General features: G+C 38.3%; 4 protein-coding genes across 4 annotated transcripts; 3 read left to right on the top strand and 1 right to left on the bottom strand.

Moving 5' to 3' along the window:
• The first annotated feature begins 24,787 nt into the window (after window positions 1–24,787).
• On the top strand, window positions 24,788–40,998 carry LOC149842020 (putative sucrose-phosphate synthase 1). The gene is made up of 14 exons (XM_089998840.1): window positions 24,788–25,082; window positions 25,915–26,004; window positions 26,789–27,030; window positions 35,817–35,880; window positions 35,989–36,687; window positions 36,854–36,967; window positions 37,293–37,424; window positions 37,590–37,766; window positions 37,916–37,969; window positions 38,063–38,125; window positions 38,226–39,176; window positions 39,408–39,535; window positions 39,705–40,016; window positions 40,509–40,998. The coding sequence occupies exons 1-13, from the start codon at window positions 24,900–24,902 to the stop codon at window positions 39,982–39,984; spliced, it is 3,177 nt and encodes a 1,058-aa protein (XP_089854966.1). The 5' UTR covers window positions 24,788–24,899; the 3' UTR covers window positions 39,985–40,016; window positions 40,509–40,998.
• Window positions 40,999–61,432: 20,434 nt separating this feature from the next.
• Window positions 61,433–65,542, top strand: LOC149842019 (heptahelical transmembrane protein 1-like). Its single transcript, XM_090001249.1, has 4 exons — window positions 61,433–61,796; window positions 62,100–62,192; window positions 63,788–63,845; window positions 64,636–65,542. Exons 1-4 carry the CDS (start codon window positions 61,552–61,554, stop codon window positions 65,302–65,304), a joined length of 1,065 nt encoding a protein of 354 aa, XP_089857375.1. The 5' UTR covers window positions 61,433–61,551; the 3' UTR covers window positions 65,305–65,542.
• A 9,908-nt stretch (window positions 65,543–75,450) lies between these two features.
• LOC149842018 (nonsense-mediated mRNA decay factor SMG7-like) lies at window positions 75,451–85,142 on the top strand. The gene is made up of 8 exons (XM_089998838.1): window positions 75,451–75,552; window positions 78,280–78,411; window positions 79,327–79,935; window positions 80,035–80,157; window positions 81,800–82,032; window positions 82,126–84,118; window positions 84,266–84,407; window positions 84,547–85,142. The coding sequence occupies exons 2-6, from the start codon at window positions 78,340–78,342 to the stop codon at window positions 84,083–84,085; spliced, it is 2,997 nt and encodes a 998-aa protein (XP_089854964.1). The 5' UTR covers window positions 75,451–75,552; window positions 78,280–78,339; the 3' UTR covers window positions 84,086–84,118; window positions 84,266–84,407; window positions 84,547–85,142.
• Window positions 85,143–117,142: 32,000 nt separating this feature from the next.
• Window positions 117,143–118,057, bottom strand: LOC149842017 (uncharacterized). The gene has a single exon (XM_090000573.1). The coding sequence runs from the start codon at window positions 118,055–118,057 to the stop codon at window positions 117,143–117,145; it is 915 nt and encodes a 304-aa protein (XP_089856699.1).
• Between the last annotated feature and the right edge of the window lie 3,722 nt (window positions 118,058–121,779).

The raw sequence follows: 121,779 nt of genomic DNA, 5'->3' as shown, positions 1-121,779 counted from the left end.
TCTTTTGCTTTTATTTGTTTCAACAAAAGATATGTCCGATAGTCGTTGACCACTATTCGTTGAACCAGCACGGAAGGAGTAGCGGTACTGTAGCGGTGAGCAACTACAGCATCACTTCAAAGTGCTGATTCCAGCACGTTATCCAGGTGTTCGACGTGTCAAGTGAGGGTCTAGTTTTCCAATCAGCGGCACGAGTTTAGGTACCGTTTGCTCCACGGACACGTGGGAAATATTTTCGTATGAAAGGCAAAGCCTGCATGGGCCCTGCGTTTTCCTGGAAATTGAGGCTTACCATTGGAGCTCATGTGGAGCCCGCATTTTCCGGACCCACATCTGAGGCGTTTCAGTTTCAGTTTCCTCTGGCAAGCTCTTCCAGGGGCTGAAGGGGTGGCAAGCAGGGTTGTCAACGGGTCGGGTTTGGTTCGGATTTAAGTGGAAACAGACTTGGACCCAGTTTTGGGGTATGATATTGGGTCCAGACCTGGGTCTATTCGGGTCCACTATAAGAAAATCATACTTAGACCCGATAAGAAATACATGAACCAGACCTGGACCATATCCAGTAAAACCATATTTTTTATCATTTTTACATTGAAAATTTGTGGGTCTTAATCGGAACTCTGGTAGGGTCCAAGTCTGGTGTGCTTTCACAAACTATACTTGGGTCCATGTATTAATCGGACCTTCAGGTCTGAATCCGGGTCTTATTATTTATCACCGTACCTGGACCTATAGGGTTTGACTTATCACCATATATACTGAACACAAGAAAGATAATAACAGTGAAGAAAACACTGTAACACACAAACTAGTACTAGCAGAAATGTAGGAAAAAGTCCATACACATTCATACACTGAAATTGAAATCCAAAAGTACAACACATAAAAGAGTCATATTAAGGGACATGATCATGCTCAAGTTGTGCTGCTCAACAATTCAACACCATTGAAGCACAAATCCATAATCTAAGAATAGAAGATCATTGCTTAAATTACCATAATTCAACACCAATGAAGCACCTGATTGTATATGTTCGTTGGCAACCACCTGTATATGCACAAAGAAAAATGCATAAAATCTAAATATAAGAAATAAACTCAAGATTTGGCCAAAAAATCCTTCCATACTTTGGATCCATTACAAGCTCTAGAACACAAATGCAACATTGCAGCAAAGCAATTAGTTCTCAAGCTTGAATGCAGTACAAGGGCAGACAAATGAAACGCTGGTCGCATGAAAGGAAAACTGAATCCTATATAGTAATAGACGGCTCATAATATTATCAAAGAAAAAATAAACATTAGTTATTGGAGCACTTCATTTGGTTCTAGTGTTTATCACAGAAATCTAGTGGTTACAAGAGATTCCTGAAACAACGTATACTAAGTGTGAAAAGAAACCTAAATTTTATAGGGAAAAAAAAAACTCTAAACTAGATTACCAATAAAGTGAGAAAAAAAAAATATTGCCAAAAAAAATTAAAAAAAAGACAAAAAGAGAGAATGTGCATAATAATTCCTCAAAATAATGGTAAATATGACAATAACTTGGTATACACATTAATTCCCGAGAAGCCATCTGCATACTCACCTCAAAATTTTCAGAAGCCCAATTCACATAAACCGTGAAAATGAATAATATGCGAGAAATTTTAGGAAAGTAAACAGAAACAAAAGGCAAAAAGGAAAAACTAAGAACCCAAGTTCTATAATTATGGTTCGTAGAGATACCTCATAAAAACAAGAAAAAAAAAGTATGATTGGGTACACAAGAGATCAAATAGAAACGAAAGAAAAACATTGTCCCTTCAAGAGAAATTTCTACAGAACATGGGAACCTCAATAGAGGGAACAAAGTTGACCTTTTTGTAAAATAGGAAAAAAAATTTGATTCCCACTTTAGGGTTTTCGATTCTTTGCTCAGAATCTCCCTCTATGAGAAAATGTTATTTTTATCGTCTCTAAAAAAAAGAACAATGATTTTTTTTCCGTTTTTTTACAAAAAATATTTTAAAAAATAAATTAAATAATAAAAGAGGTAATAAAAAATTAAGAGCCAGAAAGCCATAAAGAAAACAGCCCATTCCAGAAAGGAAGAGACACCCTACGTACCCTCTACAACCCCAAAATGGCATCGCAGAGAAAGAGGTTTTCGGCGTTAATGGCGAGAGATATACTTGAATATATATATATATATATATAGAGAGAGAGAGAGAGAACATTCACCATTCAACATTACCAAAATTCATCCAACAGAATATTGGATGGGAGAGACAAAAGAGAAACATAAGAGCAACACAACCATAATCTAGATGGTGATTGTGCATAGTTCAGAGTACAAGCCGATCAGCCCCTCCCCCCTACTATGTAATTTAAGAGCCAGATACACATCAGACATGACCCGTTGACGAAGCCTTCCGAAATCGAATTTGATGCCCCTGAAGAAGATGTCGTTTCTTTCAGACCATATGACCCACCATGCTGAAAGCAACCAAACCCGCCACAATAATCTACATTTTTTTTGTGTCGTACAATCCTGGGACCAAGCAAGAGGTCCCGAATAACAGAGCACGGACGAGTTTAAACAGGTGGCGCACCCCAAGTTTGAAAAAATAAATCTAGAACGACCGGGCAGAGCCAAAATAGGTGAGTCGTGTCCTCTACAGCCTTCTCGCAAAGAACGCACATGCTTGGAAATTGAATCCCCCATTTTCTGACATTAATTTGGGTTTGAACACGATCCAGAGCCACAAGCCACGCCAAAGCTTTTGCCCTTGGAGCTGGCCCCTTACCCTACATACAATCACTGGGAAACCAATCCATCCCGGATGGCAACAAGGAATGATAAACTTGCTTAATGGAGAACCTATCTCCGCTCACCATGGCCCAGTGAAGCCACGGCAGGCCATGGACAGGCCTAAGATCTCTGCCACTGAAGGATCGAAGTGTCTTCCGCCACTCCAGCCAGAGGGACGAATGACACACTGAACTAGGCGTGGAAAGAAGGGATTCATGTAGACTACCATATTTTTGCCTAACAAATGTAGCCCAAGAAGATTGAGATGTGGAAGCTTCCCAAGCCCACTTCAAGACTAAAACGATGCTCCTCTTTCTCAGAGCTGGAATCTCCAAGCCGCCTCGCTGCCTCGGAAGCACGATCTGGTGCCAAGAAACAAGCGGGTACTTTTTGTGCAACACATTACCAGACCAAAGGAATTGTGAAAGCAAACGGTTAATCGTCTGCTCTACTGTCGTCGGTATAATAGACATGCTTATTCGAAACTCTGGTAATCGGGCTAAAACATGGCGAATGAGCGTCACTCGTCCCGCAAAAGATAAATATCGAGCCTTCCAAGCCTGCAATCTTCCTTGCACCCGCTCTATGGTAGACATCCAAGTACAAGTTCCCGCGGACTGTCGAGAGTGCAACGATAGACCCAAGAAATTGACAGAAAGGTCGGATATTGGGAAGTTGAAGATCCTTGCAGCAGCCGATTGGAGAAGAGGGTCAGCATTGAGTAAGACCAGAGCGCACTTACTCTCGTTCAGGCGAAGGCCTGAAATTGCAGCGAAGACTTTAATAATGAAGCACAACCTGGACATTTGATAAACATTCGCATGTCCAAATATTAAAGTATCGTCTGCATATTGAATTGTGTGACCAACAAAACCAGAAATGCCCAAGGATTCCAAGAAGCCTGTTTCTTCTGCCCTTTTCATGAGAATAGGTAAACCATCTACCGCGATATTAAAAAGGATAGGTGCTAGAGGACAACCCTGTCGTACACCTCTAGCCAACTTGAATTCTTCCCCTCTCATTCCATTGATGCAAACTGATGATACGAATTTTGTGACCAACTCAACCCATGCTATAAACCGGCTGCCAAACCCCATATTTGTCAGAAAATCCTATGCCAGACTGTCATAAGCCTTGTGAAAATCCAATTTTAGCATGAAGTGCGGTGATCCAGTCGACTGTAAAGAGTGAAGAAGCTCAGTTGCACAAATAAAAGATCCTTGCAAACTTCGACCTGGAATAAAAGCACCCTGGTTCAGAAAAACAAGTTGATCAGTGATAGCGCGTAACCGATTAGCCAACACCTTAGATATAATGCAATACAGAGCACCCATCACCGAAATCGGCCTGAAGTTGGATATGTCTGATGCCCCTTGCCTCTTAGGAATCAAAGAGATGACTGCCACATGATATGGTTTAGGCAGCCTCGCATTACGATAGAATTCATCAAACAAGTAGAGCAGGTCAATTTTTACAGTTGACCAAAATGCTTTAAAGAAGTCGATGTGAAAACCATCAAGGCCTGGTGCCTTTCATCCCGATAGTTCGCTAATAGCATTCGAAATCTCCACTTCAGTGAATCTAACCTGCAAAGAAACAGATTAGTTTGCCGCCAACCGCTTATAGCCCATATCGCTGATGACCCCCCCGACGCCTAAGTCGGCCGAATACAACCTGGAGAAATAAGAAGTAATAGCTGGTAGGCAATTGTGCGGACCAAACTGGCATCCATCGATCTCGGTCGAGAGTATACGGTTCTTACTGTATTTATTTGATGCCTTCATATGAAAAAATCGTGTATTATCATCGCCATTAGCCAACCATGCAACTCTAGCCCTCAACTTCCATCTAAGCTCATCTCGTGCTCTCCATTCTGCAACGAGAGCAGAGAGTACAACGATACGCTCCTGCAACTGAAGTACCTGACCCTCCGGTACACCAACAAGATCGACCTGACGTTGGGCCAAATCGGAGAGCTCGGCTTCCCACTGGCCGATGAAACTAAACTTGTTCAGGTTATTAAAACTTAGCCATTCCTTAATACGTTTCCGAAGACGAAGAAGCTTAGCATGGATGTGGATGGCCACCCAAGATCCCGTAGGAGGTTGAGCCCACGATTGACTTACCAACTGCTGAAATTCTGGCACCCGAAGCCACCATTCCTCAAAGAAGAGCCTACGACACGCCTTGAAGCATGCGCCCCACGAAACAATCATTTGTCCATAATCGAACATGGTCTGTGGCAGCAGATAAGCAGTGACATCAAGAACTGCGTGAAATAGTTTTGGGGAGAGAAAAACGCGATCAAGTATCCGCAAGCAAGGGCGAGACCTCATATTTGACCACGAGAATTGCTCCCCCACGAGGTAGGCACCTTTTTGGGGGTCCGTACGCATAATATTTTATTATTTTTATGTTTTCATTGATGAAAGGTGTTTTTACCTATGCAATGACTTAAGCATTGTGTTTCTTCGATGGCATTAGATTTAGTCGAAGGTGCTAATTTTTTTGTGTGTGTTTTTATGGCATGCATACTCTCAATCGGACTCGAAAGATATGCAGTATGGTAGGAAAAAAGAGAATAAAAGGAGCTGCGAATTGATGATATGAGATGTTCTATATAATGATAAGAAATAAGTATTACATTGATGGACCAACGTGGGACAAAAAAAAGTATTATATTGGATTGATTCTTACTTTGGCTACTCAATCCTCGTGCTTTCTCTAAGTGAAATGTTGGTTTGTCACAAAATATCCTTTGATTCTCAATGGTTTGTCTACTTGATTAATCAAATACTTTTTATTTTTTGAAAGGCAAGCTGGGGTTGGGCAGGCCCCACCAGTTATTATACACTGAGTTGTGCTAAACTGGCAGTAGGCAAGAAAAGTGGTAGACAGCTACCATATGTCTCTGGTATGGTGCGTATAGCGTTAATGAGACAAATCTCAAAAATGTGCTATCTGTTTTCATTCAAGCTGACATTGTTGGTGTATTCAACATGATCAAATTGTTAAAGATCCGTCTTTGGGTTTATGTTTTTTCAACAAAAAATATAGTTTTTGGAACTGACAATTTACAATCACTGGTTTTTTTTGTCACAAAAAACCTGTTTACACCTTGGAATATCGAAGCAGGTTATATGTCCCCCCTCCCCTGAAGACTCATGTGTTCGGGAGTTCGAATGAGCACCACATATATAAGCACGTGGGTCTCATATCCCTGTGTGTGTCAGCATCACTTAGCATCAGAGTCCGGTGTGGTTGCAAAGACTTAAGTACCCTTTTCCGCCATTCTCGCCATGAAACGATGGTTCGAGAAAAAAACAAAAATGTCCTTCATCCAAAAAAGAGAAACAATGGTTCGAGAAAAAGACAAAAATATCCTCCATCCAAAAAGTCGAGGATGATGTTTACTCTTCAAAGTCCAAATGTTTTGTTTGCACCATTCATTGCCTGTGTAAATACTCTAAACAACCACTCAAAACTTTCCTTAGTCTGGTCATACAAAAAAGTGTCGCCTAATATACAACTCTGTGAGTGATGATTCACTTCGACAAACTGCGCAAATGGCCACTGTTAAGTATTAATCTTCACTGTCGTATAAAAAACAAGCACATTAGTGAATCATTCATAATCTACTCTTGACTTTGAATATGCCCAAAACATATTCAAAGCATATCCATCTTTATTCAGTTGTATTGCACTAAAGAAACCAGGGTCAATGTTTGATTTCTTATGTAAGTAATCAACCAAAGAACATATTTCTCCATTCTTCATGTTATCTGTCATCTTCCTTCTTAAGTGGTTTCTTAGATCCATAGGTGTGAATGACACATTCTCGCGACCATCATCTATGTGCGCGCACAAATTGTATATCTTTCTTGGTGCAATGTCGGCGCTATCAGCTATTTCAGTAATTGCAGCATGCGCTTCAGTTACTTTACGATGTGACCTTAACATATGAGTCATAAATGAAGCTGATAATTCATGCTTATAATCACTGATTAAAGTATGAACTACATATTTTCCATTCAAAAGTCTTCTTAACACCATTCTCGTTGGACATCTTGAATCTGGCTTGTTTCTTGTTGGATTTTTACTTGACTTCTTTCAACCTTCCTTAAAACAAACATATGTCTTTCTCACCACGATACCCTATGCATTTTTTGACCAAGAATACCTTTGAACACTGAAGCCAAGTTTTAAAGCATAATCATTATAAAATTTATATGCAGCTTCCTTATTATTAAACTGCATTCCTTATACGGGAACAAAGTCAAGTGTACTATCATGTACATTCTCAGTGCATGCACCTTTATCAAGTGTATTGTTATGATCGTCTACCTCATTATCGAATTGCATTTCTTCTGCTGAAATATTCAAGTCAAGAGTGAATTCAATGTATGTACCCTTCTTATCATGTGCATCATTAGTGCACATGTTCGCTTCTTTAGGTGTGTCATTAGTACAGATGTTCACTTCTCCATAACTTTACAATGATTGAGATAAATCATCTTCACTGCAACTAGATGATAAGCTCACCATTGTCATAAGAAAGATATCAATTTGCGTTAGCCAGCGCATACTTTTACTACGATTTATTCAAGATGCATATAACAATAGATACCGATAAGGTTAAGTAAGTCAAAGAAACGATTGAATGTATCACAGTATAAAAGCAAGAGCGATTTGTTATTTGCTTATACTATGCATTGAGTTGTTATTTATCATGCCAATAAAAGAAACGATTTGTCGTATATGTGTGTTGATGATAGTGATTCACGTGACAACGATTTAATTATATCTACGACACTGTGGAGCGATTTCAATAGAAATCGCTAAATGAGCAGTGATTTGAATACGAAAATCACCATCGCAAGTGCGCAATAATGTATTTTTGCATGCACACGTTTTAAAATTCTTTCTATAAATATCTTACAAATCGATACTAGAAAACACATAATATCTTACAAATTGATATACATATCGCATAATATATTACAAATTGATACGACAATTCAGCATAATAGCTTACAAATCGATACTACAAAACACATAATAACTTACAAATCGATATACATATCGCATAATATATTACAAATCGATACATAAATTCAACATAATAGCTTACAAATCGATATTAACAAACAAAACAATATCTCACAAATCGATAGTATGTTACTACAACCGCAATTTGCATTACATTGCATATACTGAGTGAATGGACAATACCTGATGAGGTAGAGGCCCTTTCTCGCATCTGTAAACAAGCATTCTTTTCAACAAGTCCCAGTGTCTTATAAATATCTTTAATTTTCCAACCGTTGAAAATACAACATCCACCTACAATAACAAAACAATGCCTTAATGTCACTCACAATGACATACGTTCTTCAACAATAGCATGATGACATGGAAAGGTACTCACAACACCTTAATGCCATTTATTGGAATGTTTGTGTGTCATTGTTTTTTTCCATACTGCCTAATGAAAACGAAGAAGAAAAAATTGTAAAAAAAGATGGTCGACAAATGCCCCTATGACACCCACCAATGATCGAACCAGTCGATTGATTTATAGTTATCTCCGTGAGATAGGAATGATCCCGAGAATGTTTTGTAACACAAGGCATGAATGAGAAGGCGGCAATGTGTTGTAACACTAGCTAAAAACTAAGGCGGGAACCTGGACTCGAGACAACGACAAAGGGTACTCCGACCGTAGCAGACGACGGTAAAGGGTGCATCGTCAAAGGGAGCTCCTATTACAACAGATGGTGCAAACAGAATATTTGAACTTTAAAGAGTTAACATCATCCTCGACTTTCAGGATGGAGGACATTTTTGTTATTTTCTCAAACTGTCATTTCGCTTTTTTGGATGGAGGATATTTTTATCCTTTTCTTGAACCATCGTTTCATGGCGGAAAAGGGTAGTTAAATCTTTGCAACTACATCGGGCTCTGATGCTAAGTGATGCTGACACACATGGGGATACGAGCCCCACGTGCTTATATATGTGGCATTCATTCAAACCCTCGAACACGCATTGTAGCAAACCCTGCGTCTTCGGGGGAGAACACGCAACACCCTCCCTTGGAATATGGTGATCCAAGGACCCATCATCATTAAACAAATATGTAGATCACATCTACAGTGACAGATTAAATCAAAACAACTTGTAGCTATAAATTTTGTTTCATCAACACCAATATGCACATGTATACCAAAACTTATTTTGCAAAAAAAAAAATGCATGAGGTTTGCGAAATTGAAAGCAAAAGCGCACACTTTTTATGCAGCGATCCCTTGATTTCAGATATGAGGAATTCAGAGTTTTCTATATGGATTGAGGTTTTTCCTTCTGAGAACAGTTAAAGACTATGAGACAAGAGTTTTGATCCTTCACATTATCATTTTACAATCATCTTCTCTTGTTACAAATGTTGCACATGCCAACCTCTCATTTATTTTCAAAAATCAATTTCTTAGTATCATTCGTGGTCATGAAAGAGTGCACAAGAGCTAACTTACTTCTGTTGAGGAAATCATCCTGAGTCAGATGCACAAGAGGATGATCATTTTGTTTCAGTTGAGGAAAATCGTTCCCACCAACATATAAATCGGTGCAAGAATTCATTTTCCCCTCAATATATTTTTCATGTTCATGTTTTTGTGTTGCATCAGCAAAATACATGAAAGTGAAAGATGTTCATGTTCTTATGTTGCATAAGCACCAAAGAAAAGTATCAACGGAACATTTTCTTATCAATGCACCTTGTGCATAACTCTTGTATTTTGATTTTCTTTTGGGGTCAACCTCACCAGATATTGTTGGATTTTAAATCCACAGAAAAAACTTTATTTAATCATTAAACTTATTCGTGCTAAATCATTAAAAGAACATAAATGAAACATATACAATTTTTAAGGATCATAATCTAATTATAACCACCTTAGAGTTTATTTCCAATTTATCCCATCATAAAATTAAAAAATTAACAAATGAAAGCAGATAAAGTCTCTACCATATGTGATCACTTTATATGATTCTTAACCTTAAACAACATATAATGTGTGACCCACACTATTTACCTAACAAATATCTCTTAATACACATAGAAAATATACTAAGAATCAATACCAATTAGGTTTCAATATAATAGCCCTGGTGGTGTAAACAACAACACCATGGAGGATCTACACAACAATCTGCAAAGATGCCCACACACACACACACACACACACACACACACACACACAGAGAGAGAGAGAGAGAGAGAGACTACTACCCATCTCTAAGACTAGCAAGATGGGCGGTGGCGAGAAGCAGGCTAGCCATGACTGCATAAAAAGATTTTGCTTTAAAAATGCAATTGCAATGGTTTACATGAGTTGCAACTCCTTGAGGGAAAGGGGTGCACATGGAGTTTTAAGTTGCCAGGACAACCACTATAAGTACGGCAGACAAAGCCAGTGTGGTTAAGTCTTTGAGCCTGGGATGGTTTATCTGTGTAAATTAAAAAAAAATGGTTCACCTCAAACACATCACCTACTTATTGATTGCTTGCTTAGTATCCTTATTACGAGGGCAGGTTATATGTCCCCCCCTCCCACCCGAACATGTGACCTGCGTGTTTCAGGTCTGAATGAGCACCATGTTCGCGCTCATTCAACTTTCGTGTACAGAGGAATATCTTAGGACCTGCGATATTCCTTTGTACACACCCGAACAACTGAATGAGCACCAATGTGGCATTCATTTGGACCCCGAACATGCGGCCCTGTGTTCCGGGGGAAACATACAACCTGCTCTCCCTTATTACTCAAGCAATTTGATTAAGTTCTTGAAGGCCCTCTTTTCGTGGTACAACTAGTTAGCTCCAGCCTTTATAACTTCACAAGAGCAAACAAGAGATACATAACTCATTCTACATCACCCAAAGAAGTATAGGAATCACAAAGTTGACTCAAATGGAACACCAGATGCATAAAAAAAAGAGAAGAGGATCAGGTTTACGATTGTTTGTCGCTCTTTAGATGTTTTTCATCTTAGAATTGGATGGCACCCAAAATCTACCTAAATGGATAATGGTCCTTACCTAGGTGTGTCAAAAGATTTTTTTTATGTGTGATGCAAAAATGGATGATTGGAAATTGTAACACCCCGATCTGGGACCTCGGGAGTCCGAATTCGGTTCGTATTGCTTCCCAAAGGAAAAAGTTCAAAGTTCACACAAAGAAACATGGCTATTTGTTTTTATTCTTATTCCAATAGCTCACTTTCTTCCACAATGTTCATCATTCATAACAAAAGAAAATGATAATTACATGATTGTTCAATGACATGAAAGATAAATATTATCAATACTTTGTCGAAGAAGTCGATCAAGTAATGCTTGTGCTAGTGTGCCTGAAACCTACAGTTATAATTAAACATTGGGGGTGACTCTACAACCCAATAAGAAATAATTATAAGCAAATGAACACTTAAACTTACAACTGTAGTGGGCTCTAAGCCCCTAGTCTTAGTTTAGTTTTCGACACACCACATAAGTTTATATATTTTAATTACTTCTATTAACTTTCTCAAACACTCTCTCACAACAACTATCACTAAGTCGGCTATACTTGTCATAGTTGTCTATAAGCGTAGCAACCTGGTAGAACACCCAATTCTACAATGTTGGTCAGACAATGAACTATACACTCTCAATGGTCCATGGACCACCAGACACTGCAGTGAACCACCATGGAGACCCCACCGATAGCTAGCCTGGAGGTCAAGCTCTTAATCTCGGTATTGTTCATGCTACATCCTAACCATGATGGTTATCAACCATCCATGGTCCTCCAGAGTCTCAAACCCGGTGTGAGTGTAACCCTAAGTCATGACTAAATTTTACACATTAAACCACATTCTTAAACTCGTAATTCACTCATTCTCGCACGAGTGATATCGTGAACTGATCACAACGAATCTCATTCTTAAATCTCATGATGACCTTAGGATTCACACACATCGATCACTAAGCACACAATGATGTAGTGTCTCTATAGCATTAAACCACCGGTGGCCTACTCTCCATGGTGGTTGCACTCTGGCTGCAAACCAGGCAGCCCTTATCATAGGTCGCCACTTTCAGGATTTAAGGTGTCCTACATGCTGGTCTCAAAATATCCATTCATACAACATGAATAGAATAAATGAGACTCCAATCTAAACATAATCTCATCACAATGCATAATATTAATAACCACATAGACATGTGTTCACAAATCTAATCTCTTTCTAACATGCATGACAAACCATAACTAACATGCATATCACAACGACATATATATGAATTTAACTCAGAATGTCAAGCATGAAAAATTTTATGTATGTCATGATCTCACTCGAAGGCTATCATGCTACACATATTTATTCACAATATTACAATAACATGCAATGCAAAAATATTTATTCATATCTAAAATTACTTATAATATCCCTTACCTCAAATGTAAATATTGTCCTCTAGTTGAAATTGAGTCTCAATGTGCTCTGATAGAAGAATTTGATCATTATATAAGCATACTCGCATTAATGCACAAAACCTCTTATAGAATTACCAAAATACTCCTCCCAAATTGACTCATGAAACATCGATTTTTGTATCACTAATTTTACTAAAACCAATGGACCACTGGATTCCCTTCTAAGATACGTGTCCAACGCACCAAACTTCACTCAATTCTGAGTTTGGAGTGCAAAGTTATGTCTATTTTATCAAAATGGATATCGGGTACCCAAAATAGTATTTTGGTCATTTCAGATTTTGGTATAATTCTAAAATTATCCAATCCAAACCCAATACAGTTCAACTAGATCCAGATTCATTACTCATCTGGATCCAGAACTGTCTGACTGAATCCAGACAATCTAACTGGATCTGGACCCAATTCTGATATGGAACAAGGTCTGGTCCAATTAGATCCAGGACAGTCAGTCTGGATCCAGAATAAGTTCAGATCAAACTGGATCCGAACTAAGAACCCAGATCCAGTCAGATCGAACCAGTTTGGTCTGACTCGGGTTGATCCAAATCGGTTCGGCTCATACCTGATTCGATCTGAACTGACTCGTATAAACCGGTTCGGCTAGACTCTGTTTGGTATGAACAAGTTTGACCTGAACCAGTTCAACCAACATTTTTTTTCTTCATACTGACCCAACCTCAGGTTCGGTCTAGGCGCGACCTAGACCGACCCTCGGTTTCACTGTTTTTTTTAATGCAGACTCGATCTGGGTCGCACCCAGTCTGACCCTCGGTTTGCCTTATAAAGCCAAAATGGGCAAAGCCCCTTTCATTTACAGAGAGGGGGCAACCACCGACCAACCTTCTCCTTTATACCCAACAGGGTACGAGTCGACAGCCAGCGCCGGTCGACCCTCCTTGTGACAGAGGGATCAGCCAGCCGACCCTCTCTCTCACTCGCATCTTTTCTGATGATTTTTTTTTTTTCGTTTCACAGGAACTCGCCGACAGCCATGGTTGTCAGTCTTCTTTGCCCAAAAAAAGGAAGGAGAAACGAAGAAGAAGGAGAGGGTAAAAGCCCTTACCTCGCCATCGGTCGAAAAAATCGACAAGCTCCATTTTTTTTTCTTCTGTCGTTCCCTCTCTTCCTCCGTTGCTCGTTTGATGCGAGAAGGAGGCCTGCATGAGGGCTTTTATAGCCCTCACACAGGGTGAGGATAACCCTCACCCTCCCGCGGATTATGGGGGGGGGGGTGAGGTTTATCCTCACCTCCTTTCCTAAATGTGGTTTCTCCAAAAGGGAAACTGTTGTCTTTTTTTCACTGTTTATCCCCCCCCCCCCTGTCGAAGGGGGTTTACAAAAATAGTCTAGAGTATGATGCATTAGGTAGGTTATAGGTATAGTTCTTTTCGTGAAGAATGACATTTAGGTGCTTGGGACGGTTTTCCTGTCCAAGGCTTACTGGACCTGATGCTCTATCATCAAAAAGTAATTGATTTCCCCAATCGCTTAGGAAGGATAATTCAACTTTACATCATCCTCAATTCAGCATCGTGTCAAAATCATTTGGCATGTGGATGAACAATGGTTGAACTTTTGCAATGCTATTTTTAAAAGATATTTTTTTCAATAAACATTTGGAAAATCGTCAACCAAAAATAATAAAAACTGACTTTTCACTTTCGTGGCGAGTACGGGTCGAATCCTTAGGGAACGAGAAATATTCACAATTATCTCTAAAAATTACAATTTATTAATATCAGAATTGCGTACAACTAAGTCAAATGCTAGAAATCTAATTAAGTTATAAATTTAAAACAAAAATTAACTAAAAACAGGTTGCTAAGTCTTCTCCAGATCGCCAGGGGTATTTTTGTCTTTTCACCACAGTTGCATTTGTGCTCTCATTCTGAATACACCTTTTGACCTATTGTAAACTTATCAACCTAAAACAAAATAAAATACAAAATTAGTAAGCAATTATGACAATTGAATCTAACAATTACACAAAAACTAATTTTAAAATTAATTACTAAAACTAAATTACAATTAAAATCAAAATTAATTAAAATGCGATTTTGAATTAAACTAACTAATTAAATGAAATTTAACTAAGCTAACTACTGAAACTATATTGACTAAAATGCATAAAAACAAGAAAAACCACCAAAAATCAACTAACTAATAAAATGACTATTTTGCCCTCAATGTAGTGCAAACTTGAAATCTGACAGGTTTTTTAAAACAGAATGGTTGGAGGGGAAAACAAAGTCCGAATTTGCTGATTTTTCTTTTGTTTTGTTCCTGGCAGATTCAAAAATTTGTAAGATTTTACAGATTTGAAAAAATCATCCAGAATCTCTGGATATATGCGTTTCAAATCTGGTAAAATTCTGGAAATCATTTGTCCTGAAATTCTAAAACCCGAAAAACCTGTTTTTGGAAAACGCTTAAAACTCAAACCAAATCAACTCAAAATGAGATGATTTTTTGTTTGCAATTAGTTAACACCTAGAGGAATAGAATAGAATAATTTTTTTGGAAAAACTCTAAAAAATTGCACATAAAATAATGAGTGCAAGTTTGTGAAAAATTTGGTTTTTACTTTAGTGCACTATTCCTATTTATTAATTCAATGCATGCACTATTGAATTTAAAGCACATGTAATAACAATCATTATCAGTATTAAGACTAATTACATAACAGTAAATAAAATTAATTACGCTAAGAAAATGAAATCTAAAGTTACTACTTACGTTATTTGCAAGAAATATAAATTACTTCTAGAATAAAATTCTAAAAGACATGCAAATGCTAAACTAAATTAAGCTAACATACAACTAATAGTTAAAATGTCTACACTAATGAAAGTAACTCACCTAATTCAACTAACTTAATGTAAACTAATTAATTAACTTGAAAAAGAAAATTGAATTTAAAACTAACTTTAAATTAAAGTTAAAGGCTAACCTAAACCTATCTAGGGTTAATAATCTAATTAGGGTTAGTAATCTAATTAGAGCACTAAGGGGACGGTTAGGGTTTGACATAGGCATTCACGCCTCCCTAGGTGGACCCCACTAGGGGTAATTACTAATTAACAAAACAAAATCGAAGGGGCATCTAAGTGCAACAAGAGAAGACAATTAAATAATTACCTAAATAAGCACACACATGATTTCTAATAACCTCTATTTACTAGAGTATCAAAGAAACTATATCCCAATCCAGTTTTGTTAACCGAGCATTTTTGACAACCAAGAAGTTTTTCTAGATTTTCTTGACCATTAGTGAACTTAGTCACTATAGATAGAAGATCATTTTATTTTTCTTTTAAACTAGATATCTCTTCTTGTAAAGCATTGGTTCTAATGCCAATTTCTTTTATCTTAGATGCTTGAGAAAATTTTTTCTTCTTGAGATCTTCCATCTCTTAAAGTAACACTTTGTACTTAGAGTCGAGTCAAATCTTCTGTTTTCAACTCTTTGTTTTTAGAACTTAGACTCTTAAAGTTAGCATATAATTCATTAAAAGCTTCTAATAACTCATTATAATCAAAGATAGATTTTTTCGGACTACTTTCAGGCTGAATCAGTTAAAATAGAAAACATGAGAATTATAGATCTTTGTCTTAGCTTTCTACATAATCAAATGGATTAGATTTTTTTTTTTTTTGGGGGGGGGGGATCATGAGAAATTGCCAAAATACGGAACAATATTCATAGTGTTCTGGATGGGACAGGAGTTGATAGACTATATCCGACCGATGGCTTGATAGGGAGTTTCTGGGACCCTACTGGACAAATCAGACCACGGCCTCAATAGTAAAGTTGAAGCTTTGTGTCTTGGCTTTCCAGGGAGCCCAAGAACACTGGAATCAGACCTTTATCTTAGCAGATACAATTGATTCTTTAGAGTTGACTCAGACAACTCCAGAACCGAGATATTGATGTTTTAGACAGAAATCGAAATGGACAAAACCCAATGCTCAGAATCACAAGAGGATTGGAAATCACTTTCAGAAAATAAAAATGCTTCTAATAATCATGCAATCACTCAGGAACAAGTTGTAGCTTTGATAAATATCAGAAATACTAAGATCTAGCATGTTACGCTAAGGAAACACCAAATAAGACTTGTCATCTTTGCGTAGGTCACATTGGGATGTTGTGGTCTAGTAGCAAACTCCAGCTGAATCACTTGAGTAGCAGGATGTTGCAGGCCCTCCCAGACTCTAGTATCCTCGAACTAATGCCTCCACAGCCAGCCCCTATCAAGACACTTAATGACCAGTGGATACTTACCAAAAACAAAAATGAAAGAATCAAAAGGTAATTAATCTACCTAAGGTTAAATGCAAAAACTAATAGACTTTCATAAGGTATACTACACGGCTAATAGGACCTAACCCTGATTAAAAGTCAAAACTTACTTAAACAAATGACATACAAAACTTGCCTATGTTAGCCTACCAAAAATTGTTATTTACCAAATTAACACCAAGACTTAACTCTATTAATTAACCTAAACATTCAAAATAAGGAAATTACCTAGAGCTTTACAACACAACTAATTGACTTACCTAAAATATACTACACGATTTTGACAATCCAATTCAAGAGTCCATCTTTTCCTAAAATAATTAATGAAAAATGAAAACACTATGCTAAACTATGCAATTACTTGAAAGAAGGCAAAGATGCAAATTGACGAATTTGGAATCTAATGAGTGAGCTCCATTCAACTCTTGCCTTAAGTAAAATTCTTCTCATTGAAAGTCAAAATCGTCCACCTAGAGGGAGGTCCATACGATTTTATTGACTTGCTTAAAAAATTTGATCTTTCTCAATTCGTTTAAGAAGATTTTAAGCAAGCATTTTAAAATTGAGTCTTGTTGCCCAAATTGAAAAATGAAAAGATGCTCTTGGCTAGAAATTCGAATGAAACTCAAACTTTCCCCAATTGAAACTCGTGAATTTGGAACACCACTCACTTACCCAAAATCGCCTATCATATGACATCCCCAAATTGCCCTTACTAAAAACTTGAAAATTTTAATTTAACACTAACTAATTTAATTTAATTAGATGCTGACTTACCTAATATCTAATTTAGATGCAGGGGTAAGATTGGACTCAAAGAAAATTCGTGAAGAGCTAAACTTACTAAAATCGCATATGCTAATTAAATTAATTATTGACTAAATTTAATTTCTAACCTAAATGCAATGAAACAGATTTTAGCAACAATTGAACAGACCTATGACTTACTAAACTAGACCTTGTTGGATCTCTAATGGTTGTTGTCCTCTTGGAGAAGACACCAACCTTTAAAACACCAAAATTCACAACGTTACAAATACTTCATAAACAACGATTTTGACTAGACAAAATTTCAGCAAATAAAACTAATTTTTATTCTTACTCATCTACTGACTAGACTCGTCCTTAGGATTGACATAACATGAACTTACTCTACTGAAATCAAAAGAAACTATTCATAACTTAGAACTTGAAAAATGCCAAGGCACACAATCGGCTAGATTGAATCTAGCCGATTTTCTTTTGTTTACAACTAACAAAATTAATGAAAAGACAACACAACTCAATCTAAACTAATTCTAGACTCAATCTTAACCTAAAAACATAGAATTTAGACACTGCCACTGCTAAGAAAATTCAAACTCTCAACAAAGAAAATTGGCAAGACCGGTTAGATTAGGTCTAGTAGGTTTTGCACTTTTGACATAAAAACACAAAATACAATAAAAGAACATCTAAACTAAGACTCAGACTCGATCTATGCTACAACAATATGAATTGCAGACAGTGGTTTGCTATAAAAAAAAACTGAAATACAAAGTAAAAACCAGGTATGGACAGATGGTGGACTCGATCTACACTAAAAGAAAGGAGGAAGATAAGACCTACCTCAAGTGTGATCTGATGAGGGAGGGGGTGAGATAGAGCAGTCAGTTGGAGAAGGTCTACACTCCCAACACGTCTTTCAGTATGTTGCACTTCTCCCTTGCAAGGCTGCACTCACGTTGAAGTCGAGTTGAAGAGGGTTCGAAGAAGAAGATGAAACCGCATGGGGGACGAGACGGCCAACCAAGTTGATGTAGATGGCACACCACAAGGCGAAGCTCCCCGTGATCTGCAACCCTACAAAAAGAAAAGAAAACAGCATACCAAAGAATAACACAAACAATGAAGAAAATGAAGAGAAGACCCACGCTCGTAGAGAGGGGCGTGTAGTAGAGGGAGAGAGAAAAGAAAGAGAGGAGAGAGAGGGATGGGCGGTTTTCCAAGTCAAAAAAATGGTTCATCCTGTTTTTTTAAACTATTTATATGTCCTAAAGTCAACCCTAATTCCAAAAGCCACCTACATAAGAAATTAGTTTTAGTTAAATGCCTAAACTCTATGTTATTTGCATCTAACTACCAAAACGAGTTAGAAAGAGGGGTTTTTTGGAAAACATTTATGAAAAACACTTTGGGTCATGTGGGTTTATGGATATTTAGGATTTGAGTTCAGTCCAAGATCCAAATTGAAGCTCTTGGGCCGGAACTAGATACAGTGTACCTCGAAATCTGATCCAAAATCTTTAAAATGTAATATTTTTCTTATTTTAATTCTGATTCGAGTGAAATTCGAACCGTGATCTCTTTTAACTTAAATACATCAATACATGAGTTCTAAACCATTAAAAATATGTGAAAATGCATGAATATCCTATAAAAATTATATACATTTCATGCATCATCAAATAACCTTCAATTATATATATATATATATTAGAACATGAGAACTGAAAATATGTTAATTAATGTGTGAGCTGTTTTTATAAGGTTAAAAAAATCAACATTGCAAAATCTTTGTAAATTTTTTAGGTTCCAGATATTATTTTTTTCATCAAAAACACATGAACTAGGTGTGGATTCTTCGTAAATCAATCATGCCCAACACATTTATAGAATCAAAACTACAAAGAAAATACCATAAAGACCCAAAAACCTATTTAACATGTATCATTTAGCACCTAACTTGTGAGCAGCTATCAATTTCTCTCTCTTTATATATAGGGTAACTAAAATTTATTAACCAACAAAATATGTTTCTTGGTATAAATCAAGATTTCTATAGTTTTTTTTTTTTAATATTTCACAATAAGGATGTAGTCTGGAGACTTGGTTTTATAAAAACATACTCTTAGATCGTTCATTTAATATGTATAAGAAGATCTTTTAAAGATGTTTTTCAAGAGATGGGTGATGGTGAGTGGTAGCGGTGGTGAGATGGTTGGTGAAAAATCATCGTGGGGAGGATGATTTTTTGAAAGGTGGGTGATGGTACGGTGAGATGAGTGGTGAAGATTGTAAATCACTATTTTTTTTTGCTACTAAACATTCTTTCACCTTTTTTATGGATGAATGTTTTGTATAAAAAAAACTATAATTAAAAAAAACTCTTTTAAAAAAACATTCTCTCGTTTAAAAAGGTTAAAAACAATAACAGAAAATTTTCATTTTGTATCACTTTTCCTGCATCTTTTTCACGTTCACACGTGCCCTGAAAAATAGGATTTACACGTAGGATTTGGCAGTTCTCCCTCCCACAAATAACACTTCCTATCCCAACTACTAGTTTTTCAAAAGGGGCCTTAGTGCCCATTAGAGGATGGGCCTTTAGGCATAAACTTTTTTTGGTTGAGAGCAACAAGTGCCAACTTTAGCAGCTTTACTCATAAATATTCTCTTCTAATAGTGGAGAATCAAATGCAGCAGATTTTGCCATCGAATGATGATAGCATGTTCTCAGGTCTCACTTCAATACATTATTATTTATTGGCCCCAGTACATGTAATTGAGTGTTAGGCAATCCTTTAAGCTCGCCAAAGGACACCAAGGAATGGTTCGATTATTTGGTTATCTTATTTTTTACTCGAAATGACAAAATAAGCCTTATTACACAAGCATGTACAAACAATGGGAGTGCTACACATATGCCCTCCGGAGATGTGAGTTCCTACTTCATCCTTCTCTAAGTCAAAATATATATACATTATTAGTAGAGGTGTAACTGTGTCGGGTATACTCGACCCGATGTTCCGACCCAAACGGATATTAGTGGACCCATGATTTATCACTGACTTGTTAAAAAAAGAAAGAAGTGTATTGATGCATTTTACAATCCGTTTGGATTCCAAATGCATTTTTTGGATCTTATTTTGTAATTTAGTTAAGTATTGGACTCATCTTGATTCTACATTAAATTAAGATTTTTTAATAAATAATGATGGTAGAGACTTTTAGAGAGATTGGATCGAATAATTGCAATTTTTTTTAAATTTTCTGCAAATTTCTTTGTATTTCTAGTAGTTCTTGGTCCATAATTTAGCTACAAAAGTTTGTACAATGTACATTAGTTTTTAGCGGTTGTTTGGTCGCTGCATCATGTTTTTGTTAGGTGGCCTATTGGCCTTTCGTCCACAACTTTTTGAACTGTTTTTTTTTTTTTTCAAACTATAATAGGCGTTTGTTTGGCAAGAAAGAGAGTGCCACAACACATTCTTCAGTAGAAAAGGAATCGCCCACCCCACAAACACACACACACAGGGGAATTGAATTCATGAAAAGAAGGATTAAGTGTGTAAAATGAGAGTTGCTTTCTGCTAGGAAAGCAGCTTCTACATTTGTGTTGCATTGTTGGTCCCATAATAATGGCACTGGTGCCCATGCATTTTTGCAGAAAATTCTCCTTTTCTGTGACATGCAAACGCGCCCTAAATAGGAAAAGTTAAAACCAAGGAAACAGTGTTGGGGTTTCTGAACTTTGGCCGTGTTTGACATGCATGACCTTCCAAACTCAATCTTACCTATTTCTCAGAATTCCTTTATTCTTTTGTAGCCTTTTGCCCTTAATTTCAAATACGAGCCAAACTTTTTGTTAAAACAATCAAATAGACCTGCTTCAACGGCTATCATCTTGAAAAACGCTCTTCTTTTTTTGTATCCCGTAATGCCCCCTAAAATTTGGAAAATACTTATTTATTTTCGTAGAAAAGAAAAAGCAAAAAAAAAAAAAAATTACTCAAAAAAACCACCCCAAGCTAAGAGACCTAGCCGCGCTGGCTCAGCCTGTAGTACTACAGTCTTTGTCCATGTCAGCATAAAACTCATATGGCTTACCCTTTCATCACAGGGAGTCACCAAGCTTAGGCTTATGCAGGTGGGTGACACCCATGGGATTTGAACCTAGACTGTCAGTCTAACAGTCTAGGCCACAGACCCCATCCCACTACCGCAAAACCCTTGGGTATAAAAGTAAACAATTTTAACTCTTCTTGTTGGACAGTTTCCAGAAAAATAGAGGGTTATATTTAGAATTTTAAAAGTATGAAGCTCATATTTGAAATTAGGGGATATTAGGTTGGCCCTCAAATGATTTTTTTTTCAAAATAATATTTCCTTCCATGTCTTTCGGTACTCATTAAATTGCAAAATGCCGACATAGTCCGTTACGGCTCAACGTTCCTTTTGGCATTGTTGAAAATGGAACGGGGATGTGAAATCCCATTTATGCCATTCCCTAACTTTTAGCAATCTTCATTGGTGTTAAGCTGATCAAACTTTGGATTTTTTCTTCCCCCAAACGCCCCCTTCCCTGGGGAAAATGGAGAGAAGCCGCCTTAGGTGGTGTTTGGATATACCCATTTATCCAGATAAACAAGATAATATGAGAAATTGCATATGAAGCAAGATGCAATTTTCCTAGCATATTTTGTTTATCCAAACGCCCTGTTATTGTTTCAAACATCCCATTATGGGCTGATAGGTGCCACGTTAACCATGGTGTTGTTTCAGTGTCTGCGGTGTAAAACTCTACAAATACTTATGAACCCGCTTAAGCTGTATTGGGTCCAAAGAGCTTCATTAAAAAGAAAAATACGCTTTACCCATGAATTGGCTGTTTTTTAATAAATATAAAAAAATAATACTATTTTTTAATATTATTTTAATAGCTTTAACATGTCTCACATTCTGATTGACACATAATATTTTTTAATTATTTTTTGGCCGATTCAGAATGATTTACTTGGATCATTGGCCAAACTATACAGGGCTCGATACCGGCAACATTGTTTAAGACTTCACAGTATAAGGAGGGTTGCTTGATGGTGGGCATGAGCGGCCTACATGACAGCCACCCATCTCAAGAAATGTTAAGATGGATGGTTATCAGCAGCAGCGAGCTGCATAAAAAAATGATCTCTTATTTTAATGAGAGCTTACCAAGCATGCCCCAAATCTCTAATTAACTACATGCTAGATTATGGGCACGTTTGGGAGAGAGAGACCCTCGTAGGAAAATTTTTTTTTTGCCTGTGAGAGTTTTTGATATGAGAAGTTTTACAAAAACAAAACAAAAACAATTTTTGGCTTGTTTGTGTATCATGAGAAAAATCAAGTGAGAAAATGCGAAAAAGAAAATGAGAGGGGAGGAGGGTGGTGATTGTGAAATGTGCTGTGGAGAGTGTACCCCCTACCCCTCATATGGGGGATTATTTTTTATCCAAAAATGTACTTTTTAGAAAAACTTTCTCAACCAAAAAATCTCTCTCATTTGAGAAGGTCATAAAATCAGTAAGGATTTTTCACTTTGCATCAATTTTCTTACATACTTCTTGCTTCCAAACGTGCCCTATGAGTTGCCCATTGCGTCTCTCCAAAGTTAAATGTAGAGCCTTGTTATGGATTTGATTGAAGGCATGTATGGATGCAATGACTTGAACTAGGGGTGGCAATCGGTTTGGTGGGTCGGGTCGGCGGGTTAGCATACCTCAACACGAACCCAACCCATTTATTAAATGGGTCGGCTGTGGCAAACACGAACCCAACCCATTTATTAAACGGGTAACCCGACACGACATGATTAACCAGTTTAATAAACAGGTTGGGTAAACAGGTTAGCGGGCGAGTCAGGTTCGGGTAAACGGGCGGGTTTGGGTAAACGTGTAAACGGGTTGGCAGTCGGGTCGGTTCGGGTAAAAGGGTTGGTGGGCGAGTAAACGTCTAAACGGGTTGGCAAGCGGGTCGGGGTCAGGTAAATGGGTTGGCGGGTGAGTTGGCAGGTCAAGTTTGGGTAAACGGGTTGACTCGCCCACTTAACCCATTTATTAAACGGGTCAGCTGAGTTGGCGGGTTGGCATACACCTAACACGAACCCGACCCGTTTAATAAATGAGTTAGGCGGGTCAACCCATTTATGACACGAACTCATTTAAGCCAAACCCAAACCCAAACCCAAACCCAAACCCGGCTAAGAAGCGGGTTGGCGGACAAATTTGTTGGTGTTACTTTTAAGATGTCACAGATTTTGATAATATGGGCATTTATGAGATTCATTAAAAGAAAACTTTCATGCATTATATCAATCAAAGCCATGTCCAGAAAAAACCACTTAATGTTTTTTTCATGCATTACTTTTTTTATATTTATGAGCAACCCCATGGTATGATTGTATAATTGGTAGGGGTCTGACTAACCCCAGCTTTGTCTGTCAGAAAGAAATGCAATTCATCAAAAATTAAATTGATTTTAATTTAGAAAATGATAAACAAAAAAAAAAGACCGACATATGAGATGTTTCCTTGAAAATAGTCAGTGTATAACAATTATAAGTTTGGGTTAGGCTAACTATGAGTTTCTGACCCATACAACTACAATCATGATCCGGGTCTAAATTCTCACACCAGGATCCAAACTCCACCTAGGGAGACACTGCCAAGTAGGGGTGTCAATGGGTTAGGTTTGACCCGGAGCCTACTGGTACCAAACCCTCTAAGGTCAGGGTTTGTTGATAGATAAAAAGGGCTGATTAGAATTAGGGTCAGACACAAAGGGGCTGATTAATATAGTTTATAAAATTTCATAGCAGACCTAGGCCCGATCGAGCGATTAAGATCCTCAAATTTTCAATGTGAAAATGATAAAAAAATATTATTTTACAGGGTATGATCTGGGTCTGGTTAATGTAATTCTTATAAGATCCAGGTATGGTTTTTCTTATAATGGGCCCAATTAAACTCGGATCCAAACCCGATATCATAATCTCAAAAAAGGTTTGGGTCTGGTTTGACCTGATTCCCAACCAAACTCAACCCGTTGACACCCTACTGCCAATTGCCAACAGTCAAATCAAAAGGCAGTAAGTCATTCAATGAGCAAAAAGGTACAGAATTATACAAGAGCAAAACGGCACCACGCAGGTAATACTTGAAAAAGAATCAGGGCTTTTACGGAATAAGAAAAGTAATGGCAGTCTTATAAATAACGATCGCGAGGATATCACAGCAGAGCGGGTGGGTCCGCATTTCTAGAAATCTCGGTCGCGTCCCTATCACCCTCTCCCTTTAAAACGCTTCCCTCCCTCCGAAGAAGAGGACGAAACTCTGCAACTCTCTCTCTCTCTCTCATCGCTAGAAACTAGAAACCCTAATCGCGAGAAACGCTATCCTGTTGGTTGTGGGTTGGAAGAAAACCCTCTGTTTTTGAGGGAATTTTGGGGGGTTCCAGAATGGCGGGAAACGACTGGGTTAACAGCTACCTGGAGGCCATACTCGACGTCGACCCGGGGCTCGGCGGGGCGAAGACTTCGCTGCTTCTCAGGGAGAGGGGAAGGTTCAGCCCCACGAGGTACTTCGTCGAGGAGGTGATCACCGGGTTCGACGAGACCGATCTCTATCGATCATGGGTTCGGGTGAGCTTCGATCCTGAGTTTCGCTTGGAATTGTGGTGCGTAGGGACCATCTGGTGTTGTGCGTGCTTCTTTTGGACGAATTTGGTAGAGTTTCGATGAGTTTTGGTCGTGTTGGCGTTTTGATCGTTAATTTTTTTCGGTTATTGATTAGGTGATTTTCACTGAATTGTTGTGGTTTTTTGGTATTGCTGAGTTGGATTTTACGGTCGGATTGCGTTTCTTTAGAGATCGGATACTGTACTTCTGGAGCTTTTTAAGGGAAGGCTTAGTTTTTTATCTGGCTTGGAAGAATTGGGTTTGGTTTTTTGTTATGTTGTGCTGCATCCGTGACACTTGAAGTTTGAAAGTGTGTTTACGTTACTTCTCGTTCTTTTTCCTCCGTGCGTGTCTTTTGGCGTGCATGGTTGATACATCGTTTACCCTTTTATTATTGGCTTTCTAGTTTGAACTGTTTCTTCTGTAGAAGTATGGCTTTGTTATTGAGCTGTTTTCTTAGTCTATTGATCGCTTCTGGTTTCCTGGTAGCTGGTGGTGCTTTCGCAGGATTTAGATTTTGCAAAATTGGAAACGAATATTGCTTTTTTTCTAGTATTTTGATGGATTTTTAGATATATTGGTGGATCGTTTATCCTCTTTTTTTTTCTTAATGATTTTCCGCTGCTGTTATTTTTTCGGTGCCCTTTTGCATTCTGATATCAGTATCTGGTTGATCCAACTTGGTGGTTTTGCTTAATCAGTGAAGATTTTGGGCGCCTTCAAGATGGCTTTTGTCATTGGGATACTCTAGTATTTTTGTTTTCTTTGGATAAGTTTTGTCTGTTGGTTTTTGCAGGCGGCTGCAACAAGGGGTCCTCAAGAAAGGAACACAAGGCTGGAGAATATGTGTTGGAGAATATGGAATCTGGCGAGGAAGAAGAAGCAGGTTATGTCGCTTAGCTCTTGTCTCTTTTTCTTATTTAATTATATATATTAGTCTTTTGCATGAGTTATGACATCTACAATCTGCTGTTTTGTCGCTATAATCATTATCAGCCTATTCCTAATTTTCTCTTCTATATGTTTTAATTTTGGGAAGGTGCTGCTGGAAATTGTTTGGGTGTGCCCTGACAATATACTTAATGCCAATGCGCATACAGGATGTCATCTTGGCTATTGGCGTCAGTTCTACTGTCCATGTGTCATGTAGAGGGTTTCCTGAGATTTTGATGACGAGTCAGATTTGTTTGGGTCAAAGCTGTTTCTTAAATAAACTAAGTGGCTATTTCTTGATGTGCTAAGTTTTTTTGCTTATTTTCGTCGCATCTTACTGAGCCTCTGGAAGATTGCACAATCCCTAGGATGATTATGTCACACTTATGGGTTCAAGAACATTCATTTTTTCTTATTTGCAAATGTGCTTTATTGAGAGGCTGATAGATGTTACAAAAGTTGGAGGTGTATGGGATCTTTTTTGCCAGTCTGCCAGAGGCATTGTGTGTCTTTACTTGCGGTATCCATTCTTCTAAGTGTGGCTGCAATCTGCTTTTGGTTGCATTTACCTAAAGTTTTTCAAGCCTATAGTCGTTTGATCATCTAAGTTAAAGAAAATCCTTCTTCAATGGGATATTTAATTGCTATATTGTGTAATTGGTCATTGCGGAATGAAAAGAATGGAGCTAGAAAATCTAACAAGGAATGGTCCTTTTATCTCTTTTTGAATAAGTCAGGTTGAGGGTGAGGAAGCTCAGCGTGCAGCTAGACGCCGTCTTGAACGTGAAAGAGGCCGTCGAGATGCAACTGCTGATATGTCAGAAGACCTATCAGAGGGTGAGAAGGGTGATGCGATAAGTGATATTTCAAGTCATGGTGATGGAAAGAAAAGAAGAATGCCTCGAATCAGTTCTGTGGATGCGTTTGAAACTTTGGCCAGTCAGCACAGAGATAAAAAGCTTTACATTGTTCTAATAAGGCATGCACTTCAAATTGCATGTTTTATCCATCATATATTAGATGTTTGTTTTCATGCAGTGAATACTTTTTTACAAATCATGCTCAAACATGTTCATTCATTTCTAGAAATAATGTTTATCGTTGATTTTCAAAGTTGTGAAAGAATATGCACATTATGAGGTTTTTATTCAAACATCAGTTTTCTGTGTTTTTTCGGTCGGGTACTTCAATGGTTTTAAAATGTCAATATTTGACTGTAACTGCCACTATTTTATAGTAATGAAAACGTTGGAAACTGTTTGATATGCCAAAGTTTGTGCTCCAATTTAATTTGCTCACTTGGGCATCCAAATAGGCACAGTTGATCAATTAAGAATTTAGGAGTAGGATATCCTGGTACTTTGGAGTATGGAATACACAATGTATGTGTTTTCTAACCAAATATCCTTTAACTTTACAATAACTCTGTTGTTCAGGGACATCTATAATATGTAATTTAATTTCTTTATCCTATACCAATGTTAACAATATGCTTGTCTGCCATCTATAGCGAGCTCCTATGTGACTTGTTTGTTCGTTTCCAATTTCTATATGCAAGTTGAAATAAAGATTTTATATCTTGTATAGATGTAAATTTTGTTGACATAATTTTGTATATTATGTTGCTATGTTTTGCACTACCTTAACTACACCTTTTGTATACAGACATACAAAATGAGGGCCTCTAAGGGCTTACAAGATCATAAACACAAAGTGCACATGCGTACACATAAGTCTTACTAAGGGACAATACAAGAACACAAAAGCACAACACAAGTACTAAGTGCATTCAAGACATCAAATAACTAAAGAGAAGAACACAAAATATAAAAACTGTTCATCTTATTGAGCATGAATGTTTATGAGAAGCATTAAATACAAGAGAAAAAATTAACCCCTTTATTGAGCATGAATGCTTAAGAGAAGCCTAGGCACATCTTTTGACAACTAAGAACACAAGTTAAGTAAAATTTTTATAAATCATACTTGTGAAAGACTGAATATATGGAATGTCGGTTTAGTAAGCAACGAAGTAGTGATGGGAGTGTAGTGAAGCTTGGTGAGCAAGATATACCGGTGAATGATTATTTCAAATATTTGGGATCCATCATTCAAAAGTATGGAGAAATTGATGGAGATGTAAATCATAGGATAAAGGTTGGGTGGATGAAATGGAAAAGTGCTACTGAAGTGCTGTGCGATCGTAGAATGCCATTGCGGTTGAAGGGAAAGTTTTATAGGACGACTATTAGACCCGCTTTACTATATGGTACGGAATGTTGGGCTGCCAAGAGACATCATATTCAAAAAATGAGTGTAGCTGAGATGCGGATGCTTAGATGGATGTGTGGAAATACAATAAAAGATAAGATTCGGAACGAAGAGATACGTAAGAAGGTAGGTGTTGCACCCATTGAAAATAAGATGCGAGAGAATCGTTTACGGTGGTTTGGACATATTCGGCGAAGGCCTAATGATGCTCCAGTTAGAAGGTTGGAGAAATGGGAAAATATATTAGTTAAAAGAGGTCGGGGTAGGCCTAGGAAGACTTGGATGGAGATGATAGGAAAGGATATGAATGCTTTGAACCTCACCGAGGACATGGCGTTGGATAGAAATGATTGGAGGAAAAGGATTCATGTGGAAGACCCAAAATGAATTTCTTTTTTGGTTCATATCGCTGACCCCAATTGTTTTGGGATGAAGGCGTAGTTGTTGTTGTTGTATACTTGTGAAAGACACAACACCATTTCAAATTATTTTAAAAGATATGACAATTTTGTAAGGAAACGACTTTGAATATATTAGGTTCAATAATAAACCAATACACATGCACATGAAGTGCGAATATACCCACTAAAGGGAAAAACACAAGCACATAATGTGCTAACACATAAACCCACAAAGGGGCAAAAATGCCTATAAGGCATAAGTTGATATTATTGAAAAGAGGAAGGGTGTAACACCCATTACATGGAGCAAAGGCTCCTCCAAAGGAGTAAATAAATTACAAGGGGGAGACCCCTATTTATAACAAGAGAGGAGCCACATAGGGGGCTCCCAAAGGAGTCGTTGGGAGCCCCCAACGGTCACATTTGTGACTGTTGGGGGCTCCCCAATGACTCCTTTGGGAGCCCCCTATGTGGCGCAAACCACAAGAATGAATAAAATAAAAAAGAAAAATAAAAATAAAATTACAAACATATTCCAAATGGAATATGCGTAAAAAGGGAAAATGACTAAACTACCCTTATGCCTAATAATAGAGAATTATATATTTTATATATATAATTAAGAAGATACATATGCATATATACCATATATGTATATGTATCATCCTTTATATATATAAAATATATATAAGATTACAAAGATTGAATGATACATTTTAACACCCCCCCCCTCAAACTTTGCGTGGAGGAACGAAAAAATTGAAGAATGCAAGAGGAAGAATCTCAAGGCTTCAAGAGCCATCAGTCCGAATGCCATTGAAATTTGCAAATGTCTTCCTCCAAAGTCTTTAACGATGAGCACCTTTCATGATCTATCCAAGGTACTTCTTTTCCTCTCATCTTCAAGATCCTGTGGAACAAATCAAGAAGAGGTCCAAGTAAAAGATATCTTTGTACTTTAATCAAGTGAAATATTCCAAATAAGATGAATTAACCAAAAAAATCATATCATATAATTCATCCAAAAGTAATGGTGCAAAAAGATATTCTATGTATAATTCATCACAGGATTTGATGGAACAAGATAATTACTCATGTATGCAAAATGATTTTAGAAAACCAATTTTTCATAATCATATACCATGTTGAAGAGGGAGCGGAAATAAATTACAAGAATGCATAATGCATTCATAAAGTCCAACATTGGACAAACCCAACCTCATAACGAGGAAAAACATAATGGTCCACAAGGGACACCACAAGAAGCCTACGAAGAGGCATAAGTTGCACATAATTTATTGAATGAGGGCCAAAAGGCCATAATGAGCATATGCATAAAATATCATGAAATGAATCAACCCCTAAAAGAGTCATTAATGATCATGCTTCAATCATACTTTAGTCAAGTAATATGAACCGATAAGATAGAAAGACAAGTGTTTTTTTTTAGCAAGTCCTTTGAAAGCGATTTCAAGAGGGAAATGCTCAAAAGAGTGTATAAAACACAAGAGTTCAAAAAGGTTTTTAAGTCCACTTAAGAGGCAAAATAATGAGAGTTATTTGAGTAGAGAACCTTACACATTTAGGAACATCTCACTCAAATGATTGCAATTACAAAAACTCATTTTGCATATCAAATATAAAAGGTCACCAAAAAATCAATTTGATTTTAAAATATGCATATTAATGATATGATTCGCTTGTATCTTTAAAAGACAAAATATGAATGAAATTTCACAAATTTCAAAAATAAGTCATCAATTACAAGCAACTACCTCATTAGTCCTCCAAAACCCACAAATCAAGTGTGTAAGCTACTAGATAAAGAACATAAATATAATGCCATTAAAGGCCAAGGACACACACAACGGTGTGTAAAAGAACCTCTTGTCTACATGTAATAATACTTGAAATGAGTGCATCAACGAAAAGAACAAGAGAATGCACATCAACATAGATCAAAAGCATCTCTTGTCTACGTAAAAATACACTCAAGACCAAGTATGTTCAGCTACTAGAACAAGAGTATCAAGCCAACCATGGGCTAAAACACAATATATCTCTTGTCTACATAAAATGACACTTGAAATGAGTGAAAGAAGCCAACCATGGGCATACATCTCAGCGACTAGAACAAGGACACAAATGCCAACATGGACTAAAATCACACACCATGGTGTGAATCAACGTGCCTTGTCTACATATAATAACACTCAAGACAAGTGTGTTTAGCTACTAGACCAAGAGAGCAAAGCCAACAAAGGGCTACCAACACACAATGGTGTAATAATATGTCTTGTCTACATATGATGACACTTAGATAAGAGGTATAAGAGGAGAAGACCTTTGAGACAATAAAACTTTGTAATGACAAACATATAAATAAAACCATAGACAATATTTTGAAAATAAATATGTGCACATACTCACAACAAGAACATTTAGAACACTTGTGCACAAAAGCATGTAAAAGTATCTTTAACAAGATACTATAATCGATGGAACAATATAAATGTAGGAACATACACATACCAAGAGCACTTGGAACACTTGTGCACAAAAGCACAAAACACGAAATCACAAATGTGCAAATGCACTCATAAGATTCATAAGCAATAAAAGGTTGGGCAATAATCCCTAACACCCTTGAATTAAATATACCTTAAAACATTTAAGGTTCCAAGACACCATATATCCATCACATTTATATATAAATAAGAGCATTCATAAGATCAATGGCCAAAAGAAAACGAGTGACACACTCATAATTAGAGATCATATAACAAATCATTCTAGAGTTTCAAGGTGCCCATAACTCACCTCAACAACCATCTTTAATATGGTAATTGGACAATCTAAAATGACATAACACAAGGTGCCCTTAACTCACCTCAACAATTATCTTTAATAAACAATAAGGCCATACAAAAAGGATTGATGCATCATATAACTTGTGATGGATAAAAATAAATGTCATAAAAAGGCAATGAATACTTAGGGAAATCATTTTCCAAATATGTGATTTTACAAAGAGGGCCGATTCAAAGGTCCAACATAATTAATCACAACAATATGCCTTATAATAATTTTGCATAAATACGAAATTATGTTCAATCATGATCATTATAAAAAAGACTCAATAAACACAACATGAAATATTTAAGCAATGTCATGTTGTGAGGACGGATTTGGAACCCTAAGGAAGGCAATATATATCATCTCTTTATTGAAAAGAGAGTACCATGTGAAAATGTCTATGAATAGACAATACGCATACAAGCATGAATACTTTATAAAAGAAGTGTACGAAGACACTCTCACAACACTTGAACAAAATACGCAAAAAGCATAATATTAGCAAACATGCAATAATGCATGTATAAAAAGGAGCAAATGCTTGAGACTCTCAAGCTTTCACAAAGATGGTAATATTAAAAAAATCTCATAAAAAACCAATATTATTAAAAAGAAGCTTATAACAATCATGAAATCTTCTCAAAGAGTATATACTCATAAGAAGATTCACAAGGATAAAAAGGCCTCTCAAAGAGAGATCCAACAAACAAAAATCTCAAATGAGGATACATACGAAAGGAAGAGGGAAAACTTTATTAAAGTGGAGAAAATCCCCAAAGAGAATACTAGGATTGCGTTATGGCATAAATCTATAAACAAAAATTCATAATATTATATGACTTAATAGATTATAACCAATGACATGAATATGTTTTAAATAAACACAACATGAAATATTTAAAACATATGTAATAAGTATGCAACATTAATGAAGGCCATAAATCTTATAATAAAACATATTCTTGAAATTGATTTGAAGAATGAAAAGAGGATAACCATATTTTATGAGATCATTTTTAAAACTTAATTCAACCGATATTATAAAAATGCCTTCTTAATTAAACATTGCTCGTATGAAAAAGAACTCATTAGGTAGGAAAATAAAACATCATTTTTCAAAGACATGTTATTATGGAAAAAACTCATATAGGGCATTTTAGAAGGTAAACACATACCTTTAATATGAAATAATTATGATGAGAGTATGTGAGCAATGCTACATCTCTCACAAACATTTTACTTCTAACATAACTTTCTTTAAAAAACTTATTTTCCAAGAAAAGACATATGAAAGAGAATAATATAAAAAGTTCAATGGAATTGTTAAGAATCCAAACTCATAATGACACGGAGAACACAAATGCAAAAGCATATCTAATTCTTTATAATGCTCAATACTTAAAGAAATATAATTGCATACCAAACATTTTTAAGAAGCAAAAGAGAGAAACACATATGAAAAAACATATAATTCTTCATAATGCATAATACTTAAAGAAATATAATGTATATCAAATAATTTTAAGAAGCAAAAGAGAGAAATGAGAACTTCACCATTCTTCTTTAAAATTTCTTGAATAGCACGCTTTCCAATGCAACAAAGAGCAACTCGATCCCAACCTGGCTCTGATACCATGTAAGGAAACGACTTTGAATATATTAGGTTCAATAATGAACCAATACACATGCACATGAAGTGCGAATATACCCACTAAAGGGGAAAACACAAGCACATAATGTGCTAACACATAAACCCACAAAGGGGCAAAAATGCCTATAAGGCATAAGTTGATATTATTGAAAAGAGGAAGGGTGTAACACCCATTACATGGAGCAAAGGCTCCTCCAAAGGAGTAAATAAATTACAAGGGGGAGACCCCTATTTATAACAAGAGAGGAGCCACATAGGAGGCTCCCAAAGGAGTCGTTGGGAGCCCCCTACGGTCACATTTGTGACTGTTGGGGGCTCCCCAATGACTCTTTGGGGAGCCTCCCTAGGTGGCGCAAACCACAAGAATGAATAAAATAAAAAATAAAAATAAAAATAAAATTACAAACATATTCCAAATGGAATATGCGTAAAAAGGGGAAATGACTAAACTACCCTTATGCCTAATAATAGAGAAATATATATTTTATATATATAATTAAGAAGATACATATGCATATATACCATATATGTATATGTATCATCCTTTATATATATAAGATTACAAAGATTGAATGATACATTTTAACAAATTTTTCAAAAAGAAACAAAACAAAGTTCAATAATAAGTACAGATATGATTTGACATTTATAACCATGAATTGTTCAAATAAAACATCTAAATGTCAACAATACATGCTCAAGAAATACTAGATCATATACATACATATCAAATAACGCAAGTTTTGAAAACTTAGATTCAAACTAGATCTCATAAAAGCATACACATATATAATTTCACAAGATCAAACAAATATTATAAACCTTATAAAATAAACAAATCCAACGATAATCTTTTGAAAAAACATTTAAAGATTTTAGTTTTTAATAAAAATAACAAATAATTTTTTCAAGATAAGGAAAAAGAGTGTTTTTTCACAAGTAATACTTAAAGATATAAGATACATATCGGGTAAAGATTTTCCTTGAATCCAAGCAACACAACGATCATGAAGCACGAACCCGAACCAAAGAATCCAAAAACCCAAAAGAGGCAAAATACCAAGAAGGATTTCTTGATTCTGATACCATGTAATGAAATATGCGAAAATATAAAATGAGAGCTTCTAAGGGCTTACAAGATCATAAACACAAAATGAACATGCACATACATAACTCCAACTAAGGGACAATACAAGAACACAAAGGCACAAAACACGCACTAAGTGCATTCAAGACATCAAATAACTAAAGAGAAGAACACAAAACATAAAAAATATTCATCTTATTGAGCACGAATGCTTAAGAGAAGCATTAAATACTAGAGGGAGAATTAACCCCTTTATATAGACAAAAACGAGATCACTAGAGCCCTTGGGACCACCCCCAACGGCTCTAAGGCTAAGGACAATAATGCCCTTAGCTCAAAACCCAAAAAATAAAAATAAAAAATAAAAGAAAGAAAAACTAAAGTGACCCTTAATGGGCACAACCTATTACAATGCTGTGAAATGATGAAAAATACCCCTAGAGGGTTTTACCTATTACATCATTATAAATAAAATATCTATACATATATAGATATATACATGTACAACTTAACACTCTCCTCATCTTTTCATCTTTTTTGACGTGTTACATAGGTAATATAGTGAGGGACATTCTGCTTTACTACTATCAATCAACTCTTAAGCTGCTCTCTTAAATAAATTACTGAGGCAAAGCACTATTATATCGTTGTTTCGCAGAGAAGGAATGTTCTAGAAAAAATCCCCTTATCAATTATATAATGGGTGGATTTTTGAAAAAAAATGAGGGAAACAATGGAGTTAGCTTTGGTCCTTGTACTCAGCCGACACTCCTAGTATCTATGAGAAACAACAATGAAGACACTGAAGCACTCCTACAAAGTTGGCTAATAGTACAATGCTTTTTATGCAATCAGGTGAAATGATAACATGTGGTTTTGTACGTGTTAAGTGTTTAGACTGATTGTCTGTTCTAGGTTCATCACTAGACAATTTAATGTGATTGGAGCATAGAGGTCCACTGTGGACTATGTAACAAAAATTATAAATGGGAAACATTAGTGATTTTTTTTTTTTGCAATAAGATCTATAAATATTTTAAAATGCTGACTTTTTCAAAATAGTACAAGATTACCTTCAGTATCAGTTTATGAAAATTTCACGCTACCATCTTTTGGTGCTTTCCAGATATTAGAGATGTTTTTTATCATGAATATGAATTTCCTATACTATCACATGAACTAGAAATTTCAGCAATGTTTGTGGCACCGGTTATATTCTAGTTATGCACATGATTGGTAAGTTTCTCATATACATTCATGATGGGCCACCCTTTTGTGAAGAATTTTTTTTCTGAAACATAATTTAAAATATGACATTACATATAATTGATGAACAGACTAATGTATGCAAATATCAAATGCATGCATCTATGACTTGTAAATTATACTTCGGAAATTCTGAACCATGTGCTGTTGACTTGTACCATGCCCCTTCCTAACAATTTCATTCTTTCAACATCTGATCGGCAAATTTTTAAGCCACTTTTTCTGTTTTGCAGCATCCATGGTCTTATACGTGGTGAAAATATGGAGCTTGGTCGTGACTCTGATACAGGTGGACAGGTGACTTCTTAGTTATGAAGTTAATTGTATTGAAGATCCTCTTGATTGATTGCTCTCTGTTTGCTGTGTTATTTTTACTGAAGTATTATTTTACACTATTATTCTTAGGTCAAATATGTGGTGGAACTGGCAAGGGCTTTGGGCATGATGCCAGGGGTCTATCGTGTGGATCTGCTGACTAGGCAAATATTAGCATCTGATGTGGACTGGAGCTATGGGGAGCCAATTGAAATGCTGACCCCTGGAAGAACCGACAGTTTGATGCATGAGGATGGGGAGAGCAGTGGTGCTTATATTGTTCGAATACCTTTTGGTCCTAAAGATAAATACGTACCCAAGGAGTTACTTTGGCCTCACGTTCAAGAATTTGTTGATGGTGCTCTCAGCCACATAACACATATGTCTAAAGTTCTTGGGGAGCAGATTGGTGGTGGCCAACCAGTTTGGCCTGTGGCTATTCATGGACACTATGCTGATGCAGGGAATTCTGCTGCCCTTTTGTCCGGGGCACTGAATGTACCAATGCTTTTCACTGGCCATTCTCTTGGTAGAGATAAGTTAGAACAACTTTTAAAACAAGGACGACAGTCTAGGGAAGAAATATATGCAACCTACAAAATAATGCGTAGAATAGAGGCTGAAGAGCTTTCTCTTGATTCCTCTGAAATAGTCATCACAAGCACTCTACAGGAAATAGAGGAGCAGTGGCGTCTATATGATGGATTTGATCTGATACTTGAACGTAAACTAAGAGCTAGAATTAAGCGTGGCAAGAGTTGCCATGGTCGCTTCATGCCCCGTATGGTGGTAAGCCATGAAAACTCTTGAATGCTTTAATTTCATCCAACTTGATTACTTAATGTTCTATTTTGTTTGGTAATCAAGGCTGTTAACCTACTCATGTTTATGTTGGATGGCTGTAAATCCATATATCTGGTTTGTCAGGCTGTGTTTTGCTGCTTGTACTTCGCAGATAATTCCTCCAGGAATGGAGTTTGGACACATTGCTGCTCATGATTTTGATGCTGATAGCGAAACAGAAGGAAATGGGGATAGTTCTTCTCCAGACCCACCTATTTGGTCTGAGGTCTTGAAACTTTATCTTTTGTTCCTGAGGCCTTTTAGTAAATTTGCATTGTACTTTGGGATTACTCAGATATGACTGAAAGATTAAAAAGCTAAGTCACATGGATGTGACTGCGGATACGGGGATACAGCCATTTTTATGAAGTTTTTAATATGATTAATATGTAAGGGGGACATGATAGGGGGCCAAAATGGAGTATCTGTGTGACATATTTGAAAAGATATTTGTCTAAAATATGTCCTTTTTGTTTTTTGTTCAATTCTTTTTGGTTGTCATATATTGCAGTATCTTTTGTTTTTTCATTTTCTTTTTTATTGTAAAGCAGATAATGCATTTCTTTTCAAATCCTCGAAAGCCAATGATTCTTGCACTTGCTCGTCCAGACCCAAAGAAGAACATTACAACTTTAGTCAAAGCATTTGGAGAATGCCGGCCTCTGAGAGAGCTTGCAAATCTTGTATGATCACATTCCTTTTATCTGCATGATTTATCTTGTTGACTGACAACTTTAAATCCTTTCACATTCCCACGCCCTGGGCTATGGTGATATTTGTCACATAAGATTTTGCAGAGTCAATCGAACATCATGAAGTTGTTTATCATATTTTGTGTATGGATGCAGACCTTGATAATGGGAAATCGTGAAGGCATTGATGAGATGCCAACCACAAATGCATCTGTGCTTATCTCAATACTTAAATTAGTAGACAAGTATGACCTTTATGGTCAAGTGGCTTATCCTAAGCACCATAAACAATCTGAAGTTCCTGACATATATCGTCTGGCAGCGAAGACCAAGGTACTTATGCTTGGATTTCAAGATCCAATTTGATTTATAGTTCATTGCAATAAAATTCTTCAGAGTTTCCCTCTGTAATTTCTGTATGTTAAGACTTGAATGCTCCATCTGTAGGTGCAATATTTCATTTCTTTACCTGTTTCTTCCAGGGTGTCTTTATCAATCCGGCCTTCATTGAACCGTTTGGTCTCACTCTGATAGAGGTAATTTGTGTCTGGTGACATGTTTATGCTATAAGCATCGTCCTGTTGGCAAATATATGAGGTATAATGTGCATTATACTCTATTCAAACCAGGCTTCAGCTCATGGGCTGCCAATTGTTGCTACAAAAAATGGAGGTCCAGTTGATATACAACGGGTTTGTTAAAACTCAAAACAAATCTCCCTACCATTCCCCTCTCAAATGGTTAGTTATTATATACCTTATTGGTTTAAAACCAATATTACTGTCATTGCAGGCTTTAGACAATGGCCTACTTGTTGATCCTCATGATCAGCAGGCTATTGCTGCTGCTCTACTGAAACTTGTTGCTGATAAACAGCTCTGGGCCAGATGTAGGCAAAATGGACTGAAGAATATTCACCTTTTCTCATGGCCAGAGCATTGCAAAACTTATTTATCTCGTATTGCAAGTTGCAGACCAAGGCATCCTCATTGGCAATTTCAAGAGGATAACAGTGAAAATGCAGAGCCAGATTCACCGGGTGATTCATTGAGGGACATCCAAGATCTATCTTTAAACTTGAAGCTGTCATTGGATGGCGAAAAGAGTGAAGTAAGTGGCAGCATCTTGGAGTCTGAAGACAGTGTTGCTGGGAATGGGAATAAGATGGCAAACACTGTTTTGGCAGTATCAAAAGGAGTCATAAGTCCCAGCCAGAAAACTGGGTTGAATGAGAAGGCTGACCCAAACAGCAACAAGTTTCCTGCTTTGAGGAGGAGAAATCACATATTTGTCATTTCTGTGGATTGTGATGTCATTCAAGACCTTTCAGAGAATATCCAGAATATTTTGAAGGTCACACAAAAGGAGGGTTTATCAGGTTCTATTGGGTTTATACTGTCAACGGCTCTCACAATATCTGAGGTTCACTCACTTCTGGTTTCAGGAGGCATGAGTTCTACCGAATTTGATGCTTTTATCTGCTGCAGTGGCAGTGAGATCTACTATCAATCTTCAAACATGGATGATGGACTCATCTCTTCAGAACTTCCTTACATGGTTGACTTAGATTATGGTTCCCATATCGAGTATCGCTGGGGCGGGGAGGGCTTGAGGAAGACTTTGGTTAGTTGGGCTGCTTCTATTATCAGCAAGAAAGGAGAAACTGAAGAGCAAATTGTTACTGAAAATGAAGAACGCTCTACCAGCCATTGTTTTGCATTTGAAGTGAAAGATCCAACATTGGTATCCTTGCTGATTTTTTTGCTTCTCTTTTTTCAAGTTTTGAAAACATAGTTAGCTAATGCTTTGACAATCCAAACCAAATTTTGCAGTTATGTTCTCTCATTTGGGGCCCTTAGTTATCTACTATCCTAGGAACCAACCACTCTTGATTTTTCATAGTTATTTACATGAATCTTTTAGTATTAACACATCTCATGCAAATAGATGATTCGCCCTTGTTCTAATTGTTAGGTACCTTCAATCAAAGAGTTACGGAAGTTGATGAGAATACAGGGTCTCCGCTGTCATGTTATATATAGCCAAAAGTGTTCCAAGCTGCATGTTATCCCTGTACTAGCTTCTCGGTCCCAAGCTCTCAGGCACTGAAACTTCATCATTTTTCTCTTTCTTTTTTTCTTTAGTTGGTTATTTGAAGATTTTTATCACTCTATTGCCAGCTAAGTTTGCAATGTATTGTTTGTTTAAGCTTTTCTTCAACTACTTGACTTTGTGTCCTGAAAATAACTGTGGTATGTATCAACCGTTCAGGTACTTGCATATCCGATGGGGTGTAGAATTGTCGAACATGGTAGTCGTTGTGGGTGAAAGTGGTGACACAGATTATGACGGATTGCTTGGAGGGATGAACAAAACAGTAATTTTGACTGGGGTTGGAGACAGCAAGCATCGGCAGTCCTATGCCAACAAGGGTTATGCAGTAGAGGATGTGGTGGCATTTGACAGTCCTAATATTGTCCGTACTTCTGGTGGTTCCAGGACCGATGACATATTGTTAGCTTTGGAGCAGCTTGGTATCTACAAGCGCTGAGGGTGGCTTCCATAGACTTCGTGAATAAGCAGGTTTCTCTTCCCTCCATACTCAAGAACTATGCATTTCTTAATTACTTCTCGTATGAGATAGGTTACTAACTCTTAGATCCTAATTCTGTGGTGTCATCTTCAAGGTGCTAAGTTTGATCCGTGTCCTGTTTGGTGATGACTTCCATGTTTTTGCTCTCTTAATCCCTACTCAGGCCTATCCATGTTGGGAAGCTGCCTTCACTTAACGGACTAAGCTTGACTTGATACAAGTGGGGACTTGCATAGCTATGGTCTATGGACTCTTGACTCAGCTGGGCTTGGCCCATGCTGAGTCTACACCTTACACATCCATGATTCAACCCAAGTCCTTCCTTGGCCTGAGTCTAACTTTGAGTAGCAAGCTAAAAGTTCCCCTGCAAACTTGCCCTTGCTCCAATTATAGCACTGGTCTCTAGTCATGGATGAGCAATGAAGCTTGATGGTTTTCAGATTTTAATCCATGAGTTCTTGTCATGCATAATCTATACGCAGGTGTTTGGAGAATCTTGCTTTCAGTTGCCGAGGCCCTTTGGTTCCAAGATGGGAAGCTTGGTTCAGCCAATGATAAATGCAGTAATGATCATGATATAGGTGGGAAGAGGGTTGAAGATGACAACCCCATGGAACCAGATCAGTAATTATGCATTTGGAATTGATAATAAAATGGAAAACGAGTTTTGTTGTAGCTAATGAGTGTGGTACAACAGGCTTTGGTAGATCAGATGGAGGTCAATTTTCATACATACATATCACTTGGCGCTCTGTCATGATCAGAACATTGGTCCATGTATGAGGACTGGCTATTTACTGGATCATCAGTTGTTTATTTAATTCCGATAAAATTATCTATCAGTTGATTCTATATTTGGTTAAATATTTTGTTGTACCAAAATATCAAAAGAATTCAGAAGTATGTATTGCACAGAGATATAGGATGTTACCTTTTTTTTCTTGCTTGTATAGCATAAATTTTTTTCATCAGGATCATTAGTTATTGAGTCGTGCAATGTCACTGTTGGGCTTTTCTCATGATGACCGGGATTATTTGGTGAAAAAATTGAAACAAGAGAAGTTAACTCTTTCCTGGAATAGATTTGAGCTTTAACTCTGTCACGTTCCAATGGTTTTTATCCCTCTATCTGGAATCTGTGGCTGACTATGTTTTGAAATTGTTACTAGGTTAGCAAGGGTTTGAACATTGGAACTTTCCCTCAGTATACCTGATTAAGTGGCAACATCTTGCAGCTCTTTTGTTCTTGTGGAATGCCAAATTGATCATTCAGTTTTGAATTCATTTTGATTATTGTGTGAAATAATGGTCTTTGGATAAATTTTCATTTTTCTTACTTTCTATTCTTGAATTTGTATTATTTTAAGTATTTTGATCTGGAAGGCACTAGGCCGAGCCTAGGCAGTGAGCCCCTCAAAAGGCCTAGGCGGTATCCAAAATAAAAAAACAAAACAAAACATAAAAAACATAATAAGATACATGTATATTGTCTTCTCTTTCTTCTCCTCCTTGAAGAAGAAAACAAATGATTTCTTAAAAAAAAAAAAAAAGCTTATGTGGCGCCTAGGCGGCAATATAGGGCCCCACCACCCAGACCTGGTCACCCAGGCGGTGGAGCTGCGCCTAGGCCACCTAGGTGCCGCCTTTGACAACTAATGGAGTATATAATTACACCAGTCTCTATCTTTGATGATACATGAATTTTCCTTCTTTTTTTTTTGTTTTGTTCTCTGTTTCAAGTCACATATAGTAGTTAGATACATGAATTTGTTCTTTTTTTGTTTTGTTATAAGATTGGACTCAGCTTGTTCGGGAATTCATCAGTTGAAATTCATTGATTTATTGCACGGTCGAGCTCAAGTGTCAGGCATTCTGGAAGCTCTTTAAACTCATTTTGTTGACCTTAAATTTACTTATTTGTATGTTATAATATTTGTTCGTGTGTATATTTGAATCCTACTTATGTTTACGTGGGCGTGTACTAATATTTATAAATTTTGGCTCACCTAAAAGTTAAATAACATGTCTAGAGTTTGCATTTTAAGTGGTGTTATTATACTGGTGTTCATCTTGAGAGGTGCCTTGGATGCCGTTCATCTTGAGATGAATCTGTTTCTTTAAAAAATGGAAAAATTGAAACGAATCGAGCTGAATCAATCGACTTTTTACCATCAGAAGACACGTGTCATTAAACAATAAAAATATTGAAAATTTTGTTTAATCCCCGTAAAAAGTATTTTAAAAAATGAATTTAATGACCCCTTTTTAATTGTCCTTGGGCCGATTCGGATTGATTTTAACAACATTGCTTTCGAGTTATTAACTTACTAAGGTCTTAATGAGCCTAGGTTCAGGCTTGAGTTTCACTAATTCAACTCAACATGCTTGAAGGCAAAATTTCTAAGAATTATCGGTTCTAATCTTTGACTTGCAGCCTGGAGAGTTAGATTTGGGTAGGAGCCAGTAGGTTTGATCAATGTTGTCAATATGGCCCGGAATCGTTTGGCCAATACGGATACTCAAGTGATTTCTTCTGTATCGGTCAAAAAATAATAATAAAATATTACATGTCAATCATAACGTGACACGTGTTAAAACAATTAAAATAATATTAAGAATTATTTTTTAGTATTTTTTACATTTATTAAAAATAGACGAGTTAAGTGTATCGGTTTTCTGATACATCAGCAGATACTGACAATGTTGGGTTTGACCCAAATGCAAAAATTCTGATACAAGAATTGCATGTTTTTTTGTTGTTAGTAGGTTTGTTGAATGGGCCATGCCTCTTGCAAGTTGGTTTGGGAATGGTTTGTGATGTAAATGGTTCAGGTTTGGGTTGGATATCTGACTGAATCCAAGTTGTATTTGGTCTTATTCATTTAGCAAAACCGTATCTGAATGATTGACTTTGATCCAGTTTTTGCATTTTATACATCCAAGTCCAAATCTAAATTCAAGTCCGACTCAAAGTCTGACATGATTATATGTAAATGTGCATCCAATTAGGGTAATATACCCTAATGGGATCTGGAATCCATAGAGGCCCCACTCATCAAAATCCAACCCGTTTATATCCTAGGCATGAGCTCGTTGTAAAAAAAAAAAAAACTTTATATTTCGCTCGACGTAATCTTTTTATCTCAAGTTTGCTGAACTTGAGCAAAATCCTTCTTTTAGCTTTATTCATGCATGCTCATAAAAGTAAAATATATAGTTTTCAATATATTAATAATCTAATAGTATATAATATGTAAAAGTTGCTGTTGAGCACGACTTGGATACAAAAGGTTGGAAGTTCATTTCTTCACTTCATCAGTCTTTCCAAAACAGAAAATAAAAACAAGTTTTAAAAAAAAATGGTAGGGACGACTAGTGAATGTCACCAAGTGGACGGAAAGTCACGAGTTCGAACACACAAACTAACATGGTAAATGCGCATTCAAATGAATTCCATTCCGGCTTGGTTTAGTGCTCTTAATGAGTATGATCAGGCTCGGTTTGAGCTCATGAAGGGGTCGTGTTTACGTCGCAAGGGAATGGACCCACTAAGTGACCTGGTTCTTGGTGTGCGTTCCTCGTCATTAAAAAAAATGCATAGGGTGAATGTAAATTAGTGAAATTTTAGCTTAATAGGTGTAAATTAGTTAAAATTTAGCTTCATTGGTTACAGAGGAGCATAAGGCCCGAACTAGTGGAAAGTGCAAGATACGGTTAGTGGAGCTCCAAAGTAGTGACTATGAAGTAAGAAGCGACCATAGATTTTGGATAGTATTTTTGTGACAGTTTTGCAAGTTAGTTTATCATAATTAAAACTTTTGGAATTCACCTTGATATACAGAAGATTGAGATGGTGTTTATAGCAAAATTTCATAAATGTGACCAACCAACTTTCCTTTAGCATATTGGTGGTAGCTATATATATATATATATATATATATATATATATATATATATATATATATATATATATATATATATATATATATATATATATATATAGAGAGAGAGAGAGAGAGAGAGAGAGAGGTCCATATTGGTTTGAGAGCATATGACTTGGATATTCTTGGCCACCACCTTTTGCGACGTGTCTTTCAGAAGTAACATTACGGCAGTCAATCGTTATCTCCTTGTGTAAATTTCTAATGTTTGATAATAGAGGTCATCTTATGTGAAAGCCTTTTTGATGTGGACTCAGTACGCACCGATCTACGATCCAAACGGATTTCAATACGCGCAGAAGCTTTTTCACTAAGATGAGTTCGAATAGGACTCTGAGAAATAGGGTTTTCGAGACCCGTGCACTCTATTTCGACAAAGGCGGTCCAAAGTAAAGTTATGTGTGACTCACATACATTTTCAACGAATCCAAAATCACTGGATTCGGATCAGGAATGTCCTCTCCCCGGACTCGAAACCGGGACTGATAGTCAAATCTGGGACATGCTCTCTGGGTTCGGTGGACAACCTGTTTGAAGATGGTTTTGATACCTCAAATGATAGAGTTTATGAAAACTCTCAACAGATGAACTTAAGGTCTGATTTAGACCTTTCCACAAAGTTATGGCTCGTAATTTTTTAGCAATTACACGCACCTCTATTGAATTTTAAAATCCCTAATGAACTAATTGCTAACTAGCCTAACCTGCTAATTGGGTTCTGATTGGCTGCGTGAAACACCCCAGACTAAGGCATGCAGATGCGAGTTTTAGAAGAAACTACAAACATCACTATTGTGTGGATGGATGTTAGCTAACCAGACTAATTTTCAGATTTAAAAATCTCACAGTAAACCTCCAGATATTCGAAAATTATGAAACTATATGCAGGATTCTATAACAGGAAATCTCATGCTCAGCTCTACGGTAGATGCAAAAAGATTAAATCTTTTGAGTTACTTACAGTATGAATCAACATAAATGATAAACATGAAAGTTACATACCATTGTCTTAGCTTTCCACAGAATCAAAGAAATCAAAGTTTCATGGAGGAAATTGTGAGAAATCTTCAAAATATGAAACATTGTTCACAGTGTTCTGGATGAGACACGGTTTCACAAATTATGTCTGATCGACTGCTTGATAGGGATTTTTTGGGACTCTTCCGGCTGAATCAAGCTTTGACTTCAATACCAATGTTTTAGGTCTATGTCTTAGCTTTTTAGAAAGCCCAAGAACACCAGAATCAGACCATTATCTTCGTAGATACAATTGATTCTTTAGAGTTGTCTCTGATAACTCCAGAATCAGGAATTCAATTTTTTGACAGAAAATGAAGCGGATAAAACCCTATGCTCAGAATCAAAACATGGCTAAAAAATCACCTTAAATATCATAAAAAATTGGTAAACACTCAGTACATGAACAACAATCAATTATTTTTGCAGTTTGCAATCGCTGAACAAAAATCTTAGCAATTAACAACAAAAATGAGTAGAAAGGAACAAAACCAAGCACAATAGTTGGATGGACCAAGAGGGAGTATTGCTGGACAACAACCACCATCTCATTCCCTTGCATAACAGCCTGTTGCGACCTTCCAACCTCCAGCACCCTCAAGTTAGTGATGCCACAATCAGCCACTAGCCGAACCACACACTAACAATGTCACTCCTCCAAACTTGAGTTTTTCTTCCACCTTCTTCCTTGATGCCGTCAGCAGAAAACTTGTCTGAAACTTTAACGGCTTAACCCAGCCAAATCAATCCAAATGGTAAACAAAAAACTTGTAAAACACGATCCTAGCTTTTCAGAAAGCTAAAGATCATACAATTTGGATAAGTATCTAGGGAGATACGGCCAAAATACCAGGACTATATTCACCCTTCAAATAACATCTTCCCCTCCCTCATCACCATTTCCAATTTCTTTCTAAAAAACAAGAAGACCTCCTCCATGGTCGACCTCCATGGGCTCTTAAGCTCTGCTGGAGGGTAAAATGATGATGCCACTGCTCAGCTCTAATCACACCAAAAGGGGGGTGGGCTTCTCCAAGGTGCTGCCCACTTGACCAATGCATGGGCTTCTTTTAAAAATGGGCTTCATTGCCTCTCTAACCGCCCTTTTTGACATTCTATGGTCAAACTGATTTCAAATGAGGGTTATAGAGGTCCAATCAAGGTGGCTCTATCTATGGTTTGGGCAGAATTGAATCTTAGATAAGATCCTAGATCCAAATGATGCTTTTGCTCCAAAAACCCTTCACGATATTGGGTTTCTAAATCAGAAAAAAAAAAACTATCCTAAGTACCTCATACACCCTCTAGTGCCACAAAACAATTTTACAGGGCACTAGAACTATCCGGATTCGTAGAATTCGGCACCTAAAAATAAAAATTACATAAAATAAAATACATAAAAAACATAAATGATTCCAGACATACAAAATAGAATCAAACATAGAAATATAATTTTGGAGAAAACAAAATATTCTAGAAATTGGAACATGATATTCAAAATGGATCTGAATACATGGAGATCTAATTGGACCCAAATGGTCCTGCATGATTGGATCTGTCACAGATCGCATCCCGGATCGGATCTGATTGGTTAGATATGGATCCAACTTTGCCTTCAATGCACGAATCTTCAGGGTGCGCTGCATCATTCCCTCCTGGGTCGAAAGGCTTCATTCTCGGAGCCTTGTTCTTCTCGAGCGCTATGTCATAATCCCTACACAAGTTCAAAATATAATCAGTGTAGTCACTGTCCAAAGTAATAATAACTAAATTATGCAAGAAAGGCAATTTCATATATGAATGTGAATAATAATTTAGGCAATGTAATTCAACATACTTAGCATAATGAAATTCAGAAAAATGCGTTGGAAGCACAAAAACATCTAAGACATTATATTTAACAACCTTTCCATGCATTAAAGCTCGACATATAATAACAAAATACGGATGAGCCGCAAATATCAATTGAGTATATATCATGTGATTCAAGATTTCAAAATTGACATAAAAAATATGGGTGCTTACATGATAATTCACAAGCAACACACTGAAGCAGAAATTCAAACTTATTATTGTAATTGACCAATGCGGCATAATCACAATTATCCACTAATTCCAGATGGGCACAAACAAGATTTGAGACTTTCAAGCATTCCCGTCCTAATGTGTCAAGACTAACATGTGACTCTAAATGCTCGAACAACCCCACAGGAGGAGTGTCAACATCTAAGTGCTCATTGACACATATGACTTGTCGATCTTCATCAATAGAATCCACCTGTTTACTTTTGACAATTGATTCGATAATGGATATACTAATGAGACTTGTCAGAACAATGTCGACAATCATGTCAAATGCAACTCGAGGCACAACTGTAACATCCATGGGTTCATAAAATTTCTTAAAGATCGAATCGTCAAGATTGACATAGAACGGGTCTTCTAGAGGTGATATTTTCTAAAACGATAATATGTGGGGCATCTCTTCATACATGTTTTCATAGATTGGATTAGTAATGAACGCATTCATAGGAATAGCCTTAAATTCAAGTGAGGGTTCCTTCTCCATTTCCTCATTGACCTCGTCGAATATTGGATCTCCAAAAACTTCATAAAAAGGCTCTTCAGGAGGATCCTCTGTGAAATAGACTTGAGTGTGATTGATTTCTTTGCACTTGGACTCTCTTTCGATATTCGAATTAATTTTGAAATCGCTACTCTCGCCTATGCCATCCTCAATATGTTGAGGCTCTAAGTCATACAAAATGAGATTTTTTTCGTCCTCGCAACTCACGTGCAGAGTGTTCTCGAACCTAACCCTAGCATTAACATATTCAAATGAGGTGGGGTCGGGTCGAGGACTAAAGGCTGAGACAGGCTTATGAGGGCCACACCTCTATTCTCTATGCGAAGAGTTCACATAGTTGGACTTTAGATTTGGAGTTCTAGGCTCCCGACTGGATACCCTGAGAAGATCCAACTGACAACACGAGTATGAATATCGATGTAGGTCAGGCCCACAAATGGAATCAGACCTCAAAGATTGGAGCAGATCAGGTCTGAGACGATGATCTTCCTTTAACTCTAGTTCACAAAGTCTAGATTTTATCCTTGCTATCCGAGTTTGTTCAGTGAGCAATTGACTTTGTAAAAACCTCATTTTCTTATCCCGTTCTGACTCAAATTCATCATCAGAGTTATAAGAAAGTGTCCTATGCATTCCTTGAGAACCGTGTTAACTTCGCTTCAATGGCTTCTTCCGCTCCTTGGTAAAATCTTTTATTTTACGACGAAGATCATCGATTTGACGTTGTAGAGTTTGAGTCCCATACCTAAGGTTGCAGATTTCATTTTCAAGGTTATACACATTTTGACCCCTACTTCTTGTTTGCCCAAACATGGTGCATGGATCCTAAAAAAAAAAATTAACCCCCACAACACTGGGAATCATGTCGAATAAATAAATTTGGCAAAATTACCCTGAATTTTAGACCCATAATCGTGTCAGATTAAGAAACCCGACAACCCTCGCTCTGATACCAAAATGATATAGACTCGATATGCACTGATCCATGATCCAAGATTCAAACGGATTTTAATACACGCAAAAGCTTTTTCACTAAGATGAGTCTGAATAGGACTCTGAGAAATAGGGTTTTCAGGACCTGTGCACTTTGTTTTGATAGAGGCGGTCCAAAGGAAATTTTTGCGTGACTCACATATCTTTCCAACAAATCCAAAATCACTAGATTCGGATTAGGAATGTCCTCTCCACGAACTCGAAACCGGGATTGATAGTCAAATGTGGGATAGGCTCTCTGGGTTTGGTGGACAGCCTGTTTAAAGAAGGTTTTGATGCCTCAGACGATAAATTTTGTGAAAACTTCCAACATATGAACTGAAGGTCTGATTTAGACCTTTCCAAAAAGTTATGGCTCGTAATTTTTGAGCAATCACACGCGCCTCTATTGAATTTTAAAATTCCTAATGAACTAATTGCTAACTAGCCTAACCTACTAATTGGGTTCTGATTGGCCACATGAAACACCCCAGATTAGGGCATACAGATGAGAGTTTCAGAAGAAACTCCAAACATCACTATTGTGTGGATAGATGTTAGCTAACCAGACTAACTTTTAGATTAAAAAATCTCACAGTAAAACTCCAGATATTCAAAAATTATGAAACCATATGCAAGATTCTATAACAGGAAATGTCATGCTCAGTTCTACAGTAGATGCAGAAAGATCAAATCTTTTGAATTACTTACAGTATGAATCAACAAAAATGATAAACATGAAAGTTATATACCATTCTCTTAGCTTTCCACAGAATCAAAGAAGTCAAAGTTTCATGAAGGGAATTATGAGAAATCTTCAAAAAACAAAACATTGTTCATAGTGTTCTGGACAAGACACAGTCACACAGATTCTGTCTGACCAACTGCTTGATAGGAATTTTTTCGGACCCTGCAGGCTGAATCAAGCCTTGACCTCAACAACAATATTGTAGGTCCGTGTCTTAGCTTTCTAGGAAGCCCAAGAACACCAAAATTGGACCAGTATCTTAGCATATATAGTCGATTATTTGGAGTTGTCTCTGACAACTCCAGAATCGGGAATCCAATTTTTTGACAGAAAACGAAATGGATAAAACCCTATGCTCATAATCAAAACATGGCTAAAAAATTACCTTAAATATCATAAAAAATGGTAAACACTCAGTACATGGACAACAATCAATTAGTTTTAATGTTTGCAATCGATGAACAAAGATCTTAGCAATTAACAACAAAAACGAGTAGAAAGGAACAAAACCAAGCACAATAGTCGAATGGACCAAGAGAGAGTATTGCTGGACAACTGCCACCATCTCATGCCCTTGCACAGCAACCCATTGCGACCTTCTAACCTCCAATACCCTCAAGTTAGTGCTGCCACAATCAGCCACTAGCCAAACCACACACTAACAATGTCACTCCTCCAAACTCGAGTTTTCCTTTCACCTTCTTTCTTGATGTCGTCAGCAAAAAACTTGTCTGGAACTTTAACAGCTTAACCGAGTTGAATCAAGCCAAATGGTAAACAAAAAAACTTGTAGAGCACAATTTTAGCTTTCCAGAAAGTTAAAGATCATACAATTCAGACCAATATCTAGGGAGATATGGCCAAAATACCAGGACTGTATTCACCCTTCAAATAGCATCTTCCCCTCTCTCATCACCATTTCGAATTTCTTTCTAAAAAACAAGAAGACCTCCTCCATGGTCGACCCCCATGGGCTCTTAAGCTCTGCTGGAGGGTAGAATGATGATGCCACTCCCCAGCTCCAATCACACCAAAAGGGGGGTGAGCTTCTCCAAGGTGTCGCCCACTTGCCCAATGGATGGGCTTCTTTTGAAAATGGGTAGCATTGCCTCTCCAACAACCCTTTTTGATCTTCTATGGTCAAATTGATTTCAAATGAGGGTTATAGAGGTCCAATCAAGGTGACTCCATCTATGGTTTGGGCCAAATTGGATCTTGGATAAGATTCAAGATCCAAATAATGCTTTTGCTCCAAAAACCCTTCATGGTATTGGGTTTCTAAATTAGAAAAAAAAAAGAAAACTACTCTGAGTACCCATACACCCTCTAGTGCCGCAAAACAATCCTACAGAACTCTAGAACTATCTAGATCTGTAGAATCTGACACCTAAAAATAAAAATTACATAAAATGAAATACATAAAAAAAAAGCATAAATGATTCGAGACATACAAAATGGAATCAAACATAGTAATATAATTTTTGAGAAAACAAAATATCCTAGAAATTGGAACACGATATTCAAAATGGTCTAGATACGTGGTGATCTAATTGGACCCAGATGGTCCTGCATGATTGGATCTGCCACAGATCGCATCCCGAATCGGATCTGATTGGTTAGATATGGATCTAACTTTGCCTTCAATGCATGGATCTTTAGGATGTTTTGCATCACTTTTGGGTCACAACAATATACAAACACACCTGAAATTTGTGAGAACATTATAATTATAACAAATCAATGTGAATGTTTCAAACTGAGCCTTTATAATTGGGCATGTGCAGCGCGGAGCTCTACTGAATAAAAAATACATCGAGTGTAGGAACGTGCGGTAAACATTAGCTTGATCGGTGACGTGTAGTTATAGTATGACATGCGACATGCAACAATATCATTGTTGGTGTAACGGTATGTGACAACACAAACATGGAGTGTTGTTTGGTTAAGTAGTATCAGCAGATCAGAAGATGTTGTCTTTGAAAATTTGGTTAAGGACCTCTCAACTTAGATGAGTTTTTCACGAGTAGCTTTTTGATGCATGAGATGCATGTGGATTATGACTAATTATCTTAGAAATAACCTTATGTGGTTTCAACCGAGTATGGTAACTCGGGGCTAGGTGAGTGAATGCCTAGGCGTCAGTGAGCAATCTAGGTAGTGTTGCTTGCTATGACGTAACAACTATCAATTGGTTGAAAGGTTGCGCGGTCTTGGGATTAATCTTCCTCCATTCATTACAGACATGCAAGGCCTTCTCGAGTGCCGTTATCAAGAGGTGTGGCGTTACCATTTAGATTGGTTGGTTGTTCGGTTGGGTGTGACCGTCACTCCTTCCTTGAAACTTAAATGACAATCCCTTTGGTTATTTATCAATCACGATGGCAATACACTAATAAATAATACACAGAGCCAGTGGCATTGACCAGATAAATATGCATGAGGAGATGCACTTGATTAGCTTCTGCTTAGGCAGTTGTATATGAGGTGGTGCACAGGGCCCATGAAACGATTCAACAAAGGAAAAAGTGTTGGTAAGTAGTCTTTGGTCATTAGGCTCATCAGACTGGGCAGTTTGGTGTGTTGCGGGTTTGTAAAAAAATCTATGCTCGTAGCAAATTGACATCAAAGCAGAAAGATTCACAAAGGCCTTGTTATTCGGTGAGTACGACACTAAAGAGGGCAATGCTCTTTTGTTCAAGTAGGAAACCAACAAGAGATGGTTTGTCTCATTTACGTGAATTTGTGTAGCTGAAGTATGGTTGACCAAGCATAAAAGCAAGTTATTGGCAAAGTAGTATGGGTCATCTTGTTGATTATAAGTAGAAGTGTATGATTGTTGTTTTTTTGGCTAAGAGAATATAGATAAGCCAAAGATTCCTACCAGTTATGTGTCAGGCTCGCAGGTGGTGCGTGGTGTTTGCCTTATGCGTATAGATAATGCATGTTGAATTCAGCTGGATGAATTTGCACCTTTAAGTATAAGATACTCAATTGAACTTTTATGTTCTCTCAAGAGATTGTAGGTTAGCGGAGTGTTCATTTTGAGTAGAATGCCCATTGTTTTGGTCCTTTGAGTTTGACAATTCTTCTGTGGATTGTGTGTAAAAAAAAAGTCATTCTTTGTGGCTCATCGATTTGGTTCCTGCAGGAACGTGTTTGCTGGCTCCGGATGAGAGTTGTTATGTGCTGGCTCTCGATGTGAGTTGCAATGTTGGGTCGTGAGTTACTCCTTGTGTGGACAAGTGACTAGGAAGACGCTTTAAAAGACCGATTTAGGGTGATATGTAAGTAGGTGTCCCATACTTGAGGACTAATTTGGACTATTGAAAAACTGCAAGTTGGTACTTTATGGGAGTTGATATCCCTATAGCATGCGTTGGTGGTCGCTCTTTTCTGTGAGGACCACGAATGACTTGAAATTGCCCTTGCTGGGGTCAAAAGGTACCCCAACCATGAGCGTAAATATAATAAATTTATCGTGTGGGTAAGGATGACCCGCTTGTGTATGAGACTACACTGAGGTTTCACGAACGATTAATGCTTGATGTTGATGTAGCGGAAGATTATTGTCTAAGTGATTTGAGTCGCATTGAGGAATGAAACTTGACGTGCTAAAGGTTGCGGTGATGGCAGATGAAAACCAAAATAAGTAAAGTGAAGAAAAGAAAATCAAAGAAAAGTGCAAAGCAATACTCACAAATTAGTAAAGATTGTATTCTAAACTGGTTCAGTTATGAAGAAAAGAGGGCAAGACCCCTCTCCCCCCCCCCCCATTAAATATGTAATAGGAGAGAGGAAGGAGCCCTGCCTCAGTAAAAATGGTAGGGAGTTAACCCCCTCTCTCCCACGTATGAGTAGTGGGAAGAGAGAGGGTGAAACATCTCTTAAAGAGGAAAGAGAAGGGGGGAGGGGTAACGCCCCTCACCCATGGCTATAAAAGCCATGAGTCCCCTCTCTTCCTCTGTCAATTTTGGCAAAGAGAGACTAAGAGAGAGGGGACATGGAGAGAAAAAAGAAGAGACTGAGAGAAGGAGGGAAGAAGAAGAGGGTGCGAGGAGCGTCGTTGTCGGCGGACCCGGTAAGTCGACCTTCCCATATTCTCTTAAAAAGAAAAAAATTGACAATTGTGTGGTTGATGACAACTGCAGAGGGGCAGAGATAGGGAGGCGATCCCGTCCTTGCCACTCAAAATGGCAAGGCACGGAGGGGGGTTCCCTCTGTTCTTACACTCGGCAACCCGCAAGTTGCCAACACAATTTAGCAAAAAGAAAATAATAGGAAACAAATCAGCAACCGTGAGGGTTGTTGGCACGGTTTAGAAAAAAGAAAAGAATAAAATGGCAGGGACAGGGATCAAACTCTGTCGCCTACCGCTTTTCATGGGAGAGACGTAGAGGGGATCATCCCCTCTACCCTTGGCGGCCTGTTATTATAGAAAAAAGGGGAACATTCGGGCAGACAACCGCCGACAATCATCGATTGCTGGCAGTGCCACCGCGTTCATAGTAAAAGGCAAGGGGCGGTGGGGGGATGTGCTCTGCATCAGTCGCCGGCAACCGTGAGGTTGTCGGAGGCAATCTTAGCAGAGAAGCGAGGGAGACAAAGAGTTCTAACTCTCTGTCTCGACCTCGAGTAACCGGAGAAGAGTCAGTATGCATAAAATGGCAGACTGGGTCGGCCAGACCACTCGGTTTGGGTATGACCCAGACCGAGCCAGGTCTGCATCAAATCAGACTGACCGAGTCAGAATAGATAGACCAATCAACTCGGTCTAGCAATGGTCCAAACCGAGTCAGGCAAGAAAAAAACAAAACACATAAAACTAACTCGGTTACACACTGAGCTAGGTCCATTTTTTTGGCAGACTGACTCGGTCTGGACAAATTGAGTCAGGTTTTTTTTTCGGTAGATCGACTCGGTTCAGATTGAGTCAGGTTTGCTGGTAACAGACTGAGTTAGGTCTATTTTGGTAGACTGACTCAGTCTAGACCGGATCGGCCATGTTTTAGAAAAATAATAAAAAAAATATATAAAAAAATAATAATAATAAAGCATTTGTTTATACATATATACACATATGCGTAAGCGGATATCGAGATGGTGAAGACCTCAGTTTTTCTAATACGAGTCAGATCTGGGTTTGGATCTGAATTAGATCCAAACTCATATCAGATTTCGTATACGTACAATGGATCCAAAACAAATTGGATCCAGTTGGGTTTAGTTCAAACCCAAGTCCTTTTCATCATTGATGTCACACTTGTTTCAAACCTATTATGAACAAGGTTTGGATCCATTATACCGGATCGAGGATCCAAACTGGTTTATGTTTGAAAAACTTGAATGATCCATATTAGAATAAGATTGGATCAAGAACTCAATCAACAAATTCAGTTAAACTAAATCTAAATTATATTGAATGTGAATTAAATGTGGTGTAAAGACAAAATAAATCTGGAAAAAATTATATGAACCCAGGGATGGTCAAAAAGTAAAAAGACCATTTTGCTCTTAATATGCCCTATTAGTAGATGATGCATAACTTTTCACCCCGATATCAGATTCAAGTAATTTTTGAATCCTTGAATTCTTTTTTTTTGAATAGAATCCATTACCAAGGGGATATGATGACAAACTTTGAGAAAATAAAGTCAGATTTTGGCATAAAAGCCTAAGGGTACTTTCATAAATTTTTACAAAGAAGACTCTAAAATGATGATACGGGATTTTTGTCTATTTAAGATCAAAATTTACGAGAAGAATAAAATTATTCCTTAGAATTAGAATCTAAGCATTCTATGTAAGTGAACATTTGCAAATTCCTCCTTAGTTAATAAAATACATGTTGGTTAGTTTAGACATCTTGTCATTTCATGTGTTATAAGTATGCTAGTGTTATCTTATTTTGAATAAATCAGTTGTTTAATATGCTTAGGGATCCATAAATTTAATGTTCAATATAATGCATGAATATGTTGATACATGTTACATGTTGATTGATAGCATGATTTAGATTATGAATATATCATGTGTGAAGATAATCATGACATTGATGCTTGTAATATGTTATTAAATATTGATATATGACTTTGAGAAATGAGTGTAGAGTTTTAGGATTGAACTTGTCTTGAGAATGTCATGCCTATGCCTTGGGAGGGGCATTATAAGTGTTATGATGTAATTAGTTGACTCTGTGGTGGGTTGTTATCCTTAGATATATGACATGTGTCTACATGTTAAAAGTAGTTAGTGAACATACATTGATTTTAATGCACTAATGTCAAGAATTGAAAGTTGAAAGAATAATGTGTATAAGATAACAATACAAAGCATGATAAGAAACTTTGCTAAGTGAGATATGGTCTAGGGCATTGTTTAGAGTGTGTACCTCATCTGTACCTCAGGATTTGCTTAGAATTTTTAGGTAACCCTTAGGAGTTAAAAACAGTGTCCACTAAACACATGTAGGATGTAGCATGAACCACAAACCTTGAGGGCATGTATAATTCGTAGACACTTTGGGGGCATGTATAGTTCATTGAGTACCTTGGGGGTAGGTATAGTCTCTTGAGCTTTTCGGCTAACTATCGATAGACATTTTGCGGCTCCTGACTTACAACCGGTGAGCAATTGTAGCGATTGTGAGTCCATAGTCTGGGTCAGTTTGGACTATATGATTGTGAGTGATTCATATATCTGGCCAACATCGTAAACTCTGAGTTGTCTACATGGGTTGCTATGCCCAAAGAGGTTATTTTTGGAATAACTGATTAGAGTAGAATGCGAATATCTACTTTGAGAATGATGATAGAGAAACATTAAATAGAGTAAAATTCATAAATAATACATGTGCTTAGTTAACAAACTAAACTAAGATTAGGAGCTTAGAGCTCACTACAGTTATAACGGTCTTGTTTAATTTGTAAATGAGAATTTACTGAGTTGTACACTCACCCTCTCTCTTGGTTGCAATTGTAGGTTCAGGAACTGCTGCCAATCGAAGAAATTGATTGTGAACTTAGACTTGGCTACTACCAGACTGCTCAACACTAGAAGTATTATTCATCTTACATTTTTCTTTTATTTTGCAAGTGTAATTTGGATACTTTTATTAGGGATGGTAATAGTTGTTATTGATGGATGTATAAACCTTTAATCAGTTTAAAAAAAAAATTGGCATGATTTTGAGGTTATTTCAGTAATTTTTCTCTAGAAACTAACATACACAATCCTGGGCTTGAGAGGCCTCAGTTTGGGTCGTTACATCTGCATCGACATTATTCAGGCCAACAATAGTTTGGGTGAGGTAGAATGTCTAGGATCGAGCCTTCAGAATGGGACATGTGCAATGCAGAGCATTACTGAGTGAAAATGCATTGAGTGTAGGAACATGCGGTATGCATTGACTTGATCAGTGAAGTGCGATGGTAGTATGACATGCAATAGAAAATGATATTATCGGTGGTGCGACGGTATATGGCAGCACATACATGGAGCATTGTTTGGTTAAGAGTGTCAAAGAATCAGAGGATGCTGTCTTTAGGGATTTGGTTAAAGATCCTCTTGACTTGTATGAGTTTTTGGTTATGGTTAATTTTCTCAGAGATCACCTTCAGAGATCACCTTAGGTGGTTTCAACCGAGTATAACCCCATTGGTTATTCATCGAGCACAATAGTAATGCGCTAAGGAATGATGCACAGAGCCCGTGGCATGGACCAAGTAGATATACATGAGAAGATGCAGTTGATCAGCTTTCGCTTAGGCAACAACGTACAAAGTGCACCAATGAAACGATTCAGTATAGGGAAAAATATTGGTGTATAATCTTTGGTCGTTAGGCTGGCCAAACTGAGCTGTCTGCCGCATTGCAGGTTTGCAAAAAAAATCTATATACCATTAGTTTAAGCAATCGTGAATGTATATGCCATTATTTTAAGTAATCCGTCATCCATATAGGATGAACGGTTCATTTTTTTTTTTATGATAAAGATCTGACCATCTAGAGCATAGTGATCGTGAAAAAACTAATGGGACCCATCTAACACCAAAAGAATATATCCATGTTGTTTTGGAGACTGTTCATCCTATGGATGAACGGTGACCGTGGACTCTGCCTGATAATTAAAAAAGAGAGGCAACTGCCCCTCACCCACCTATAACTCCCCATCATCATTATCAAGTCTTATCCCAACAGCTTTGAGTATTGTTTCTTCATTCTTGTCTATCTAAAACTTCAACTTCCCTTACTTTATGATTCTTTAAGTCCTATCAACTGTTGGTGTCAAATGTAATGTTTTGGCACCTAATTTCCATCACTTGTAAGCTTCTTTAATTTCTCAATTACTCGTTAAATTTGTACAACTAGCAGCACAGTGCCTTGGGTTATATACTGAAGAGAGCTCATGTCGCCTGTTTTCCATTATGGCACGTGGGGCCCATGAAAAGCATGTTTGAAGAAAGTGGAGCCCCACGGTAAGCTGTCTGTAGGAAAGTGCTTTCCCATTGGAGAAAAGGGTTGCGTATGTAGGAGGACCCCATTTTCATACAAAACCGTTTGTTTCATATAAAAAAAAATGCGATTTCGTGAGGGGATGTTCATTTCAACCTCCATGAAAAAAAGGCTCATTTTCATACAAAATCTATATTGTGGGCTGAAACAAATGCCCGCTTACTTGTTGAATTGGGCAGAAAGGTGATGCTCATGAGAATCGAACCTTGACTGCCTGTCTAGCAGTCAAGGCCCCACCCCACTATGACAACCCCCATTGAGGCCCTAAGTTGAATTCGAAGTTACAAACAGGTGGAGGCGACTTTGGACTCACTTGTATTCAAGCCATAAGGCCAACACCTCGAGCCCAAGATTGAGCCACATTGGGCCTAGAGCCAAACTATTAGCATCCTCAGCCCTAGGCAATGCCAGACAGGTGTACCCCCAGTGATCAGGTGCAATGTGATTTCATGCTTACTGCGTGCTGCTCCACACGATCACCCACCATCTGTTGTGGGCCAAAATGCAGATGGTAGGTGATCAGGTGCAGCAGCACGCAGAAAGTGTGCGATCACGTTGCACCTGATCTGCCCTCATGCTATTTAGGCCCAAGGACCAGGCCTGATGTGACCTACATTTGTCAGGCATTTATACTTTGGTCAATGTGTTAGAGAGAGTTACAGCAGTGACGAGGGCTCTCATGATGTCAAGATGGTATACGCAATTATGAGTGGTTAGGCTTTAAATTTGTATTTGAAATCTAAGGATTAGAAATACACCTATATTTCACTTCTTAAGATACAGTACGACCACACATTAAGAAGCAGAAAGATTCAGTTCTTGAGGTGAGTCCTACTCCATATTCAACACATGGATCTCAGATCCAAACCAATCAAGTGCAACTTAAGGGGGGCATTTGCATGTCACAGAATGGGGTGCCGCCGTGGATTCCACTGCCGCGTAAGTCAAATTGGATCCTCCCACAGGAATTGTTTTCCTAGAAAACCCACCTTGAGTTTGTAAAACGGCACGCCTGTAGAGGGTTTTTCCACGGAAATGCACATTTTCAGTGTTTGTGTTGTTACCATGGGCCCTGCAGAAACGCTGCACCTGTTTGCGTTTCTGCGGAAAACAACCCACTTTCCGTGACACACAAATGTGTCCTAACTCCTAAATAAGGTTTATCGTAAACCCTCTGATTTGAGACTGGAAGACATTTTTTCAGAGTCAGGTCAGAGGCAACTCTCACCGGTGCATACCAATGTTGTCAGTATCGGTGCGAATTTATAGGCAGAAAATCGATATGATACTAACCTGAATATGCTACTTTTTAATAAATATAAAAATACTTAAAATTAAATTTTAATGGTTTTAACATGTGTTACGTTCTCATTGACACAGAATATTTTTAAAATTATTTTTTTAACCGATTCAGAACGATTCACTTGAGAATCGGTATCAGCCAATTCGCTTGAATTGTTGGCCAAATTCGATAGCCGATTTTTGACAACATTGGCGCATACCATCAGAGCTGCCTTGAATGTCGTTCATCCATTTGATGAAGGGCAGTCTGCACACCATGAACAAATAGGCTGGTTCTTAGATGGGTACTACAAACTTTTTTGCGTCATTCAAGTTACAGCACAAAAAAATGAATGGGGTAATCTGGCAGCTGTTCATCTAAATAAATGAACGGCATCCAAGGCAGCACTAATGATATACCGTCCGGCTGCCTCTGAACTCATGCGCTCTACATTTTCTTTCCATCCTAGTTTGCTAAATTTATGAACTGGTACCACCTGGACAGGTGCCCGATGCAGGATCAGTGGGACTTGATTATTATGTCAGTTTTGCCAGATCCAGTTCTCAGCAGGATTTAATTCTGCCTGATCCAAACATGGTCCAAGGAGCACCTACCAGTAGACTTCCACTCTACTCCACATAGCCCCAAGTCTCGAACCACTATTTGGATCCTGACCCAGGTTTTGGAGGGTTAGCTGTTGGACTAGCATGGCATTGGTCTCATTCTCACTATATCCAAAACACAGCCCTAAGCCTGATGACTCCGTTGAGAATTAGGGTTACACGGGTCTTGGTTGTGTACTGCAGTTGGATCCGAGCCCAAGAATCCGAGAAAAGTGTCATCCGTTGGACCTTTTCCAGAACTGGGTCCAAATTTGAGGCACCGGTGCTTGGTCCACATAAGAGATCTACTGGACCTAGTATAGATGGAATCAAATCCAGATATCATATACCATAGCCCGTAAAATATTAAACCTTGATTATTTTATATTAAAAATAGCGGACTTTAGTCTATGCTCTGGTTGGGCTTGGGCACGGTTTGAAATGTAAAAACCAAACCAAGAGTCCGTATTATACTCAAACCAAGCAAGTCCAACCCAAAAAACTAACCCGGCCTGTTTGACTTTTTTCGAACCCGGATCGGATTAGTGTCAAACCCGACCCGTTTGACAGGCATACACCGTACTGCCATATTCTATGGTGTTGACCTTGGCTTCGTTGGAGTCATAATTGTGTCCTCACAGGGCTATTTCAGTAATTAAGTAGCAATCAAACATTTAATAGGGTTGGAAGTTGGCCAACTGTCAACCCCATTTTGGGACCCGCACCACATCACGACCTTTTCCTTTCTCCACTCCCACAGTCCACACAATTAAGTGAGGTAGTTGGGCGTCGCCAACAACCTATTTTTGGGAATTGGACTGAAAAAAAAGAAGATGACCTTTAGTTTTACATAATTACTCCCAATATTTAAAGAAATGACCAGTTTACTTTTTCTAAATACCCTTAATTAGTTTAATGAGGAACAACTACCACCAAGATCACAACCAAAATCACCCCTTTTGCTATGGGAAATATAGCATAATTTTGGGTATTTAGGGATGGCAAACCAGGCTCTGCCCGCCTTGGATCCTACGTGTCCCCACACCTTTGCCACAAGGACACGGGATACGGTGTTTCTTTGTATTTTGTCAATCAAGAGCACTATGTAGTTGGAGTAAAATCATCTTCACACCATCCCTCTGGGTCTCTGACCAGCCAGGATCAGGTGCCATCACATAGCACACTTTCACCTGGTTGCGCTCTGGGCTCCACAACTGACAGGCTGTTGGTCAAAGATTGGGGGCATCAGGTGCAGCGACACACTTCAAAGTGGGACATGTGACGGCTCGCTGGTCTATGACCACTCCCTACTATTTAAAAAAAAAAAAACTTTTATTTTAGAGAATCAGGTTAGGGTTTGCTCTCAAAATGAACGGCATCCAAAAACCTGTACGAATGAGATGACTATCAATTGGATGAGCCCAGCTTTTTTTTTCGATAGTGATGGTTTAAGATGAACGACTCACAATGAGCTGTACACTGTTTTGATGGGTGTCCATTTTGTTTTAGGATGAACCACATCCAAGGCAGCTCTCACTGCTTACGTAATCCTTTCTTTTATCTTTGGTAGGATATTATAATTTTTTATTTCTAAATTTGCCATCCCTAGGTAATAAAAAAACACCCTTAAAACTTTACTGTCCTTTCCTGCAAAATTTGAGGGTATAATAGTCATTTGACACAAAGACAAGCAATAAAAGCGGGAGCAGTGGGAGCTCGGGGATTCCAACCCCTGAACAAAGAAGCTGCACCACACAAAATCTCCGGCAAACCACCGGAATCTTAGCTCCGGATGCTGGAATCTACCGGCGCTAAATTCCGGCGTCAACCAATCCGCGTATAGAGTGGTTTATGGACGTTGGTCGATGAACGGTGAGAGTTTGTCGAGGAGAAGGAGAGCGAAGATGGTGAACGAGTTCATCATCACAGAGGGACTCAAAGAGAAGAAGAATTGGAAGAGTAAAGGACTCCGTCTACTATGTTACGATGCTCTGCCCGAGTATCTCAAGGACAACGAGTTCATTCTCAACTACTACAGAGCCGATTACACTCTGAAGCAGGCCCTCACAAGCTTCTTCTTCTGGCACAACGAGACGCTAAACGTGTGGACGTGAGGTTTTTCTTCCTATTGAGCAGATCCAGTGATCGGAGCCGAGTACTTTACAAAGTAATAGAGTCGCGAAACATAGAAGATCGCTGCACCACATGTGACGCACTCGTTACACTTGTAGTGCAGCGATTTTTCGCTGTTTCAGGCGGCCTTTTTTCCCGTTTAGTGCTTTGTTAAGTACTCGGCCCCTATCATTGAGACGCACTCTTTTACTTTTGGTTTTCTTTTTCTTTTTCCTTTTTGGTGTTTATGGTTGGGTTTGCCATGATGGCGTGATATGTGTGGTATGCTGGTCTTCTACAGGCATTTCTTGGGGTTCTTGCTGTTTCTTTTGATAACGATCGTGAACTCCGGCCAAATACCGGAGATGGAGGACATTCTTTTGAATTTTTCCAGGTGGGTTTAATCTTCTCTCTTGTGTCATATTTGATGAAATTGAGATCAGATGTTAATTGAAGTAATAGAAATTATAAGAAAGACAATCATGCATAGAAGAGTCTAGAGATGAAATGACAATTCTAGAAAAGACCGTGTTTTTTTAATTTTTACTGAGAGAAACTTCCCGAGGTGCGGAGAACTAGCCGCGCTGGCTCAGCCTGCCGTAATAATGGTCTCTTTCCATGTCTGCGTAAACTCCAGGGGCTTACCCCTCGAAAAGATGGTGCTTGTTAACTAATTACTAATATATAATTAAAGGTAGCCTTCTACTTTTTTTGTAAGTAAGTCTTTTTACGAAGGTATTTCCTCGCATTTCACGTGAATAGCAAACACTGTAACCAAACTTTTAGATAGCAAAACTCACAAGCCAAAAAGTGATTTAATTGAAAATCTTTTCTTTTGTCTAGCTCATTTTTTCTCTCTTTCATTATGCTGATGTGCGTGGTAGCTGCTTAAAGAAATGCACTAGCGCCTAGAATCCATCGCTTAAAAAAAAAACCTTTTAGCAGCACTCAAAGCACCACTAAAACACATTTCTTTAATATCGGGTGCATCCTCCGCAGGGGCTTTTAGCGGCGTTTCATAGCACCGTTAAAGGGTATTTTTTGTGTTTTTAAGCATTGACGACTGTGGATTAAACTGCTCTCTCTCTCTCTCTCTCTCTCTCTATATATATATATATATATATATATATATATATAACATGAAATTACTAAACTGCCACTAAGTCCATTATTTTTAAGACAAAAAAGATCAGTCCTTTTTTTAACTAAATCTACTAATATTTAATGAATGAGTTTAGTTTTACTTTACGAGAGTCAAGCTGGAGAAGAGCCCCTGATGGGTTTCAAAACATGGACCCGTCGGTTAGGATTATACAACTCTAAACCTGTCCAGCTATCTACACAATCAGTGAAGATATATAATGATGGTTCAAAATTTATCTAAAGCATCATGCTGACATCAACTTTAATAATTGAAAATAGTAAATCTAGGGATAGGGATGTTAGTCCAGCCATGTTGACTCGTCTCAATTCAAGGCTCTATATCTACCAATGTTGTAAAATCAGTTTCTAAGTGGAATCAATTCTCAAAAAAAAAAGAAAAAAAAAGAAACTGAATCAATTCTAATCGAATCCAATTGTTTTGAGTCGGATTATATATATATATATACATATATACACACACGAAAAACCCGTATCATCAAACGGGTTTTCATCAAACTCGGGTTGGACGTGCGGTCGGAAAAAATTTGGTCCAAGACGGCCGCTAAATGTGCCAAAAGCGCACAGTTCGGTCTCTATATATATAGAGAGAAAGAAAGAAAAGGGCGCAGCTGCCTACATCCCTGTGGGGCGGAACTGAATCGGCCCCCAAGGCACATTCAATTCGAACCAGCCGATTCTGTCCCATCCAATTCGATGTCCAAAAGAAAAACATTTGTTGTATCCTAGCTCATCTTCTTAGTATAAGTAGACTAATAGAAGGGCCCTTATATGTATATATATGATGCACTTATCTGATTAGATCTGAGTCTTGTTTATGGGTTTCAGGTCATTTTCGACGGTGAATGTTACAAACATTTCTTACTCCCTAAACAACACACTGCAGGTATGTTTGCTCATATTTTACAAATTTAAATATGCGGGGACTTTTAAAAATCCTTCTGAAAATCTAGAAATTCTCGGATCGATATTTGAATACCCAATTAAGGGGATTGGATGTTGGGTGCACCAAATTATCTAGGGATACAAGTATGGGTCGGATCCAGGATGGTGGTTTTGCAATTTTTGGCTGTTATGGATCCGATTCCAATCTGAAGTCACATGTATTTAGATGCATCCCTATTATGCACCAGGAAAAAGGAAAATATAGGATGCTGTCACATGAGTACGACTGTGGACACGGGGACACAGACATTCTGATGAAGTTTGTAATATGACTATTATATAAGAGGACACGCTAGCCAGGATACTTTTGGGTGCACCCACTTATCTAGATAAATTGGATAAGCTGGGAAATCTCATTAGCATATTGTACAGTAGAAGATCCCACTTTCTCAATAAACGGGATAAACTGGGAAATCTCATTATCATGTTGTACAATAGAAGATCCCACCTTCTCAATAAAAGGGATAAGCTGCGCATTATCATATATTCTAAAATAGAAGATCCACCTTCTCCTGTTCATCTGGATAAGTGGTTGCATCCAAACACCATCTAATAGAGTATCCGTCTAACATAGATTTCTATCCATAGCAAGTCGACCCAGTTTTCTGGTCAACCCAAGTGTGCATTTGGATGTATCAACTTATCAAAAAACTAATAAAGTGGTGTATGCACTCTGCAACGTAGTTTCCCGTTGGATGTTATTCAAAATCTGAACAAGTTCATGATCACAGAGCACAATCCGATTGGACTTGGTGAAGGCCACCACCACCTCACATGTTGATTCTCAAGCTATAACAGTGACAAGATGGCCACTCTTCGTATTCCTTGGTGGTTCCATGTTCTGCCTCCTCTCCAGCAGCCTCTGCCACCTCTTCGGGTGCCACTCCCACCGGCTGAGCCTCTTTCTATGGCGCTTTGACTATGCCGGCATCGCCGTCATGATCGTTTCCTCTTTCTTCCCACCAATCTACTACATCTTTCAATGTGACCCACAATGGCAGTTCATCTATCTTGCTGGTATCACAATCTTTGGTGTGTTCACTGTTCTCACCCTCCTGACTCCGGTGTTCTCGGGATCCGAGTTCCGGTCTTTTCGGGCGATGTTGTTCACAACGATGGGCTTCTCTGGCTTGATCCCCGCGGTCCATGCATTGGTTGTGAATTGGTCGGAGCCAAGGTGCCTAAGTGTGCTAGCATATGAGTTGGCTATGGCAGCTTTCTACTCATCCGGGACCTTCTTCTATGTCAGCCGGATTCCAGAGAGGTGGATGCCCGGAAAATTTGACCTTGCCGGACACAGCCATCAGATATTTCATGTGTTGGTGGTGGGGGGTGCCCTGGCTCACTATGGTGCAACTCTTATTTTCTTAGACTGGCGTAGTAAGGTGGAGTGCCAATAACAATCTCATCATAAGAATATATATGACAGAATCATGCTATTCAAGTTCAATTGTTGTATACATTTTATTCATATTGCACATATATGCAAGAATATATATGTGGGCATCATTTATTCATATATTATATGCATTACAAGAATGAATAACATTGGTTTCCAGTTGGGTGTAACACCAATGATATTCTTTCCTCCTGTTTATCTTATAAGGAAAAATGTGAAGATGATTTTGCTCCCAAACACTTGCAAGTGTATGCCCAGTGAGTGCTGGTAGGAATATAGCTACTGAATTGAGTTTGGCATCTCCATTAGCCGAAAAAGTAAAGGTTAAAGCAGATGCTGCTTGCTGATGATGAGGTGACTTTTCTTTTTTCATATGACTAGGGAAAATTCATTTCGCTCACCACTTTCATTAGTGTAAAACCCCATACCCCCTTGCCAAGGAGGGTGCCCACCCAGTTCCGTCTCAAGGCAAAGGACATGCATCCATGCACTTTGAACTGCCCCAAGGGGGCTTGGCATAGTGGGGTGGAGCCTTGGCTGCTAGACAGGCAGTCAAGGTTCGATTCCCATGAGCGTCACCCCTTTGCACAAGCCAACGTATCCTAGCCTTGGAGTTTTATGTTGTTGGTAGGCGACCATAGGTATGGCTGGCTGAGCCAGCACGACCGGGTCTTCGGTGCGGTTTCTTTGAATTATAAATAATAAAAAAAAGTGGTTTGAAATGGTGATATCCCATCAACTTTATGATACTCACAAGTCACCCTTACCAAATAAGGGGAGCACTCATAGGTGAGGTCCAACCTTGAATAGGTCTAAAGATGCAGAAAAAATCTTGATTGAAGGATTGAGGAATTTCTGAACTTTTCCTAAAGAACATTGAAACAGCCGTGACAGAAAACAAGAGCAGCACTCGCACATGTGAATGCGCGCACACACTTACACACACAAGAGTATTGAGCCTATCAATCATCAATTGTTGAAAGTTTTGGCATCATAGTGAAAATACTTGGGTACCAACTTGCAAGTTATGGATCAAATCTTGTTGCGTCCAACAACCTACCCTAATATCCAACGGTTCAACTACCAATTGGATACTAAAAAAAACAATTTTTACTAGATTCTATTATTAATCTGAAATTTCAACTGGCTTATATGGTAATGAGACACAATAGCTTGATAACTGTTGGATGATTATCTGGCCTGATCACAACCACACAGGAGGGAGGATCAGGTGCAATCACATTGCACAAAAATGTGATGCTCCACCTGGCCATGTGACACCTGTCTAACTCAGTTTGTGGGCCCACAGGCAGCGCTTGGCACGTGTTCTAGTGCCTAGAGACATGTGTCAAGCAGTGAGATGTGCTGTTTTTTTTTTCTTACAATATGATTGCACCTGATCCAGGTTAATTATGCAGTAGTTTCGTGAACATAATTATTTGCCATAGTTTTTCCCTCATTGAAGCTCCCTTAACTGAGTGTAGGTTAGTGCTCACATGAGTTTTGACAACCTAAAGAGGTGGTAGCTTGATTGTCTCAAGTTGAAAGGGCATCCTGTGTTCCAAACCGAGGGGTGCATGCAGAGTTCAGTTCCACTCATCCCCTAAATCATCCCCCATTTTCATGCCCCTTATATCTTATGATGCAAGTTGTTTAGATTACATGTGCCTATAGATTCAATTTAATAAGAATCGACCTTTGGATCATTTTTTTTTCATAAAAAGAATATAAGTTTTTAAAACACAGAATTTTGTGTTTTTTTGTCAACCATTGATATTTTATTCACTAAAAAATCCTGCACGCAAGTCGGATTTCGGCGATTTAAATGGTGATCTTCACTAAATAAATGACATAGATCACATATGTAGAGTCCTCTTTGATCAAAACAACTTGCATAAATGAAATCTCATTGAGGTGTATAAAGATAGGGATGACATAGGGGATGAGTGAACCGATTTGGGTGCATGCCATGCGCAAGCAGAAGCTAAAGGAAAATATTTTCAATGAGCAAGGAAGAGTACTCGCAGTTTTACACCAAGGACACTAAAACGGGGATAAGGTTGACATGGCACCTCTTGACTTTAGACAAGATGCCCAAAAAAATGGCGTTTAATTTCTCTCCATAATTAAAATAAGAAAAATAAAATATTTAAGGTTAGTGATAATGCTAAATCCTAAGGAACATCTTTCTATTGATAATCAAATAAAGGTTACATCATTACTAGCAGCTTGTTATCATCAGTATCTTCATCTTCATTACATTGATCATCATCATCAACGCCTTTTTCATCATATTTTTTTGTTTATTTTCACTTGCAAGCACCAAATACTGCGCTGGAAAAGATCATGATCTCTTCAAGAATTCTATTACAAGGTGGTTGAATTGCAGACGCGCATGGACAGGAAGTGCCGGAACGTCCACACAAGTCCGCAAACATGACAGAACACACCGTCCAGCCCTGTCCACGCACCAAAAAAAAAAACAAATTTTTTGTCTGAGAGTGTCTGTTCACCACTGTTCTATGGGGGTGCATGGAGCAGTGGCAGACGCCAAATAAGCGTTCGCAGAATGCACCAATATTGTGTCTGTATGTCCCGCATTTGCGTGAGCATCCCGCGCTTGTTGCATCTCATGGACAGCGATTCAGACGCACCCTTAGGACATGTTTGATCCTCTATCCCCGCCGGAGTTCAGACTGAAATCTCGTTGGGAACAGAGGATTGATCAACCAATGGACACGGCAAACGCAGCCCACTGTTATGTTTAAAACGTAGACGTGGGGAACGTGGTATTTGAAAAAAAAAGTCAGAGGGAGGGTCCCCCGACTCTCTCTCTCCTCTACGACGAGGGTGTGAGGTTGGCGACGAAGGATGATATCGATGGAGGTGAGGCAGCTCTGGGGGTCACCGGAACCGATGGTGATGCTAATGGCGAGGTGCGGTGAGGTCCCGCTCTTGCCCCTCCTTCTTCGTTCTTTCCCCATTTCTTCGCCCTTTCTTCCTTGTTCTTCTCTGTTTTACTTCATCCTTCTCCCTTCTTCTTCTTTTTTTTCTTCATTCTTTTTTTTCTTCTTCCCCCTTCTGCGAGGCAAACCATTGCTAATGAGATTTAACAGAGGCAAAACAGCTCTCAACAAGATAGTAGAAGTTTGAGAGACATCTTTTTTTCTCTCTTTTTTTTCCATCTTTTTGTTTTTTTCTTTTTTTAGCTTGCAATGTGTACAAGTGGGGTCTTACTGTCCTGTTTGCCTAACTTTGAATCATGAATTTTACTTAAAATGTGGGTGCATGATATTGGACCTACTCATCTTCTCAGTTTGTTTGCAGTTTGTAATCTGCACAACAAGACAAAAAGGGAAATCCTAATTTGGCTCTATCTTGCTTCTGAAATTGTTTCTGACATGAAGATGAGCATATCCCTTGCAAGCGAAATGTTATTTGTTCAATGAGCATATCCCCTAAATGTTTTCTTGTAGGATTTCTGTTTAGAAAATGGAATGCTCCAAAAATAATTTTGGATTTTTGGGGTAATTTGAGAGTTTTTGCAGGAAAAATATTAAATGAGAAGCAATTTGGTTGAGGTCTATGCTGAGCAAGATAATCCTGATTTGAAGTCTTGATAAACGAATTCTAGTCCTAGGCCATAACACCTATTTATCCCAAATTTGTCCACTCACAAACTCTTAGATGAAGAAAAAGACAAAACTCTTTAACAATAATTGTTTTAAATATGTTTTTTTTTATGTTTTGGTATTTGAATCCAATTCAAGATCCTAGATCTATAGTTGAGCCAAAAATTCATAAAAACTTGTTAAAACATGTAAAATGGTAGGCAGATTGGGTTATACGATCCAAAACAAAGTAATCCATATGTAAACAAGTTATCCACATATCATCATCAAACAATGGACATTTGGAACACAACATCCTGAGTATGGTTTAAACAAATGTTGGACTTGGTACAGTTGCTACATAACCAATAAAACCAGTGTTCTGTCTCATTTTTTTGTTTATTTCGTCCAATCATAGACAAACCATCAAACAAGCCCTTAGGATCACTTTGTTTTATATAATTTTTACACTAAATTGCTGAGCTGACATCACTTTCTCTTTCTTTCCTACCATCGCAGGAAAGTGCAATGCTTGCACAAGTGGGCTCCCTCAGCCTCTCTTTTAAAGTGTAAATCCCTTCATACTTTCCATTGTATGAAAAAACTTTCTACATAAAGTAGAAAGATTTTCCAAAAATGTGTGCCTTTTTTCTAATCAAAGACTCTTCCTTTCCTTGAGAATGACCCAAACAACCCTTTAGATTGCATTTATTCACTAAAAAGATGAGAATATTACCAAATTTCTGACAAAAATAAGGATTTTCTCTCCAATAGAACAAACCGTCATGAGGTGCCCACCGAAGAAGCCACCTAGTTTTCTACCCGTTTGTTTCATGGAATAACATTTTATAATGATGAAAACACTTTCCTCTCCAACTCTGTCGAGTGTCCGTAGAATGGTTGTAATGGGAATCCCAGAAACTCGAATGGCCGAACGCCTATTCTGCTTGATGGCTTGTGCTCTCTTGTTAGTCCCTTGAGAGATCCTCGCACGATCCGAAATAACAATGGAAAAGAAACTTCTCTTGTTCTCAGGATTAGGGCATCAAAAGGCCCACCTTTCCCAGGCTCATAGCAGTTGTATAAGCTCCTGCTAGGCTGTCATTCCCATAAAATACCTTGTCCATGGGGTTCCCTGCATCTAGTGGGACAGATTTTAGGTGTTCCACCCCCTCCCCTTGAAGACACCTGACACAAAGGAATGTAACACCTAGGACAAAAACTCAACTTGTCCAAGACATTCCGCGTCTGGCCAGCAGTGTCCAGATAGGCTTGTTCTACATAATTATATTCGTGCAATCAAACGCCCTGCTAAAATATAAATAAGCATCTAACATGCTAAGCGACTAGAACTTTTCAACTGGAAACAAACTTAGCAGACAACTATGCATTCTAAACATAAATAATCACCAGTACAATGGTTCAATACAAAATGTAGTTTGAAGTATTTATTTTATTTTATTTTTGAAAGACAAGCTGGGGTTAGGCAGACCCCACCAGTTATACAACGATACCATTGGGATTTGAACTTGCAGCGACCCAATACAAGGTGACGTGCACTAGCTACTCCTACCGAACTACTAGCAAAAAGGATATAAAGATTTTAGGTTTTTTCATAGTAGCCAAGTGTTTGCTTTGATGCTATCAAACTTTAAAATGTTTGAGGTGTGGTGCTACTGCTAAGTAGTGGGCAAGTACATGGTAGGAGCAGTTAGTGCAAGTCACCTTGTGTTGGGACGTTGCAGGTTCAAAACCCAATGGTATAGTTGTATAACTGGTAGGGGTCTGTATAACCCAGTTTGCCTTTTAAAAAAAGTACATATTTGACAAAACTAAAAACTTATTGAATTTTGATGACATCCATATTTCTCAGTATTACTTCAATTATATTGTATTTTTTAATATAAAGATATCAAACATTTGTTGATTAAAAATTTTACATTTTGTGCCCCTATATCTTATTTTTTTAAATAATTTAAACTTGCAAGTTGAACCTGCGAGAGTCCTGTGTCAAGTTGAAGGCCGAGGATATCCCTCTGGCACATGGGGCGGCTGTTGTTCTGGTAGGGGTCCGCCTAACCCCAGCTTGCCTTTGAAAAAAAAAAAAAAGTAATATGACATCCCAGATGCAGTCCCTTTTTCATAACCCGTAGGCATGAGGTGACCAAAGTTTAATTAAGACTCCCTTACCTTATATGATATAATATGGGAGAACTCCAAAGAATACACAAAAAATCCATAGGTTGGTTTAACTGAACCGACCATCCAAATCTGGATGTGGACCATGTTCAACAGATCCAGTTGCAAACTTGATGTAGCCCAAGAACAAGCCCAGTAACATCAACCCTCCATCACATTTCTGTTTATATTTACCTTTAAGACACGTTTGGAAGAAAGAAAAACTCTCAGAGGAAAAGAAAGTTTTGCCTATGAGAGTTTTTGATATGAGAAGTTTTCTAAAAGAAAGTTTTTGCCTTGTTTGTATAGCATGAGAAAAATAGAGTGAAAAAATGTGAGAGAGGAGGAGGAGGGTGGTGGTGGTGAGATGGATGGTGGTAGTGATAATGAGATGGTGGGTGGTGGTAGTGGTGCTGAGATGGGTGGTGGAGAGTGTAAAAATAAATTTTCTCTTGGTAGAAAACATTTCTCTACCCTCTGGAGGAATGTTTCCTATCAAAAAGTATATTTTTTTAAAAAAAAACTCTCAGCAAAAAAGTCTTTCGTGTTTGGAAGGGTTCAAAATTTGTATGCATTTTTCATTTTGCATCACTTTTTCTACATCTTTCTCGTTTTCAAACATGCCTTTATTGTGGGCCTTCTTACATGTCAAGAAGGGAGATCCATTTTCTAGCTATGGACCCTGACAATGTTGGACAATTCGGATCTTTAGCATGACACACCGGGTCCAACATGGATTTGATCATATTAACTACTTTTAGTAAACTCTTCGGGACATCTCAACCATTTAAGCAATAAAGTAAGGTCATAAAATTCATATCCTCGTAGACAAACCACGTCATGTGCACCCCTAGTCAGATCCATCTGCACTTGGTGTAGCCACGCTCGGGTCAGCTCGTTACAGCTGAGCTCGAGTCAGTTCATGATAGCCGAGCTTAGGTCAGCTTGTGATAGCCAAGCTTGAGCCAAAATCTAGTAACTCGACTCGTTATGGCTCGATTGGAGTCTCAAGTGCATGAAATTCAAGAAATGAGCAGAGATCGAGTAACTCGGCTCATTATGGCTCGACTTTGTAAAGTATGAAACAAAAGTTCATGTAGTAAATACAAAAGTTCTATTGTATTCTACTCATAAATTGAAGTAATTTGACTATGGGACCCTACTGCAAACATCATGTTATAAAGACTAAAAAAAATGCAAGATACCATACATTCTTAAATTAGAAAATAATCGCATTTTATGATAAATATGATGTGTTCCCCAAAATTTTTGTTATTCTTCTCATATCCAAAATCGCAACTGCCCAACTTTGTTAAGACCTTTTGAACATTTGCATGTGTGAAACTGATGAAGTTCATGCGATATATCACTCCACTTCTCAGGTAACACAAACTCTCACTTAAAAGGAGTTCAACAAGTTTTTTCTTGCGGACATCACAAAGATCACATAAAATTATATGTGAACTTCATGTTAATCTCAAACTTCGGAACATCGCACATATGTTATGAAGTTCACACATAATTTTATGTGAACCTCATGTTACTCTCAAACTTTTGAACATCACAGATACCTGATGAAGTTCACATGTCATGAAGTTTACATAAAATTATGTGTGAACTTCTTGAGTATAAAAACCATAACATCGCACCCCAGGGCTCTTTTCACATAAATTTTTAGGGTTCTTTATGGTCTCCAACTTGCTTCCCTACGACAACTATTTAGGTGGGATTTCATCCTCGAGTATTTCAAAATCATCGACGATGATTTTTTTGGTAAACACATATTTAACGGTTGAATCAATTATGTTTTAGAAACATAATATTTTCATTTGTTTCGATGATTTATATGCTTCTTCTATTCCATCATCCAATTTTGTTGTTTATATGTTGTTGATCTTGTATAATAAACATAGTATGTTGGCACAATATTTGAATTTTTTTTATTTTCTTAACGATTTGGGTTTTTATCTTGTGTTTATGTTGCCTTTCTGTATACCTATATTTTTTGTCTTTGTATGGTAGGAAATTCTTAATTTGTTTAATATAATATACAAACTAAAAAGATTATATTAGAGGGGTTCACACCCGAATAATCTTCTACTGTTAGTGTACAACAAAAAAAGCTAAAAAAATTATGAATTGGGTCATCCTTTGTACTATGAAACAAGGAGCTTGCTTGACATGTGGATAGAGAGAGAGAGTCACTTCCAAGGCCTTTGTCTTGGTGACCGACATTTTTTTATAGAAAAGTCACCATTCATAAACTCAAAAAACAATGCTCAAACACTCAACAGAAAATGCAAAAAAAAGTTGGCCAAATAACAGTTGATGGTCAATATCTAAGAAAGAATGTGTACAAAAAGTTGAGGGCTTGTGGCCGCAATCTTGTCCCTCATCCCGCAAGCATCTAAAGAGGAGAATGTTGACTTAGTGGTAAAGAATAGTGACCCATTGACTCACTCTATTGTTGTTGCAGACGTAAATGTCAGAATAGACAAGGCTGGAGATGCGATCAGCTACAGTGACAATGGCAAGATGAGGATAAAGATATCTCACCAAGGGGAGGATGAGAAACCTAAGGTTGAGGTTAATGTGTACCATCCTCAAGAAGTGGATGTATCCCAGGGTCATGTGGCTAGATTGAATGTTGAGAGTGGTTTTTATTTTGAGTTGGAGAGTGCAGTGAACAATCGTAAGGGGATCATCTTAACGAGTCCGAGCATCTGATCCTGGAGGACAAAGTGCAAACCCCAAAGAAGATGTCGCAGCAGAAAATAAGATCTGGTGCTCATAGACGATAATCGATTATATATTATCTTTTAGGCAATCATTAATAGTTATAAAATGCTATATATGTGTGTGATGCATGAGCTCTTATTTTCTCGTTGATTTATGTATTTGTGAAACATGTCAGGACAAGTAGTTTGATTCTTACAGTTCAATGTGTAAAATGTTATATACATGTGTGTGTGTGAAGCATGAACTATTATTTTCTCGTTGATTCATGTGTGTGTGAAACATGTTATGATATCACATACACACTACTTATATATATATATATATATATATATATATATATATATATATATATATATATATATATATATATATATATATATATATATATATATATATATACACACACATGTGTGTGTGCGTGTGTGTGTGAGAGAGAGAGTGAGTGAGTGCAAAACATGAACTATTATTTTCTCGTTTATTCATGTATGTGTAAAACATGTTAGGACAACTAGTTTGATTCTTGTAGTTTGATGTATAAAATGCTATGTGTGTAAGACATGAACTATTAAAACGATTCATTTTACTGATTCTAACAAAATTAATTATGATTGCAGGATTCATAGTCAAAAGATTCAACATCTCATACTTACCAGTTCTACTGGTTCTATGCACACTAGTGGTTCGTAAGACTAATAGATGAAGCGAAGGGGTTATTGCATGTGATGCATCTTCGATAATTTTTTGAGATCACATTATGAAACATCGGTCACCCCACTTAGAGGTCATTGTGTAGTTCTGAAATCTAGCAACCAAGACATTCCATTTCGAATATTTTGATATGACTATCACATTGGAGTACGTGGCATGAATCATTAGATTAAAATGCTATGGGGAGTCAATGAGTGGACACCGATGGAGAAATTTCAAGCAGTTGTGTGATATTCATTTCAGAATGAAGTTGGATGCATGCGATAGAGAAATGATTAAGCTATCAAAGCTGATGAACCTTTTTTACCTTAGAATGGAGGGCAAGAAAGAGAAGCTACTGTGTTTGGGAGGAAAAGCCAGTAATAGGGGTAGAAAAAGAAGTGAGAGCATTATTGCTCTACTTTTTTGGAACATGCTTATTTATCGATATTGATAGAAAGTCAATCCATGCATCATACATTCATTTTTTGCAAGATCTGGATCGCATAAATCAATGTGCATGGAGAGACGCCTCACCTAAACCGATAGACAAAAAAAATTCTTAAAATGATTAAGGTGAATAAATTTAACTTATTAAACACCGTCTCATAGGCATAAAAACCAAAGCCAGGACCCTTGCCTACAAGGCCTATGCTGAACAAAAAAAATGAGAGCTAGATTAGAACCTTTATCGCCATCAGACAGCCTATGCCCAACTCTTATTGGGTCTGACCAAGCCTATTTTTAAACATAAATTCTAAAAGACTTAAGATGTATCGCTAAAAATTTGAACCACGTTTTTATAAATAAGTTTTACACAAATAGCAGTGCATACGTAATAACGTAAACTTTTTACAGCCTCTGTGAATAAAGGATAAATTCGGCGGCCATTCAAGGAGAAGTATAAAAGTGTGGGAAGCTATTACCATCTCCTTTTTCTCTTTGACGTGAAGCAAGCGAAGAGGGGAATCCTCTCACGCGGTCTCCGCTCGGGCTCTCTCTCTCTCTCTCCCTCTTTCTACCCGTTTTCTCAGGTATCGAACCCTAACCTTAACCCTAAATTAGCGTTTCTTATCTCAGTTTCTCTCAATCGGTGTTCGATTTAATGGTATGTTCCTTTTGTGCTTTTTTTGGGGATTGATCCGTTCGCTTGATCTCGAGAAGCGTTCCGATCTCTCCTCTCTTTGTTTCTATTGACACGGATACGGATCGTTTCTGGGGTATTGGTTTTCTCTCAATTGTTCATTCACGTTCGTGAACTCCTTTCGCTTTCCCGTTGTTTCGAATCCGTTTTCCCGAAGGAGAGGCTTTAGTTTTGGTCGCTAGGGTTTGGTCGTGCGTTGGGGATCTCTCGATTGGGGTCTGGGGTTGATGCCGTTCGGCGGTCAGGCTCTCTGTATCTGGTTGCTGACGGTTGTTTTGATTGGTGATTTTCGCAGATCGGGTTGGTTAGGTTATGGGGTTGGTAAATTGGATTGGTGTGGTTAATTTGGGAAGTTCGTGAAAAGTATGATGATTGTGGTTTTCCGTTTTCTTCTTCGTTTTGTTTTTTGATGAGCAGGGGTGGGGATTTCGTTTAATCTGGGCAAATTGCTGTCTTTTTGATGAATTTTGTTCTCGTATAACGTGGTTGTACGCGATGAACTTTGGCCGTTACCAAATTCACGCCCTCTTAGTGCTAAATGTAAAAAATCGTTTTTCCTTTTTTTGGTAGCTGACTTTGGTTTTATTGTATTATTTGAATTCATTTAGATTCTCAAAAATGTTGCCTGTTGTCGTTTTTTTTTCTTCCCCTGTATTGGTTTCTTGACATGCATTTGCATCTTTGTTTTATCCGTTCCCCAACAATGTTCTCCTTTTCCCGTGTGTCTCTCTTGTTTTCTTTTTCCTTTTAATTGCTTTTATTTTTCCTTTCATGGGAAGTTGTGGATGTGGTTTCAGTGGTCTGCCGGTAGTTTCGTTGCATGATCTTGCCTCTTTCAAGCTTGAGTGTTATTTATCTATCACATAATTTATCTTCAATATTTGCTAGTTGTTGTTTGAAAGTTGGTGGTCCATTAAGCTTAGATTATCTTTCGGTGTTTTCTTAGCGAGTCTATTTTATAGTGAGAAAGAAGTACAGCTCTGCTAAGCTGTTGTGCATTTGACCTTTTGATATTTGGTTAGTGTGTTAGTTTCTGTGAAGCAACTTGTGACCATACAGTTTTTTATAGGTATAGCTCAAACATATTTTCCTCGACCTATATGAGATGTGGTTTATTTATTTTAGTGTTTCAGAAGGTATTTCTGTTATTGTTCTATTCTATGTTAATGGTTCTGTCTTTGCATGTTATGGTGCAGATAGACATATTGTTTCCTCTTGCTGCTTTTATTTCCTGGATGCAATAATCTTGTCTTCGATTTGGGTTATGATTTTGCTGGAGTATCTTTCATTGTATTCTAGCACAAATATTGTATTCATGGATGGAAATTTTTTACATTCAATTATTCTAAATGTTCTTTTGTATATTCATAAATTAAAACTAACGGGGACTGCTTAACTAATGCACTTCTGTAAGCATGAATCAGATGGCTGTGGGATCAGTTTCCATTTTTAATACATATTACAAATTGATTGCAAGATATGGACATCTATATACTTGAACTTATATATTATACATTTCCTACTGTTGCTGATTGAAAGATTCAGCTGATTGCCATTCCATGGCAGCTACTCAATTATGACATCATTGCAGTCAAACAGTTTGTTGTTAGGCACTGCAATTTATGAGTCCGTTTGTTTCTCAGCTTCAATTTTTATTCTGCAGACTACAGGCTATATTTATGTCTACTGCATTTGTCAACTGTAACAAATTGCAATTTGCTAGATGGTCCAAGAAATTCTGATAGTTCCGACATATTTTTGTTATGCTGATACCTTGTGCTTAAGTAAGCATCAATTTAGATAAGATTTTACTTAGCAACATTGCCATCATTTTGTTGTAAATTTCTACCACTAACACATGAATGGTTTATAAGGTGGTTATTCGATATATTTAGTTTGTTACTATACTCACTGTTTCCAGTTCTCACTTACATGTGCATGCTTGTGAGGGCAACATGATGCATGGGGTATTACTCTGCCATTATAGTATCATGGTGTAAGTTTCATGAAATCAATGCTCCTACTTTAGTCTAGCAAATGTAGGGTCTATAACATGAATTGTACACAGATGAAACAGCTGAAGCTGCCATGACTAAATATGTTGAACATGTAGCATATCCAACAAGCTTAATCCCTGGCTTCCCCTTCAGTGGCTACCATATCAATTGAAGTATTTCAAAATCTTCTATGCTATAATTATTGCATCTGTTGTGGAGGCCTCTTGAGAGTGAGATTGGTTGTCAAAGTAGGAAGACTCCTATTCAGATTACTCAGTTGGGATCCTAAGTTGTCGCTTTCAAGAAAAGTTTGAAAACGCGTAAGAGCATGATGAAAATTTGTGATTTAGGATATCAAGCATAGCCTTTGGATGATCTTGTTACGGCTTATTCAAGTAGTGGTTTCAGTCATTGAACAGTTGCGCTACACTTGCCAATGTTTTTTGTTGGGTTATTTTGGTCTTTTTGCAAGAAATGGATGTTTCTGCCCAACCTTCACTTATAAAGATGCTTAGCATTGATGGAATTGTTATTCAATATTCTGTTCTCTTTTACAAAAGTAGGGCCATTCTATTTCTTGTCTTTAATTATCCATGTCTCTGCATTTGTTTTTTCCCCAGATATATGCTGCAAATATAAATGAACCATATCAAATTTGAATTGGTCAATGCATTTGGTGGATGATGACTATCCAAATGGAAAGTGCTTCTGCAGCTACACCACGAGAGCTTGCTCAGCGTCTGTATAACAAGGTTTGTTTCATTTCATTTTTCTTAAAGAAGTGATGAATGACCATTCTTTTATTAGTACTTTTCTGTTTAAATCAGCTTATGACATTTTTTGCATTGTGGTTGCTTTTGCTCAAAGATCTTTTGAAATATGGTGACTGTGTATTTTTCTCCTGTTATTTTCTCCCAGTTCATTTAGACTTCATGTTGTTTTTTCCCTCTTTAACATTAATGATTCTTGTGCAGAGAGCTTTTGTTCCATGTGATATTTTTATTCTATTTTTTTATTTGCATATTTTAATCATTTTCATCTACCAAAATGTGTGTTGGTATCCTTCCAATGTTAATAAGTTACCTTTTTGCAGCAATTGGTATTAGAAGGTTGTCATTCTTGTTGTCAGAATATAGAGATTAAAATTACGATGGTGATTATGATTTATGAATTTTATCCCAAGTTATGCGATGAGCTAAATTATTATCCACATTTGTAAGCTTAGTCTGTTTTTCTGAGATGTATCATATCTTAAAAGTATGGAAGGCTTTGTTTCTAAAAGGTATCAGTTTACAGATGGACTTGCATTCTTCATCGAAGAATTGGGTTTTGCTGATCCTTTATAGAAGAATTGTCCAGCATATAGAGTTAGTTTGGTATTTAACATGGAAGGACAAATGCAAGAATTTTTTTGGGGTTTTTTGGTTGTATAGTCAATAATGTGTTATTGTTAACTAATAAAAGACCATCTTGGCTAATTGTAACCCAAGTTAGTTTGACTAAAATGTGTTTTTAATTAACAGAGCACAAAATCAGGTGTTTCTAAAACAGCATCAAAAGCTTAGATGTGGTTTTATTATTTGTCAAAACTGTCGGCCTTTTTTTTTTTAAATTTCCCTTTTATTGGTTATGGACGACTTAGGCCCTTTCTTTTGTCTTTTCTACAGAATATTGAGTTGGAAAAGAAACTAAGGAAATCCGTCCATTCAAAGGTCCCTGCTGATCCTATTAAATGGAGACAGATACGCCAGAACTATGAAGCAATACTCCTTGCAGATGGTGACTTTTCTGAATCTCATGATGTGGAACACGCATTGTGGCAGTTGCATTATAGGTGCATTGAGGAATTTCGTGCTCGTCTGCGTAATGCTTCTTCAGCAACTTCTGGAACTATTCAGGCACATGGTGGTGAAGACTATGGTCGACATGAGTCAAGAAGTGAAATCCATTCCTTTTTCAAAAGCTTTCTTACAGAGGCCACCGGGTTTTACCATGATCTGATTCTTAAGATTAAGCCAAAATATGGTCTGCCATTGGACCATTTATCTGATGGTGTAGAGGACCAGATGGCTTTAATGAAGGATGAGAAGAGATCTATTGACAAGAAGAAAGGTCTCATGTCTTGTCACCGTTGTCTTATATACTTGGGTGATCTTGCTCGTTATACAGAACTTTATCGAGAAGGAGATTTAGGTAACCGAGATTATGTTGCTGCATCTAGTTACTATATGCAGGCAGCATCCCTGTGTCCTAGGAGTGGCAACCCTCATCATCAGGTCTTTTCTCTTGATTCCTTTGATTGTTCACATTCATGCATGCTTTGAGTACTCAATAATGTTTTCAGTTTTAATGTGTATATGTGATGTTTTCTTCAGCTTGCTATATTGGCTTCGTATTTGGGAGAGGATTTGATGATAGTCTACAGATACTTCCGAAGTCTTGCCGTCGATAGTCCCTGCTCAACAGCAAGGGACAACCTCATTATTTTGTTTGAAAAGGTATTATTCTTCATATCTTTTGCTGGTTGGTATATTATGTTTTAATGCATGTTAAATACATCTAATAGTAATTGATTCCATCTAGGTAGTCATGTTATGCTTCACTGAATCAAATACTGTAGATTTTTTGTACTTGTATTCAGTTGTATTATTTTCATTTCATCAAGCTATTGCAGCAGTAGTGGCTGTATAGGTGATTTTCCATTTGTCAAATTGTTTTCTAGCATGTCTTGCAGGTTAAGAAGAAAGAAAACCTTTAGCAATTTCTGCTTCTGCAATTCATGTATAGTCCATTTAATTTCAAAAAAACCTTAAATTTGGGTGTTAGTAGGTGCTATCTCTGTCCCTTTGTTCTTTTCCTTTTGAAAACGTGAAAAATACAAAACATGTTGCTTAACTCACCGATGTTCTGTGGTTAGCTTGACCTGATACGGAAGAGGTAGTTCTATTTGCTTTGCTAAATAAGTCTATGTTTAACTTTTCAGTAGTCACGAATATCCCTGATAAAAGGATGTAGTATTATTGCATGATTTTCATTGTTACCAATGAGATTTATTGCAATACTTTGAATACATCAGCATCTTCTTATTTGGCTGATTATTTTGGAAAATTTCCCAATTGAACAAAATCAGATTTGAATTTTATTTATCTAATTTATTAAAATTCCAACATTTTTCTTGGATTACAAGGCCATCAAGTATTTTGCTTATTAATTTTCCCAAATATTCAATTCTTCTGCACTTTGGGAAAAGCTGAAGTGGAGGGAGTGGAAACACAGCAGGAAATGGTTTACTTGTTTGCCTGAGGATTTTCTTGGTTGGAGAGGAATATGAACTTTTGGAGGAATGTCATGCTATCTTGTCCAATTAGATTTTAGAATTCAGCAAAGCTTCTGTGTTTGATTGGTAGATGACACATCTTATTTGGAATGGATAGGGCTTTGTGGGAATAGGTCGTATGGAGGATGGAATATATATTATTGTTTGCACCTTGTCAAGTGAACTCTTGGCAATAATTTCCATTTTCAGCATTTATGGTTCTTCACATGAAAAATATTTGTTGAATTTTTTGAAAAGCATTATGTTTAGCTGGCATTTAGGTGCTTTTGAGGAACTTTGGGTCCATTTGGTTGCCTCAGATCTGAGATCAGAGGTGATTTGTGGGCAAGGATCTGTAATCATAGGATTACACTCCAAACCCCGCAAATGGGTTGAGTTATACTCGTTTGATCTTTGAATTTGATAAAATATGATCAGCTGTCTATCTGTTCCAACTACAGGATTCTGCGATTGGTTTTCTCTTTCAGAGATTGCTATACATTGCTTAATTATGTGGCTTGCATATGACTTGATAAAATGGAGGCTACAATAAGGTAAAACTGGAACCTAATGGGATTAGAAAGCAAACAAGTTGATCAGAATTTATTCTGGTGTAAGCATTTGAATTGCAAGTGTCATTGTCTTGCTAATTTGTGCTGCTTGGCCAATGATCTAATTTGTGCTGCTTGGCTAATGATCTAAATTGTGCTTCTTGGTTAATGATCTTTTGTCCTCTGGTTTAAATTCTGATATTTCTTGATTAAACTTTGAATAGAATCTACTATTATGTCTAGATTTGTAATTTTTGCTGTTTTTGTTTGCAGAACCGTCAAAGCTACTCTCAGCTTCCATCAGATGCCAAGTCATCTTCAGTCAAGATGATCCATGCCAGAGCATCTGGGAGAGGCCATGGTAGAGGAGAAACACGTTTTTTGGCTAAGGATGGCAAGAAGGAAAGCTCCAATTATAAGGAGAAAACAGTTGGTGGTTCAAATACGTACAAATCCTTCTGCATTCGGTTTGTCAGACTAAATGGAATTCTTTTCACACGCACTAGGTATTTCCATTCATTAAGTTTTGTGACGTATTGCTGACTTCTGGTTTTTATGCTTTGTAAAGTAACTTTTTTTTTCTCTTTTCCTGTTTGTAGCCTTGAAACATTTGCAGAAGTCTTCTCATCAGTAATCAATGATCTCCACGAGCTTCTTTCGTCTGGCCCTGAAGCGGTGCTGAATTTTGGTTCTGATGTTAATGAGAATGCCCTTGTCATTGTTCGGCTTGTTGCTATTCTGATATTCACTGTTCACAACGTGAACAGAGATACCGAAGGGAAGTCATATGCAGAGATCTTGCAACGCTCTGTTCTGCTCCAGAATGCGTTTGTTGCAGCTTTTGAGTTTGCTGGGCATATTTTGAAGGGTTGTGTACAGTTAAAGGATATCTCTTCTAGTTATCTTTTGCCTGGTGTTTTGGTTTTTATTGAATGGCTGGCATGCCATTTAGATATTGCTGGTGGCATTGACGTTGAGGAAAGAGAGGCTGCAGCTAGATCATTTTTCTGGAGGCAGTGTATTACCTTCTTGAATAAGCTAATAGTGAATGGTGTTGTTCCTGTAGATGGCAGTGACAGTGATACCTGTTTTCAGGATATGAGCACCTATGATGAAAATGAGCCAGGTGGTCGGGTTGCCTTGTCTGAAGATTTTGAACTTAGGGGGTTTCTACCTCTTCAACCTGCCCAACTCATACTAGATTTCTCAAAGAAGCATTCTTATGTTGGGATTGGCATTGATAAGGCAAAAGTTGCCCGTGTTCGGAGGATCCTCGCTGCTGGAAGATCTCTCATGGGTGTGGCACAAGTTGATAAGGAGGGTGCATATTTCGATCATAAGCAGAAGAGATTTGCTATTGGTGTTGAGCCCCAGGAGATAGAAGAAGTCACTCCAAGTTTCTCAGACACACCCAGGCCTAGTAATATGACCCTGGTAGTTGAGGACAGCAAGCACTTATCAGATTTTGCATCCAACAGCCAGTTGCTTACTGAAGTAGAGGAAGAGGGTGAGGTGATTGTTTTCAAGCCCACAGTAGCCGATAATTATAAACGATCTGAATTGAGTTCCCTAAAGGCGTTTATGGATGATGATCAGTTGTCTTCTGGGCTTTCTTTGAAGAGTAGCTTGGGAACCAATGTCATGATGGTTCCTGCCCAAAATTGTCTGATGCAGAGCACTTCTAACATTGAAGTAAGTCCTTCCTCAGTCTCCAGCAATGCTATTGAAGGTCAAGTACAACAATTCAATGCTACTGCTGCAATGCCCTGGCTTTTCGAACCGCAAACTTGTTTGGTTAACAGGATGGCAGACCATAGGGTTGCTGGAAATGGATTGTTAGATGGTATTGAGTCAGTTAACAGGATGACAGACCTCAGGGTTGCTGGGAATGGGTTGCCAAATGGTATGTGTGCCTCACTCCCAATGTCGTTTCTCCCTCTCTCATCGGGAAAGTTGGACATGCCAAGTGAGTTTATGAACCAGCTGAAAGCTTCAGAAGGTATGATACCATCCATGTTGGATACTGTTGTGCCCGCAGCACCAAATTCTATCAATGTAGCTTCCCAAGCGTCAGCGCTTCCAGCAATTTCTAGGAAAAATGCTGTGAGCCGGCCTGTTCGACATGTTGGACCACCACCTGGTTTTGGTCCAGTCCCTCAAAAACAGCAAGATGAACAGAAGAATGGCTTAATTGGGAGTGGTGAACAGCTGGGTTTGTTAGATGATTACAGCTGGCTTGATGGATATGGGCAGTCTTCAGCTAAAGACAACGAATTAAATGATGGATTGGCACAAAGCGACCATACCCACTTTCTTTCTGCTGATGGCAAAAATTGGAATGCCCATTCTGGTTTTCCTTTCCCTGGTAAGCAGGTCTCCAATATGCAGGTTGACATGGCAAACCAAAAGCGGCAACAGTCTTTTCTGTTTCTTGAGCAACTGAAGCTTTTACATGAGCAGCAACAACAGCAGTATATCCAGATGGACAACAACCAACCTGCTTCACTGCCGGAGCAATATGCAGGGCAATCATTGTGGTCCAACAAGTTCTTTGTGTGAGATTCATTCACATACTATTTTGAGGTCTATTTGGTAAGTCTTTCTCTTTCTTCCCTGCTTTCAACTGCATCGTCGGCAATTCTCCCCTGATTTGGACTCTGGGCATTTCTCATCTTTTTGTTGATGTTTGTTTTTGTGCTTTTGTTTTTTTTTATTATTATTATTTTTTTCTTTTGCAAGATTCTCGGTCATGATGGTCTGGCTTGCAGCCCAGTATTTTCAAGTTGACCTCCTGTCTATTGTGGCCATGTCAATGTTTTAATACTTCTGATGGAGCATAGGCGGTCTTGCAAGAGCACTGCATGTGCTTGCCTTTAAAAAGGTATGCAGAAATGGTGTCGAACCTGTCTGAATTAGTCTGTGAACCTTATTCAGCATTTATTTGCAATAAGATAATAGGACGCTTTTGAAGTAAAGGCATGATCTGACAATGATTAATCTTCTCGTTTAACTTTGATCAGTGTCTGGTTGCTTCGTGAGTTCTATGTTTGAGGTCGGTGAGCAGACAGAAGCAGAATGGAAGGTTGAACTTATTGAGAAGATCTGGTAGTACTTACATATGTTTGATGGATTAAGCAAACAATCACGAGGGAATCTGGGTCCTGAAGGTGAGCAAAACCAACAGGCTTGGGAATGGATCTTATAGGTGTCATCCCGAGGGCATCGGTGCCAAAAGCAGTTGGCTGGTTCATTGTCAGGACTCGGTTGCAGCGGCAGTGGTTGCCTGTAGAAGCTGATTGGCCTACTAGCCAAATGGATTTCACTATGAAAGCTGGGGATGTGTTGAACTTAAGTCTAGGCCAAGGTAAACCAGAATGGTGATCATGCTGCTTTGTGTTGGTTTCTTGTTGCGAAGGTTATATTGGCATGGGTATGGAACATGGACTTAGTATGAAGTTTGAACCTTATTTGTAGCCTACGGTTATATTCTAGTTGTCTTGAGTCAGATGCTATTAGTAGCGTCTGAAACATAACAAAGTTTGTGATGACTTGGAATAAGGGGCATGCTTTTATGACACTGCTGTTTAATAATCTTCTTTATATTACTTTCGTTTGATTAATGTCCTTGGAGACTATTTGTTACTATGATTCTTTTATTAGAATGCTAAATGGTATCCCATCTTGAAGATAGATGGAGCTCCAAACCGTGCATGTTTGTGATGACAATTAAATGGTTTTGGGCCATCAATCTTGGCATGGAAGGGTTTTGGTAATTGTTTCTCAAGCATGGCTTTGTGGAGATTCTGGGACTGTTCTTCTGATGTGCAATTTGTTTTCCCAGACTCCTGTAGGTTGGTAGACCAGGCCTGTTCAACCAACCACAACAGACACCCCCCTAGTGTTAGATGTAAAAGTTTATTTGACTGTTTGTGTGATTCTATATACGGTCTTTCTTGGTTCATTACATACTAAAAAAATTGGTGTAAAAAAATCGGGAAGGGCAGCAAGGCCGCTTTTGCATGACCTGTTATGAAAAAATAGTTTCGGTATTTGTTCATAGCTGTAAAACTGGTTTGGCTGGCATATGTTTCTTCTGAACAGACTGGCATTTTGGGGTTGTCATATCAGCTGCTGTTGCTTCTTACAAGCAATACAGCCTGTTCATGACTTGATCAGAATCCTCAAGGAGACCGTTGAAGAGAGGTCCTGACTGCCACCACAGTTAAAAGGTCCTAGAATCAAAGGGGCTGCGTTGGAGTGCCTCAGCAGCTCAGCTGTGCCGTTGTGGACATCACCCATCTTGGTGTTTCTCGAATGGGTGGTAACCGGTTGAACGGGTTTCTGCTGCCGGTAAACAACAGCCCAAGACTCTCTCTCTCTCTCTCCTCTCTCTCTCTCTCTCTCTCTCTCTCTCTGTAATTGTCTACCTAGAATACAAGCATTTTCACCAAGATATGCCACTGATTTGCTCACCAATTTCAACCTACCAACTAGAACCTTTGTCAACACTTTATACATTGTTTTTTATGATGACATAGGCCTAAATTTATTGCTTCTCCAAATAATTCTCGATTGCATTATCAAAGATTTTAAGACTATGCACACACCATAAACAATGGGATGATTTTTTTAGTGGTTTGATCCAAGGGGTTGCCTCACTCTCTCTCACTCATCACATTCAACGAGAGGCTTTTATTCATAACGATGTGAGAGGTTTACAAAAGCTAAGAGGAGTCTTTCCTCCTTGATTTACATAATAGACTCTAAGTATTTTCTTGTGACCTACTTTGTATAATTGTGTCTAGAGTCATGTTTTGTTTTGGTTGAGTCGTGATGTAAGCGTTGAGTCACTTGTAACTTTTTTTTGGTCACTTTTGTACTTTGGTTCAGGTTGATCAATACCTTGAAGGGTTAGCCCGTAGATTTGGACTATAATGAGCCTGCGGATAAAATAGTGAATGAATGTAAATGCGTTGAGCTTTCTTTGTTCACTTTCGTTGTGATTAACTTCAAGTGATTGCAATTTCTCTTCCTCTATTGTCTTTCGCTCTCTTACACTCTCTATATTCAAAGCTTTCGCAACAATAAGCAAGCGATTGGATAGGCTTGTGGCGGTAAGTAAGGACCATTGCGTCACACTAGCCTGTTGAAGAAATAGGCCCGTGACAAGTGGTTCTAGAGCCCATTCTCGAGCTAGAGAAGGGACTTTGGAGTCGATGTCGAGAGACGCATCGATAGGCTGCGATTTATGATCAAGGCATCGTGGCGTTCCAATACAACTTGCAAAGCACCAAAGATAAGGCAGTGGTCGATACCTATGAGATGAGTTCACCTCAGGGCCATGAGCAGAGGTCACAACTGTCAATAGACTGGTGGCTGATGTGACTTTGCATGATGAAGCAATTTTACGTGCATTGGAGTCGTTCGGAGGATTGGACGATGAGGTAACAAGCCTAAGAGAGCAGGTGAATTTGCTGATGGAACAAGTTACGTCACTGACTACGACAATGACCGCCTTGTAGACTGAAGTAGGAGAGCTTTAGTTGAAGAACTGCACGTTGCAGCAGACAGTGACCCTAAATGGTGGAAATGATGATAGGCCATCAAAGATAGATGTGCCGAGGCCAGCAAAGTTCAATGGTTCTAGAGACAATAAAGTCATTGAGAATTTTCTGTTCCAGATAGAAGACTATCTGGATATTCAGAATGTACTGACCGATGACCTTAGGGTGAAGGATGCAACAACTCTGCTCGACGAAGATGTTATAGCCTAGTGGAGAAAAAAATATAGCGACATGAAAAGAGGGCATTGCGTCATTGATATTTTTGAGGCCTTCAAAACTGAGCTACGAAACTACTTTATGCCGCAAAATGTACAACATCAAACATATCAGATGGTGTCGAAATTGTACACTGGAGCCTTGATAGATTATATCAGGACGTTCCAGAAGCTCATGTTGGATGTACCCAATATGCTAGATGAAGACAGACTCAACTGATTTATTATGGGACTACAGCCATGGGCACAGTTAGTGGAAAGGAGCAATCTTGAGACTTTGAAATATGCATATGTGATGATCGAGCGCCTAGTGGATACTCAACGCACGACCTTCACTCCATCAATCAAGGTCGGGTAGAAGCCAGACTATGGAGGCAAGAAAGAGGGTCGGCATAACAACAAGGTTGAGGCGTCGACCCGACACCACTTCGACAAGAAGCAGAATTTCAAGAAGTACAATAACGACAACAAAAGGTGGGTTGTGACTTGTTGGTTTTGTGGTGATAGGCATATCGCAAGGCAATGTCCAAAGCGCCTCGTGAAGGACGACAGACAAGCCAATACAGTACAAAAAGAGAGTAGTGATACCAAGGTCGTGTAGCCCAGGATGGGGGCCATGCAGACTATAAACACAGTCAAAAGTTGTGTAGTGAAAAGCATACCGGTCAGTAAAAAACTCACGTACTTGAAAGTTATTGCGAATGAAAAGTCTACTATGACATTGGTAGACTCTGGAGCCACACATAACTTCATCTCGCGGGAAGAGGCAGAATAGTTGGGCTTGAAGTACGGGCCAAAGCAGACAACCATCAAGACATAGAACTCTGAGGCCAAGCCCATCCTTAGGAGTTGGGCCGATAAAGCCAACTTCTGAGTGGTGTCCCTAGACAATTTTTGGATGATTTTGGGTATGAAGTTTCTTTGCAGACAGAATGTAATGATGTTGCCAAAGGTGAACTCATTGACAATCATGGGATCAAACTTTTCGTATATTGTGCAGTGCCTCACTCTTGGGTGCTTAGTTCATCGTCAAGACAAACAATGTCGCCATGAGCTATTTTTAGATGTAGAAGAAGCTGATGCCCAAGCAAACTCGATGGAAAATGTTTTTTGGCTGAGTTTGATTTCGCATTGGAGTATAAGGTGGGAAAGACCAATGTTGTTGATGACACTCTGAGCCGTAAGGCAAAACTGGTAGCTGCGCGTGCAGAACCTTCTGAAGTTCACTTAGAGGGTGCATTGATGGACCACGTCCGTAAAGGTATGCAGCAAGACACAATGGTGCAATACCTTATCTCTCTGGCACAAGTAGGAAAGACTCAATGATTTTGGCTATGGGACGACCTCCTCGTGACCAAAGTTGGACATGTGTTTGTGTCGCGGTGGGGAAACCTCCGTCATGAACTGCTTAAGGAGTGCCATGATACACTATGGGTCGATCATCCAGGATATGAGCGGACCCTAGCACTCCTTGAGCGCAACTACTATTGACTGTAGATGAGAGACAATGTGGAGGGGTATGTGCGAATATGCCTTATCTTCCAACAAGATAATGGGACCAATCAGAAGACTGTCGGTTTCCTTGAGCCTCTGCTTATTCTAGAACGTCTTTGGTAAGGCATTTTTATGGACTTCATTTTTAGACTGCCAAAGGTAGATGGCTTTAGCTTCATCTTGGCGGTGAATCGTTTCTCTAAATATGCCACCTTCATCCTAGATTCCAAGGAGTGCCCTTCAGAGAAGACTACAGAGTTGTTCGTCAAGCATGTTGTGAAGCACTGGGGTGTACCAAGAAGCATTGTGAGCGATCGTCATGCTCACTTCACGGGTAAATTCTAGCGTGAAGGGTATCGGCTACTCGGCTTCGATTTATTTTTTTCAACAAGTTTTCACCCATAGACGGATGGGCATACGGAACACATCGACGAACTGTTGGAGCAGTATCTCAGGCACTTTGTTAGTGCCAATCAGAAAGACTGAGCGGAGCTCCTGGATATGGCTCAATTTTTTTATAATATTCAGAAGAGTGAGTTTTCAAGCTATAGCCCATTCGAGATAGCCACGGGGCAGCAACCGTTGACTCTGCATACTTTAGCTGCACAGGAGAAGGGAAGACCATCATTTGCCTATCAATTTGTTCGAGACTGGCACGAGCAAACTGAGCTAGCGAAAGCATTTCTGCACAAGGCGGCTAAGAGAATGAAGAAGTGGGCGAACAAACATTGTCAGTCTGCTGAGTTCCGTGTTGGTGACCAAGTGTTGGTGAAGCTTTATCCTGATCGCACAGACATCTTCCGTGGATGACACCGCGGATTGATCAGATAGTACGAGAGACCATTCACCGTCACCAAGAGAGTGGGCAAGCTGGACTTACCCTCAGACTTCAAGGTGCACCCGGTGTTTCTTGTGTACAACTTAAAATTGTTTTATGCGAACAAGAGAGATCCAAAACATATCGTGCCACAATGCGCTTCTATCCTGTAGAGGGCTCCGACAACACAATGGGCCGAGAAGCGTCTTAGCAAGATCCTTCGTCACAAGGTCAACTACTTGGGCGAAGCGAAGAAGTATTTTATGCAGTGAGAGGAGACAACAGAACCAACATGGGAGCCAACATTTCGGATGAAGAGCCGCTACCAAGATGAAGTCAACGCTTATCATGAAACAGATGGCACCGAGGGCTGCTCATGATTTGAAGGGAGGGGGGCATGTTTCCTTATGACCTACTTTGTACAATTGTGTCTAGAGTCTGTTTTGCTTTGGTTGAGTCATGATGTAAGTATTGAGTAACTTATAATTTTCTCTGAGCCACCCGTGTACTTTGGTTCAGGTTGATCAATACCCTGAAGGGTTAGCCCGTAGATTTGAATGGTAATGAGCATGAAGGCAAAATAGTAAATAAATGCAAATGCATTGAGCTTTCTTTGTTCACCCTCGTTATGATTACCTTCAAGTGATTACAATCTCTCTCTCTCTCTCTCTCTCTTGCATTCTCTATACTCAAAGCTTTCGTAGCGGCAAGTGAGTGACTGCCCGAATAAGCTTGCGGCGATAAGAAAAGACCGTCGCGCCGCACTGGCCCGTTGAAGAAATAGGTCGGTGACACTAACCTCCTTAGGAAGTTTACCCGTTATAAACTTCTCATAACAACTTATATGAGAACTTCCTTTGGCAACCTTTCAAGAGGTGACTCATTAAGAGTTTTTTATTCCAGTCCTCTCATTCATGTTTAGATGGAAACTCTTTGTGACCATGTTTCCTTAAACCTTCTTGGTAGTGGCGGAGCTAGAAGTTTTTCGTTGGGTGGGCAAACTTCGGGTCTCGGGGACAATGCTATGGTCTTGAAGGACGATCCTGTAAAGAGTATGCACAAGTAGCAATGACAGTGGAATTAAATGTATGAAATTCTCAAACTATTTAACATGACTAGGGATTGGTTTAAGTACTGATTTATGAAACAAAACAATTCAGTAAACTGTCTCCTAAAAGATGCCTAAACACTGTTTAAAATGTGCGAACAATGTAGGAACTCGACCCTTAGAAAAAGACAATGGGTGGCCAAAAAATCTGAACCAAACTGGTTCAGTTGAGTCAGTGAGCCATTTCACCAAACAGTTAGTGTGTGTCCCACACCCATACTACTAACAACGCTTTTGGCTTAAAATCCAAGACGAAAAAAATTGTGAAACACAAACCCTGTCCTAAACCAAATTACTAACAATTCAAGCAAGCAAAAATAGAAATCAGATTTAACTCAAAAACTACATATAACAGTTGGAGTTGGTTAACACGAATAAATAGGAATAGCTAACTGCCCGACAAACGATATTCAAATTGAATTGAATAGCGTCAAGTAGATAGGAAGATTAACAGCTAAATGCAAACAAAATAACCCACTGAAAATACGCATTTAGCTGGGACGTTGGGACGTTTCACCCAGTGGCGGAGCCAGGGGTGGGCATGGCTGGGCGTCGTGTTGGCAGTCGTCGCCGACAGGTCTTTCGGTCGGCGACATGGGTGGTCTGATGCTTTGCGGTTTCTGAGAAACCGAAGGCTTCGGTTTCTCAGAAACCGCAAACAGGGTTATCGTGTTTGCCGATCGACAAGAAAAGCAAGAGAGAGGGGGTAGGGACTAGGGAGGTTACCTGAGACAGTGCGCCGGCCGGCTGCTAGCGATGGTCGCCGGAGATTGGCGAAGGTCCGACTGACTGCGACATCGGTGCCTCGCGTCGCCGGAGATTGCAGCAGAGAGGGAGAAGCTCAGAGGAGGGCACCGCCACCGCGGGTTCATCGAAGGGAGGCCGGCGGCACTGCAGAGCACAGGGGTTGCCGGTGAATGGGGTTGCCGCCTTGCCGTGACAAAAGGGGAACACCAGAACGGAGAGGCAGAGCACAGACGATAAAGGAAAACTGGCGAGGGTTTTACCCCTCGCCCCTTTTGGCAGGCTCTAGACTCATCGAGAGCCCGGGTCCCGATCGACTCGGTTTCACGTTTCCCAATTCGATTCGGTTTTCCGAGTCATGAGTCAACTCGGTTTCAAATTTTAGGGTGGGCGGCCGCCCACCCATTGTGATCATCGCAAAAATTTTTCTCTCGTGATGTTCTCTCTTTTCCTTTCTAACCTCTATTCTCTCCTTTTGGAGGGAGAAAATAAAAGAGAGAAGAGAAATGAGAAAGGGAAGAAGAGAAGATGAACTATTTTGCGCGGTCTCACTTGACCTTGATTTTTGAAGAAGATTTTAAAAGATTATTCACCTTCGTTTTTGAAATATTTGCGGGAAAACTGGGAGACGGGATCCGCTCGTCGGTACGAGGTTCGACCGTTCCTGACGCCTTTACCAGGGGTAATCGAATCAAGGATCAAATTTGTGCCTTTTGCTTTGCCTAAATATTATCTAAGGATTTATTCTAAATCTAAATGTACAAAGAATCATACTTGTGAAATGCAAGGATGTATGCTCTTTTGAAAGTTGATTTAGAAATTTCCAAGCATTCTGAGATGAACTTAGTGAAGGAGTGAAGAAATGATTTAATCTAACTTAGAACTTGAGAGAGATCAGAGGCGTTCTAAGTTTTTGAAGTAAATCAGGATTGGAAGAATGAATGAGAAAGAATGACTTGAAGCTTGAAAATGAAAGGAAATGAAGTTTTCAAAGTAAAAAATGGACTTTGAATTTGATTTTGAATTTAAGAAAAGAAAATGAATACTTGAGATGGAATTGAATTTGGATTTTTAAGTTTGGAATGGATCTGAGATAATCAAATGGTATTTAAGAATAGAAATGGACTTAGGGAGTTCAGATGAGATCTGAAAATGGAATTGGATTTGAAATCTAGAATTTGGAATGGAAGTGGATCTAAAGATGGATTTAAGATCTGAGATCCGATATAAAATTGGGATCTGGATCCCAAGATGGATTTGGATCTGAAGTTTAAGATTCAAAGTAGAATTGGATTTGGGTCATTGAACGTATTATATAATAATCTATATTTAGATTCAGATGAAGAATAAAACACATTTTTTGTGCTTTTATAGAGTTTAAAACGAAATTAACTCTCAGTATACCATGACGAACTGTTGGAGCAGTATCTCAGGCACTTTGTTAGTGCCAATCAGAAAGACTGAGCGGAGCTCCTGGATATGGCTCAATTTTTTTATAATATTCAGAAGAGTGAGTTTTCAAGCTATAGCCCATTCGAGATAGCCACGGGGTAGCAACCGTTGACTCTGCATACTTTAGCTGCACAGGAGAAGGGAAGACCATCATTTGCCTATCAATTTGTTCGAGACTGGCACGAGCAAACTGAGCTAGCGAAAGCATTTCTGCACAAGGCGGCTAAGAGAATGAAGAAGTGGGCGAACAAACATTGTCAGTCTGCTGAGTTCCGTGTTGGTGACCAAGTGTTGGTGAAGCTTTATCCTGATCGCACAGACATCTTCCGTGGATGACACCGCGGATTGATCAGATAGTACGAGAGACCATTCACCGTCACCAAGAGAGTGGGCAAGCTGGACTTACCCTCAGACTTCAAGGTGCACCCGGTGTTTCTTGTGTGCAACTTAAAATTGTTTTATGCGAACAAGAGAGATCCAAAACATATCGTGCCACAATGCGCTTCTATCCTGTAGAGGGCTCTGACAACACAACGGGCCGAGAAGCGTCTTAGCAAGATCCTTCGTCACAAGGTCAACTACTTGGGCGAAGCGAAGAAGTATTTTATGCAGTGAGAGGAGACAACAGAACCAACATGGGAGCCAACATTTCGGATGAAGAGCCGCTACCAAGATGAAGTCAACGCTTATCATGAAACAGATGGCAACGAGGGCTGCTCATGATTTGAAGGGAGGGGGGCATGTTTCCTTATGACCTACTTTGTACAATTGTGTCTAGAGTCTGTTTTGCTTTGGTTGAGTCATGATGTAAGTATTGAGTAACTTATAATTTTCTCTGAGCCACCCGTGTACTTTGGTTCAGGTTGATCAATACCCTGAAGGGTTAGCCCGTAGATTTGAATGGTAATGAGCATGCAGGCAAAATAGTAAATAAATGCAAATGCATTGAGCTTTCTTTGTTCACCCTCGTTATGATTACCTTCAAGTGATTACAATCTCTCTCTCTCTCTCTCTCTCTCTCTCTCTCTCTCTTGCATTCTCTATACTCAAAGCTTTCGTAGCGGCAAGTGAGTGACCGCCCGAATAAGCTTGCGGCGATAAGAAAAGACCGTCGCGCCGCACTGGCCCGTTGAAGAAATAGGTCGGTGACACTAACCTCCTTAGGAAGTTTACCCGTTATAAACTTCTCATAACAACTTATATGAGAACTTCCTTTGGCAACTTTTCAAGAGGTGACTCATTAAGAGTTTTTTATTCCAGTCCTCTCATTCATGTTTAGATGGAAACTCTTTGTGACCATGTTTCCTTAAACCTTCTTGGTAGTGGCGGAGCTAGAAGTTTTTCGTTGGGTGGGCAAACTTCGGGTCTCGGGGACAATGCTATGGTCTTGAAGGACGATCCTGTAAAGAGTATGCACAAGTAGCAATGACAGTGGAATTAAATGTATGAAATTCTCAAACTATTTAACATGACTAGGGATTGGTTTAAGTACTGATTTATGAAACAAAACAATTCAGTAAACTGTCTCCTAAAAGATGCCTAAACGCTGTTTAAAATGTGCGAACAATGTAGGAACTCGACCCTTAGAAAAAGACAATGGGTGGCCAAAAAATCTGAACCAAACTGGTTCAGCTGAGTCAGTGAGCCATTTCACCAAACAGTTAGTGTGTGTCCCACACCCATACTACTAACAACGCTTTTGGCTTAAAATCCAAGACGAAAAAAATTGTGAAACACAAACCCTGTCCTAAACCAAATTACTAACAATTCAAGCAAGCAAAAATAGAAATCAGATTTAACTCAAAAACTACATATAACAGTTGGAGTTGGTTAACACGAATAAATAGGAATAGCTAACTGCCCGACAAACGATATTCAAATTGAATTGAATAGCGTCAAGTAGATAGGAAGATTAACAGCTAAATGCAAACAAAATAACCCACTGAAAATACGCATTTAGCTGGGACGTTGGGACGTTTCACCCAGTGGCGGAGCCAGGGGTGGGCATGGCTGGGCGTCGTGTTGGCAGTCGTCGCCGACAGGTCTTTCGGTCGGCGACATGGGTGGTCTGATGCTTTGCGGTTTCTGAGAAACCGAAGGCTTCGGTTTCTCAGAAACCGCAAACAGGGTTATCGTGTTTGCCGATCGACAAGAAAAGCAAGAGAGAGGGGGTAGGGACTAGGGAGGTTACCTGAGACAGTGCGCCGGCCGGCTGCTAGCGATGGTCGCCGGAGATTGGCGAAGGTCCGACTGACTGCGACATCGGTGCCTCGCGTCGCCGGAGATTGCAGCAGAGAGGGAGAAGCTCAGAGGAGGGCACCGCCACCGCGGGTTCATCGAAGGGAGGCCGGCGGCACTGCAGAGCACAGGGGTTGCCGGTGAATGGGGTTGCCGCCTTGCCGTGACAAAAGGGGAACACCAGAACGGAGAGGCAGAGCACAGACGATAAAGGAAAACTGGCGAGGGTTTTACCCCTCGCCCCTTTTGGCAGGCTCTAGACTCATCGAGAGCCCGGGTCCCGATCGACTCGGTTTCACGTTTCCCAATTCGATTCGGTTTTCCGAGTCATGAGTCAACTCGGTTTCAAATTTTAGGGTGGGCGGCCGCCCACCCATTGTGATCATCGCAAAAATTTTTCTCTCGTGATGTTCTCTCTTTTCCTTTCTAACCTCTATTCTCTCCTTTTGGAGGGAGAAAATAAAAGAGAGAAGAGAAATGAGAAAGGGAAGAAGAGAAGATGAACTATTTTGCGCGGTCTCACTTGACCTTGATTTTTGAAGAAGATTTTAAAAGATTATTCACCTTCGTTTTTGAAATATTTGCGGGAAAACTGGGAGACGGGATCCGCTCGTCGGTACGAGGTTCGACCGTTCCTGACGCCTTTACCAGGGGTAATCGAATCAAGGATCAAATTTGTGCCTTTTGCTTTGCCTAAATATTATCTAAGGATTTATTCTAAATCTAAATGTACAAAGAATCATACTTGTGAAATGCAAGGATGTATGCTCTTTTGAAAGTTGATTTAGAAATTTCCAAGCATTCTGAGATGAACTTAGTGAAGGAGTGAAGAAATGATTTAATCTAACTTAGAACTTGAGAGAGATCAGAGGCGTTCTAAGTTTTTGAAGTAAATCAGGATTGGAAGAATGAATGAGAAAGAATGACTTGAAGCTTGAAAATGAAAGGAAATGAAGTTTTCAAAGTAAAAAATGGACTTTGAATTTGATTTTGAATTTAAGAAAAGAAAATGAATACTTGAGATGGAATTGAATTTGGATTTTTAAGTTTGGAATGGATCTGAGATAATCAAATGGTATTTAAGAATAGAAATGGACTTAGGGAGTTCAGATGAGATCTGAAAATGGAATTGGATTTGAAATCTAGAATTTGGAATGGAAGTGGATCTAAAGATGGATTTAAGATCTGAGATCCGATATAAAATTGGGATCTGGATCCCAAGATGGATTTGGATCTGAAGTTTAAGATTCAAAGTAGAATTGGATTTGGGTCATTGAACGTATTATATAATAATCTATATTTAGATTCAGATGAAGAATAAAACACATTTTTTGTGCTTTTATAGAGTTTAAAACGAAATTAACTCTCAGTATACCATGACGAACTGTTGGAGCAGTATCTCAGGCACTTTGTTAGTGCCAATCAGAAAGACTGAGCGGAGCTCCTGGATATGGCTCAATTTTTTTATAATATTCAGAAGAGTGAGTTTTCAAGCTATAGCCCATTCGAGATAGCCACGGGGTAGCAACCGTTGACTCTGCATACTTTAGCTGCACAGGAGAAGGGAAGACCATCATTTGCCTATCAATTTGTTCGAGACTGGCACGAGCAAACTGAGCTAGCGAAAGCATTTCTGCACAAGGCGGCTAAGAGAATGAAGAAGTGGGCGAACAAACATTGTCAGTCTGCTGAGTTCCGTGTTGGTGACCAAGTGTTGGTGAAGCTTTATCCTGATCGCACAGACATCTTCCGTGGATGACACCGCGGATTGATCAGATAGTACGAGAGACCATTCACCGTCACCAAGAGAGTGGGCAAGCTGGACTTACCCTCAGACTTCAAGGTGCACCCGGTGTTTCTTGTGTGCAACTTAAAATTGTTTTATGCGAACAAGAGAGATCCAAAACATATCGTGCCACAATGCGCTTCTATCCTGTAGAGGGCTCTGACAACACAACGGGCCGAGAAGCGTCTTAGCAAGATCCTTCGTCACAAGGTCAACTACTTGGGCGAAGCGAAGAAGTATTTTATGCAGTGAGAGGAGACAACAGAACCAACATGGGAGCCAACATTTCGGATGAAGAGCCGCTACCAAGATGAAGTCAACGCTTATCATGAAACAGATGGCAACGAGGGCTGCTCATGATTTGAAGGGAGGGGGGCATGTTTCCTTATGACCTACTTTGTACAATTGTGTCTAGAGTCTGTTTTGCTTTGGTTGAGTCATGATGTAAGTATTGAGTAACTTATAATTTTCTCTGAGCCACCCGTGTACTTTGGTTCAGGTTGATCAATACCCTGAAGGGTTAGCCCGTAGATTTGAATGGTAATGAGCATGCAGGCAAAATAGTAAATAAATGCAAATGCATTGAGCTTTCTTTGTTCACCCTCGTTATGATTACCTTCAAGTGATTACAATCTCTCTCTCTCTCTCTCTCTCTCTCTCTCTTGCATTCTCTATACTCAAAGCTTTCGTAGCGGCAAGTGAGTGACCGCCCGAATAAGCTTGCGGCGATAAGAAAAGACCGTCGCGCCGCACTGGCCCGTTGAAGAAATAGGTCGGTGACACTAACCTCCTTAGGAAGTTTACCCGTTATAAACTTCTCATAACAACTTATATGAGAACTTCCTTTGGCAACTTTTCAAGAGGTGACTCATTAAGAGTTTTTTATTCCAGTCCTCTCATTCATGTTTAGATGGAAACTCTTTGTGACCATGTTTCCTTAAACCTTCTTGGTAGTGGCGGAGCTAGAAGTTTTTCGTTGGGTGGGCAAACTTCGGGTCTCGGGGACAATGCTATGGTCTTGAAGGACGATCCTGTAAAGAGTATGCACAAGTAGCAATGACAGTGGAATTAAATGTATGAAATTCTCAAACTATTTAACATGACTAGGGATTGGTTTAAGTACTGATTTATGAAACAAAACAATTCAGTAAACTGTCTCCTAAAAGATGCCTAAACGCTGTTTAAAATGTGCGAACAATGTAGGAACTCGACCCTTAGAAAAAGACAATGGGTGGCCAAAAAATCTGAACCAAACTGGTTCAGCTGAGTCAGTGAGCCATTTCACCAAACAGTTAGTGTGTGTCCCACACCCATACTACTAACAACGCTTTTGGCTTAAAATCCAAGACGAAAAAAATTGTGAAACACAAACCCTGTCCTAAACCAAATTACTAACAATTCAAGCAAGCAAAAATAGAAATCAGATTTAACTCAAAAACTACATATAACAGTTGGAGTTGGTTAACACGAATAAATAGGAATAGCTAACTGCCCGACAAACGATATTCAAATTGAATTGAATAGCGTCAAGTAGATAGGAAGATTAACAGCTAAATGCAAACAAAATAACCCACTGAAAATACGCATTTAGCTGGGACGTTGGGACGTTTCACCCAGTGGCGGAGCCAGGGGTGGGCATGGCTGGGCGTCGTGTTGGCAGTCGTCGCCGACAGGTCTTTCGGTCGGCGACATGGGTGGTCTGATGCTTTGCGGTTTCTGAGAAACCGAAGGCTTCGGTTTCTCAGAAACCGCAAACAGGGTTATCGTGTTTGCCGATCGACAAGAAAAGCAAGAGAGAGGGGGTAGGGACTAGGGAGGTTACCTGAGACAGTGCGCCGGCCGGCTGCTAGCGATGGTCGCCGGAGATTGGCGAAGGTCCGACTGACTGCGACATCGGTGCCTCGCGTCGCCGGAGATTGCAGCAGAGAGGGAGAAGCTCAGAGGAGGGCACCGCCACCGCGGGTTCATCGAAGGGAGGCCGGCGGCACTGCAGAGCACAGGGGTTGCCGGTGAATGGGGTTGCCGCCTTGCCGTGACAAAAGGGGAACACCAGAACGGAGAGGCAGAGCACAGACGATAAAGGAAAACTGGCGAGGGTTTTACCCCTCGCCCCTTTTGGCAGGCTCTAGACTCATCGAGAGCCCGGGTCCCGATCGACTCGGTTTCACGTTTCCCAATTCGATTCGGTTTTCCGAGTCATGAGTCAACTCGGTTTCAAATTTTAGGGTGGGCGGCCGCCCACCCATTGTGATCATCGCAAAAATTTTTCTCTCGTGATGTTCTCTCTTTTCCTTTCTAACCTCTATTCTCTCCTTTTGGAGGGAGAAAATAAAAAAGAGAAGAGAAATGAGAAAGGGAAGAAGAGAAGATGAACTATTTTGCGCGGTCTCACTTGACCTTGATTTTTGAAGAAGATTTTAAAAGATTACTCACCTTCGTTTTTGAAATATTTGCGGGAAAACTGGGAGACGGGATCCGCTCGTCGGTACGAGGTTCGACCGTTCCTGACGCCTTTACCAGGGGTAATCGAATCAAGGATCGAATTTGTGCCTTTTGCTTTGCCTAAATATTATCTAAGGATTTATTCTAAATCTAAATGTACAAAGAATCATACTTGTGAAATGCAAGGATGTATGCTCTTTTGAAAGTTGATTTAGAAATTTCCAAGCATTCTGAGATGAACTTAGTGAAGGAGTGAAGAAATGATTTAATCTAACTTAGAACTTGAGAGAGATCAGAGGCGTTCTAAGTTTTTGAAGTAAATCAGAATTGGAAGAATGAATGAGAAAGAATGACTTGAAGCTTGAAAATGAAAGGAAATGAAGTTTTCAAAGTCAAAAATGGACTTTGAATTTGATTTTGAATTTAAGAAAAGAAAATGAATACTTGAGATGGAATTGAATTTGGATTTTTAAGTTTGGAATGGATCTGAGATAATCAAATGGTATTTAAGAATAGAAATGGACTTAGGGAGTTCAGATGAGATCTGAAAATGGAATTGGATTTGAAATCTAGAATTTGGAATGGAAGTGGATCTAAAGATGGATTTAAGATCTGAGATCCGATATAAAATTGGGATCTGGATCCCAAGATGGATTTGGATCTGAAGTTTAAGATTCAAAGTAGAATTGGATTTGGGTCATTGAACGTATTATATAATAATCTATATTTAAATTCAGATGAAGAATAAAACACATTTTTTGTGCTTTTATAGAGTTTAAAACGAAATTAACTCTCAGTATACCATGACTATGGCCATTGGTATATATTTTGAGCTAATTTTAAGATAAACTCTAATAAAAGGAGAGAATATTTGAAAATATGATGATTTTTGAAGAGGATCCATTGTGGATCCAGTTTTATTTTATAAAAGATAAAAATCCTAAGTTTTGTTTACATCCTGACTATGGCCATTGATGTAAATCATCAACTTAGGATTAATTACCTCTTACGAAACAGTGCACGTTCCATTCGTGTTCCCATTTGTGAAATTTTGAAAATTAAAAGCAAAAGCATGAAAACAAGTCATTCATGACATTGACTATGCTCATTTATTCTATCTAGTGCTGGAAATGTAAGGTTTGCATTAATATCTAGCTGTTTACCAGAATGAAATTGAGATTCACATTCTTAATCTAAGAAGGAAAATAGCCTAATTTCTGCAAAATGCAAGTTAATACAGAGTAAAGGATGCATATAACAAAGAGGTTTATAATCTTGAATCTATGAGGCAAATGCTAGAAGATGAAGTGTATATACGTAGGAAGAAATGAATATACATTATGCTAGTGAAAACCCCTATATGGGAAGAACATATTCACAAAATAGAAAGTCATGGATATCTACCTAAACATATGTACATGTTTTAATGAAGGATTATCCACATATTGCCTAAACGTAATCTTCATATAAAACGATTTTCAGTGAAAGATGGATTGTCTATCACTTTGCAAAGCAATGAGTAATGACTGTGTTTGAGATGGGAGTGAGGATGACCTTATACCTACTGCTGTAAGCACAATACCTACTGCTGTAAGCACGGTGATGTTGCTGCAAATAATATTGTAGCAGGATGCTGGGCATTGGTGGTGTACAGGGAATCACAACAGTGTTTACCACTGTTGTGAGCATACATGGGGTGTTGAGAATGGGTAACATAGATGGAGTGTGCTAAAGATATAAGGGGCTGTGATATATGATAGTGGAAAATGTGTTACAAGATCCCCATGACAGCAGTGAACTAGTTGGGGATTTTGCACCATGGTGCTGTAATGTTACATGGAAGCTGCTAGTTGGTTGACAAGTGTAGGTGACAGGAGGATCACAACAGGTTTAAACACTGCTAAAGGCGTAAAAAAAAAAAAATGGGAGCCACATCAGTGTTGGCATGGCTATGGATACATGAAAATCACAACAGTATTGTTGCAAATACCCTGAAAGAACAGCCCCAACAGGGCTGGGAGCTGTTGCATGAAATGCAGGTAAAGTGCTAATAGAGGCACTCAGCAAGAGGGTGTATGTTGATGGTAGTGAAGGCAAAAGATGGTGGAAATGCACAGGGGTGATGTATACATGATATAGTGGTTAGTGCCTCTGCTAATGCCACTAGGGAAGTCACAGCATTGCCTAAGTATTGCTGCATGCTTGCAGAAAATTACAGTAGATGTTGTACAAGTGGAAATTGCAGTAGCAAAGATGTATGGTGGAGTATGTGGGAGACTGCAGTAGTGTAAAGCATGGCTACGGATATATGAAGGGCTATAACAGTGCTTGACACTGTTATAGATGGGTAAACAGCACAAAAAACTGTGAAAGCTTGAGACGTTCCAGTTTGCTATATTTAAAAAAAAACAATTTGCAAATAGTACACACAATACAGTTTGCTGTTGAGGTAATGAGAATATGCACAATATAGTTTCCTATGCTCATTTGACACGCGTAACGTGCTCTTATGATAATGTGCCTATATTTATAAACAGCACTATTATTATTTACTGAACACACTTACAATATCAAAATTTCGGACAATACATAACCCGAGAAAAATTTACCTAGTTAGCCCCCTTCTTAGACCACGTGTATTCATCTTGACCAAATAAAATCAAGCTGTATCTTGATGGGTAATGTACATGGCGAGACAATGTAACTGGGAATTAACATGGCAGGTGGAGAAAACATAAGAAGAAGAGATTGATAAATTACCTTCAGATTTTTTTTTGGCTTATCGCAATTTTTTTTTGGCTATCAGCACCTCCCTGCAAAATATATGACAGGTGAATATTTAAACTTCAAATACTTAGTGTCACATACAAAAGATAAAAGGGGATGTACAAGAAAAAAATGTATCTTCCATAGGCAACAATATCCATCAATGGGTCCTCCCCACTCTTTAAAAAAATATATGGACATCTTTAACGACAAAATCTGAAGAAACCAACCAATCAACCCCCGTGGGAATTGTAGTGTAAGCATTTCAGGACTAAATTTCCCCAGGGCGGCCCATTGCAAACCCAACAAGGATCACATAGATAATAAACATCATGAAAATAATTAATACCATAAACGAGAGGTCTCTGTGGCAGGGGGTTACGATGGTTGAATGGATGCTGGTGGCTACTTTAATGAAGGCTTACTTCATTTATATACAGACTTCTTTTGAACGTTGCCAAGCAATTCTTATCTTGACTCACGATGATTTTCAGGAAGCACCAACTAAGCAAAATCAAGGCCATTCTCTTTTTTTTTTCTTTGACAGCAGAATATGCATACTGCAAAAGTACCTCTTCATCCGAAGTTGCTGAATTGAACACTCGTTTTGAGTGTAACGTACTACAAAAAAAATTCTGATAGTTGTTCTTTGCTTCTCCAAGTCTTAGTAATAACGATCATCCAACAGGAGCACTAGTATTATTTTTCTATCAATGATAAAACTCCTTGCATGACTACTTGGAATTAGAATCTGATACTGCTAATAGGAGTTCTAATGGGCAGTACAAAGGATACAGAAAGATCGGCTTTAAGGAGATTTTCTCTTTTTTTTTAGCAATAAGGAGCTTCTAAATGGTGTTACACGGTATCTAGGTGCCTACCATTTTAAAGGCCAGCAGCAATATGTATCGGATGGTAGGCCATTCCAATAAAAAAAAAGAAAATGAACGAGCTGCAGGAAAATGAATGAAAGAGAGATAACATGCTGAATCGACGCAGGTATGCCGTAATGGAAGATACAAATTAATGGAAACAAGATACAATGATCAAAATATATACAGATTGGCTGAATGTCCAAAATCAACTATAGTGCATTTATAACGGGAAAATCACAATTTAAATTAAGAAATTGGGATTGGAAAGAAAGCATAAACCGAAAGGTATGAATCAGGAAAAAGAATGAAGAAAATAAAACAGAGACAAATAGTGGAAGAAGAGTGAATCAGATGGAGTGATTTCAAATAGAAATGAACAACGATAAGCCTAAACATAACATCTGATGAAGCTCAAGTGTAAAAAAAAAATGTAACAAATAGAAACGAATAATAAAAGAGAAAAAAAGAAAAAAAAAGTTAAAAGTTTAAACAAATTGAAGAAACCAAAATTACAGCAGAGGGAAGAAGATGTTGGAATCTGAAGATTCCCTTCATATCGCACGAAGGCAGATCAATGTTGCCATAGGCAACACGATGTTACCTGTGGTGCTTTTAAATGGGGCAACAAATCGGAAGACTAATGAAATCAGAAACGACGGAAAAGCAAGAATGGGGGGAAGAGGAAGAACGAATAAATAAAAAAAAATAACAAAGAGTGGACATTATTGCCGAACGAAATTAAAATCAAAGGAAAATAAGTGAAAGAAAGAGTCGTTACTTACCGTATTTGTTGATCGAAGCAAGAACTTTGAAGGAGAGATGAAGAACTGGTCTGCTCGTGGGGATCTCGTGGTTTGATCATTCAGAAGCTGATTGCTTTCAGTCGATCAAAAAGAGGAGCGTAGATGAGATTGGTTTTGCTGCAAGGTCGATCCTCCTTTGGTGATGCCCAGAAAAGAAAAAAAAGGGGAAGAAGACGGAACCAGAAATAGGGGTGAAGAGGCAATTGCAATGGAAGCGAGAAGAGGGAAGGGTGAAGACGGATGCCTTGAGGAGAGACCTGCGTGGTCTTTTTAAAGGGAAGGAAGGAAGGATCGAGAGGGTCGTTTGTTGAAGATGAGCGGCTGAAGGAGGAGGGTGCCGTTAGGCATCGATGGCGAAGGATGGTCGCACATGGAGGTTTTTGCCATCGAGCATTTGGGCGAGAGAGGGAGATGAAGGAATGGAGAGAGGGCGGCTGAGGGGGTCGATTAGGGTTTAAAAACTTTTTTTGGTTTTTTCAAAAAGAGGCTCCCTTAACAAGAATTTTCAAAAAAATGGTATAAGAATGAATTTTTTAGCAAAATCGACTTTAAAAAAGTTTAAACTCATTCACTTTTCTTTGAAATTTTCCATTTTTTTGTTTTATTTTCTATTTTTTGTATAAAAATCCTAAGATTTACGAGAAATAAAGATTTTAAACTGATTTTTTTGTATTTTTTGCGAAAATATTTACAAAAGAGAGTTTTCTGAGAATTCGGGTTTTTATTTTTGAAATTTTTCTCAAATAGGGGGATCGGATCCAATTTGTATCAAAATTGGGTCAGAGCTAAGACTTTGGGTCCGAATTCTAACGAATCCAAGGGATGAATGAAATTTTTGGTTAAAAATTTACCCGATTATTCAGAGGGCGGAGGTCAGGAGCAAAAAGGTCATTTTTGGATTTTTTGGAAAATTTGGGGTGTTCACACCCATGCCCACCCCTGGCTCCGCCACTGAATCTTGGGCCACCTTTTGCTCACCACTATGTGATTTAACATCCTCCCGCAGGTTGAACGTCATGCGGGTGGTGTTAAGCTTGGATGTAAAATCAATAAACTAGCTCATTGGTAAAGGCTTGGTTAGAATATCGGCAATTTGATCATTTGATGACAAATGTTGAACCTAAAGTGCCTTTTGAGCCATCTTCTCTCGAACATAATGCATATTAGTTTCGATGTGTTTGCTCCTTCCAAGAAAAGTGGGATGAGGGGGCAAGGCAGGTGGGGCTCACACTATCACACCAGATAGTGGGCACGCCATTCACCTTCAATTCTTAAATAATGTTACCAAGAAGTTTCTGCAACAGCTTGATATTCGGCCTTAGTGCAAGAACGTTAGACCACATGTTTTCTTTTTCTTTTTTCTTTTTGAAAGGCAAGCTGGAGTTAGGCAGATCTCTACCGGATATCTCTTAATCCCCATGTGTCTGAGGGATTTGAAGTGGGTCTTCAGCTTGGCACAAGACCTCGCTTACCACAAGGGATACCACCTCAGTGGTGCCGTGAGACCACATGTTTGCTTCTTTGAACTCCAAGAGAGATGGTTTGGACCAAGAATACAACATATCATGAAGTGGATATGTGATCTTCTGGACATCCAGCTCACTCAGCATCAGAGTACATTGAAATAGATTTTGATGTAGAGGACCTCAATAGCAACCCATATTGAATAGTATGCTTAAAACAATTTAATATTCTCTTAATTGTTGTCCAATACTCCACAGTTGGACGATGAACGAATTGGCGGACCTGGTTAACACTAAACAAAATATCTGCCTTGATCATAGTCATATATTACAAAGCACCAACAATACTCTGACAGTGAGATTATTAAACTCATTGCCTTGTGAAGCAGTAAGCTTAGTCGATGCAGCCATTAGAGTGGAAATGGGTTTGGTGTCCGTCATGTTGGTTCTCATCAACGGGCCCATGATGTATTTTCTTTGGAACAACAGCCCCTGAGCCGTGTACACTACCTCAATTCTAAGAAAGTGAAGCTGACCAAGATTCTTTAGTACAAAACTCTTCCCAACAGATTCTACCAATCCCTGTATTATTTCATTAGAGTTCTCTATGACCAAGATCAACATATACAGTAATATAAACAAGCAAATCACCTTTACACAAAATAAACAAGGAGGGATCTGTTTTGAAACTTGCAAAGCTTAGTATAACAAAGGAATTTCTCAACTCTTCGTACGTAGCTCATGGAGCTTGTTTTAGGCCATACAGGGCCTTCTTAAGCTTGCACACATGGTTCGGAAAATCTGAATTTTCAAAACTTGGAGGTTGAACCATATACACAGTTTTCTCTAGAGTCCTGTTAAAAAAGATATTATTCACATCTAACTGTCATTCAATCCAACCAAAACTAAGAAAAATAGACAAAACTATTTAAATAGTGATTGGTTTGATCATGTGACTAAAGGTTTTAAATAAATCTAACACCTTCTTCGTTTTGAAACTCTTTTGCAACCAGCCATGCTTTGTACCCCTCAAGTGAGCCATCTGACTTTTTTTTGGCCTTATACATCCATTTGCATCCGACAAGATTTTAAGAAGGTTTACAAGTGTCCATATTTGATTTCTCATCAAGGCCACATACTCTTCACTCATAGCATTTGTCCATAGACTTGTTTGAAAGAGGTTGTTTCTTTATCTTTGGTGAGCTCAACAACAAATGTTGCTGGAAAGGAATATCTAGAGGATGCAACAAAGGCCCTAGGTTATAGGGTCTCATCTTGAGCTCAGAGTAATCATATGGTGAGTCCTTTGTGAAAGAGGAGGATTTTGAGCCCACGTTTGGGGAATGAGTTCAAGGTCAACAACCAAATTGATTCTTGGAAAAGGTGAACTACACGACTATAAAGAAGACTCATTGGACGACCAGACAGGTTCAACATGAGTATTACTAGGCTCGGTGATTGGCCCAACTTGAGGAGGATCAATATAACTGATAGACATAGGTATAGAAAATGATGGATGAGACATAGGCTCACTATATCAGACACAATTTTGACTCATGGGAAATCTCTCTTCATCGAAGGTCACATCTCTTGACACAATGACCTTGCTTGTCACAGGATCAAAACATAGGTAACCATGGTGGCTGCTGCTATGCCCCATAAAGACAAAGTTTGGATCTAAAGTCAAGTTTGTAAGACTAGTATGATCAAAGGTTGGGATAACAAGCAGAACCAAAGTTTTCAAGTTTGGCCAGACCTTTGTTCTGATTCTGGCACTTTATTTCCAGAATCGTATCATTAAAATAAGATCCAAATGAAGTCTTGGATGAGATTCAGATTCATGCATTCAGATCATTTTGGATTCAGATCAGTGTTTTATGTCAACTCTATGCTCATATTTGGATCTAATTTGACCCATTTGCATATTTTACATAAAATCAAGGTTTTTGTCCTTCTTTCACCGGATATAGTATCACCATTTCGGATATAGTTTCAAACTTACATCATCAGAATCTCATTTGGATTCAAACTCAGATTCAAAAAGGAAAAAAATGATTTTGAAATTGGAATTAGGGCTATCTAAACCATTTTGGTACCCTTTACTTAGGGCACATATTTTTTTTGACATTTCCAAACTAGAGAAAATGTTTCTTTGAGAAATATTTTTTTAGAAAGTATAGTTTTTGATAGGAAAGTCTTTACTAACAAAAACTTTCTGGGCTGGGGCAAAGCCCCTCTCTCCCATCCTCTTTCATTTTTCTGCAACCAGGGAGAGATGCCCCCACTGACCTTCCTCTATTTCTTCCTGGACGCTCGTTCGCTTGAAGCTCAAGCATTAAGGTAACCGAGGGACCTTCTTCCACCTCCATTTTTAGGTTTTTACTAGATTTTTCTTGTTCTTTTGGTTATGTTCTAAACCTCTGTCTTTATTCTATCACTATGATGCTTAAGATTCTTCTAGGTGTTTTTTTATTGATTGAAGGGGACCCTCCTGTTTTTAATGTGTATCTTGATTCAGATTTAATCTCTTGCTTCCTTTTGATAAGGAAAAGGATTGTAAGAGTGTGGGTTTCTTTTGTAGATATGTTAACCTTTCCCTTTTCTTTGAAATTGAGTGGGCTATGTGAACTCAAAATTTTGCAGATATGAAAATATGTTAGGATACAGACTTATTATAATGCCCTGAATCTTCAAAACATTACTTGGTAAAAATTTTATGTATTTTTCTTTCTTTGCAGCAGAACTTAAAAAAAGCTTTTAGCAGTAAAAATAGACGATAATGAGTCGTCAGTTTTAGAAAACACCGAGCAAATCACAGGTATATGTCCAATCACTTATTGACCACCAAAGTGTTCCATTTATAAAAATGAGTTGTTTATTACAAACATCATTGCTTAAAAAAATAATATTCTATAAAACTGTTTTTTATAAAAAAATTGTACAACACTGTTTGGAGAAACCCTTGAACTCGATGTCGCCTTACTCTGCATATTGCATCGCAGGTTCAATACTTGTATTCTCCATTAAACGAGGTCAAAACCATCGCTTGTCTGATAGAAAAACATTCAAAGTAAATCGAGTATAAACTCATAAAAATACATGGATCACTTAGAACCACAGTACGCAATAACAATGCTCAAGTCTCCATGACTTAGCGTATATCGCGAAATCCTCCTCAAGGCCACAGTTGAAACATACAATCTCAAGTCTCCAAGACTTATCACTTTTGTATCCCACGAATTCAAGCGAGAGCTCCTCGAGCTTAACTCAGTCGTGTGAATACAACATGGGTCTTTGCCCTATTGGTCCAGTAGTATACAAATCTGAACACCTTTCATAAGATTATGAAAAAATCATCAGAACAATGCTCATTCATTCATACATTTATACATCGTTGAACCTATAACTAATGCATTGTTTCAATATTAACTTGTTCACCCTGTAATACATAGGCGAAATTATCTTTGGCGTCAAACGAAGCCATATGAGGGTTTATTATTCTATATATTTTAGATACCCTAAAGGCCCGATGACCCTGTCCATAATAGGACGGTAAAAGTCATACCAAGATAACTCCACCAGGTCGTTTCAGATGGATCCTCTATTATAGTAGTGAGGTTTAATCCTTAGATCTTAAAGATAACCCAACCTCCAAACCTCCTGAGTGATGAGGAGGTCCCTTGAACTCTTTGGCTAATAATAAATATGTGTTACTCGTGGTTGTACCATCATCGTCTGTCATGGCTAGCATAGGTCCTAAAGAGGTTCAGTGGCATAACCGTTCTTTATAGGACATTCGAAGACCACTTGGGCAACTAGTGTGTTCTGCACTAAAGGAATATGTACCCCAACCTCATTCAGTATTCTGAAGCATGATCCAAACATGTTGTTTAGGAACTATCATTAAGTTTTATTCATGACTTTGCTCTCAACATCTACGGTTTTCACGAGCACTTCACCTCTTTTGGGTGGACAACGAACTCTGGCACTCCAACCCTTACTAGTCTAGTTATACAACAATATTTCACATGAGCATGCATGCACCATGATCACATCGAATCGACTGCTCGATGTATGTAGCCACAATGAGCACTTGGTCTACTCAAAACGCAACAACTACTCTGACGCATTGACCCTTACGAGTAGGGTGCCCTTACAGGCAAAGGTGGAATAAGCCATTCCGGCAGGGTTCTGACAATAGGGGCATTATCGTACCATTGAAATTAGTTCAACAGAGAAAGTGTGATGACCCTTTCTACTCATAGAAAGTAACTTATCTGAATTTTGGCATCACATCTTTTGTATGATGGAGTATGTGCTACAGTCATTCTAAGATTTGTTGAGCTTTTTCTTGAAATTTAGGTAGCACTTTCTCTCTTTGACGGAGAAAGTGTTGTGTTCTTTTAAGATCAGTGTGCATCTTTTTAAAAAAAATCGTCAGTATTTTTCCTCTTTGACGGAGAAAATACTATACTTAACACAATAATAGATATGCACTGTTATGCATACTTTATATCTATCAAAGTTTGTTGAAACCTTAGGCCTTAGCTAAGCCATGCACAAAGGTTTTTACAAAAAAATGATTTTACGCAAGAATAAAACGTTTCCAATAGAGGCTTCTTTGGTCAATTAGAATCTTGATCGAGGAGCGGCATATAAAATTGCATTGACGATAGGAGTTGATCTCCATTTAAATGCTCATTTATGCGTAACTCTATGTAATATAAGCAGAAGCTTGTGTGATATATCGCGGTTGGGTAAATGAAAGCATATGTAATGTTTGACTGGGAAAACTGAACTAAATAACTTGCAGAAAGTAAATCCATATATATTTGCAGAAAGCAGAAGCCTTGACATCGTTCGACGCAATGACAATCTTAAACACATAAGTAAATTGTAGAAAGCAGAAGCCTTGGCATCGTTTGACGTGATGACAATCTTAAAAGCATAAGCAAATACACACACACACACACACATATATATATATATATATATATATATATATATATATATATATATATAATATGCAGAAAGCAGGATCCTTGCTATCGTTTGACGCGATGACAATCTTAAAAGCATAAGCAAATACATATATATTTGCATAAAGCAGAAGCTTTGGCATCGTTAGACGCGACGACAATCTTAAAAGTATAAATAAATACATATATATATATATATAATATGCAAATAGTATATACATATATATATCAAGAAAAGTAGAACCTTGGCACTGATTAGTGTGCAAACCTACCAAGATATGTGACGGTGCTCCAACGAGGTGGTTGAGGCACTCCTAAGTCATGGACGGCATGCCCTTTACATCCGGTATAGTCACAACTAAGAGTGTCTCTTGTAGCTTTCAATGAAACGATGATCTGACGAAGTCTAGACCAAGAACCTGTTTGGACCTAACTTAGGTCCAACTAGGTTCGAACCTATCTTAACTAGGTTAGGTTTAATCAGATGGGTTGGGTTTAGGCAAGAAAAGGGTAGAGAAGATCAAGTGGTCAGGACCAAGGGGTCATGTCCCAACTGGGTTCGAACTGGGTTAAGTGGGTCTAAGCCCACCCCAACTAGGGTAAGTCTAGGTCAAGTGAGTTTGACCTAAACTAAGACCAAGATAAAAGAGGAGAGAAAAAAGCTAACTTGGTAGGTCAAGCGGGTCTTGACCAACTGGGCTTAGCAGGTCCAAGCTTAATGCAAGTGGGCTTTGTGTAGGCTAGGACTAAGAGAGAGGAGAGAGAAGAGAGAAAGAAGAAAGAGGAAAGAGTGGGAGAGCTGAATTTTTTTTAAAAGAAGAGGGTCTCATCTTATTTATAGTCAAAAATATGAATTTTGGATCCACATGTGATGTGGATCAAATCCAAAACCCTTTACTTGATCCAAGACCTAAACTTGAGGATAAAATAACAAAATGACTTATATATCCATGTGGGGCCCACCTAATTAATTATATAAGATATTTATGTGTGACCCACAAGATATTTTTGTTGGACCGACGAATTTTCAAGTTTTTGATGATATTTTTCATAAAAAAATATAAATACACCATTTTTTTTGTATCGGCGAAACTAAGAAAGTTGGTTCATTGAAATTTCCTAATTTTACTTAGGGAGGAAGTTATGGCTCTCTAACTCTTTGAGCATATATTTGCGAGGATGCGTACATCATAAGTATAATTGGTTCGTTAAAATCGATTTGTTTCTCATTTTGGGTTCATATGTTATTTTTACATAAAAATGCCTTATGGATTTATTTGTAATTTTTACTGAAAAACTGTGGATCTTACATTTATGAATGGTATTCGTGCTAGCACAAAGTTTTGCAGAAACTCATGGGTGATCTAGTAAGTTGATAAAGTAAATCCAAGTTGGGGCTGCCTGGTGGTGTTGATGAGCTTGATCCCAGCATGAACTTATGTCTTGCTCAAGTTGCCTTCACTAAGAGTTGAGTTTAAATTTAGTTTTTAATGGTAAAGGAGTTTAGAGCTTGTGATTTTTTCTGCCTCTGTGGTGATTTCTAAATGGTTTCATTTTGTGATTTTTTATGCCTCATGAAAAAATGTGAAGATTAATGAAAAATCTAGTATTTGTACCTTGGTTGTTATTAAGCTTTTTCTACTTTAAAGGATCTTGTTTGACAAAAGCCTAATAGGCTCAAAGACATAAGATGAAATGAAACATGATGTTAACAAAAATCAATAAAGAGTGATTATAATTTCTGCAGAGCAACCATAGAGCATCCCTTCTTTCATTAGCAAGAGATTTTAGGATATCAACATGTCCACACAAGTTCAAATGGCTTATTGGGCTTTTATGGAGCCTGCTGCTAAGTTTGAGCTCAGGTTGTTTATTAAATAACATGCTAAAAATAAAATAGTTTGTAACTGATGCTTATTACCTATCAATTCTAGTTTGTCATTGCAATACAAGAATATGAATGTCTATGCAATAAAAGACATTGTTGAAAATACATGTCTACAGGAAAAATAATAACAAAAAGCATTAGAAAGATATTGTAAGTGAATGCTATAGTAGAAATTGTTAAAAATGTTTGTTACCCATGCATGTTTGTAGATCAATTTAAATACTATTTGACTAGTTTCTTCTTGAATGTTCTTGGTTGCAGTTATTAGAATACCATATGGATTCCTAATAATCAATCTATCCAGACTTCTCAAGCTATCAAGGCATGAAATTGAGAATCAAGGGGCATGATCAAACATAGACAAATTTTGTTCTTTATCTATGCTCACACAAAATACTCTTGGAACCAGTCATCTTCAACAATGCAGTAGGGAAGCCAACACACATTTAATTAGTCTATGGGAGTGGTGACTAATAGGACTGTAGACTGAAAAGAAACATGAAGCAGGATGGACTAACAACAAAGAGCCTACTTAAGAAAGGAGTTTTAGTGCTGGTTAGAAAGGCACCACATGTAGCGTGCTACCTCGTTAGGTAGTCCTTTGATACGAATCAGGTTGACTCTGATCTGGAAACCCAGTAAGCTAAGCAACTAAGCTTGGTAGAGCCCACACATGGGGCCCACCTAGGAAGTATCTCTCCTATTTTTGGTCATGTTCAAGGGGCATGAAACACTCTTGAAGATGGGGTTAAGAGGGATGCTAAGAATAGAAATGCAAGGATATGAAGCATGGTTATTTATGAAGGTCAGGATTTTAAAAATAGCCTAGTCAACTTGGAGTCCAAGGAGGCTTAACCAAAATTAAGAGCATTTTAATATTTTATGAAATTTGTGCAAGGGATTAATAAGAGTCTCTGATGCCTATAAAAGGGGCTTGTATTTTCCTTGTGCATGAATGAAAATCATAATTTCTCCCCCAATTCTCACGTCTCTCTTTCTCTATCTCTCTAATTCTCGTCTCTCTTTCTTCTTTTTCCTACCTCACATCCCTCTCTCTATGAATTGTCTTTCTCTTCTTTTATTTCTACTTAACATACCTCCAATATGTTGTGTGGAGACTAGATTGTGTCTTTGGTTTCTGCCCAAGGTCCAACATAGCCTATGCGCTGCCAAGTTCGTGGAACAGGTATGATCAGACCACCTTAAGCCTTCTTTGGCATAACAAACCTTATCCAATGAGTTCAACCTTGTGAGAAAGCCCTTCACGTGGTCCGTGAGATCTGTGTAGGTCTGAGTCCCTTTTAATAATCACTCAAACTTAGTTGAATCTGTGGTAACACAGTTCAACCTACCTAAACCCTGCAGTCCTTGTAAAACCCGTCAAACTTTGAAAAATCCCCTAAACCAAACCGTAGGGAGTCTGGTCCTGTTTTTTGGACCTATGGTGCTACATAGCATCCTTAGTCAAACCCTATAATTTTCAAAAATAATTGATTCCCCAATACCGAGAATCAAATTTTACAAACTAGACTACTTGAACCTTAACATGCATGCCCCTGTCCAGTTCTGAATATTGTTGTCTTACAGTTGCTTGATTTATAAGAAAAATATTTTTGAGAAACTATGATTGTAATGCTCATACTATGGATGTTAAATATTTATAGTTATTTAAGTTTGTATTACTCTATGATTTTAATGCTTGTACTATGTATGTGTTATTGGATGAATTGAATATTTTTTTTACCTTTTTTCTTCCACTTGGTTGGTAGAATGAATTTTTGGATAAAGGGTGTTGGAGTTCTATTATTGCATGCCGCCATCAAAATTTTATTAGTGCATATTTTGGTTTGTTAACAACATTGTAGGAGAAGAACTACCATTTGTTAGCACTTTATATAGAAGAAATTTTTTATGCACCAAAAAAACAAGCAAATTTTTTTCTAATACTATTTTTCTCATGCTACACAAACAAACAAAAAAACTAAAAGGAAAAGCTATCATATCAAAACTTGTCATAGGCAAAATGTTCTTTTCCTATGAGAGTTTTTCTTGCTTTCAAACGTGCCCTTAGGGCTGAGAAAGAAGCCGAGCCCCTCATGGCTTGGCACACGTTCGGCTTGTAAAGAGCTCAATCAAACTTGTAAAATAAGCTCGGGAAAGCTGAACATGAATAATAGGTACTCAGCTCGACTCTACTTGTATGAGCTTGTTAGGTAGTAAAAGAAATATTTTAGATACATTTTACATCTATATAAGTATATCTAGAACATATGACTGAACTATTTGGTTTGAAAAAAACAGGTTTTGTGGTAAAATCTTATAATTTCTTTGAAACAATATATTTTTTTTCTAATCCTATTGCTTTCAACTCTTATAACGAGCTCAAACTCAGTTTGGGTCGCCACAAGAATGAGCCAAGCTTAAAAACTTCAAGCTCAGCTTGTTTTGTAGGTGGCACACTTCAAGCTTGAACACTTCATGGCTGATCCAGATCGAAGTTGATTTTAATGAGCAAGCGTGAATCTGATCATGTAAAATTTATGAACTGAATATCGAAATATAGTTTCAACATAAAACCTTGATATAGATTTAAATCCAAATCCAATATCTGATCATGTGAGTCCTTTAAGATCTACATCTCACAACATATAAGACCCAAAATCCTAGGTCTGCACTAAGTATATGATGTGAATGAATCGGATTTTAACTGATATTCAGCCTATTGCTTATAATTTACCTCCAATTATGTATCTCCAGTATGGAAAATTGTGAAGCCATCATCAGAGAGAACTGAGAATCTCGAGGATGCATGATGTTCGTGCTAACAACCATGCTGAAAATAACCAAAAGGAATCTGACCCAATGGGCTAATCGATCTTAACATCTTTGGGAGAGTGTCAATCCCTCATAGAAGAAGGCGATTTGGAAATAGTTGAAAAGGAACTCCACCTTAGAGACGAACTTCAATGGCTCCAAGGTTTGAAGGAATCCAGATGCCGATGGTTGGACGAGGAGAATCATAATACAACCTTCTTCTACTCCCAGTTCAAAAGGAACATCAAAAAGAATAAGATCACCTCCCTCATTTTGGAGAACGGGTCTCTCTTAAACTCCCAAGATGAAATCCAGGCAGAAGCAATAAAGCATTTCAGCGACCTATTCCAAAAATAGAGCTTTTTCTTCCGACGATACTGGGATATAGTAGGCAGAGATGTGATCAGAGTGGTTAAGAATTTTTTTCACTCTGGCAGGATTTTGCGTAGCATAAGCTGCACGTAGCTAGTGCTGATTCCGAAAGTGGGAGCCAATCGTCTCGACCAATTCCGTCCGATTGGTCTATGTAATTTTGTTTACAAAGTTATTTCAAAACTTATGGTGAACAGGATGAGAGGAATTATGGAAAGGATGATCAACCCCAATCAGCAGGCCTTCTTAAAGGGTAGAAGCATCATGCTCGCTCACGAGATGGTGGATTCGATGATGGCTAGCAAAAAGAAATGGATGATTTTCAAAACCAATCTCGCCAAGGCGAGTCATGACTTGTGTTTGCACCCCATCATACGCAGTCCTCTTGAATGGAAAAGCTAGTAAATTTTTTTGAGGAAGAAGGGGGATCATCTATCCCCCCCTTATTTGTTTTTTCTAATTATGAAACGATTGACGAAACATCTCAACCAGGCTGTCGACAGGAGACTGATCGCCCCAATAGAGGTTAGGGAATTTCGGTGTCATCACTCCTTTTTATGCAGATGATGCCCTTTTTTTCATCAAAGACTGCAAGCGATCAATATCAAATTTTCTGAACAGCATGGTCTTGTTTGAGAAGGCATCAGGACTACAAATCAGCAGAGACAAGTCTATTTTTATAGAATGCAACCTCCCCCCAGGAAGAGCGGCATCAATCTCAAGGCAAACTGGATGGCGGGTTAAAGATCACCCCTTCACCTATCTCGGTCTTCTCGTGTTCAGTGGAAAACAAAGAAAAAATCTGTGTGAGACTTGGTAAATAAGTTCAGAGCCAAATTGAAATTCTGGAATGGGAAGATCATGTCCATGGCAGCAAGAGTTACTCATCAAGTCGATCTTCCAATCGTTTCCGATCTATTGGATAGGATCTTTTCTCTTGTCGACTAATATTATGAGGACCATTGAAGCAAATCGCCTGCTCGTTCCTTTGGCAGGGACCAGAAGGACATCATGCTCATCTTATGAATTGGGATAAGGTCTGCCAACCTTTGGAAGAAGGGAGACTGGGTATTCGTAGAGTGAGAGAAATGAACATAGCATGTCTATCTAAACTGGTTTGGCATGTGATTCACCATCTGGAACTGCCCTGGGTTCAGCTGATGCACAACAAATATATTCAGAGAGTCCCTTTGGGTGTTAGAAAACAATCACCGAGACTCGCATGCAGGGGCGTAGCCAGGATTCATGTGAGGTGTTTGTAGCAAAAAAAAAAAATGCTGTGATAGTCGGGGGTTTGGGGGCAGCGCCCCCCACACACACACACCAAAACTTTTTTTTTGAGATAAAATAAAATATAGCTACAATTATTGCAGTCTTTCTCAACCTCAACTGAAAGTTCTTAAACATTATCTAGTGGCAATATATAACACTGGTGCGATAATTTGAAGAATGCATAAATTTTATTTATGACAAAATAAATCAAAATACAAAAGTACCAACTAAAATGAACCCCGACAGTTACCCAAAGTATAAAATTCATATATAAGAGAATTTATAACTAAAGTCATAGTATATTCTCGTTCGATGTACAATGTCATATAGTCAGCAAATAAACTATCGTCCATTTTGTTACGAATTTCTGTATTCACATTCTTCATCACTGAAAATGCTCATTTTGTAATGGTCGTGTAAACCGGTAATGTCAATACAAGACAAAATAATCTAGTTAGCATGACATAACTTTCTGACCTTCCACTTGCAACCAACTTTTGATACAAATCAGGTAGAGTAGGTACTTAAAATTGAGGATAGAACTTCTCTGCAAGCTTGCAAATATCAGCTATATTAAAGGATTCAAATGAGTTTCTAGGATCCAATGTCGCACTGAGAGAAAGAAGTTTGACTGATGTGTCATTAAATCTAGTATTTAACTCCACCAACAAGAAATCTATAGCTTTATTGTAAATATCAAAATGATAGTGATGCTCAACTGAGAGATACTCACGACCACAAGATCGACCAACCATATATGAACCACTGAAGTCAGGTAGGCAAATATCATTTGTTGAGCAAAATGATGTTACCGCTTGAAGGAATTCTTCCCAACCATCTTTTCTCAAAGCTTGAAGCACAATCTTTGTAGTGTAGACAAATCTCATAGTAGTCAAGGTATCTTGATTTTTCTTCTGAAGGGCCTGACATAGAATATCAGTAACTGCAAATATTAGATTCATCAAATGCAAGACAAATACAATTTCGAAACTCGTAATGCAAATGTATGCACTAGCAACTTCAACCTGAGATCTAGCATTTGGAGATTTTTCAACCAGGCACTCAAATACTTTACATGTTACAACGTACATATCCATCAAGCTCTTTACAGATTCATAATGAGAACTCCAACGAGTAGCTCCAGCTCTATGTAAGTTCTCAATCGGATTATCCCCACTTCTTGTCGACCATTCCCCAGTTTCTAACAAATGCTCAATTTCTTTTCTATGCGCAGCTTTCAACTCGTCAACACACTTAGGCGAAGAAGTAATAATGTTAACAACATTATCCAAATGAGAAAAGAATTGCCAAATGTCACAGACATCCTTAACTGCAGAAACCGATGTTAATTGCAAATGATGCGTAAAATAATGAACATAATATGCATAAGGACAATTCTTCAGAAATAAAGCTTGGAGCCCATTCCAAGCACCCCGCATATTACTAGCACCATCGTACCCTTGTCCTCACATATTCTGAATTTGAAGGTTGTGACTACTAAGAATATCAGAAATTTGATTTTTCAGATTCAACGAGGTAGTATCACTAACACTTTTAATTGCAAAAAATCGTTCTCTTAAAAATTCTCTCTTCATTGACAAACCTCAATACAATGCATATTTGTTCTTGTTTAGATGCATCTCGTGCTTCATCAACAAGGATACAATACAATGCATCTCCAACTTCATTATGAATCATACATTGTACTCGGTTTGCCATAATGTGCAAAATCTCCCTCTGGATATCTGGAGAAGTATATGTGGCATTTCTTGAAGCATTAGCCAAAACAACTTTACCAACATTTGCATTTATTTTTTCAGAATAATCAACCAGTTCAATAAAATTTCCATGATTCAATGAAGATAAAGATTTATCATGGCCCCCTAATTGTGCAACCTTGGTGCGCTAACCACTGAAGGGCTAACATTGAGGTTCTTACTCTCAAATGAATTTTTTGACGTTCCTCTTAGGATACAACATTCATCACTTTGTCAATGTGATGACCCGGTCTCATCAAAATCTCTGCAATTCTTACACATACATTATGATATGAAGACGGTGAAGAACCAACATGGGTAAGAAAATTACATTTTTCTTCTTGACTAACCCTCTTCCAATTATTAAACCCAATCGTTGCCAATGCTGAGAGATTCGAAGAAGGGCTATTATCAAGAAAAAGAAAGCAATAAAAACAATATGCTTTATCTTCTGTAGGAGAATACTCTAGCCAACAAAACTTATCATATCAATGTTCTTGACATTGACGCACTTGTTTACCACATTGTCTACTTGGGTATTGTGCAAGTTTTGGTTGAAAAGATCTTGCCCTCAAATAAGCTCATCTAATTCGATCTATTTCATTAATAGGGTGATCACACATACGCTTTATTTTACCCAGATCTCTTTCAATATAAAAATCAGATTCTAAAGTTGGATTCAGAGATGGAATATGCTCAGGTGATGAAGGAATGGTTGGAGTAGGACTTGGAGTTTCCTCGACTTGTCCATCTAAAGAGTTGTCTAACTTCGAAAAAAATGATAACAAGTTTTTTCTTTTCTTAGTGCTCAAAGATTGTCCTCTTTTCATTTTAAATTCTACAAATAAATAAGATACTACATGAGCATAACTTTGACTGTTTCAACTTACAGAAGTATTACTTTAACTGTTCAACATAACAATTATACATAAGTACACCGAATCAGATACAATTACTGATTGGTGATAAATAATAAAAAAATAATTCAATAACTTTATGTTAAGTTAGTGAAAAAAACTAGAGAAAAGCAAGTATAAATTTCTCACCAAATCAGATACAATTACTGATTGGGGATAAAATTATTAATCAAACACGTAAACTATCAATAATCTACACAATTAATCATTATAATTCTACACAAGTATACCGAATTTGATATAGTTACTGATTGGTGATAAAATTATTAATCAAACACATAAACTATCAATAATCTCCATAATTAATCATTATAATTCTACACAAATACACCAAATCAAATACAGTTACTGATTGATGATAAAATTATTAATCAAACACGCAAACTATCAATAATCTACGTAATGAATCATTATAATTCTACACAAGTATACTAAATCAGATACAATTACTGATTGGTGATAAATGACAGAAAAGTACCAATATAACACTATAAGTGTATACCAATTAACAAATTAACACTATAACAATTAATACTTAACAACTATAACAAACTAATAATCGTGCATAGGGTATGGATCATGATAAATAACAACAATAAATTTGTAAATTGCAACTAGATAAGAGTTAAGCATATACTCACAAGTAACTAGGAGAGTAACTAGATAAGAGTTAGCACCTCTGAAACGATATTAACAACCTTTAAATATATCTTTTTTTCCTTCAAATAAATTCATTGATTCACAACCTTCTTCTACTGTCCAAATATAATTAATTTGGATATCAAAACATTAAAACACAAGTTAGAAGTAAGGACTTTTCTATAATTCTATATAATTTGAGTAGATAAAGTAGATAATTGATTCTATAATTCATAAATAAGGACTTATTCTAAAATTCAAAAGTCACTAATTCACAACCTTCTCCTAACTTTGTTCCAACTAAAATGAGTAGATAAGGTAGAATTATTGCACTAAAAAACATAAATTACTATCAACAGTCATATTCATCTTCCACTTTAATTTAATTTGTAAATCAAACAATTAGCATGAGATAAAAGTCTGAGAGACATATGCATATATGTATAGAAGCCCATTCAAGAACAAAAAATAGGATTTATCTCCAAAATGGGTAAATTATTTTTTTCATTTTAAATAAAATTTGATAAAAAATAAATGCAGTGAATTGTTTCAAGTCAGGATCAACCCTACTTCGGAGTTGATTTGATTAAATCCACTCCAATCCACCTATAATTTAATTAAATCAAACTAGCATGCATTTGATTAGTCAAATTATCCAAAAGATCGATGTCTCGTCATCATGCTCGGTCGGTGTCTCGTTATCTCGCTCACTCAGGAGCACAGGAGCAGCGCCGAAGGCTTGGAGGAGAAGCGTGGGCGGTCGGCATCGGAGGAGAAGCTCGGTCGGCGTTGGAGAAGAAGCTGGGCGGTTGGAAGACGTTGGATCGGTCGTCGGTCTTCGGGGGATTTGGGGAAGACGAGGGCAAGGGCTAGGACACTCAAAATCAAGATCGAAGAAGAAGAGGTGAGGGGTAATAAGTTAAACGGGTCGGATCCAGCACAGGCGAGTGCCCACTCTCGCTAGGTGCTGGATCCGACCCGGGAATCAGGGCTGGCCTAGGACTGGGCTTTAAATTATTTTTTTTTAACTAGGCTGGGAGGCAGGACTGGGCTCCCCCCCCCCCCCCCCCCCCCCCCTTTGCTCGCATGGGTGGATGGGGATCAAAGCTGCAGCCATCATTGAACATGTTAAGTGGGAGATAGGCAGGGGAACCGGGTGGAGTTTTGGTTTGATCCCTGGTGTCCCCGAGTACCCTTATCTATCACCTACTTAATTCCATAAAGCAAGTGATGTGTCATGGCCTAAGGGGAATCAAAGTAAGCAAATTGAAAACAACCATTTTCCAACCTGTGTTTACAAAGATTCAGTTCTTCAAGTTCCTGCTATCGTTAGAGATTTGGTGAATGCATGGTTTGCATCCAAGTTTAAGGAAAAGGTGAATAGATGGAGTTGGGAAAAAGCCTTTCAGTTACTAGTTTGGGCAGTTTGGAGTTTGCCAAACCAACAAACGTTCGGTTGGAAAAAAATGAATAATAATCAACTAATACAAGAGGGGATCCACCTGGTGCATGAACAGATTCTCCAGGTACATGTCTCAAGCGAGGACGTGATTGCAACTAGATGGATACACTTGAATTTATGGTGACCTCTGCCTCCTGGCTGGCTCCTGATTAACATCTGCGGAGCTCACCATGGAAAATGGTTGTTCGGTTACACCATTCTAATTGTCATGCAGGGTGTTTCTCAAAGAGTGGCTCTCTGCAGGACAAAGAATGGAGTGGATGGCGTGAGATTCTCAATCTTGTGGAACCAGATTCGAGAGTCATTTTGGAATCAAGAAGGATGGATCTAGTTAACAACATTTTGAAATTCCTTAAGGGAGATATCAAGGACAGAAAATCCCTCAA

Source organism: Nuphar pumila, chromosome 3 (assembly GCF_984573655.1).
Source record: "Nuphar pumila chromosome 3, dmNupPumi1.hap1.1, whole genome shotgun sequence".
Classification (NCBI taxonomy): domain Eukaryota; kingdom Viridiplantae; phylum Streptophyta; class Magnoliopsida; order Nymphaeales; family Nymphaeaceae; genus Nuphar; species Nuphar pumila.
The sequence above is the reverse complement of the archived record's forward strand: the minus strand, read 5'-3'. Positions and strand labels throughout refer to the sequence as shown.

Excerpts from the sequence above, each read along its gene's own strand:
- LOC149842017 (XM_090000573.1), bottom strand. The coding sequence starts at position 118,057 with ATGCGGGGTGCTTGGAATGGGCTCCAAGCTTTATTTCTGAAGAATTGT.
- LOC149842019 (XM_090001249.1), top strand. The coding sequence starts at position 61,552 with ATGAACGGTGAGAGTTTGTCGAGGAGAAGGAGAGCGAAGATGGTGAAC. Across the intron at positions 61,797-62,099 it reads GAGACGCTAAACGTGTGGAC|GCATTTCTTGGGGTTCTTGC; the intron begins GTGAGGTTTTTC and ends GGTCTTCTACAG. Across the intron at positions 63,846-64,635 it reads CCCTAAACAACACACTGCAG|AGCACAATCCGATTGGACTT; the intron begins GTATGTTTGCTC and ends TCATGATCACAG.
- LOC149842018 (XM_089998838.1), top strand. The coding sequence starts at position 78,340 with ATGATGACTATCCAAATGGAAAGTGCTTCTGCAGCTACACCACGAGAG. Across the intron at positions 79,936-80,034 it reads GTGGCAACCCTCATCATCAG|CTTGCTATATTGGCTTCGTA; the intron begins GTCTTTTCTCTT and ends TGTTTTCTTCAG. Across the intron at positions 80,158-81,799 it reads TCATTATTTTGTTTGAAAAG|AACCGTCAAAGCTACTCTCA; the intron begins GTATTATTCTTC and ends TTTTGTTTGCAG.
- LOC149842020 (XM_089998840.1), top strand. The coding sequence starts at position 24,900 with ATGGCGGGAAACGACTGGGTTAACAGCTACCTGGAGGCCATACTCGAC. Across the intron at positions 37,970-38,062 it reads TTGGTCTCACTCTGATAGAG|GCTTCAGCTCATGGGCTGCC; the intron begins GTAATTTGTGTC and ends TATTCAAACCAG. Across the intron at positions 39,536-39,704 it reads TCTCGGTCCCAAGCTCTCAG|GTACTTGCATATCCGATGGG; the intron begins GCACTGAAACTT and ends TCAACCGTTCAG.